Raw genomic sequence first — 144,179 nt, forward strand, 5'->3', positions numbered from 1 at the left:
ATACCCTTTTTTCAACGGATTCGTATTTCTGACCTCTGAAATATAGAGGGTACTAGCTGCAATCTGGGAAATATGGTTTTAATAATTTGGTCAAGAGAGCAATCCGAAGTTTGAACCCTTTAATATTAATTTTACTTTTTGCGTATTTCGCTTTATCACGTGAACTTTTCAAGCGAATTAAAAAAAAATTGCACATGATTATAAAATTCGTTTTTCTAAAGGTAAACCTAGGTTACCTTTAGAACCTTACTAGGTTACCTTACCTAGGTAAAAGTTTTCGAAAGGTTCCAAGCAAAAAAAAAAAAAACTTTTAGTAAAAATTTATAATTTTTTTATTTAAGAATAATCGAAAAAATTTCGAATTGTAAGGTATGCAATTTCTTGCACCATTTTAAAGAAAGTTATTTGAAAATGCAGAATACAAAATGTGAGCAAAATCGGTCGAATAGTTCAGAGAAATTGAATTTCAAAAAGTCAGATACTTAAAATTCGATTTTTCAGGAAATTAAAGTATCGTCTGCATTTATTAATCAGCATATTTGAGGTCAATCCCGCTAGTCATTAAGATTGAGTCCTAGAACGAGAAAAATTCGATCATTTAATCAAAAGTTTTTCAGGGTAATTTTTTTTTTCTTCATACTGTACATTTGAGTTAACCCTATTATATCATTAAGATCGGCAGTAAAAACCTAAACATTGGAGCTTAAGTCATGCAGACAGATATCCTTTTTTTTTTCCATTTATTCTGCACCAAAAAAATTAAAAATAAAGTAAAAGCGAAAATGGTATTAATAAAATATGTGATGAAATGACACGCTAAGTTTTTACTCTGCCCGTTTTGTTAGAAAAGAAAAATCTGTTTTGCCCGAAAGAAAAATAATCGTTATTTCAAACAGAACGTAGCATATTTTCAGGGCTACTTTGACTAGCCTACTTTTAAAATGGCTCGAACGAGCCATTTTAAAACTTTTTATTTCAAATAATGTTTGTTAGGAACAGTAAATAAATTCATTTTCAATCATTGCAAAGCTCACGTCTGTAACAAATAATAATCAGAAGATCCTATCACAAACGTTTACTTTTTTATTGATCATAATTCATTCGTTTTATCATAATTCGTTTGGTGATCACACAGTATTATTTAAAAATATTAAATTTTTTTTAAAAATTCTATTAAAGTTAGGAATTGATTATAGACAAAACAAAAATTTATTTTTAAGTGTCTACTTCTCTCAAAAAAAATGTTTTATACAACTAAATGTTCAGAAAAACAAGCGCCTCATGATAATGGAAAAAAAGGAAGAAAGAAAAAAAAAAGGAATCGAGAGAATTTTAAACGATAAATTAAAACAGTTAAAAAGCAACATTTATATGATAATAGCTCAACATTTTCAAAAGTTTAAAAATTAAACATTTCTAAAATACAAATTAAATTTTAAAAAAATTGATCGTACACGGTACAGTAATTTATTTTTAAAAGCTAACTCATCACAAAATGAATGTTTAATGCCGCTAAATGTTCGAGAAGACCTGATTCGCATGTCAAGGGGGGACAAAATGGCAAATAGCCAAGACAGAAACTATTTTTATTTTGAAAACGTAACTGGTTTTTGCAGACAGCGATAATCTTGAAACTATTTCGTTAACAAACAGTTTACCAAGAGATGTTTCATGATCAACAAGCATTTCAGAACAGAGTGGAAAGGGGGGATGATTTTCAGTAGGATGATACTTTCAAAAACAGAAAATTCTTGGAAGTTGAAATCGTTTCGATTTATTCCAACGCGTGTAAGTCGTTCTGGAGACTTCGTTTAAAAATTAACGCGTGAAAGAACTTAGTTCAAATTTTGCTAAGTTCAATTTGAATAAACGATTTTAATACGACACTAATCTCAATAAGATTTTCTAATATACACATTTAATCAGAATGTTTATTAGTTTCTTTTATATCCTACTTATTATTTTTTTTATAAATTTTTTTTTTTCATTATCTCAATGTTTCAAAACATTCGTAAAAAAGTAAGAAACATTTGTATCTTTGGCACATTTGCTACAGTTTGTCCCCCGACAAATCGCCCTTTTCTTGAAACATGCGGGTCCTGATTTATAATAAGGTCTGAGAGGCCCTGGCCCCATAATTATTAAATTTATTTTCTTCAGAATTCTCTGTTAGAATTATGAGTTAACAAAAATTGAAATAATTATAAATTCAAATTTTTTAATGCATTATAATTTATTTATGCAATTAATAATTTAAAAGCATTTGTAAATAAACGAGTAAATTTTGTTCAATGTTTCTACCAGTGGAGCACTCAAATCCTGAAAATATATAGTTTTTTTACAAATAAATAAATAAATAAAGATTGGTTACTAAGTTAATAAATTCTTATGATTTCTTCTAGAGCATCCTATTTTCATCTGAAATCCTAAAAGAACAAGAAAATATCGCCTTAACCTAATTAGGTTCAGCTAAAGTATCCTGCCACTTTTATTTACTCAGAATACGATCTGTATGGATTTGGAAATTTCAGAGCTTGTATGGATGGTGTTTTGATCTTGTTGTATAGGTAGATTTAAATAAAATATCCAAAAAGAAAAAAAAAAGCAGGAAAAAAAAACGTTTTTAAGCAAGTATTGCTGGTTCAACCGATGAATACTAACGGTATTTTCATTTAATACAATGAATAATGCCAGGTAGTAGAACTATAAATTTTACGTCAAAAATACGTATATTTAACCTCTAAATTTTATTAAGCATTCGTAAAATTTACGTAAAACTGAAATGTCGAATTATAACAAAAAATGGTAATCCAAAAAACGTAAAATTTACCTAAACTATTTCGTTTGTTTTACGAATATTTTACCACTATCACTGGGTAAGAATGAGTGCGTTATTTTTACATATTGTTTACATCAACAGTACGTCAAAAAGTACGTAAGTTTCAACTTACAACTAGAAAAAAGTGGTTATCCAAAAAACAGAAAATTTGCAAAATGAAATTTGAATTGTAAATTTGCTTTGTTAATAATTCGTAAAATACACAGAATCATTTTTACTAAATCTAAATATTCTTTTGCCAATCTTTCGTAAAATATACGAAAAGCAATCTTACAGAAAGGTAGTTAGTAAAAACCATTCCGTTAATATTACGTAAAATATATAAAGCTTTTCTATCAAAGGAAATATCATTCTATCAATATTATGTAAAATTTACTGATAAAGCGTATTGACTTAGCCAATTTCCCAAAATTTTAGGTTTAACTTACGTATCATGCTATATGGGATAGAGCTATAATTTTTTTTTTTTTTTTTTTTTTTTTAAATTAAAAGAATCACATCCTTCCCATTAATCGGAAATAAGATGAAACGAACTTGGGCAATGTTTTTGATATGAAAAATGGTCTCTAGTATCTAAACAAAATTATTTCAATGGCTATTAATTTTCTATTAAATTAGGCCTACAGGATAAGTTTTCCCAATATGAATGTCTGTAAGCGTTTATTAGTTGTAGTTACAGGTATTCGTACAGCAGTAGACAAAACATGAAACATTGTCGCAAAATTTTGGACACTTAGCCTTGTTATTAGTTTTTTTTTCCATATGCCACTAGTGATATGCAGTTGATCAAGGCTGGGTTAAAACCTGGTTTCATTTTCTATGTTTTTACTGACTGAGGAAATAAAAACAACAAAAGGAATAAAAAAATAATAAAAGTAGGAGAGAATATGGAAACAAAGCACATACATTTTACTAAAATGTAGTAATACATAGAGTAAAATTTTTTTAAAAAAAATTAAAGGTTAGTAGGGATAGTTATAGTAGGAATATTTCCATGATAGTTTTCGACTAAAAAAAATATATAATAAGAGAAAACCACAGTAAAAAAAAACTATGTTTTTTCTTTCAAAGTCTTGTTATTAGTTTTTAATTATTAGTTATTATTAGTTTAACAAACTGTTAATGAAAATTTTGTTTAATTAAATAAAATAATAAACTTATCAGCTTAATTTACTTTATCATTTTTAATAATTCACGCATCACGCTACACGAAATAAAGGGGACAAAATGGAGAATAAATTAAAAATCTTAAGCATGTAAATAAAATTCAAATTAAATATTTTAATTCAATTTTCAATACCTCACCATGATTATTACGTTTGTAATTTTAATATAGAAATGCTTTCAAGGTCTGTTTATTTTATGAATTTTTCTTAGTCATTGTTTTGCATATTCTTTCTTATTATTTATTTTTCTAATTAAGCTCATAATCAAACATACCATTTCTAATTTAAATAACGCTTCTGCCCGGCTACCGGTAACATAGGTGCCTGTGGAGGAGTAGGCAAAGTGTCGCACTAAATACAATGTCCGCTTACCACATCCTACCACTTTAAACAACCAAAACTTGATCAACCAAATTTTTCATAGCCTGGAAGAGATCTATCTACAAGAACCTTAAGTTGAAACAGAAGGCAACCAACGTAATTAATTTTCTAGAAGAATACGAAAGACTGAATTAATTTTCAAGAAAAAAATAACAAAATAATGCAATGGTGAGCTCCAACCCTACTAACTAAACTTGACCAATTAGCCCTGTATCAGTCAATAACAGATTTCAGTACATAGGATGTTATCTAGAGGAAATTCTGGAAGTACATACCAGGAAACAATACTAAGGATCGGTTTGAAGCAAAAATGTCCCTAGGTAAAGTGTGGTTTTAATAATGGATTGCCCTAAGCTGTTCATTTACATATCATTAAAGTTTTATTTATTCATTCATTTTTGTAAAATAAATGTTTTTATCTTCTTGAAAATTTTTATGTTTTCTTCATTCCAACCTAGTAGTGTTTCTGTGATTATTGTAAATAAAAATAAATTAAAATAAGAACTAAAGAGTGTATATAACCGCAAAGGAAAAAAAAAGGAATTTAAGCCACTTACATTATACATTTTAATAAAAGCAAATTGTAAAATTATACCAATTAAATTCAAATAAAAAGATCAGAGTTGAGTAGAAATTTCCGTTATTCTTAAAATTAATTTATTGAAAATATAACCAACACACCATTTCTTGATTAGGTGTAAAAAAATTTTACATTCATATTTTTTAAAAGAAATGTATTAAATATAATGTGGAACCAGTGTTCACATTATTTAAATCACAATCCAAATCACCAGGGTCTTTTTTAAAAAAAAAAAAATGGCGCTATTTTTTTGTTCAACATAATTAATAATTACATTTATTCAGCACTAAAGCAAGTATCAGAAGCACAGAATATCTCCTCCCTGTGCGAATGCTGGTAAGTCTTATTGTGTTGAAAGGAGTTTTGGACAGGTTACATGGAAGTATCACATTATTTGCATTGTTGTTTTATTTTCTTTATAAGCTCAGCACAAATATGCTATTTGTTGTTTGGAAAGTAACTTAATTCCATACAATTTGGAAATTATTACAGTACAATAAAGATGATACAAAAAAAAAAAAAAAAAAACATGCTTTTATATGCCTTTATTCCAAAAACTTTCAAGTCCGGAAGAAAATTAAGATAATTTTGTTTTTGCAAGGACATAAATGAACAATTTAGGGGTACTTCCAATTTTTTAACCTTTTTTAAATGAAAATACGAATGACAAGTTTTCGATCTCCAAAGATACAGAACACTACATTTCATTTTTTGTACAGCCCCAATAACTTTTTTTTCCCAACATTGTTGGACAAGACTAAATTAAACTTAGGAAGAAAAAAAAAATCCTTACAGATCTCAAGGAAATATTTAAAAAAAATTTACTGGCCGGGATTATCTAGAAATGGAGAGTGATGCAATTTTTGGACTCTCAGGATCATTTCAAAATGTTCTATATGCTGAGAAAATATATTGTATGAATTTGTATAGGCGTACCCTTACCAAACTTTTTTTATATCTATCTATGGTGGATGAGTAATGAACTTGTCTGCAGAGAAATTTCCCATAAGGATGCAGATAAATGAAAAATTGCAAAAATATTTTTAAATATAGGGTAACACAATTTAACCCTTTAATTTTTTTCAGAATTTAGTGAAGTTAGGACAATAATTTAAGTGTAAAACAGTTTTTCAGTGGAATAAGAATCCAGGAAACAATCAGAGTCCATTAAAACAACTTTATTGTTTCCATTTAAATAAATACTTTAATTTTAAGATTATTAGTCTTTCTTTAATAAAATTTATAATTCCAAAATTTTCACTCTGACTGTGTGCCAGCTTACTAAAATATTTAATTCATCACATTTCATAAACTGTATTAACATGACGGTGCAAGAATAGTTATGGTTTTTAAATTTGATTGAAATTTTTAATTACTTATTATATTTTATAACTCTCAATTACATAATTTTGAAAATAATTAGAAATAATGAATATGGTGCACAAGTCGACTTTCCAAAACCCTAAAATTTTTTGAAAATTAGGATATTGAGTTACACACCAGTAATAAACTCTGACATTCGTTGATCATAAAATATTGAAGAAAAATGTATATATCAATTTGCCCCTTTCTAAAATTATTTTTATCATGTTATTTTAAATTTGCCATTCTAAATTTTTTGTCATATTTTTAATACACACTAAGTTTTTTTTTAAACAGTACTTTAAATTACATTTGAGAAAAAAAAAAGAATAGTGTAATAATTTATTTAAGATTATTTCAAAAATGTAACAGTGGAAATTTTTAAAAAATTCCATAAATCTCTAAATTTAAAGATTCCAAAATATCAGTGTCGGATTCAATAAAGTTAGCACAGTTATCATAAGCTTTCCTCTCAACAATAGAATCTATTCCAGCATCATCGGCTGAGATCTACAAAAATTACTGTTGAAACTCATCTCACGAAATCATAACTCCACACATTCTAAAAACCATTTAAATCAACATTTTGTCAAGAGTCTATTATCATTCAGCACATGGAATAGTGGAAATAGAGTAGTATAATAGGAGTAGTGGAAATATTTCCAATTTTTGTATTAGTTTTTCTCTTTCTATCAACCATTCAGTTCAAGATGATTCAATATTATCAACGAAGGTATTTTTTTTATTCCCCTTTCTCAGAAGTCGACTTATACAATTGATTTATCAGAAATTTGCTATCTCGTGTCTTATACACTTCCTTTCCTTTGTAAAATTATCAAAAAATTAATAACCGTTACAGTGATAAATAGCTTTAGTTGCTAAAAGACTCTTTTAATGATAAAAATGATCTTCCCAAGCTGTTGACAAAAGTAAATGAGATGCTGGTAACACCAATGTATTGGTACCAGCACCAAAATAATCGCCAAGTACAGATATTAAAACATCCCCTTCAATGTAAAAAAGAAAACAAATATAAGCTTTGTTTTGATTCAGAAAAAATATAAAGTTGATCAAAATTATTATTTAACAACACATTACTCAACTTGAAAATCTGTATCTTGAATTTTATGCAATTAAATAATCTACTCGTGTTTCTTAAAATCATTGCCAAATTAGCTGCTTCATAAAAAAAAATCTTAAAATCAAACTTTTAACAGTCAATTAAAATAGATCAAAAAATTAGATTTGTTTAAGATTCTGTTGACTAATGGTAGGGGAGATTTCCGTATCCTGATCTGTGGCAGAATAATAGCAGTTTTGGAAACTTCAATGCAAACATCACATAAAGGGACCAACTCTAAAGGTATAATTTGTAGCCACTGCCGGGTAAATATCTACATGTTTTTTTAAAACAAAAATGTGCAAGTTTAAAATTTATTTGGCACCTTGGCGATTGTAGTTGTCGTGACAGATCACAATACGGAAATACCCCCTAATGGTTAATATGTATTTTCCATTACAGTCTAATAACATTAATAGATCTATATATCTAATTTAAATTGAATGCAACAATTTCGCTCATAGTAAATGATTTTTCGAACAATTCAAACATATATGTTATAGTATTGACACTATACTTTTTAAACCTTGATTATAAATTTACTGATAAATGCATAAAAATTCAATTATTTAATTGATGTCAACATCATTATCAATATACTTATTCATTCAACAATTAATAATGCTAAATTATATAAGGACATTTTTAAAAGTAACAAATTATTCTACGATAATGGAAAATATAAAAACTTTGAATGTTCCCTTTCATTTTTTTCAGAATAAAGAGTGCATTATTTTTTGAATGATTTTGCTAAAAACATTAATCTGACTGTTAAAATGATAAATAGCTCACATATTAAAAAAAAATTTAAACTTTTAAAAAATTCTCCGATTTTGCAAAACTTTTTTCATTATCAGAAAGACATTAAAATGAATGATTTCTCAATTTTAACATTTCTAAGAGCCCAAACAAAGCAGTATTGTATTAACTTTTTATATATTAAACCAGGGGTCCCCAACCTTTTTGTACCTAAGAGTAAATACCAGAATATCGGTTGAATGGCGGGCACCACTTATTTTTTTAAGATAAATTTATAGTTGGTAGACATAGGTAACAATACAAACACTACATATACTTAACACACAAAACTTACACACAAAACTTAATTTTAAAAATTAATTTATCATATGAATATAATTAGTAATAATATTCTTGTGTAAAATAAATGATTACTGAATTGCTTGCAAAACATACGAAGTATTAAAACTATTTATAAAATACAGTCAATGTGATCTTTGTCATTGCATTTCACTGGCTATCGCTTCATAATTGGGAGAACATGATGAAATTCCTACTTGCAAGCAATCGTCAAGGTGTTCATCTGTAAATCGGGATCTATATTTTGAATTCATTGTCGAAAGCAATGATTCCCAAACGTATGTAAAACCACAAAACTAGTTTTCTTTATATGTTGCTCTTTTTAAGAATGGAAAATTATTTCTGTCAACTATAATCCAGAATTTCTCATCTGATATAATCGATTTGAGGATAATGTCATTCCGAAGATCCAAAATTTCTATCTCCACTTCTTCTCGCCTAACTTGAAGACATTCTGAAATGCATGTTGCTATTTTGGTTACGTATATTTGATGGTAAAAGGATTTACAGAAAAGGTGACCATAGGCTCGATGATATTAAATTGTTAAAAGCGATTTTCAAATTGATCTTGAAGCAATTGGAGGTTGATGACAAATGTTAACAAGACAGATTCAATGTCACCTATCATTTTTTTCATGTTTGGAAAATGCAAAAGAGACTTTATTTTCAAATGTGATATCCAGAAAACTAACTTCGTTCTGAACGAGTGTATAGCCTTCTAATTCTTGCTATAATATTTGTCTTTTCCCTGCAGCTCCAAGTTTAAATTATTTAGTTTTTCAATTAGGTCTGTTACGAAAGACAAATCTCCTAGCCAGAGAGAATCTGTTAGTTCTAAAAATATTTGATTTTTGGCTGCAAGATAATTTCTTATTTCTTCGATTAAATGTATAAATCTATCAAGCACTTTGCCTTGACTGAGTCAGCGTACTTCAGTATGTAAAATGAAGTCAGCATCAGCAGGATTTTGTAACAGTGCCTTGAAAAGTCGAAGTTGCAAAGGAGCTGCTAGAATTAAGTTAACTATTTCGATAATTATCATTACGTGTAACAATTGTAGTAATTAACCGCATTAATTTTTGCATATGGGAAAATGGAAAACTGAAATATTGTATTTTATCGTTGGGTACAAGCAGCGGGCGCACCTAGACCGATCGACGGGCGCCATGGTGCCCGCGGGCATAGGGTTGGGGATCCCTGTATTAAACTATATATACACATAAACTGTAGATTTCAATAATTAGAATCATAAGGTAAAGACTTAACCTAAAAGTAAAAAATAAAGATGACCAGCTCACAACTTTAACAAAAAAAAATTACATTAATTTAAGGAAAAAAAAAAGTTTCATAAGTCGCCAGAGCCTTCGAAGAACGCTTAACACAAACCTTTTGTGTTAAAACTCCACTTTAAGTTTAATTTATAGTTAGATATTATGATAGACTATAATTGTAACAACAATAGAAAATATGAGTATATGTCATCAATATTTAGAATAGGTAAACTTTAAAAAAATAGACTAATAAAAAATCAACAACTACGTAAACAACAGCTTAAATTTTATTAGTTAGACCATCAAAGATTTACAGACATCTTTAAATACTAACAACTCCAGAATGCAGAATCATTATCTTTGGTTGATTTATAGTTTGGCATGCAAGTGCCTAAAGCAGAATATTTTAGTTACATTACTAAGTAATTAGTTACAAAATGATGGCGTATAATGAATATATACAAAGTATCTATTGAAAGAAAAGAAATACAAAATTCTTATGAAATAAAACATTAAATAAGGTTGATGAAATTTAATAACTAAAATGAATGCCCATTTAATTTATTAAATAGAACATAAGTACGAAATAAGTCTTAATGGACAATATAAATCAAAAAATGAGTCAATAAAATTTTTTAAACTTAAAACATTTCATAAATAATTAAAGTTATATTAACAAATTTTCACCAGGTTAATTTTTGATATTAAGAGAATAATATAGATCCCAAATAAATTTAAGCTTGTCAAAACAACATAAAAAAAAAGATAAACTTTAAATCTTTTTGTATGGTTAAGAAACAATTTTATATTAATACAGTAACTATTCTAGATTTAAAGAAGAATGAATGCATAATAAACTCATTCATAATATCCTAAAAAACATTAAGTATTACATCTTTGCTATAAAAAGATAAATCTCTTTAAAAAACCAACAATTACTAAAATATTTTTAAATTAATCAGTTTTAATGTTCGAAAATAACATGCTGCGTAAGAATATTTTTTTATAAATCTTGATTAAAGCCATTGAATGAAATACATTAACTTTATAAAATATTCACATAAAAATTTTAAAAGCCTAATAACAAAAGGTTTTTTTACTTTTTATTAAAAAAAAAAGAGGGAAAGTTTTTAGAATAACAATTAGAGAAAAACTTTCATGTTTCTTATGAATTTTAACTTTTAAAAATGGAACTAGTGTTAGAAGTGCATTTAATGCTATATCGACTTTTCCAACATTTAATTAAAAAACTTGTTCCGATAATTGTAAACTTTAAAATTAAAATCTATATATTAAAAACAAGATTATTGTAATAGTACATAATCTGAGATTAATAATTATAAAGTCTAATTATCGTATCGAAATTTTCATTTCATAATATGACTTTTTAATTAAAATATAATTTTCAAATCAATTTTTACAAACGTTGCACTTTGTTGAAATTTAGTACATTTTAATTCCACGAAAGAGTTTTGCAATATTTGCTTGAAAATTTTTGATATTAGCATTCTTTCAGTTAAAAATGTTAAATCCATAAAACTTATGAAAACTATGTTATTAATTTAATTGAAAAAGAGGTTAGAGATTAAAAAGTTAAGTGGCTGTTGCTATGATATGCAGTACATTATGAATTCTTCTCAGTTTATGTTAAATAAAAGTAAATAAACATACAAATATGAATAGCAAGGAATGTGAGAAGAAATTTATGCATAAATAAGACTAGGAACTTGATTTAGAAAAGTGGAAACGGGGTTGCAGCTATATACCACACCGAAATTCCTACATCTTGTACATAAATATACAGAAATTGCAATAAATAATGACTAAAGATTTAAATACAAAATTTGAAATAAGCAAAACTACAGAAAAAGTTTTAAATTCTTCAATGAGAATATATTGTCACCATTAATTTGAAATATGGAAATGCAAGATATTTCAACACCGGGTAAAGATATTTTTCTTTGGGATTGCTAATTCTTATCCTTGGAAAACAAATTTGAAAAAAGAATGAGCTTATGAGAAGTTAATTTTTTCGCTTTATACCAAGGATACATTGACAGGAAACTAAATTAAGTTTTGTTGAACATAACCTAAAGCCAGAGATCACATCATTAAAGCCACTTACGAAGTTCTGAATAAGCTGCAAGAAATAGCATCACAAGTTTCTTGTTGATCTGCATTTCATCTTGCAAAATATTTTAACGTTTCAAAAATTGTCTTTTTTCTTTACTTACATTTGAACTACACTAGAACATAGGTTACGCAGAGGCTGCTTCGATTTCCTCCTGGTACCTGGAAGACAAATAGTCTGCTGAATCTGCTAATTCATTCAAAATTGTGTGCAGTCCTAGAAGGTGATGCCGAAAAGCAGTAGCTAGGTGATTACCAGGAGGAACTGATGATTGATCTTCAATACTGTCCCGATCAGTCACAACACTTTCAATATCACTGTCAGTTTCTTGATCTGAGGGAAAACCTGTGCTACCCAAACTGTCATCTGATGGCTGACGGATATGTTTCATAACTCTACTGCTGTTACTGGGAGATGATCTACCACTGCAAGGAAGGGATACTTCAGGGGTAGCCAACGAAGTAGGTCCCCACAAAAGTTCAGTTTTCACTTCTTTTAACATGGTGTAGAATCTATATACATCTGCGTTATTAAGGCCAGACGGTAAGCATTTAGAAAATTTACTATTTTCGTTGCTTACTTCCATATCCTGTAATCGAGAAGGCACCAAGACTGTTGAATCCATGTTGTTTATGGCTTTCACAAATCGGTCCATAGCGCTAAGAACTGACTGTTGAGAACAAGTAAAAGAATCATCTCCCCGACTTGGCCGGCTAGTACGACGTGTGGGGCGGTTTAAATTCATCTCGTATCTACTGGATTCCTTTAACATTAAAGAAGACTTAGCTTCGGATGATTCGATAGAAGCCGCACCGCTCTTTATAGTCATGCACGTTGATTGAGAATTAATTCCACTGTGTCCTGCGTCTGACACTCGTCGAGATTTTTGTTGAGGTGGCTTCACAAATCCAGCATATGACAATCGCCTAGGGCGTTCCATAACAGTACGAATTACTGGTTTTTAAAACGTGTAGTTAGCCTTAGGCGAAGTTAGCCGTTTTCCTAGGCAGTAAAGAAGGAAGTACGTCACGAATCGTATCATGTAATCTCGAACTCAAACTTTGATATTATTGTCGGCGAAGCAGTTTTTCACAAGGATAACATTTAAAATAACAAATAAATGGCATTTCTTAGATTCATAACTTTCTTAATATTAATTTTTAATAATATAAACTAATTAATGTTTAATTAATAAATAATAAATACGCAAATAAAACTGAGCACCCCACACGACATTGGGATGGTCTATATCCGCTTCATGACATCGCTCCATGATCAGGTGAGAAGCCGACTGTTTGATTGGTTAGATTCTTCGAGTAGAACCACGCCTACATATGCCGGCGGGCACGTGTTTGCTGAGTGGTCCCACTGCTGGATGAGATGAAATATTCCTAACTGATGATGATCATTTTTATCTCTTTTTTTACTCTTGGGAGGTATGAGAATGACGGTTTCGTTTTGGAGAGATCTAAAATATTTTTCCAATTCATAATTAAATTCACAACATAAATTTTTTTTTTTTCTTCTCCCCCTTAGTAAAAACAGCGAATCATTTATACTTCATAAAGATGCCAATATGGAAATTTAAAATTTATGAAATAACAATTATTATACATTGTTAGTAATTCTAGAAATAAACTTTTTCCACAAATAGATAAATAAAATAAAAAACTTGAAGTTTCTGGAAACAGCTTTATCGATCGATATATTTTCAAACAGAAACAGCGCCAAATGGGCGGTAAATTCAGATTTTGAAGAAATAGTATTTTTCTCATTTTGGTAAGTTAGGCGAGATTTAATTTGATTTTTATGATAGATTTATCTAGGCTCTTTATTTTTCACGAGTAAATAGAGTTTTCAAGATGTTTTTTGTTTATTATTACAATTTTTGAATTTTTATGCACTTTTATTTTTTTTTATCCATTTTTTCACTTTAATTTTTTGTTTCATTATTTAAATTTTTTATCCATTTTTTCTTTAATTTTTTATTTTAGCGTTTTAAATTTTTTTTTATGCAGTCTTTCCATTTTTATAAATTTTTTATTTTTCAAAGGAAAGAAAAATAATTTATCTATTTCCTCTTTTATTTATTCTGAGCACTAATAACAATTTAAGTTACAGAGTTTTCGACGATGCTTTATTCGGAAAAAGTAGGCGGTAAAAGATATAAGATTTCTCATACTTCCGAACCACTGAAATTTGATGTATGATTTTTATTCTTCTTTTCAGTAAACTGACAAAATTGACTTAAATTTCTTAGTAATTTAGGTACTGAATGAAAAGGGAATTTAGTTAATTATTTGGTACTTACGTATTATCCTATCGACCATTTTCGCCAACATCGCGCCAAAGTCATTTTGGTGTCTTTCAGATTTATTTTAGTATAGTATTTGATTATAAAGAAATTGACAACTTATTGCTTTCAAAAATGAGATATTATTTAAAGATATATAATTTCAAAATTTATCTTCAGATTTGGAGAAAATGGTTCACGGGATAATAAGTAAATATCATTTATTTTAAATAAAAACAAACTTTTTGGGATATTTCTTTTATTCAATTCTCTTGCATTACAACTATGGTTTTTTATATTATTTTATTGGTGAATAAATGTCGGAAACTTATTTTTAAGCAACTTATTTAGTAAGCATATTTACTCACTTCAAAGTTGTTAATTTTGTTACAATATGTTTTCATTCAACAGTCACCCACCGAATATTAACACTTCATATCGCTAATTGCAATAAAAAAAAAAGTAAAGTTTCATATTTCCGTAACAATTAATTTTGTCAACCACGAGTTGGGTCATAGAAGTTAAGTCTTCACATTTTCGCGAAAATATATAGGAATCGACAATTTGGCCAGCGTTATGCTTCAAAGCTCTATCCTTATTATATAGCCTACATTTTTAGAAGCCTTGTCAAAAATGATGTCAAAATGATAGCGGTGGTACAATAACCAAACTATTACAGATTATAAATAAGTAATATGTAAGCAAAAAAACACATAAACGTTTTATTTTATAAATCGTCGTCCCAGTTTTGAGTTTAGGCTACCAATGCTCAACTCCGTAGTCTTGTAATTTTGAACTCAATCCATAAGACCAGGAAACTTCTGGATCAATATCCCTCTAGGGCCGGGATAGCATGGTTGGTACGGCACTGAGTCCATGTCCAAGAGATCGTAACTTCGATCCCTGCCCGTCGAAGACTCCCCGTGTAGTAAAAGGTGACTGGTGCACGTTGAATGAATCGGGTCTCAAAGTCCTCCATGCCCACCTAACACATAAACGTTGTTTGAATTCGATAAATCACTTTTGAGGAAAAGTACCAGAACTAATTTGATTGTCAGGTGAAATTTAGAGATATTTTTAATATTCGCCTCATCAATCTAATAGATTTTGACATTTTTAATCTTACTTCCATTCAAAGTTAATTGTCTGCTTCTTATAGCTTTTTTTTATAGCTTATGTATTAATTTGTGACCCCCTATGTGTATGCAGGTTGTTTTTGAAATCATAAACTTTAATCACTTATTTTTAGAATCCTTAAATTATTTTTGTTTAAAAATAAAATTGAAAAGAAGTACACACATTATAAGGTACGCTGACAGACATTCAGGCGTGAAAAAAAAATTAATAGAAACCTGCCGAAACATAAATGAGGAGGGCGAGATTAAAAACATCAAAAGACTTGATTTGCTTACACAATTAAGAGTGAAAAAGTGAGTATTAGAAGAACTTTCGATATTCATTTAGCAAACAAACTGGTTTTTATCGTTTTAAATTTCGCCTTACTCAAAATTTAACACCAAGTAACCGCTAACTTAGAGTAAAAAGTAAAGTAACACTTATTAATTAACATTAACTAATGTAAAATTTTAATAATGTTTTCTTTAAACATTAATTTGTATCTCTTAATGTGTATATATGCTTGAATTTATTTTTAACTTGGATTTTAAAACTATACAATAAGGCGAGTTAGTACAGAATACGCTGTAAATAAATATATACACTGCAGAGTTTTCTTACGATTTTAAAGGGGAAAAAAATCTTTTTAATTTTACATTAAAACAAACTCTTACTAGGAAATGTTTTTAATTTTTTTTGTATGCACACTAATTACATTCAGACCTTTAGCGTCTGAAATAAAATCAGACTTTCCTGCCACAATACTCATTAAAAAAGAATTGGTGAATGCTTACTAAATATATCATCATAATTAATTTTCGTCATAAAGATAAAAGTCGAATTTTTTTTTCCAATAAGGAAAGATCATGCATTACTTAAAACAGAGAAGAAAAAAATTAAATAAAAACCTTGACGTAAATTAAAGCAGACGATTATTAATTTTTGTTGTCATTTCTGTAGAATTAAAATCTTTACGTCACTTCAGCTGGGTTAATCTTCTTTAGGTGTTATTCAGTTTTTCGACTTTTCCCCATTTGAAAGGTGAAATAATTTTTCTGAGAATGATTGATGTGTAGTATTTATGAAGATAATATTTAAGATTCCTCTTTAAGAGGGTTTTACGTCAGTGACGTAAAAATGAAGCAGTCAGCTTTAGAAATGTAATGAAGGTTTATTTTTCGTTTGAATGAAGTATATAATTTCAAATGTGTGTTTGTTTTATTTCTTTCCCATTAAAAATCCTTTTTTTCGTTTTATTCTTCTTAAATCCCTACACCTTTAAATCTTTTTTCTCCCTCCCCTCCTCTTTAAATCTTATCCCTCTTGAAATATATTGCTGTTTCACATTAGTGTTTATTTCGGAATAATATATTGAAATTTTCAGGTTCAATTTGATTTGAATCTAAAATTTAGTGTTTTTAGAGTCGGAAGCGGCTATACTGCGTCAAACACAAACAGCATATCATTCTCATGGTAACGAAACTATGCTGAGTCTTAAACTCCGTCTGACGCAGATATAAAATAGGGAAGAACCAAATAAAATGAGGTAATATCAGCACTTTGTAATCTTGGAGTTCAAGTTTATCGAATGAAGATTAACCCCATAGAATACTTATGGTTTATAATGATTATTTCTTTTTAGCTTAGTTTGCTAATCATTGTGTTTTATTATAGTAAATAATAATATAGAATCACTACAAAGTTTATGAATAGGTAAGTTTTTGCCTTATGTAAAAATAAATAAAAACTCTACTAAATTATTGTTTTGAGGAAATACGTTTCTTCTTTCATCCGCCTAAAATTGTTAAATCGTTATTTGCTTGTATCAATAATTTTAATCCCCGTAACCCATAATCGCCCTGTAAATTTCTACCCTTCAGGAGTTCCCTTGTCTTCTGGATTGGGTTCAAAATTACAAGTCTACGGAGTTGAACATTAGTAGTCGTAAACCCAAAATTGGGTCGGCTGTTCAACAACGGTTATAAATTTATAAAATAAACTATCGGCTGGCGCTGACGTCATAGGTCACATGTGTGAGTGTTCGTGATCTTCTTCTTGAAGTGCAAATACCCTCTTAAAGCGTATCTCTAAAAATTTGAAAAATGAATCTCAACAAGAACTAATAAATAATATATTAAGACTTGGGAATAGGTATTTTAGGCAATGCACATATATTTGTAAAATAGGTTTTCATTTCCATAGCTCCTATAACTGCAATACAAAGAGTATTTAATACCACATTTAATTAAGCATCACTGGCATCAATAATATCGGTGATTTTTTTACAGCCTTCGAAAGAAGTACCGACTTTAGTTAGTAAAATTTAATTATTAAAATATTAGTGCCGTTAGTAATTATTTTCGGGAATTATAATTAATAAATTTTGCTGAAAGATATAATTAAAACAAAAGAGCTTTGTATTAAAATGCTACATTAATGGAGAAAAGGTTCTTCGTATATAAGAACTGTAAAATATTGCCATATTGCTATTGACGCCAAATATATTTTATTTTGGTAATAGGTACAGATTGAAATAAAAAAATAAGTTCAGTGATAAAATGCTAAATTAAGGAAGAAGAAGTACTTGGGGAACCATAAAAAATTACTGTATTTATTTTCTGCAACAAATGGTGCTTAATTAATTTTGTTTACATATATTACTGGTATTAAGTTAATTGGTGTTTTTGATCAGGACTAAAAAGTGGTGATAAAGTGGTACAATGGAAAAAAGATTTTCTACGACTCACCGAAATCTTTTGTTTCGGAGAGATTGCATTATGCTAAATAATATTGATACTACTGGTAATATCTTAACTGGTGTTTTCGATTGGTACTAAAAAGCGGTGCCAAAGACAATTACTATAGGTACCGATTTTCTACGACTCACCGAAATCTTTTGTTTCGGAGAGATTGCATTATGCTAAATAATATTGATATTACTGGCAATATCTTAATTGGTGTTTTCGATTGGTACTAAAAAGCGATGGCAAAGATACCGTATATACTATAGGTACCGATTTTTAAGATACTATAGGTAACGATTTTCTACGACTCACCGAAATCTTTTGTTTCGGAGAGATTGCATTATGCTAAATAATATTGATACTACTGTTAATATCTTAATTGCTGTTTTCGATTAGTACTAAAAAGCAGTGCCGAAGATAATTACTATAGGTACCGATTTTCTACGACTCACCAAAATCTTTTGTTTCGGAGAGATTACATTATGCTAAATAATATTGATACTACTGGTAATATCTTAATTGGTGTTTTCGATTGGTACTAAAAAGCGGTGCCAAAGATAATTACTATAGGTACATTGGAAATATATTTTCTACGACCCACCGAAACGCTACTGAACTTTGGCTCTGAGAGATTGCATTATTGCAAATAATATTGAATAAATGTAATCTTTATTTTGATGGTATGAACTTCAAATAATGTAAAGTCCCCGGGAAGAGCAAAAATTAATTATAAATAATAAATAGAAATTGTTTTAGCTTTAATTGTGTAAGCATACGTCTTTTAGTTTTATGTATGATATCATTGCCGTAATCAATACTGATTTATTGATTATTATTTTTTCCACACCGTATTTTTTCCACAAAAAAGCGCTCAATTTAAAAAAGTGCTCGATTTAATGAAATTTTCTAATGAAGCCCATTCTAAACGCTAGAACTTGATTTCAATTTGGTAGAACCACAATAAATTTAAAGAAATATATCTCAAAAAAAAAAAAAAAAAAAAAAAAAAAAAAAACAATTTTTTTTTTCTAGCGTAATAATATTTTATTTAACTTTCATAGATGTTGCCATCATGTAAGAAATGCTGCAACAACAAAGCCTGGCATTTACTTACAAATCATGAAATATTTGAGTTAATAGGCCCTTTATGTAGGCATTGTATACAATGACAAATGCTCTTTAGAGAGAATATGATAAAATGGTTTGGCGGGTGTAAATCTCGAAGAAAGAAACAGCACATTGTTCTTTCCTCGCGTTTTTTTTCTTGAAAAAAAGAAATATTACTGAGTTGACCACCAAAGAAAAATAACCATTTCTCTATTCAATAATCATTTTTTATGAAAGATAAATTTTACTATAATAGTCTATTATAGTCTATATACATATATCTATTATTTATAATCTGTTATAACAACTATTATTTGGATATTTTAATTATATCCGTTTCGGAAAAACATCAGTATTGGTAATATCGAGCAAAGGTTCTTAAATTGTAAAGCAAAAAATATATGTGTAAGAAATACCAGGCAAATGTATACTGTGCTACGTTGCTGTCTTGCTGAAATATCCATGTTTCTTAATATTTTAAAACTAAATTACTATTTTATTTTTAGTCCTTTTCTTTGTAAATAAAAATCATTCATATAATCTGCACTATTTTTTATACCACAACCTTGAATTGAGTGCAGAATAAAATCTATTTTAACAGATTCTCTCTGCATCTGCCTAACACATTAGCATAGAAATCGAAAACCGTTAAGATAATGTTTTGATTTCATTAAAACTCGATAATATTTCACACACTTTCTTTTCGCCAATTTGAATGCGTAAGGCTAATAAAAAGAGCACTGACATTAAATTTAATCAATTAATAGCCGATACATGGCTTCCTTAACTTTCCTTGGCGAAAAATATTATTTTTTTAGTATTTATCAAATTTGATTCGTTGCTATCTTTGTTATTCTAGACAATAGAATAATTGTTGCAAACTATAAATTACTTTCAACTAACAAATCTCAATTAAAAGCATGGAATATTCATGTATTAAAATTTGCGGTTTGTCATTTTGTATTTGCGATTTGTCATTCGCATATTTCGGTACACAATGTTAATGTATGGAATATTTAATCATTTCATACTTAGCCAACCGGTTCTCGTCTTTGGATATACTACTGTACTATATACCAACTATACCGGTAAATACCCAATTAAAAGCTTGGAACATTCCTGTCTTTAAATTTGCAGTTTGTCATTTGGTTTTTTCGGTTTGTCATTCACATATCTCTGTACACAATGTAAATGCAATGTATTTTCTTTTATTTTATAACCGTTGTTGAACAGTGGACTGAATTTTTAGTTTACAGCTACCAATGTTCAACTCCGTAGCCTTGGAATTTTGAACCCAATCCAGAAAATAAGAGCACTCCTGGATTAAGTATTGGGAGAAATTCGCCTTCGTGGAGGACTTTTGGATGGAACTAACCCGCATATATGGCACATGGGGAGTAAAACCTCTCACGGTTAGCCTGACGGCAAGGGCACTCCAACTCATGATTCGTTTACCACTGAGAATATTTTGCGTCAGCACTGTAGTCGGTGCAAGCCGGATACGGAATTTGAATCAACCAGGCATCTCCGGGATTCGAATCCTGCTCACTTCTCTGGGAGGCGAGTGCTATATCTCCTGAGAAACATTGGTTCATATTCAAGTACTTGCTACAAGAAAATCCGCAGTCTAGTAATTTTGAATCCAGTCAAGAAGATAAGGGAACTTCTGGATCAAGTATTGGGAGAAGTTTGTCTTCGTGGAGGACATTTTTTGATGGAACTAACCCGGATTTGCGTTACATAGAAAGGAAAACCACGAAAATCTCCTACCGTTAGCCTGACGACAGAGGGACTCTAACCCATAATCCGTCTACCATTGAGGATATTTTACGTCAGCACTGTGGTCGGTGCGAGCCGGGTGCGGAATTTGAATCAACCAGCCATTGCCGAGATTCGAATCCTGGTCACCAATCTGGGAGGCGAGTGGTCTATCCCCTGAGCTACCACGACTCTAATGCAATGTATGGAATGTTTAATCATTTCATATTTTGCCAATTGATTCTTGCCATTGGATACACTACTGTATTTCCAACTATACCAATAACTTAATTACGCACAATAAGGATACAAAATTTTGCTGTAGCCATGAAGTCCAAAATTAATCTTGATTAATACATAATTAGGGCTAACTGTAACCATGACACAGAGCTACAAGACATCTTCTATGTACATCACACCAGTTACAATGCTTCTTTCAAATGTGGGGTAAGCGTCCATCCAGCATGAAGACTGTTCAGATCTTTTAACTGCCATGCCAAAATGGTCGATTAAGAAACAATAGTTTCAAATTGTCCTTTTTATGTGTTTTTTTTCTTCTATTTTTGAAGTTATACTTCCTATGCGACTTCCAACAAGGTTGCGTTAAACGTTTAACGCTACATTTTTATTGGCCGGGAAATCACGTGGTAGGATCCAGTTTTCCCTCATTCATTTCCATATTGTTTTGGTTCTCACTAGCATAAAAATAATAAAAGTCATAAAAGTATTGTTTTTCTATAAATATTTTTTTAGTTTGTTTTGATACACATATAATATAATAGGGTAGTATTTTTTATTTTCAAATTTAGTGGATAACAATTGTAAAAAATGAGTAAAAACAATCCCACGGACAATACGACGGATTTAAGGTTATGTCAAGGTACGTCTCTTGTGAATATCAATTGATTGTTTCTCTTCTGAAATTACTTTATGACGCATTCACATACATTATTAATACAAATACATTTTCCAGGGCGAGACGATGAGGCAACCACAAGCACTTCCACTGGTTCAAGAGGTCCAAATGCACAATATTATCGTGATATTATTAGGGTATTAAGGGAAAAATGCACAATATTATCGTGATTACAGAGCACGGAAGCGAGCGGAGCAGGAAAAAGAGTCGTTGAATAGAACTAGTGATCCTTCTACGACTGCTGATTCTTCTACAATTAACGTCGCAGGTTGCGAAGTTTAACTTCTTCCGCGCGGAGGGACTCCACCAACTATTTTTTTATATTTAATGCATTCCGTTTTCATCGATTATTTTATGTTTTGTATGTATGTTTCTCGATATTTTCTGCCTCTACAAAAGTAGATGTACAGTGAAACCTCTCAGGAGCGACCACTCTCTGTTCCGCAACGGTCGTTAATTGGGGTTGGTGGTTCTGGGAGGTTATCTCCACTGACTTAAAAATGTTATCGGAAGTACATGATTTTTTAAAAACGTAATTTTAATCAGTGTCACTTTCTTTGTGTAGAAATTAAGCTTCTGTTGGCGTCATGAAAACTGGATCGATGAATAAAATTTATCGCCAATAGAAATGATTCCTACTGATATAATTTTGTGCAAAAATAAATTTAACAATTATGAATGATAGAACTATTTTAAATAAATAAACAATGACTGCAACATATTTATATTTTATCGTGTTTCCTTATTTGACCATTTCTTTTCAAAGTTAGTGGATCTGATTATAAACCGAATCCTAACTTATGTTTTCGAAAATTTTCTATAAATTCTCGGCTTATATTCGGATAATTGGATTGGATTGGAAAGTTTACAATCTGTTTCTTAAATGATTATTATATAAGTAAAAAAATCTTGCTAAAATGAGCGATATTTTCTAATTTTTTTAAAAAATATTTAAGGTATTTTAAATTTCTTGCAATATTTTACAGCAATATAATAGTATGTATATGGGTCATTCTCACGAAAACTGTAATTTTTCAGTTCATAAAATCTCAAAAAAGTAAAGTGAATAAAAAGCTCTGAAACTTTTTATATTAATAGAAATATGTAATGGCATTATAAAGAAAGTATATATCCTATAAATTATACTTAATATTTAAATTAATTAATTTTTTAAATAATTAACTTATAATTATTTATTTATAATAATTAATAATTAATCAGTTAATTTAATAAATAAATTAATTAATTTAATACATTAATTTATTAATTTTTTAATTCATTTTTCAAATTAATTAATAAGTAAATTAATTATTTTCACTATTTAAAAAGTGAGGGAATGACACTAATAGTGAGGGAATGATATTTTATTTTAATACATGTTTTTATCTAAGTTACATCTACCTAAAGTTTGAAAATGATAGCATACTAAGTATATCTAATATTTATTATAATTTAGTCTTATATATTTAATAGTTTTTACAGGTTTGGGAAATAAAATTGGCTGGCACGATTGAACAAAAAAAAATTTGATAATATACTCATCTTGAATCATTCCCTTACTTCAGCGTCATTCCCTCACTTTATACACTTGTGAGGGAATGACGAATTGAATAAAATTTAAAAATAACAGTTAAGCCTAATTAATTTCTGAAGTCAATCACATACAATTATATTATACAAGAAAGCAACATATAATTATCCACTTTCTCGATGAAGTTGTATTTTATTTTACTCTAAAAAATGACATAAGGGAATGACAAATGTAAAAAATTTTACATGGTTTGATTCATTCAAATTTATTCCCCATCAAAGCTTCTTTAAGTTGAAGGTGGAAACATACTGCAATTTTTTTCTATGATGCCAGTTGTTAACTTCTGAAGTTTTTATTAAAATAATTTTATTCTAAGAAGATTGCAGGTGATAAGAACATTGTTGTGAGGGAATGACGCGAAACACTGGGGACAAAGTTTAAAATAGTGCTGTGTTAATATTTTTATCAGAAATTAAATTTAAAATTGATTTTCTGAATTCTATATTTTAGTATTCTGAAATAAAAAACACGAATTTGTAAAAAAATTTTTTTTATTTCAGAAACAATTTTTTTCTTTTTTTAAATTAGCAGTGGGGACAAGTGAGGGAATGACATATTGGTATATTTTAATTACCTAAAATAAATAAAAATTGATAATTTTATTTTTATTCTTTTGTTAGCTTGCATTCTGAAGGACACTTTCCCTGATTTTTTTTTTCGTAAGCTGTAAAACAAACATAAAATATACTGGGGACATGAAAATGACTGTTTTTGTGAGAATGACCCATATAGAGTTTAAAATGAAAGCTGTACTTTAAGTTCAAAGCACTCACACTGTGGCTTTTTATTCAGGAAAAAGTTTCGAAAAACACCTTCAATAATTAAAAATATGGTAACTTTTGAGTACTCCATCATAAACGTAGCTGGGTTAAAACATAGGTTTTCAAACGCCTGCGTACAGAAAAGAAAATGTATTTTATTTAATTGTTTGCTGCTGCTGTAGCTGTTAAAAGATTTTGAGAGTAGCCAAATTCTATAATACATCCTCAGTTTTATTTTTTGCTCGAGACAGTTTTTAATTTCTGAGTTTAAAATTTCACTCAACATACTTTAACTGGTAATTACTGCAGTTGTACAATGTACATAAAAATTCACTCAAAATATAAATAGCCGTGTATAGAGGGCAGCAGGAACTTAAAAAAAAAAAAAAAAGCACACATTTTTGTTGTTGTTGTTAGATTGGGATTTAAAAAAATACTAAATATGTCTTAAGAGCAGTTTTAATAGTAATTTTCAGCTCTTAAAAAAATAAAAAATTATTAGTAAAACTATAAAAAATAACTAAAACTAATATAAAAATAAGTTTTATCGATTGATATTTAATATCATTTTCAATTACATCAAAATAAAATAATATACTTTATTTGACTTGTATATATGCTATTATATCACAATCAAATTCATATTAAAAAGCCACGAAAATAACACAATCATTAACATTTCATTTACAACACATTTTTGATTAAAAAATTTTTAAAATATTTTTTCTATAGAAAATATTGAATTTCCCTTTTAATTTTTATATAGACATTCTAAATATTCCATTTTTTCATTATTTATCATGAGACCAAATATGGGTATGAGTTGATGATGTCTAAAATATGGAGTTTGTGCTTAGTCTGGAGCTGACAATAATAATTAACTGTTTTGAAATGCATATTTTATATCTTAAGCTCTTCAAGCAAATATTTTTTTATTTTAATTGACTGAAAATTTACCAATTATATTCTAAGTATAATTATCATTTTTCAAAGACTTGTTCCGAAGAAAAGAAGAAAGAAAACCTCCTTAAAGATTAATCTTAGATAAATAACGATATTTTAGATTTTCAGGCGATTTACAAAAGATTTAATTTGAAAGATATATGCTTTGCATGTAAAACTTCAAACAAATAAATAAAGAAAATTTCAGTTCTAAAATTCGTTATTGTTTCCAATGTGTGCTGTTCTTGATTCAACATTTCGAATAAAAGGAAAAATTAAGGATATAATCACAGTGGCGCTATTTCTTAGTTTGATATATACAAAAATATTATAATCGATTAAAATTTAATAATAAATGAAAAGTTAAAGCATAATCCAAATTTGTATTTGTTTCAATAAACCTATAAGAGATTCATGTATCATTTTTCTTTCATCGCGAAATGATTTTTTGTCATTATATAAATATTTGAAAAACTTATGATTCGTAATTTGTAAAAACTTATTTGCAATCCTTTTCTGCTGTGGCACTATCGAATGCCATTCTTATAAAACATATTTTTAATACTTATTTTTATCTTTTATGAAAGATCCTTTTCATCGCCTACTTTTATGAGGTGTATTTATTTCTTGTGCTTTTCTTTCAACTGTAAGAGGATTTGAAAGATTTTTCCATTAGTTAGGATAATCTATAGAGTTAAAAATTATTGTAAAAAATTATTTAATTGTCAAATTATTAAACAGCTGAAATGGACCATGAGATTAAAAGATAGCAGCTAACACTCCAATTCATAGTTTTTGACCTTATATAATTAGAGAAATTGAGAAAAATTCAACTTATCATCTTATTTGTAAAACAAACTGCAGTTTGTAACAAACTGTAGTTGCGAAACGTCATGACGTTTCGCTGATTTTATTTTACAAATACAATATTTGTGAATAGAAAAACGACGAAAGAACAGAACGATTTTCTTTTAAGTTACTTGTAACATTTAGCCTAATACTTCTAGTTCTGTTGAATTTTGTTAAAAATTTTTCGGTTCGCTTAACTTTGAAAAAGAAATCGAGAAAAATTGCACCTAAACTAAAATCTATCATGAAGTTGTCTGTCCGATTTCCTTTTTTTTATCTTTCTTTTTTTAAAATATTTGACTATGTTAGGTAATAAATATATTTATTATATATATTTTTACACTCTTCCACAACTACATACACAAAATTTATCCTTAAATATAACTGTAGTCGATGTTAAACAAAACGGCCCACTCATGCTGTTTGTTTACCATTTATTGTCATTTTCTTCAGCAACAGATAGCGCCACTAAGCAACTTTCACATTGACCAAAGCAAAAGCACTGAGTGAAAAAAGAAAAGTCAAAATTACTCTCAGACAGAAAATAATCGAATGGCAGAAATCCCTCTTGAGTAAGTATCAAATTTCCCTTTGGGAAAATTTAGTGGCGCCATCTATTGCACTTTTTTAAAGAGGACTTCCAATTTTTTAAGAAGACTTTCAAATTTCATCAATGTTTCGTTCCAATTTTTGATCTTACTAATTCTTTTTAATCTAATATTTCGTCGTTGAATTTTTTTTATTAAATTCAAGTATAAAATCTAAATAATGAAAAATATTTTCAATCATACAATATTGCATCACTTTACAATTGTGTATTTTTTTTATAAAAACCGAAAAAGTTTTTTTATTTTTTATTTTATTAAAATCATTGGCTGGCATTAGTAACTAAGGATAAATTTTTATTTCATTCTCCAGGATTCATTCAATAAAATTCCATACTACAAAAGTTCTTAAAGCTCAGTTGGGATGATCTGTACTTTACAATCAATTATGTTCTCCAGATCTAGTATTTTTAGATTTCTAGGTACTTCAATTATTACTGCAGTCTATTAATGGAAAAACAAGTTAGTGATAAAAAAAATTGATTTTATTAAAAAGGGGTATTGAGGAAGCTAAGATGTTGTTTTAAAGAAACGAGATCGAAGTTGCATTGAAGATGGAGAAAAGTTTTGAACCACAGAATGACTCACTTAGTTTAATTTAATGGATATACGTATACATTAAATTATAATCATAACTTTAAATTATTTACATAACTTTAAATTATTTACATAACTTTAAATACGTTGCATTTCCATGGCTGTAGATGGTTTAGGTACCGGTGGGTATTTGTCCCTCTCAATAATTAGAAATATCTGAAAGTCCCCCTCAATATTTTTGACAAACAGAGACAGTTTTCAAAATCGATTTAAATTCATTGACGGTAAAAACCAATCTGTTTAACAGGTTTAAGAAATTTATTTAGTAAAATTTAGAGTATCTGAGAAATTTAGAGTATGAAACTGAATTTTTGTTGAACAGTTTCTTAATTTTATCCCCCAAGACCCCCGCGTGCATTTCAGCTCTCTTTCGTAATTAACATACCATTCAGACAACCAAACTGAAACGAGAGAATGCTATTGAAGTCTTCAGTAATATGCTAAATCAATTTTTAACAAATTGCTGGTTGAGCAGGGCCGTCTTAATAGCAAGCAGGGCCCCCGGGCACAGAAATGTTTTAGGCCCCTATTACATTTCATACTGTTTAAAATAGAACTAAAAAACTTCACATGCATAAAATTAAGCATTTTTAAGATATGCAATAATTTTAACAAAGATAAAACACATTTTTATAGCCCCAAAAACTCAATGCACATAAAATAAAGCATTTTTAAACTAGGCATAATTTTTCTTAAATAAATGAGATGCTAACAAATTGCAATCCTCAAATAGTAAGTAATTTTCAAAACGAAGAAGCTCTAATTAAAATAAATAAATTAAAAAGCATAGGGATATAAAAAAATGTTTTGTATTTTATTTTGTAACCGTCGTTGAACAGCCGTCCCAATTTTTGGGTTTACGTCTACCAATGTTCAATTCCGCAGCCTTGTAATTTTGAACCAATCTAGAAGACAAGGAAACTACTGGATCAGTACCCCCAGAGGTATGACTTGTTATGGGAACATGGAGGACTTTGTGACTCGACAGACTTAACGTGCATCAGTCACCATTTACTACACGGGGAGTTTTCGCCGGCAGAGATCGATCCCACGTACATGGGCTCAATGCCCTACAAACCAGGCTATCCCGGCCAAGGGTTAAACAGTTGTTTCATTTTTATTATAACCGTCATTGAACAGCCGACCCAATTTTTGGGTTTACGACTTCAAATGTTCAACTTTGTAGCCTTTTACTTTTGAACTCAATATAGAAAACAAAGAAGCTCTTGTATCAAGTATCGGGAGAAATTTTGCATTCGTGGAGTACTTTTTCAGTGGAACTAACCCGTATTTACATTGCATGGAGATGAAGACCACGAGAGCCTCCCACGGTTAGTCTGACGGCAAAGGGACTCTAACCAATGATCCGTCTGCCACTGAGGATATTTCACGTCAGAACTGTGGTCTGTGCAAGCCGGATGCAGATTCGCATCGACCAGCCATCATTGAATTCGAACCCGGTTCACCTCATTGGAAGGCGAACACTCTATCACCTGAGCCATCGCGGCTAGGGTATAGCAATTAAAAAAATTCAAAACGTATGAATTGTTTCGTCAAACTATTAAAAAGTCAGCTATTATAATATCAATATTTAAACATCTTTCAATGCACATCAGACATAACCAGTTTAAAAGTTGCTGTCGTATGATTCGAAACACTTTCAACTATTACTTTAATTAACTATGAATACTAAACAGAGTTGGTTGTCAACCAGATTGAGTTGTTGTTGTAGTTCATTTACGTCACACTGGAGCTTCACAACGGGCTATTGGCGACGGTCTGGGAAACATCCCTGACGATGATCCGAAGACATGCCATCCCAATTTTGATCCTCTGATGAGGGGATGGCACCCCCGCTTCGGTAACCCAATGACCTACGCGAAGTCGAGCACTTTACGGTAGAAAGTTTAACGAGGACCCATTCCGCACATCTTCGGTCCCTACGCAGACTGATCCAAGTGGTTATCCACCCTCACACTGACCGTAGCCAGTGATGCTTGACTTCGGTGATCTCAAGCATATTAAGAGACATTATCGCTTAGGGAGTTGAGCACCTAAAAACTTCATTTAAACGAAGAAAAATAGATTTCGGCTGACTTTTTATTTTTCCTAGTGATAAACTATTCAAACTATTGGTGTTTGCATGGTAATCAATCACTATTCTTAGAAAAAAAATGCGCACTTTTTACACTAGTATATATCCCAGAAAGCATGCAACCTTACGGCTACCTTCTGTCAGAATTTTCTTCTTATTGTCGAACGAAAGTGTTTGTACTAGAAAGCTTTTTTTAATAGGGCAAAAATATTGCAGTTTTTAAACCTTTCATCCTAAAAGGATTACAAATTATTTTTTAAGACTTTTTTTTTTAAATAAGGTCACTTAGGTCCACTTTCACTTAGGTCCATAATGATGGTTTAGCTAACGTCACACACTAACGATAGGATCAAACTGCATTGCTCATTAAAATTTCATGACAAGGTGGATTTTAGCTGAGCATGCAAGACTTTGTGCAAAGAAACCTTATAATGACCTAGGCTTAAGAGTATTTTCACTTTGAGACTAGCTTCATTAAAGGATTTTTTTTCAAGCTTGAAAACTCTAAGCCAACCTCGATTTAAGGTTTTTATATAGAAGGTTGTTATCCAAGGTTTTGGATGAGGGTAATATGCGTGAGAATGGAGCAGATGGCCACTGATCTCGTTTTAAGGTTAGAAGATTTACACGTAAGCCGCATAACCAACCTTTTTAGGTTTACATTAAAAGGTTTCTGCTGAGTGAAAATTAACCATATTTTGCTATTTGGGATTTATTTTAAAAATTATATAATGCAAAGTTGTTTATTCTTAGTTTTTTTTTTAATACAATTTATAAAAAGTAAGATTCTCAAGGGCCCCCTGAGTGCCTGGGGCCCCTGGGCACTGCTCGGGTGCGCCCATGCGTAAAGACGGTACTGTGGTTGAGAATGTCAAACTGCTGATAAACATATAAATCTTCCATATAAGAATGTTGTCCCCTTGAATTTTAGAAAATTTTTAGATATATTTTTAAAATATTTTATTTTATAATACTCTATTAAATTTCTATTAAAAAAATTCTTCTTCTTTGAATTTCCATTAAAAAAATTCTTCTTCTTTAAATTTCTATTAAAATTCTATTAAGTTTCTTATTTTATTAAGTTTTATTTATTCTTACTTTTGAGCTGAAAAAAATATTTTTGAAACTTTTCTCACATGTTTGGGTAAAAAATAGTTGAGAATTTAAGAAGGGAATTTCTGATGACAAATGTTTTATAAATTTAAATAATAAAACATGTTTTCTAATTTTTGTAACAAAAAAAAAAAAAAAAAAAAAAAAAAAAAAAAAAAAAAACTCTTAACAAAAAATTATAATAAAAGTATAAAAATACAAAAAATAGACTCGTCTCTTGCTTTTAGTCACTAACTACGTCAGCATTTTTTTAAAAAAAAAAGTTTATTAGCAAATGCATGCAGAAACAAAAATTAATAATATAACTAGCAGAAAGGTAGTGTTATTCATTTTATTAAAAAAATATCTATCCAAATAAATATATAAACAAAAAAACCACGAAGAAAAGAAATAAAATTAATTTCTTTTCCATTTTTAGCGCAAAAGCCTAAATTCTGTTTAAACATGGTTTCTTCAAATCGAAAGAACAGTAATGGTTAATGGATTATATGTTTAAGAATATCATACTTCTATACTGTTAAAAATATTAACGATCACAAACAGTTTAAATTTTTTTATTTTATAAATTACTTTTATTTAGTTATTTTAAAACTATTTTAGCAAAGAATATCTGACTACCAAAAAACAGACAAGTGTGAGATCACCTTTTCTTAAATTGTTCTTTTAGTGATATTTTTATATTCTTCATTTTGCTTCATAGATAACAGCACCATATATAGTGTTCGAAATAGTGAAAAAAAATTTGAGAAATGTAGATAACTACATTTGATTCTTGGCGCCATCTACTGTAAAGTTTACAAACTGATATATATAAAAATGATGATTTCGAATTTCATAAATAATTTTCGATTTTTGTCTTAATATTCTCGTAAATTATTTTAACATGATTTCTTCAAGATTAGTTTATATAATTCCACATCATTCTCAGAGTTAGGATAAGAGTTAAGAGATAAGAATCTTTTTTAGATATATTTAAACATTCTCTCGTTCAATCTTCAAAAATGTTTAATAAAGACGTTCTTTTATGCGTGTGAACTAAAAGATAATTAATAAAACTTGATAAATTGATTTAATATTAATACTAATGAATACATTTCCAATTTTTTTATTGAATTATAAAATTGGTAGATTTATTTTATCAACAAAAAATTAAATTTTAATAAGCATAAATAATTTAATTTTAAAATATTACTAATAATTAGTAAAAATTAGTTTTCTGCTAAATGCAGCATTTTTTAATTGTAGAAGTAAGACATTAATATTTTTTAACATATATCTGTTAAAAAGTGTTTTATGAAATTATAAGTTATTGTTGTAATATATTAAGATTAGTTTTTAAATATTTTTTTATTTAATGTTTTTGCAGACTCCATGCAATTTTAACTCCATGTTTAATTCACTTTTGAAGTAGATGAAAAATAAGGTAACCCAATCAGTATACAAAATAATAACAATAATAATAACTATAAAGTTTAATAAAAATCATAGAATAATTATTTAATATAATCACGGAATAATTATTTAAATTGAATTATCGAAAAAAAACCATAAAATTTAACGAAACTGTCATTTGGCTTAAAACAAACTTTTGTAACACTGTTTCTATATGTTTATTTTTATTTTAATAATTAATACAATATCTTTGCGTTTTGCAGCAGTAAAAATATAATAACACTATGAGTATACAAGTAACTAAAGATTACTAAATTTTGATTAGGAAACATTCAATGATGCAAACATCAGATAATGAATTATAAAATCGAAAATAATAAAGCAATTTTTTAAATTTTATTTATTTCTTGTATCGATGATTAGTGTCATATTTTGATTAATTTTTCTTCAAGTATACCATCAAAACGACAAAATCAAATAATACTGAAATTTGAAGAAAAATTCTAAAATCAAAATTTAATAACTTAAATATTAAAAATTTTAATTTGCAAACTATTGTAAAACTAGTAGGTAATGTTTCAGGTCTCTATTATTAAGATTCTCTTACTTACTTTTATTTATTAACTTCTTCCTGTGATGGAAGATTGTGTTTGAAAAATTCATAAGTAATAGGATAAAATTGTTTTAAGGACAATTAACTTCGCAATTGTAAATGTATACTAAGACTTTTAATTCGACTGTAAATTTATAAATGGAAAATATGAAACATATCATTTCTCTTATGAAAAGGGAGCATAATTCATTATGTTGCAAACATTTGACAGTGATTGATAGTTAATTTCATCTTTTCATAAATGGCGTTGAGTAACCAATCCTATCTCAGCTTACGGCAACCAATGTTTAATTCCATATCTTTGAAGCCAACCCAGGAGCCATAGAAGTCAAGCGTTCGGATAAAATCGCCTACTCAGAGGACTTTTTGAATAAACTATCCAAAATTTTAAACCTCTTGTTAAGTACTGCTAACCAATATACCAGAAGATCCATATCGTTCTACCACTAATACACTGCTTTGGGATTTAAGTATCTAGTTTAAAAAATGAATATGAGTCATATGAGAATATGAGCCATGTTTAAACTGGAAAATGTAGAACTTGGGCAAACTTTTATATTATAGTGATAAACAAGTGATTATAGTGATAACAGTGATACAAGCTTTCGATGTCTGGCGTGGGGTTCATCTTTTCTAATGTAATTTGTTATGCTGACTTTAGATCTGAATACTGTGTTGCTCTATCAAGTCAGGTTTTGATGATATTGTTGAATAATTAATTTTCATGGAACACCATTTATCAATTTTTTTTATCACCATCGTTTTATTAATTTTACATGCAATGCAATACAATATTATAGTCGTTTCTGAACTATACAATATTATTTAGAACTGTACAATGTTATAGTCGTTTTTGAAAATGGTCAACTCTGTCTCGAGGATTCAATTAATTATGATTCCTACTAAAGTCGTGAAAGTACACATAAGTTTCCAAGTTGTTTTTACAGTCGCTAAACTAATTTCACGTGATTATATCATATGTCCAATACCAGTAGCACCTACTGAACTTACAATTGATGAAGAAACGGTAGAAGAAATTTTCCAGCAGTGTAAAAGATCCTGAATAAATATCTGAAGAAGTTGTCCAATTAATGAATACGGCTGAATGACATCCTTAAACACAAATTATGCATTCATGGCAACGCCTATGCAGACAAACATGTTGTTCCAGAACTATGTCCCAATAAATTTGACCTGTCACGGTGCTGATATGAACACGAAGATCAGTTCTGGAGTATAATTTGACCCCAAAGGAGCAATCCTGCACCAGCATTTAAATCAAGTGGTCTTTGTAGTAACGAATGATTGGCGTTCTCCATATGAAATATGAAGTGATTCAGACTGCAAGCGAAACCTGGACTAGTCATAAAACATCACACAAGCCCACTTTGACATTGTATGTTCTCTACGCCAGGCTAATCACTGACGACTATGAGTTGCCGAGAGCGGAACACATCTGACAGACCTGGTAGCATATATACCAATGTTTCTCAATGTACTCTGTTTCACCTTGAAACTGTGGTACCCATTACCGCTGCAGATAACTGACGAGACAGGTCGGAAGCAGTGTTCCCCGGTTTTCGTATGGCGCTGTAACTCGGGACGATCTGTACTGTAACCTCTACTGAGATTTCCATCCTCTTGGAGTCGTTACCAAAGCCAAGAGCTGACACTTATAAGTTCCTCGTGTACTTCTATCTGACAACGCCCACATTCTAGGCTGCCGAAAATTCTACCACGTAGGAAAACGTCCACATGCATACAATGTGTCGTAACTATTCGGTTATGGCACTGAGCGGCTTACAGAACGATTACGAACAATTACCACCATTCCTTGTACACATCTGTCTCTTACACTCTCGTCATTGTGATGTTCTATCGGCGTCATCTGATGGCTTCATGTAATTTGCACATGTTACTGTGAATGACCGAAATCGGTGGTTGTTGTCTTCCACCGGTGAATGTTGACAGTCACATAGTCGCTGCAAATGTCCAAAATATATACTAGGTCTAGTTAAGTGCCATTGTCCGGTATATATTTGCCCGGTATATTCCACACTGATAATTTCTTAAGGTTCAGTGCCACTTCCCGTATACATTCGCCCGGTATACCCTACATTGATGTTTTTTAAAGATTGAGTGCCACTGCCCGGTATACATTGTTTTTTTTTTAAGGTTCAGTGCCACTGCCCGGTATACATTTGCCCGATGCTCCGAACACTGATGTTTCTCCTAATCTATCCTCAGCAAATATTAAAATAACGAATAAATATAATAATATCAACGAATATCAAATATCAAATCGGATATAACAAATATTTCGGATATTCATCAAAGCGACTATGTGATTGTTGACATTCACTTGTGAAAGTCGACAATCTCTTAATTTTGGTCCTTTACGGTAACACACATAATTTTTGAAGATGTGTGTGATAATTCGACAAGTGAAATCTCATTTTCGGATTAATTTCCGTATGATTCTGAATTATCCTTAATTTATTAACATGACTGTAGTTTCTGATGTGATAAGCTGGCATTACTTTTAGTTTTAAGCGTTTAATATTGAATAATAATCAAAATCATCTATGTAAAAATAATAGAGAATCTAGGAAGGGATGATAAATAAATATTACTAGCAAATGTTGTTAAATAGGGGATAAATAAGCAATTTACAGATTGGTGCTTTTGAAATTTATATTAAATATTTGCTGATGACAGCTAAATACATTTTGATCATCTTTGTATTTTAATAATCACATTATGTAACTTTTTTGTTCAATGATAATAAACAAAATGTTAGGACGATAATTTTTAATTATGATACATAGGGATATTATAATATTAGAAGAAACACGTTTAATATAAAAAGTTTAAGCCAGTAAAAAAGAAGAACACCATTAAGCGCCTTACGAAACATAAAAACTTGTAAATAATAAAAACTTCGTTAAAATTTCATTAACTTACTTAAGTAATTAAGACGATAAAAGTATTTGAGTTAACGAGGCAGGAATTGGCAGGAATAGCGCAGAATTAGCTTACAAAAAATAATCATGCAACTAAAAACGCTTTAGGCTTTGATTTATCTTGCTGGTTTAATTAGTCAAGTATCACTTTTGTTAAAAATCACGGTTTTTTATAACCTTGCAATTAAAATGTTTATTTTTTTCAATTTTTCGTCCAAAAAATGAAACATAAGAAATTTAATAAACCAAAGACTGTATGGATGCATTTTTAAACTTTTCAAATTTGTGTGGTTACGTTATAAATTATAAAGTAATTTAATACCGTGTAATTATAGAATTTCTAAAGAAATTTAGTTTTAACAGGTCATTGTTTCCTACAATAAAGGGTTTTGTTTTTTTTACGTTCCGCATGTGGACAAAGTGGGCACTTGAGTCATGAATACTGCAACGAAGCTACAGCTAGTGAAACAATCGGAACGAAAATGGTCATTCTTGTCAAGAACAAAAGCAGAAGGCTGCACTTTTCTAATATTAAGTTAATTTTATAATTTTTTCAAGTGTCTGATTTCTTAAGTTGAAGGAATAGAGGGCAAATATTTTTTACATTATTTTAAATGTAGTGAAAAAATATTTTATTTGTAATTTAAAACATAAAATAAGAAAATATTTGTCCCATATTTTACAGAATTTTCATAATCATTTCATTCATAAGGATTTTGGAGCATACCCATTTCTCTATCTGACCTTTAATTTACTGTTAAATTATTTATAAGTAGTGGTGGAAAGAGTTCTTTCAATTCTAATTCGTTGAGATAACAATACATTATCTTAACCACCTCGGAAAAATATTTTTATGAAATTACAGAAAACCTATTGTAGAATTCTTATCAAAACCAATTCGCCAATTACCATAATACCAGTAGTACGTGATACTATGTCCGTCAGTGATACTTATGAATTAAGTGTCATCTGTGAAAGGCGATTTTTTACTGTTTTCTTAAGCGAATTTTACATTTATCTTTCCTCCATGTGCTTGACTTTTAAGTACATAGCTTATTTTATTTTATTTCAATTAATACACATTATCAATATTAATTGAGTATTAGTGTCTATAATAATATACAGATTTTTTACGGTTACCCAAAGCGCGAATAACTATCTTTTCTACTGATTTTGGCTTTTTAGTTCAGAAGTTACTTTTTTAATTTCAATTAATGCATATTACCAGCATTAATTAAACATCATTGTCGTCAATGATAGTATGACGACTTCTTTTACGGTTCTTCTAGATAAATAAATATTTTTACTCCATTACTTTTTCTTTCTAGTACATAGCTTATTTCTTCTACTTCAATATGCATATATTACCTTAATTAATTAAACATCATTGGCGTAATTGAACCTTATTGGTGTCGAGTTTTTATTCTTCTAAACGAATTAGTACCATTTTCCCATTATTTTTCGTTTTTGAATACATAAATATTTTTCTTCTATTTCATTACCACGCTTGCTACCACGTAATGTTCATTGAATTTATCTGACATACCGAATATAAAATAATTAAATATTTAAATACGTGCAATAAACTATTTTTTGTTAAAATAGAGCTATAAGCTAACAATTATCACTGATGTTATCTTTAAAATATGTTAAAAATTGAATCGTTAAATTTAAACCAATGACTAACGCTTAACCAATCAGAAAATTCCATTTCGGTTTTTGCTCTTCCCGCTGGAACGGTTTCTTGTAGAATGCTCTTATCTAGACAGTGACCTTCCTCGTGCTTTGAACTATCTGTATGCCAAGTTTCATATATATATATATATATATATATATATATATATATATATATATATATATATATATATATATATATATATATATATATATATATATATATATACCAAAGAGTCATTACATTATGACCACTCTGCTAATAGCATGTAGGACCACCTTTAGCCCTCAAAACTGCTAGCACCCGCCGAGGCATTGATTCCACAAGGTGCTGATAGGTAGTCTGAGGTATCTGGTACCAAGCGCTCATCAACTGGTCCTGCAATTCCCTCACATTGCGACGAGGTAGCGTGGCAGCACGAATTTGGTTTTCCAAGTAGGACCACAAATGCTCTATTGGATTAAGGTCAGGTGAATTTGGGGGCCAAGACATGACTTGAAAGTCACTGGAATGTTCCTCGACGATTCGACCCTTATGACATGGTGCATTATCCTGTTGGTAAACACCATCCCCTGCAGGAAAAACTGTTGCCATGAATGGGTGAACCTAGTCTGCATATGTTCAAGTAGCTTACAGACGTCAGGGATTGTTCTATGAGGATTATGGGTACTAATGTGGCCCATGAAAGCATTGTTCCTGGGTGAGAAACCATGAAAACCTGGGCGAGCCCATTGTTATAGATGGAGGGTGGTCATAATGCAATGGCTCTTCGGTGTATATATATGTACAATAATTTTTGGTGTTAAGATGCACTAAAATTTTTTACTGTACGGTTGCAGAATCGAACCATAAAAACTAAATTGGTTTAGGGCTAACAGCTCTATTCATTTGTCATTAAAGCTGTTTAGAAGCCCTGAGTTGTTATCGGATAGAAATTGCAAATTGTCCCCAGTTGCAAGTTTTTCCAATTTGTAGAAGTTGTTGAGCGCTCAAAAAAAAAAAAAAAAAAAAAAAAAAAAAAAAAAAAAAAAGAAAAAAAGAAAAAAGAACAGACTATCCTGAATAACATTTAATTTTATGATCGGATCTTCACGTCTTAGGACTCAATCTTAATGTTTCGGGAGGGGGGGGGGGGGTTACCTCAAATATGCTTCTTAATTTGCGCAGACGATATTTTAAGTTATGAAATGAGTCACAAAACGTACTTTCTCTGAATAAACATACCTTTTTTTTCAACGGATTCAGAGTTTGAACCCCCAAAATATAGATGGTAGCTGCAATAAGGGAAATATGGTCTCCATAGTTTGGACTCCTTAATGTTAGTTAATTCCATACAAAAAGTAAATTTTCGTTATTATATATTATTTTTTATTGCTTTATTAAATTACAGTCGAACAATTTTTGAATTATAAGGTATAAAATGTTTTACATCATTTTAAAGTATGTAATTTTGTTTGACAAAACACAAAATTTGAGTGAAATCGGTTGAATAGTTCCTGAGAAATTGAATAAAATTTACTTTTTGCATGGAATTACTTAAAAAACAAACAAATTTTATAATTGTGTCCAAAAATGTTTCAATTCCCTTAAAAAGTTCTCGAGATATGCCCAAATACACAAGAAGTAAAACTAATATTAAGGGTTCCAAGCTCAGGATTGTTCTCTTGATCCAACTATGGTGATCATATTTCCCATATTGCGGCTACCCTCCGTATGTTTATTCAGAGAAAATACGTTTTTGTGTCTGATTTTCTAACTTTAAATATCATCCACACTAATAAATTAGCATTTTTGAGGTCACCCCCTCAAACCATTAAGTCCCGGAACGAGAAGATCCGATTACTTGATCAAAAGTTATTCTGGGTAGTGCGTTGTTTTGGGAGTCCTGTACAGAGGCATAAGTAAAATGATCAGTTCTTAAAAAATATTTTTCATTGCTGTTTTTAAATGCAGAAAGTTAATTTTTTAATCATTATGAACAGATTCTCTCCAGTTTTATTTTCAAATAATTTTCTATTATTGTTTTTTTTTTTACCGTAAAAATGCATTTTTTTAAATCATTAAAAAATGAAGAATCATTCGAATTTATTTTCCAAATTGCACTGTAAAATATGTCCTACTCTTTTTTCCTGTAATTCAATATGTGAAATCAGTTTTTTTAAAATTATTTTTTATACTTGCTTTTTTATGCAGAAAAATATTTTTTTTAGCTATAAAAGAGAATAATTGGAATTTATTTTTCAAATTGAATCATACTGTAAAATATATCCCACTCGACTTTTTCCTGTAATTTATTGCATATGAATTCATTATGTACATTGATCAGTTTTATTAAATCAGATTTATAATAGTTTTTTAATGCAGAAAATACCTTTTTTATCATTAAAAAGTGTAGATATATTCAAATTTATATTTCAATTTGAAATATATTGAATTATATATGCTACTCCATCGTTTCCTTAAAAATTATTCCGTATAGATTCATCACGCCTAATGATAAATTTCTTAAAAAATGTTTCATTATTGTTTTTTAATGCAAAAAATATTTTTTAAGTTATGTAAAAAAATGAATTATTTAAACCATTCAAATTTATTTTGAATGATTCATTTAAATTTATAATCATCAAGAATCATTCAAATATGTATATATTTTTTAACTTCAAATGTATTGTAATGTATTCGTCTTTTTTTCTGCAGCGTTAATTTACAGGTGATATGAAGTTAGATGTTTGAAAGTTGATCAAAAAGTATTAATTAAATTGAGAAGGTGAAGTTCATTTTTTTTTGTCATTAAAAGTTATTGACTGTTGAAACATATTATCAGAAAATGCGAAGAACTGGAAAACAGCTTTTTCTTTATTCTTCGTCTTTAGCAAAAAAATATAACTATGTTACTTTATTTTTTGATCTGGGAAAATATATTAATAAAATTTTGTTACACGAATTAATTCAATTATCAAAGCTCTATAAGAAAATACATAGTTAGATGCATTGATTGTTTACTTATAATTAAAATTAATTTTCAAAAATCTTATTGAGAAGCATATATTTTTTTATATTTGGAAGTTGCATGAATATAAAGTTTATTAGCTATCATTACATATTATCTAATTTCTTTTTCAAATTAGTTGTAACAAAGAGAAAAAAAATAGGAGTGACTTTTTTGGAATACTTGCCTATTTCATAAACGAGTTTTGACTGTTTAAATTTGAGTTTTAAAAGATAAAAAGTAATTTTATTATTAATTAGTCTCTTTAAAAACTATAATTACAGAAATTAAAAATAATCATTATCAAAATGTTTAATTATCAAGATTATGTAAGAATTCGCAATATTTTATTTTGACAATATATTTGGCACATTGATAACTTTCCCCCCCATAGATCTGAAGTCAGTTGTTGAAATGTTTGACGCAAACTCCAACTCGATACTTTTCTCAGAGCTCGGCTCCTGCTCCGATTTCGACTTATAAATGATTAAGTTTTTTTTGTTAAATTTTTTAAAATTTTGACTAAATCTTTAGAAATATATTAATACTATTATTAAGAGCTGCGATTGTTCAGGGAATAGAACGTTCGCCTTCCAATGAGGCGAACCGGGCTCGAATCCCCGTCGATGAGAATTCCTCACCCTGCTCGCACCTACAACAGTGCTGACATAAAATATCCTCAGTGGTAGACGGATTATGGGTTAGAGTCCCCTTGTCGTCCGGCTAACCATGGGAGGTTCTCGCGGTTTCACTCTCCATGTAACGCTAATGCGGGTTAGCTCCATCAAAAAGTCCTCCACGAAGGCAAATTTTTCCCAATAGTCGATCCAGGAGTTCCCTTGTCTTCTGGATTGGGTTCAAAATTACAATTCTACGTAGTTGAACATTAGTAGAGGTGAATCCATAAAATTGGGTCGGCTGTTCAACGGTGGTTATAAAATAAAATAAAATACTATTATTAAGTAAACATAATCTACAGTTTATATGTGCTAGTAATAAAACAGATTACAGGACACTGAAAATCCCTCATGTGGTGAATGAAGGAAATACTGTGGGGTCATGGCTGGGATTCGAGCCCCCGTCCAGCCGGTCATGAGGTTGATAGATTTACCCTCTTGGCTAAAGTATAAACCCAGCAGCAAAGGACTAAGTAGCTTCATAATATGTTCACCATTAAGATTAAGACCAATAAGACTATAAGATTTTTAGGCATTCGCTGTTGTGCTAGATGATGGAAAATTGAAATATGAATTTGTAATCCTTTTCACATAGCTTCCAGCTTTCGAAGAGCGCGAGTTCGATTTTCATTGGCTGTGGGGCTAGTTAGCGCAAATAAAAATTTTGTTTTTTAACAGGTGATAGCAATTAATAAAATTTAGTGCTAGATGATGGAAAATTGAAATATGAATTTGTAATCCTTTTCACATAGCTTCCAGCTTTCGAAGAGCGCGAGTTCGATTTTCATTGGCTGTGGGGCTAGTTAGCGCAAATAAAAATTTTGTTTTTTAACAGGTGGTAGCAATTAATAAAATATTTTTCTCATAGTTAACAGTTTCAATATCATCTTTTTTATGGTCAGTTGTCAGTTTTGATTGAATATGGTAAAATAACAATTAAATAAATTGTTATTTAAAATTTGTTTAAAAATTTCTGATAGTGTATTTTATTTGAAATTATATAGCAGTTGTAGAAATAAACTTTGCAAAATATATTTGTACGAAATATTAGTATTGTGCAAAATTATTAAAAGAAAAATAGTAAGATATCTCAGACGTCCACTTTCAAATTTATAAACATCTTTCAAATTTATAACATAGATGTCTATCGATAATATATTTTATAATTACTGATTTCTCTGTAATAATTATTTTAAACTTTAATTTTGGGTAAAGTTAGTTATTTAGCTTTTTTTAAAAGCTTTCAACCGAATAGTTTTATTAAAAACAAATAGTTTTTTAAACGGATTAAACTAGTAAACGCTTCATATAAATGTTTTACAGTAGCAAAAAAAAAAAAAAAAAAAAAAAGAGAAAAAAAGAAGATAACTCAACTATACTGTTCTAGAAATACAATAGATGTCTATGGAGAAGAATATATTTTATAATTACTTATTTCTCTCATATTTTTTAAAGCTTAGTTCTGGTTATAATTCGAGTAATTTAACCTTTTTTACAACTTTTAACTGAAGAATTTTACCGAATTTTTTTTTATAGTATCAAAAAAAAACAAACAAAAAAACAAAAAACAAAAAAAACAAACAATTGTTCTACTATACTGTTCTAAAAATGCAATAAATGTCTATAGAGAAGGATACATTTCATAATTACTGGTTTCTCAGATAATAAATTTTTAAACTTTAAATCTGGTAATAAATTGAACTATTAGGCCTTTTTTTTAGAAAAAAAAAATTGACGTAAGAATTTTATTAAAAAAAAGTTATTTTTAATGCACATAAAGCTAGTAAACGTTTCTTATAGTTTTATAGTAGCAAAAAAAAAAAAAAAAAAAAAGAAGATTATTCTACTGTATTGTTCTAGAGATGTAATAGATGTCTATAGAGAAGGACATAATTTAATATTACCAATATCTCATTATTATAATTCTTTTAAACTTTAATTCTAGTTATAAATTGAGTTGTTTCATCTTAAAACTTTTAACAGAATAACTTTACCAAAAAAAAACAAGCAAACTAATATTTGAAACGCATAAAACTAGTTATAATTTTTTATAAGTGTTTTACTGTAGCAAAAATTTTTTTTTTTTTTTTACTGCACATGAGGAATCAAAATGTTTAAATAAACTTTATTATATCATTATTCCATCCTTTAAAACGTGCCTTACATGCTTTAATAACATATTAGTTCAATAAAGTGTGCTAAAAAGTATTTTTTTAAGGAAAAAGAGAACAGATAAGCTTAGTCAGTGATTCATGTGAATTTTAAAACTCTGAGAAAGGGTAATATAAGTGACGGAAAAGTGAAAATGTTGCATAAAAGGGGTAATTTAATTTTTATTAAAATATTGCTGAGGTTCTAACACTTTATTGCTCTCAAGGGAAACATAAAACCAATGATGAGGGAAAACAAAGCGAAATATGCACGTTATGCAAAATACTACTCTAAGTTAAATGAGCCACATTTTGCCGCCAAAGCGAAAATAGAGAAGCAAAAGGTTCAGTTAGATGTAGGCGAGATTTGTAATTTGCGTTGACTCTGTCGAATGTAAAATATTGTGCTTTTATATTTAAAATGAGCAAATATATTAAAAGAAGTCCTTATGTGATAATTTCACGCAAACAAAAAAAATTAAAAAAATATTTCCCTCTCGAGCTAAAATTTTTTGAAATGCGCAGAAAGTAAGGCTAAGTAAGAATTCGACAAAATAATAATAAAAATGTAAACGTTATTATTTTTTTTTGCTATACTATTCATTAATAATGTTCACTACATTTGTTTGTTATTAATATTTTTATTGTTATTTTTTAATATTAAGCAACTATTTGTAATCAAGCAAGCTCTTTCGCGCATCAGTTTAATAGATTATAATTAACAACAGTTGCATTTAAACCATTAACTGTAATAATTGCACTTAAATATCATTGCTGGAAGAGTTTTGTAATTAAATAGTATGAGTAATAGTTTAAATCGTTTAAAAAAATTAGTATGACAACATCCCTATATGCAATTTACCTGGGTAATAGACATTTAATTTTTTAACAGTTTAATATTTTTTTGCACTTTTAGTGCAATTGCCCGGTATACCATTGTTGGAAGATTTTTGCAATCAAATATTATGCTAACATCCCTATATGCGATTTACCTGTGTAAATAACATTTATTTTTTTTAATAGTTGAATTTTTTTTTGCACTTTTAGTGCAATTGCCCGGTATATCACACACTGATGTTTTTTAAGGTTAATTGCCACTTACTGGTGCACATTTGCCCAGTACACTCTACATTGATGTTTTTGAAAGATTAAGTGCCACTGCTCGGCTTTTGATGGTTTTTTAAGTTAAATGATACTACTCGATTTACTTTACCATATTACACTATAGTATCGCCACCTATTGATACGTAAAATAACTGCACATATAGATCTCATATTGGGACAATATTAATAGTATAAAATTGGGAGTGCTTGTTTATTCAAGTAGATAATGTAGTATTGCTGTCAGAGGAATGCTTGGAAAAGCAGCGGGGCGTTACCGATCTTCGCTATAAACAATCTTTTCTAGATTTATCTCTAATTACTGTCACTCAGAAAATTAAACACCAAAATAATTAAAAATTATCGCATTTACAAATGGCATTTACAAATTATCGCTTGCTAAAGATTCAGTCATGAAGCAAGAATACTTACTTCTAAAAATAATCTATTTCTGTGGAATTTTATTTCCTTGGGGAGTCAGTTTTGTTAATTAAAGTTGAAAAAAGTTGTTGAAGTTGAAAAAAGTAATAATTTACATAAAGAATTCTGAATTTAGCTTGTTATGGTTCGTATACACCAGGATTCAAGTATTTAGTTGTAAGATTTACTTATTTAGTAATCATAGTTATTTTAACTGCTGCAGAAATGTAAAAATATTGGTATATGATAGTTGCAATGACATTTCAATTTATAAATGCGTAATTACATTCGAATGAAAATGCGTTTTTGAGGAAAGTTACAGCATTCGTCACTTTCAAATTTAACTAATTCACAGTCTTGTATAGAAACTTTCGTAAAAAAAATTTGTTCGATGAATATGTGCAATAAAAAATTTAAAAAACATCTTAATTTTTTTTATAAATTTTAATTTTCGTGAAAATTTGACACGTATAGGTTTTTTCTTAAGGTATTCTATCGCTCATATTTTTTAGCATTTTGTGAGTTTTTAAGGACAATTCACAAAAATTGAAAAGAAAGTAAGTTTTAAAAGTAATTAGAAAGAACGTATTTTTACAACATTGTATTTACTTAAATTATGTAACATCTTTAGTAATATTCACTTTTTAAAAGATAATTATGTTTTTAAATTATTAAAAAAAACCAATAAGGAGATTAAATATTTCTATACTATATGGAAGACTGCTTTGAGGGAAAAAACACACATAGCTACATGATTTAGTCAGGTATTTCCATAACAACTAAAAATTTTTTTAATCAGTATTGCATTTTTTTACGTCTTTAGTTTATGTTTCGTTCAGTATGCACGCCTTTTTCGCCTGGTGGCGAAAATTTGAATAAAATTTTATTCTATATTTAATTTTACCATGCTTCCTAATCTAAAGTTTAAACAAAATTTATCAACATGTGTTTAATAGTAGGAATTTTATGCAGGTCCAAACAGTGAAATCGTAATTATAATAACCCTTCAATAAAGGAATAATTCGCTTTTGTAATTAGAATTTTACAACGTTGTTTTTAATTGATGCAAGTTTTTACACTAAGTTCAGTTTAATATTTTAATTTAAATTAAGATAATTTAATTCACAGAGCTGCTTATGAGAAAATAGAAACATGTCACGGCTTATTTTTGTTCAAACTTCCTTTGCGCTCAAAAGAAATAACTCACTTTTGAATTGAAATTTTACCATGAAGAAAAAATGTATTAGTACGCAAAAAAAGAAGAAAAAAAAAAGAAAAAAAAAACAAGCACTGCAGTGACATGATAAATGTCTCTATTGGACGTAGACATTGAACGTAGAAGTACAAAGAAGTACTTTCAACTAAAGTATATTAACTGCAAGAAAAAGAAAACATTTATATATCAAGTTTCTTTGCATTGTTAGGTATAGTTTATGGCATTCTGAGAATATTGGATGGTGAATTCTTTTTCAAGCTGTGAAGAACCAATCCCAATAGTAGCATGGCTTAGTTTGTGATCTCACCAGTTTGCAGAAGGATATTGAATAAGTTTCGATATATTCTGATGTTTCTTTGCTTGTAATATATGCAATAATACTCTCTGAATACAAGAATATTAGTTTTCGGATAAGGATAATGGATTTGTTGGAGGAGACAGTATCAGAATGACAAAATCTCTGACATTATTATTTGGAGAAACATGCAATATGAGATTAAATTATTTATTGTTTTAGCTTGTAAAAACTCAACAGTTGCCCAGTTTTTCGAAAAACAACTATATTTCTTTATGTAATTTAACTTTAAACTCTAAAAATAACTTTGATAGAATCGTCTTTAGTGCACTCTGAATGCAACTTGATATATATATATATATATATATATATATATATATATATATATATATATATATATATATATATATATATATATATATATATATATATATATATATATATATATATATATATATATATATATATATATATATATATATATATATATATATATATATATATATATATATATATATATATATATATATATATATATATATATATATATATATATATATATATATTTATATATATATATATTAAAAAGAAGAAAGGGTGTGTGATTGTGATAATTAAAATTTTAATAAAATTATATAAGTTTAAACTATGGTTGTTACAGATTATATTGGTTTAATCCTGAATTTCTAAGTTCATTAAAATAAATGTCAAGTAGAAGCTTCATTCTTTCAAATTTTCATATCGAGAATTAAAAATAAAACCACTGCTGATTCAGTCATGACTTGCAATACTAAACAATAAATTTGAATTAATGTATTCCATGGTTTATCAAATTAGGATTAAGCACTTTGAGAAGTTGAGTCTTCTTTGAGCACTTTGAGAAGTTGAACTTCGTCCCAAGATTCAAGATTGTTGAGTCACCCTGTATATTATTTTTCTCATTTTAGCGGATATTTATATTTGTTTAAAGATATATCACAGTTTAATTTTAAAAATATTTAAGTCTAGTTTGAATCATTAGACTGCTCAAGAAATATAAGCTATGTACAATAAAAATGTTGTGTATAAAAGGATTAAAAAATTACAACTATTTTTGCAAAAAAATAAATTTAAATCCTATTATGCTTTTAAATTTTAAAGTCGAAAAGTATTTTCTGGGAAATTGCTTGTTTTCTTTGGAGAAATTGTTGTGTCTTCGAAAATAATAGTTTTGAAGAAAATGATTTGTACTTAAATAAAATTTACATTTGAATTCAGTTTATTTTTTGCTTAAAAATAAACTATATTCCTTTCAGATGTTGATTCTGGTGGAATTCAATTTCACGGAGAAACTATTCGGAAAACAGAAGCGATTTTTTGTTTATGTATGATTTAGGATTAGCATTATGAAATAAGTGAATTTTTATTCAAATTTATTTTGCCATTCCCCTATTAATCTAAAAGTCTATCCGTTGAATAAATATCCATTGGAAATAAAAGGAGAAGTAAAGGAAACAAAACAGGAAGTGCTTTCTATTCAATCACTTTATTTTATATTCCAAATGGATTAGAATTTCAGGAAAAAAACTAATATTACATGGGAGTCTGCGAAAATAATTTTTTTCTAACTGAATGTTAAACTGAAAGTGCTAAAAACAGATGTCTGTAATCCAGCAAAATGGAAAAATTGAAATAATTGGAAAACTAGTCCGAAATGGAAAATCTAAAGGGATATAAATAATTATTGATTAATAGAAAAGTAGCGTAATTGGATTGGAAACAATAGATTTATAGTAAAATTTTTCGATCTGTAATATTAATTTCCTATAAGCTTAGATTGTATTACTATGCAGGTTTTATTGAAAAGAATTTTTTTTTCTTCCTTGCCTATAAGTTATTTTTTGAAAATGATTTTCTTTAATAATTTTGCTTTTGTAAAGCCTCTATTTTAATAGTTTGAAATAATAATTTAGAATTTATTAATAGTTACTATATCAATCAATGTCAATAGTTTCTTATTGGTATAATAGTGGAGTTTATTAGTTTATAATTTATTAATAGGGAATGAAGTTCATGTAACGATGAATTCAAAATTTTTAAACAAATATTTTAGAAGATTGCGAATAAATTAAATTCATATTAATGTTTGCGTATATATTTCGGTTATAAAATGGTGCTATTTAGCATGTTTCATGTCACAAATCATTGAGGTTTGTCACTAAAATGATTTATAGCAACACAAATAATGCCAGGGTTACCCCAACTTACGTAAGAGGAAGAAATTAAAAGCATTTTTTTTCTCTGTTATAATATGTGCTATATTTTTTCTGTGCTATATATTTATTCAGTGTTTTTTTATTACAAAAGAATAGAAATTTCATAGAATTCAAAGAGAAATTCGCAGAAGTTTGTCACTAAAATATAGGAATACAAATACAAATCACGATTACAGCAACTGACAAAAATGCAGCAATATAATGTTCTTTATATGTATAGAGAAGATATTGACCAAAGAGAACTGTTAACAATATATAAGTAAGGGAGTCGGGGAATTAATAATTTAGATTACTACGACGACCAATCATATTTTTTATTTAGTTTATTAAACAATATCTTCTTACAATGATACTTGATATACCATTTAATGCTCCACGCGCGCCAGTAATATTAAATGTTTTCCGCCATTATGTTTTTTATTTAATTTATCATGATAATTCTAAATATATTTAGTAAAGAATAAGTTAACAGTTTGTCATTGAAAGAATGAGTAAGTTATTCAATGAATGAGTGAATCGAATGAATAAAGCTAGAAGAAAGAAGGTGAATCTTTGAACCATGAGTGAAGCAGTTAGTAAGAAAAAAAAAGTTTATAAACTTATAATATAGGATTCGGCAGTCAAAACCCTAACTTTCCTTTTATTTTTTTGGCTCTGAGTTTTTGTTTATTTTTATGCATTTTAATATGGCTCCTAAAAATTTATTTAGTATATGGTTTAAATATTTCAAAATTACAATTTAAATTTAATTTAATTGAAACTATAAAATTTCAGTTGTAAAAAACATTATTTTATTAAGATATACTTATTTTTTATTCAACATTACATTCCGCTACATTGCAGTACATTACTTTGTATTAAATAAAAAAATTTATTAAAATCAATTTCTTTCAGAGATTAGTTGACATTTATGTTGTTGTTTTTTATATTATTCCTTTGGATGTTTCGGTTTCATATTTTCAGTACATAGAACTTCAAAAGTAGGGAGTTAATTTTTTGCTAAAATTATAAAAAAATTTTAAAATTTAAATTTTATACACTTAATTGAAATTTTAAACAGCGTATTTTTTAATGTATTTTGCTTTGTATCAACAAATTTGAGGCTAAAGACAAAACTCTTAAATAAACCTGTCAAGGTATATCAAACACAATTTTTGTGTTATAAATTGATGTTATTTAGTGTTTTTCATAACACGAAAAATCATAGAAGTTTGTCACTAAAATTATCTATAGCAATAGAAATAATGCCATGGTTACCCCTACTGACGTAAGAGGAAGAAATTAAAAATTTTTTTCCTGTGTTATAAAATGGATTTATTTAGTTTCTTACATAACAAAATAATTAAAATTTCATAGAATTCAAAGAGAAATTCACAGAAGTTTGTCTCTAAATCGAAAATCAAGAAAAAGTTTTTGTAATAAAATGGTGCTATTTGGCTTTCTTTTTGACACTAAAATTCATCAAACGTAACCCTGAAATAATCCAAATCTATACAACTCACTTAATGGTTATTACATGGTTATTACTACTGAAGAAAGATGCAGAAATTAATAAGTGTTTACATTTATATTGGACGAAATTCCCAATCTATATCTTCTTAAATAAGTTTGCTAAAGAGACCGGAATTTAAGACTTCTTATTTTTACGAGTAAGTAATTTCTTTTATTCATAAAGAAAAACAAAACAGGTAAAAGAGGTAAAAATAATATCTGGAGCATTGTGTTGTCATCAATTTGCCTTCACATTATCTCACGCTTTTATAGTGTTTTCTGAGTGCATTCTAAAAGCACTAAAGCTTCCCCGAATCTCATGACGACACATTTGCTCGTACATTATTACTCTCCCCATTTAGTTTGCTATTTCTTTTTCTCATTTTTTATTTAATTTCCTTTTATCAAATGTTTACCTATGTTTTGATTTCATCCTATTTCTTTTTATATTTTCATGTATAAAAATACGACCCATTTTAAATAAAAGTGTTTCATAAAACTCTTTTGCCAATAAAAAAAAACAGTACTCAAGAACCTTACATTTTACGCAAATCTATATTTTTAAACCATAGGTACCATCTTGCCGTCTAGAATTATTGGGATTTCGAACTGACATATAACTTAAATATGTTGAAAGTTATTGAATGTTTTTAAAAAATCGCCAATTTGGTGAATATACTTCATGGAAATAAAAGTTATCAAAATCAATGAATTCAGTTTTTTAATTTTTTTATTAGACCAGTTAATGCAGCGTTGGAGCAATTTTTTAAACTTTAAAAAATTTGACCACAAACGTTATTAAATTTTATAAAACTTTGGCTTTTCTTTACACTGACGTTTTGCTCCATTTAGTAAATTAGCCTAGAGGGCGCTGAATAAAGACAGGCTAAACTAGATCCAACAGTCATGAATGAACTCACTGAAGTTATATTTACCTGTTATCCTTAATAATAATAATAAAAAAATAATAGTGCGTGGAGTCCCTCTACGCGGAAGAAATTAAACTTCGCAACCTGCGACGTTAATTGTAGAAGAATCAGCAGTCGTAGAAGGATCACTAGTTCTATTCAATAGTATGTGAATGCTAGTATGTGAATGCGTCATAATGTAATTTCAGAAGAGAAAACCTAACAATCAATTGATATTAACAAGAGACGTACCTTGACATAACCTTAAATCCGTCGCATTGTCCGTAGGATTGTTTTCACTCATTTTTTACAATTGTTATCCACTAAGTTTGAAAATAAAAAATACTACCCTATTAAATTATATGTGCATCAAAACAAACTAAGAAAAAAATAGTGCGTGGAGTCCCTCCGCGCGGAAGAAGTTAAACTTCGTAACCTGCGACGTTAATTGTAGAAGAATCAGCAGTCGTAGAAGGATCACTAGTTCTATTCAACGACTCTTTTTCCTGCTTCGCTCGCTTCCGTGCTCTGTAATCACGGTAATATTGCGCATTTTTCCCTTGTGGACCTCTTGAACCAGTAGAAGTGCTTGTGGTTGCCTCCTCGTCTCGCCATGGAAAATGTATTTGTATTAATAATGTATGTGAATGCGTCATAATGTAATTTCAAAAAAGAAAACCTAACAATCAATTGATATTCACAAGAGACGTACCTTGACACAAACTTAAATCCGTCGCATTGTCCGTGGGATTGTTTTCACTCATTTTTTACAATTGTTATCCACTAAATTTGAAAATAAAAAATACTACCCTAATAAATTATATGTGTATCAAATCAAACTAAAAAAAATATTTATAGAAAAACAATACTTTTATGACTTTTATTATTTTTATGCTAGTGAGAACCAAAACAATATGGAAATGAATGAGGCAAAACTGAATCCTACCACGTGATTTCCCGGCCAATAAAAATGTAGCGTTAAACGCTTAACGCAACCTTGTTGGAAGTCGCATAAGAAGTATAACTTCAAAAAACACTATCAAATTTTACAGTATGAGCCGTGTTGGCTTACGGGTATTCGCCTTCCAATGAGTTGAACCGGAATCAAATCCCAGTGATGCGAATTCCGCACTTGGCTTCCACCGACCATAGTGCTGATGTAAAATATCTCTGGTAGATGGATTATGAGTTAGACTTTTCTTGTGTTAGGCTAACCGTGGGAGGTTCTCGTGATTTTCTTCACCATGTAACCCAAATGCGGGTTAGTTCTATCAAAACGTTCTCCATTTTGCGAATTGGCTCAGTTGCTGTTACTGTAATATCCTTTTTTTATAAACTTAATATTTAATAATGAAAGTAAACTATATCTGATTTATAACTAATATTTTCAAATTTATTTTCATATCATCAATAATAGTGGATAAAGTTTACTGTATCATGAAATTCAAATCCACATTTTATTTTAAAAAGAGGAGCTTTTGCATATTTCACTTTCGCTTCTTTTTATATCCGCATATGGAGCTTTAACTTTACCGGATAAAACTCAGATACTTGAAAATGCCTTATAACTTAATCTTGTTTTTTCCCTAAAATTATGTCCTTAAGGCAAAGGTATAAAATATCTCGGATATTTTCGTAAAAAATGAGTTAGGAATATTCAGCATCTTACGCTTTTTATTTCAAATTTGATTTTCATGAAAATTTATGAATATTCTCGAGTTTGAGTATTTATTTTTATATCAGTAAAACCCCAGGTGTAATATTATGAAAACAGACGTATGGTGTTTGTCTTTTGGAAGTTTTATTATTTTTTGTTCATTTCGGTTTTTATAAGCATCTTATTTATCGTTATATGTTTCAAGCAGTAATAAAAATGCAAGTACTTTGCTAGTAGAATATGTCATTGTATTATTTTAAAGAAAAAATATTAAAAAAAAATGTTGTAAATATCTTTAGCATTTTTGTTTGAAATGAATGAGAATTTTTTTACAATTTAAAAATGAAAAAATAAGAAAGAATTAAGTTTTGAATCTTATATGAAGATTAAATAAGAGTAAATGTTTTAATAAGAGTAACTATATAGAAAAAGAGAAATTTTTTGAAAGTAAGATTATTAATTAAAAGAGACAGAGTGTTATTGAGTTTAAATAGTTCGCATAGTTTAGATTCACCATAGGACAGCATCGTAGTTTTTCTATCATGTAATGTAAAGGAGGATTTTAATATTACTCAAACTGTCTTTAATAGGATCGAGTTCATCCTATTTCTTAATTCAGAGTTCTGTTTTGTTGGGGCTGTTTTTTTTGCTTGAGCAAAATTACGGTATTGAGCAAATCCAAAACTGTAAATTGACTGTTATGCCGGTATATTTTGCAATATCATGCACACACCACTAGTTTCATACACAAGCACGGCACTTTCTTATAGATATATAAAAAACTGATTCCTTAAAATGGTGCTTAAAGTCTTAGTTTTGAACTGATATTTTGTATCAAAATAGTAATCAAAATCTCAAATGATAGGTGAAAATGTGGCTTGGAAGGAATGGGGTATGGTATTTAATACTCAACTTCACTTTTAATTTATCAATTCCTGTTGAATTTACATTATTTAGATTTCGAGAAGCATTTTTAAAAGCGTAAATAAAAAAAAAACGACCAAGTAGTCTCAAATATCTTTTAAATTCTAAGTGGTGACGTCGCTTCCGTACTTAATGAAAGTATACAAGTTGGTTTGATATAAATGAACAATGAAAAACAAGGATATATCATTAAATAAAACGTGCTAGAAATGTTCAATGTAACTCATTTTCGTTTAATACTAGACATATTAGCTAGCTGATTACTGATATCATAAATTATTTACTTTTCTTTACGATATAATCTCTCTATAGCAAGTAAATCGATTGTAGGAGGTATTCGATAAAGATGACGGTCAGGTATTGCACAAAAAATTTGATGTAATCGGTTAAAAATTGTGGATTTGCATACGAAACATATCTGCAAATAATTCTCTTTTCAACATATACTGATAGTAATGATAGTAATACTGATATATACCTATATGTACCTATGGTATATACTGATAGCAATGATAGTAAATTTATTTCCTAATAAAGATTGTGTACTTGATCAATAATTTTTTCATACATACATGCTAATATATTTTTTTATATACATATAGGTATATATTGATAATTATAAGAGTAAACTTATTTCGTAATAAAGATTGAGCACTTGATCAAAATTTTTTTTTATACTTACATGCTAATATTTATATATATAATATATATATATATATATATATATATATATATATATATATATATATATATATATATATATATATATATATATATATATATATATATATATATATAAGTTCATAACGAAGAAAACAAAGAAAAATAATAGACAAATGAAAAAGGGGGGGGGGATAATAAGTAAAAAAATAACAAACAACAATTAATTTAAAAAAAAAAGAAAAAAAAATTAATTAGAAAACCAGAAAAAAAGATATAATCTTTTCTTCAGCCCACACGATTATATCCGCAAAACAGAGTGCTTTCTGATATTGTATCAATAAAGCCAAAGCTAAATATATTAATACAATAGTGTGAGGAGCACTCAAAATTTTTTTTTTTTTTTTAAAATAACAACAAATAAAATAGATCACAAAAAGTACAAATAAGAAAAATAACATGTAAAAACAGATAATAAAATAAAATAAAAAGAAAAAACATTAAAAAGGGGGGACTATAAAGTGAGCAGCAAAATCAGATCAACTTACTTGGACGGATATTTTTCAAGAATGATTTAAAAATGTTTTCGCAGAAGAATTGCCAGATTACAAAATATGAAAACAAAAGCGCAAATTGAATGTAACAAGAGGTTTTTGAAGTGTCGTTCTTACTGCACTGCTGAAGTGATTTGTTATTCTGAGTTTTGATTTGTTAGTTACCAAGGATGGGCCCGAAATGGATGTGCTCAAGGTAATATTATACTGGATAATTTTAAAAATTGATCAGAAATAGTTTTAGAATATAGATGTTTATTTAAGAAAAAATGTAAAATAGAAAAGAGAAACATAAATTGCCTGTTTTGCAGATAATTTTAGCCGCGGATTTGCACGATATGGATTAGCACATAGAAAAATTATTTAAATTATCAAAGAAAAAATTTTTTCAATAGATAATTTTGACACGGATTTGCCCGAAATGGATTTGCACATGGAAAAATTAACAAAGAAAAAAATTTAGTAGATAATTTTAGCCACGGATTTGCCCAAAATGGATTTGCACATGGAAAATTGTATTATGGATATCCGTGGATAAAATTGTTTGCTAAAAATTTCTTTATTAATTTATACAATTTTCCATGTGCAAATCCATTTCGGGTAAATCCGTGGCTAAAATTATTGCTTGTTATTTTTTTACTTATTATCCCCCCCCCCTTTTTCATTTGTCTATTATTTTTCTTTGTTTTCTTCGTTATGAACTTATCTAATGAGTTCTGTTTACTTGCAACTTAAGCGCAATAAATGAAACTTATTGTTTTCCGTTTTCCTTAACTTTCTTCGTGGTTTCTTGTATTTATATATATATATATATATATATATATATATATATATATATATATATATATATATATATATATATGTAACATAAAAAGCTTCTATTAATCTTTTTATGTTAGTTTCTTTGCTATAAAACAACTCCTACTTTATTCCTAATTAATTATTCTATTTGAAATACTTTCTCACACTTTTAAAAGCCACATCCTGTTCTTAAATCTATTTTTGGCTCAACTATGCATTTAATTAAGAGCAGGACATATTTCCCTTGCTTTGTGTGGGAAACGCGCGATCTCTTTCATAAACCAATACTAATCCTTGGGACTTCCCTTTTCCCCTCAAATATAACAAAATAGAGGGAAATTCCTTTGCTACTTTCCCTAAGATAAAAACTTGAGCACACAGTTTTTGAGTGCAATTTGAGCTCCGCCTTTGCTAGAAAATGTCTTAAATATACTATGTGAAGTTAATAAAATATTTTTTGCCTTCCAACTGCTATCTGCGTGGCCTAACATCACTCACCATGACTGCTACCCTTTCAAGCCTTGCAGGATAAATTTTGCAGTTGGTTTGGCACTTTTTTTTTTCACTGGCTCCATTAAAAAAAAAAAATGCTTTTTTCAAATAAGTAAAAAATATATAAATATAAAAGGAAAGAAAATAATCGAATGAAGTTTTAGGAGATGCCGGCGTTGCTCGTGAAACAGATATCCTGACTAAAAGAATGAGAATTTCGGGACTTTCCTTCATAATGGGTCCAGACGTTGCCTCTACACCGTTGTACCGGAATCGCTGTTAAAGAATTGATGTCTTCGCTGTTTTGGTTTCGTTTTCGCCTACCGTGTGTTACCATCAACAATTAGCTTCTTGCGGATTTACAGCAAGTGCTTGCTGTGTTGCCCTACTTGCTTGCTGCTTGTCGGTCTCATTGAGGATTGATAAAGGTTCAGCATATGATCGAATTGATTTCGTTTTCTGGCGATTTTCTCGAGTGTTCTTCTGTGTTTCCTTGAACGAAAGATGACCAAAAATGTGATCTCAAGTGGTAGCTATGATTCCGCTCGCGTGTGCGCGTGATTCATCAAATATTAGAAGTGATTTATTGGTGATTAATTACAGATGTGATGGGTATTTACTCTCAAAAGTTTAAGTTTTTAAACGTGAATACTTTTGAATCATTTACGCTCATATATTGAAATAGGAACATATAATTTTATGTTTATTGTTCCAAATATTTATTGCGGTAATATTATATTTATCTATTTATATTTTGATAATAGTTCCATTTATTGATGCCATTATTCAACGGTTTATCATATTATTTGTTTAAATTAAATAATGATATTAAATTTTAGTGCTATCACATATTTTTTTTTTCACTTTTGATTCAGTATGATTATAGTTTTAATTATTATTTAAGGAATCACTTTTTATATTGCATTATATATCACAGTGTATAATATATTGATTGTAGAAGTAAAATGTAAATTTTTTATTTAATTATGGTGTTTAAAAAAGCAAAATATGTGTTACTCATATATTTAAATTTTTTTCCTTCTAAATGTTATATTTAGTTAATGAAATTTATTTTGGTTATTTGAATGTCCTTACGGAGTGGCAAAAACTACAAATTTAACATGGATGAAAACGCTAAAAGCAATGCAGAAAATTCTGTAAATGAAGTAAATGATAATTTACAAAAATTAAGTATAGATCAAAATGTACAGGATAAGCCAGACATACTAATCTTTGAGCCTGACATTGGTGTTCAATTCACAGCCTGGCTCAAACATTTCGAAAAACTAACTATCGATGCTAAATTAAATGATGATTGGAAATTTAAAAATTTTCAAAAATTCATTAAAGGTTCAGCTTTGAAATTGTATATTAATAACTGCCTTAATTGTAAGACATATCAAGAAATAGTTGAAATTTTTCAAGAACATTATTTTTCACCTCCCTTTGGCTTCAACGATTTTCAAAATTTAAAATTTTCTGGGCAAGCTAAAGACCTAAATTCATATTTTACTGAAAAGGTAGAGTTAGGTCGAAAAATAAATTTAAGTAATGATCATATAATTGAGGGTCTATCTATAGGTTTGCCTCCCCAAATTAAAACACTTTTGGTTTTAAAAGAACCCAAAACCCCAATTGAATTGCTCACAATTGTTTCAAAAATAATACATGATGTACCCACGGTCTTACCCCAAACTGAAACTAAAACATTACCAGAATCTAAATTTAATGGGTATAGGCCACAATATCAAGGCTGGATACCAAGGCGGCCATTCTTTAACAACTTGGGTAATCCAAATTATAATCCTCGACAAAATCAAAATTTTTCCCGGCCAAGTCAAAGTTATAACCAACAATCCCAATTTAGACCTAAAATTCAAAATGAAAAGTTTCATAAAAATAAACAACAAACTAGTCATTTCGCCCAGGCTTCCCAGGAGTTGCCTCCTAAGCCATGTAAATACTGTGATAAGCTTGGTATAACCAATGCTTATCATTGGGGCCAAAATTGTATAAACAAACCTAATTCTTTTATGACTGAGAATCAAACTCAGCATAAACAAGAAAGTGACCAACCACGAAATTGACAATTAATAGTATCCGGATACATACAAAATAAAGATGAAAACTATAAAAGTGACAAATACCCGATTTTGATAAATAAAACTATCCTGTTAAATATTGATACAGGTAGTACTCTAAATATCATCCCAACTAAAGTTTTTGAAAAACTTAATGTCCAAAAAGAAAGGAAAAACTTTGTTAATGTAAAACAAACAAAAGGTATTTTGCAACTTAACCACACTTGTACTTTAAATTTAAAAATTGGAAATATAGCTAGGTCAGTGGAATTTTATATTTTAAATACTGATCTACCTTATGCCATATTGGGTTTAAAGGAATGTAATGGGTTTAAATTTGTGATAGATTGTGTTAAACGAGTTGTAATGCAAAATCAGAGAAAACTGATCACTTTTTCGGATTATAAAAGCAACTTGTCTTTACACATTTCTCCTGAAAACCAGGTTAATGATTGCAATAAAAATACCAATAATGAGAATAAAGGTAAAAAAGAAAGTAGAAATAAAAGAAAAAATGTTAAATCAAATAATAGAATTAATTATATTTTATATTGAATTTAATGATTTTTCGTTGTTGAAATAAAATTAAAAAAACCGAACATGACGACAATACGCATAGTTCAATGGAACATGCGGTCCCCTTTTTTCTGGAAGATCCGACCTTTCAAATTTTCTTCAAGTTCAACGTTTACCCAAATCTAGTAGGATATGGGGCGATGATAGTTTTTCTCTGTGGTGAAAACCAAAAAATAAATACTTGCATCTTGTTGAATCTAGGATCTTCCAGCACATTATTGTTAAGAATAGGGACTGTTTTCCTCCTTTTGGGGAATACAGCCCCTAATCCAACAAAACAATTTCCCCTAATAACACTGAAGTCTTAAACTTCAGATTAAAGACCATCGTGTCAAAAAAATTTATACATTTTATATTGAAATTTTTTTTTGATAAAAAGTGTCAATTTGTATTTTTATATCTCATATCACTTACATTTTCATATTTTTGTATCTTTCTTGTTATTGAATATGAATATTTACATCTTTTAGGAAATTTTTATCGATTTTCTTGTCTTAAGTGAAAAGTTTATTTCAATTGTGTTAGTATGAGGAATAACTTAATTTACTGTGATTATCAAGAAGGACTGAAAAAACTTAATCACAAAATTTTTTTTTGAAAATGGAGATCTAACACTTCATTTCGATAGTAGCGCTACTTCAAATTTTTTTTTTCTTCCTCTAACACTGTATGAAAATTTTGTTTACATAGTGTGCAAATGTGTTTTTTTTCTTTATAATTCATGTTACTTTATATCTTGTTGATATTACAAATATTAGTATTAATTTTTTTAATTGTGTCATCATAAGGAAAGTTTTGCAAAGGGATAATTTTTAAAATTTATTGATGTTAGATAAAATTTTTCGGCGAGGGGGGATGTAACATAAAAAGCTTCTATTAATCTTTTTATGTTAGTTTCTTTGCTATAAAACAACTCCTACTTTATTCCTAATTAATTATTCTATTTGAAATACTTTCTCACACTTTTAAAAGCCATATCCTGTTCTTAAATCTATTTTTGGCTCAACTATGCATTTAATTAAGAGCAGGACATATTTCCTTTGCTTTGTGTGGGAAACGCGCGATCTCTTTCATAAACCAATACTAATCCTTGGGACTTCCCTTTTCCCCTCAAATATAACAAAATAGAGGGAAATTCCTTTGCTACTTTCCCTAAGATAAAAACTTGAGCACACAGTTTTTGAGTGCAATTTGAGCTCCGCCTTTGCTAGAAAATGTCTTAAATATACTATGTGAAGTTAATAAAATATTTTTTGCCTTCCAACTGCTATCTGCGTGGCCTAACATCACTCACCATGACTGCTACCCTTTCATATATATATATATTGATAATAATAAGAGTAAACTTATTTCCTAATAAAGGTTGAGCACTTGATTAATAATTTTTGCTCTACATACATGCTGACAAGCTTTTATTTCTTTAGAGAAAGCGGCTCTCAAGATGGGCCTGAGAATAAACGAGAGCAAAACTAGAGCAAAACTAGATATTTGCCCTGTACTAAAACAAACTTCAATAACACTCATTTAAAAATTGAAGAATATAAATTCGAGGTTGTTGACAATTTCGTTTACTTGGGTTCTGTAATCAAGAACAGGAATTCACTATATAAATCTCTTATAGGATCAATTTTAACATATGCTTGTGAAAACTGAACCCTATCTTGTACGGATGAGGCTATGTTGGGTACCTTAGAGAGAGAAAGGTCTTGAGAAGTATTTTCGGAGGAATTCAAAAAAATGGTATGTGGCTCAGAAGATCAAATTTAGAGCTATATCAATCATATAATGAACCTGACATTATTAACTTTATTAAACGACAAAGAATAAAATGGGCAGGCCACGTTATCAGAATGAACGAAGACCGTACCACAAAAAGAGTTTTCAATGCCAGACCAGTTGGCACACGAAAAAGAGGCAGGCCAAATTTGAGATGGATAGATGGCCTGGAGGTAGACCTTTTGATCTCAAAAACCAAAAATTGGAGAACACTAGCAGAAAAAGGTTAGCCTGGAAGAAATTTCTTGAGAAGGCCAAGGCCCACCCTGGGCTGTAGAGCCATTGAGGATGATGACATACATACTAATATATATTTTATATGCTTATAGGTATATAGCGATAGTAATAAGAGTAAACTTATGTCCTAATAAAAATTGAGTACTTCATCAACGATTTTTGATCTAAAGAATGCGTATTGCTTTGGTAGTTAAGCATATAATGAGATTTAGAATGTGGTAGTCTTATTAGAATACGAAAAATTTGGCTTCTAGAATTTTTTTAAAAAATTTACGACTTGTTGAATAAATTTTAGGGAAAGTAATTTATTAAATGATGAAAGGGTACTTTTTGTCAACAAACATAAGTTTATTTCTTTTTACAAATATCATTGGTATATGCTATCAGAAAATAGAAGAAATTAATCCTCTCAAGCAAGATATCTTATTAAAAAGCTCTTCTTGTGTCACCTAATGTCTTTCTAAAGTACAGACTAAGTCTTTTTACGGACGTGTTACTCATAGGATTAACTATCTGAAATATTCTTCTAATAAGATGCTATCCCATAAGACCCTATTGGTTTTTTCACTGACTTCGAATTTTGCCAAAGATAAGAATTCCTCTATTTCAATATAGTTAGATATAATAAGCAAATAAAAATGTAATAAAAGTAATGTATTTCTTTTCTTCTTTGAAGGTACAAATACCGGTATGACAGAAAAGAATGTTTGACGAAACTTTCCCAAGTTTTGACATCTGAAGAGGATCACTGCAGCAGGAAAAAATCCAGCTTCATAAAAAATACTTTGGTTAGTTGATGGAACGTTTTTTCTTGATGACAATTCTTCTTGAAAATGATATAAACAGGTTGTTCCATTATCGCTGCGTTTAATATATATTTCGAGAGTCGTTATCAGAAATTAAGTAAAACGTCACAATGGGATCATAAATTAGTATTTAAGGAAAAACCGTCGGGAGTATAGACTATGTTTGACATACGAGCTTGGCGCAAATAAAACTTAGTAAAATTTCTTAAATGATCTGAAAACCTTTATCTAAAATGGCCTACTGAGATGTATTGTAATCAGGGGTCTGTCTAGGTTTTTCTGAGAGGTACCTATTTTGTGAAATATATTGTGAAAATTAAAATTATACTAAAAAATCAACACAAAAATATGGTAAAAATATGGATTTATTGTTTCCTACGGGATGCAAAAATAAAATTTTAAGAAAAAGTATTTTGTGAAACTAACGTTTTTCGTAAAATTGAACTTGTGAAGTCCTGAACTTTGCATGAAATCTTAAAATTTCCGATGGTATATTTTTTAAAAAAATTATTGAAACACAATAGTATAATAAAATTGGATAAATAAATAATTAGAAGGTGTAGTTATAAGTTTTATAAATTTCATCCCATGTATGAAATGGTGACCGGTGCAGGTTAAACTCGGTCTGGGTCACAAAGTTCTCCTAGTTCCTATAACAAATCAACATCTCTGGGGGTACTGAATTGGAGATTGATCGTTCTCTGGTACAGGTCGAAATTACGTTCTGCGGGTAAGTGAATGGTTGCATGACTGGGTCTGTCCTGTAAAACGGGTCTTGACGTGTGTGTAACTCACTCTCTGTCTTGAATTTGCTTGACTTTCCAAGCAATCTTGCTGACATCGGCAAATGGTAGTGGAAACAACAACAACAATAAATTTTTGCTGATGATATCCAACGAAGTTTTAGCCTTCTGTATGCATTAGAGATCAAATCGTGTGATTTTTCTGTACAATGAGAATTTGGGAAACGGTAAAATGTCACTTATTTTTTAACGATAAATATAAACTTACAATTCGCTTAGGAATATTATACGTACGTAAATTCCTTTCTTTCCAAACATAATTTTTCAGTCATCTGTTTTTTTTTGCAGCTTATATGCCGTGACAAGAAAAAATAGTAAAAAGTGTAGAAGAATACCACATCGGAGGTTGCCACATGATCGAATCCATTGCCTCCACGCTTCAGAGTGGCCATGTAGGTTCCAACTTAAGTATTCTTTCTCCAAAAGATTATGAAGGAACGTCATTTTATGTACTCAATGAAATTCGAATCGTTTTTTTTAACCAAATTTCAAGTTTTTTAAGAGTTACAAATAAAACAATAAAACTCCATGACGTTTGTATTTCTTTTTGTATCGAATTGCGGAAATTCCAGTTACTCCAGTTAGAAATTCCTGTTACCGCAGTAGCTTCAATTTATGTTTTATTTTGCTGTTGCAAAATTAAGTATTTAAGTCATTTTAATATTTAGAAGTCTAATGCTTTTTTGTTTGAGCAATTGTGAAAATTTTGATATTACTCTTAAATAAATGTAATTAAGTTTAAATTTAAAGTACGAAAAGTAATTATATTTTATTTTAAAATCAAAATATAAACCAAGGGAAAAGTACCTTAAGCACTTTGCTTTATTCATGCGTTTATATTTTATGCTTAGTGGAATCTTTATAGTTAATTTACGCAAAATTATGCGGACTTAAAAAAATAGTTAGAAGTGAAAATGCAGAAAACATGTCAACTTTAATAAAGACCTAAAAGATTGAAATGTAAAGAATTTTTTTTTTCTTCGGTGAAAATAGGGTTTCTACTGTCACTTACTTTTAGAGCTTAAGAATATGTAAGTAAATTTCGTGGAAAGAATTAAATAATACTTTGGTTGAAGTGTAATGAAATGAAATAGGGAAGGCATGAAAAAAAAATTTTTTTTCAACAAAAAATTACAGTTTAAAAAGAAGTAATAAATTTTTAAAGAGGCTTGGTTATACACAACAGCGAATTTCGAAACATATAAGTTATTTAAAGCCATTAAAAAAAAGTTAAATCAACATAAATAATATAAACTGAATAAAGTTTAATACTATTTTCTTACATTTAAATGTATTTAAACTTTTTAAATAATATTCATGAAAATCTAGTGTCAATTTATATAATCAATTTATATAAATGTATTTAAACTCTTTAAATAATATTAATGAAAATCTAGTGTCAATTTATATAACTATTATATTTCATTACATCTTGTTACATTGTATTGTATTTGGTATTTATTTCAATTTATATATTTTGTATTATATTTAAATTTGACGTGCGGTGGTTCTGAGGACAGAGTGGAAATTAGATTCCTAATCTTCAAACGAGAAACACGTTTAATGTGTTATCAAAGACCACTTTACCTGGTCCAGATACAACACATATTACTAAACTACCCAAATGCGAAATCTAAGATTTCCTTTGATATGCTGCTATAATTGTCTTTATCGAGGTGAATAAAACACAGTTACGCTAAGCAGATTGTGTGAAAAAAAGCCACTAGAAAGTGCAGTGAAAGCAAAATTAAACAGCACAAATTTTTTTTCAAAAACTTTCATGCAAAATAACCATATTTCATTTTTTCTGAAGAAAGTAAAATTTTTTTTTTACTGTAAGAGACTTAATTTTATCAATTTAAAATAGTATTTCATATATTATTACTTGTTTCATTCAAAATTGGATTTGTTTTTAATGACAAAAAAAACCTGTACCCATTCGTGCCTAGTGTCCCGAAATTGGGATATTTTGATTTTTACAAAATAAAGAAATATTTTTGAAAGCTTATTTTTTTCATATTTGATTTACGTTGGCCACTTGCAACTGTTAAGCAAAATTTTAAGTTAAAAAAAGTTGGTTAAAGAAGGTTTATTAATAAAAGTTTAAGAAATTGGCAGAGAAAGTGCACGTCTTTGCTTTTCGCCAATTCCCAATGTCAAATCATCTCAGGGTTGCAGTTCTTACTAAAAAAAATGCAAAGTAATTATTTTAATTTAATATATAACTGTTTTAGGCAGTAAAATATTCTTTCTCAATGGAACTGTATTAAGAAAAAAAAAACTTTTAACTTCGTCAAAATAAACTTGCTTTTTAAAGGTAAAGATAAGCAAACTCCCCCTTAATTTTGTAATACTATGCATACTAATACTATTTTCCTCACTATATATTGATTTTTCTCACTCCAGTTTAAACTTCAAGTGATCATTTTCTAATGCTTTTTTGAAAAATTAAATACAAAATGAACATAATCATTTTCAACTGCTATGCAAATGCACTGATTTTTCTAACGTTAATACGAACTCTTCATTCTCATCTTCTTACACTAAATGCAAAGTATGAAATAATATATCTAATGTTATACGTTGTTTTTTATAAATTTTATACAAACTTTTTAAATTTTATTTCTATACAAAGTAACATCTCTCGTACTATACATCATTTTTTTAAACATAAACTTTTTAAATAAATTACAAACTACTTTCATATAAGAATTTTTTTACTAGAATATTATTTTCATATACTAGAATGTTACTATATATTTGATTCGTAAATAAAAATTTGAAAATAAAAATCATAAATTGAGACAGAAATGCATTATTTTTAGAAAAGTTTGATTAAAATGGTGCTTCTCTTTGCTTCTTAATTCTTTTTTTAGTGATGGATGTATTTTTCCAAAATTATTTAATTATTAAATGCTGCATTTTGTTAGTAAAAGGATAAAATTTGGTAGTTTTACCAAGAGATTTTAATAGTATAGTATTTGTTTAATAGTATAATTTGAAATAAAGCAAAAATATTTACTTTGATAACTTTTATTTCATTCAGTAAATGCTTAACTTCTTGTTTAGTCTGTCAGTTGTTTCATGTCTATGCAAGCCATAAGTTAACATCTGCCAGCTTTTAAAACTGCAAACAAATGCTTATTTGTGAATATTGAAACTGAACTAGCTCAGCAACTAGCTAAACGTTACAGTAACTTAAATGTCAGGTTATCCCAACATTTTGAAATGTGGAGATAGCGTGTTTGAATCCCGCCTCAACCCTGGATGTATCTATTTATTTACTGCTACACACACAATTGCAGTCTTGCGTGCTCATTAATATGATGGGCGTATAAGTCCTTGACTTATAAGTCCAAGAACAGAAAATAGAAAAGGACTCCACAAAGATATAACAAGGAATAAGGCGGGAATGGAACTTCACGTTAAATTCAATGCATCTTGGTAATGCTTCTTTCTTGGGAGATCTGTTCTTTAACTCTCGTCAAGTAAATCGTACTTAGTAGTGATCTCACAGATCTGCACATGAATGTGTAACAATAAATAAGTAAAAAAAAGCATAGGCAATAGTTTTAAGAAAATTTTAACTTCTTAAAAAAATATTATTTGCTACACGAATCTCCTTGCCCTTTCAACAAAAGCAATTTTAAACGTAGGTTACGGATTCAAATTACACCGCATCCCCGGATTTGCAAGTGCAATAATAAATTATTTTGGTTTGGACACGTACACAGGCTCGTGTGCTTAATAGAAAGAATGACTTATGTCTTGTCAAATTGAAGAACAGAAAACACAAAAATGAGAAAAACAGCACAAAGATTTTGAACACGCTACCTCTACGCTTCAGATCGTTTGATGGAAAAAAATATACAGTGGCTACGGAGGACTAAATAATCTGTGGTGGTTTCACTTGCAATAAATCTAAGGGAACATTTTCGCTGCGCAGTATCGTTGTTTCGCTAACCGAGTGAAGCGTAGATGTAATTGGTTTCGAATCCAGCTATAACACTGTAAGTATGTTCTTGCTGTCTTCCTAGTCTTGCTGTTTACTATCTGTTTTTAATATTGAAGAGTTTTTATATCATTCTTCGTGTCTACAAGGTTTAATATAAATAAAACCCATTACCTCAATAGATGGATAAAGTAGCCATCATAGATCAGAGTTTACTATCTTGAAAACACATTAAATTAGCATTTGAAGCAATCCTTCTTGTCCCTTTAACTTTGGTTATAATTGTGAAATATTAGAATTAGAAGTAACTCCTATCAACCATTTAAAACAACTTCCATTTTAAATTAACCAATTAAGAGTAAAAAGATTATTACTATTTCATTTGGTAAAAGGTACAGACTTTAAAATGTCAAAATTACCAAATAAATGATTAAATGAATAATAGTTAGGAAGAAAATTTTGGCAATTTTATCGTGATACTTGGCAGCATGGAATAACAACCAATTATTTGCTTAAATTTACTTTTTAGTTTTGTATTTTTACTAAAGGTGTGATATTAATAACCATAATTTTAAAAGCCAGAATTTCTATAAAACCAATACAATAACGAAAGAGAAACTACTAAATGAGTGGTTTAAATAACGTATAATTTGAATTAATTATCATTTGTAAGATTTAATTGGCATTTTGTTTTCAAAAATGCCTTTGCCATACAAGTATGGTAATTTTGCCGGAATTTAACCCCCACCCCCGTTTAAGGTTATTTTTGTTACCAATTACGTAACTGAAACTGCATGTGTCTAGTTAGAACAAATTATGGTTAATCATCAGACTAAAACTGTCTAGGAGAGAAAAGATGGAAGAGTTAGAGATTCTAGGCTTGGTTATCTCCAATTGAGTTAAATTTAGATATGCTACCTATTTCCTGTTTTATTTATGCCATTAACATCTATCGTAAGAATGAATTATATGAATATTACAGACTATGGTAAGAAAAAAACAGATTTTAGAAAATTAAATAAAAACCAAATAAAAGTATGAAGGAAAAAACTATCAAATACGCCGTTTCTAGTTAGCTATAGTAGATATTAAAAACAAACAAACAAACAAACAAAAAGTTACATTTTAGTAGGTACAGCGATTGATAATATCTATATAAGTGAGAAAAAAAAGACACTGAACAATAACAAATTAGACTCAGTTGGAAATTGTGCCTCTCTTTTTATTGTCTCTAATTTTTTGTCTTTAATTTTCTTTGAAGCAGTCTAGCAACACCCCATTTTATCTGTCTTTTAAAGAATTTCATTTGATCGAAAAGTTTGAAAAGGAAAACCCTACTCGCATTCTTTCGGTTTGAAAATGGTTTACCTTGAATTGGAAGGGAAAATGAGTAAGTGAACAAATAGTTATTTTCTATTGAGTGTTTCGTCGCAACACCAACGAAATAAATATCTTTTGAACAAAAATGGTACAAAGATAGTGCTCTAACTTCAGATTAGATAGAGCGTGTAACATTAATTTAAACTTTGCTTGGTAAACAAGAAGTGCTAGACACAGCACTAAATTTTATAAGTTTTGGGTCAAAACATTCATTAAACACAAAAAGTATTGTTATTGCTTTGCATGGAGAAGCGCGAAGTCATTAAATTAATATTAATAATAATTATTAATATTAATAATTATTAATATTAATAACTATTAATAATAATTATTAATATTAATAATTATTAATAATAATTATTAATATCAATAATTATTAATATTAATAATTATTAATAATAATTATTAATATTAATACTAAGCACCAGAGGGAAAAGAAGAGGAAGACCTAGAACAAGATGGTTAGATAGAGTAGAGAAGTGGTTAAAGGACTTAATAAAGGGAGTTAATAGATGGAGAAATATATAGCATCCAATAGATGTAGATGGGGTAAACTGACTGAGACCGACTTGGCCGGTAACCGACTTGGCCGGTAACCGACTTCTTGCTTTGCATGGAGAAGCGCGAAGCCATTAAATTAATATTAATAATAATTATTAATATTAATAATAAACACCAGAGGGAAAAGAAGAGGAAGACCTAGAACAAGATGGTTAGATAGAGTAGAGAAGTGGTTAGAGGACTTAATAAAGGGATTTAATAGATGGAGAAATATAGCATCCAATAGATGTAGATGGGGTAAACTGACTGTGACCGACTTGGGCGGTAACCGACTGTAGTGCCCAAGAAGAAGAAAACAAAATAAGTGATTGATTGTGTAGGCTTAAAAAGTGCATTAAATATTGAAATTAAGAATACCACTCTTTAATTTTTCAAGGATAAATTGTAACAAAATAACTGATTTGTATATTTGTTTTGCTAATTCACATTCCCATCAGAATTTTCAAACAGTAAAACCAAAGTCTTATGCTCAAAGAAACTTTGAATCACGAAACATTTATTAAAATACAGATGAAAATTTATTGAAATGCAAAAAGAAATTTATTAAAATACAGATAGAAATTTATTAAAATTCAGATAGAAATTTATTAAAATACAGATAGAAATTTATTAAAATTCAGATAGAAATTTATTAAAATACAGATAGAAATTTATTAAAATTCAGATAGAAATTTATTAAAATACAGATAGAAATTTATAAAAATTCAGATAGAAATTTATTAAAATACAGATTGAAATTTATTAAAATATAGATAAGTGAAAAGCATTTAACGCATACAATCTTTGATGATGTTAAAGTGTTGCAGTAACATCATGACTTCACACTGTAAAAAGAATTGAGGAATCTTCCGAAAAAATAAACAACAGTTAATGCGAATCATTTACAAAATGTTGCATTTCTGGGAAAAAAGGAAATTCTTTTTAAGAATTCAGAAATATTTAAACTGAAAGTCCGGAAACTTCCCCGATTTTACCTGGAACCTTTCTGAAGAATTTATGAACCTTACCAGCAAAGGTCAATAACGTTTATATATTAAGTCAATAACTTTGAATTATGACTGTGTTAACAATTTCTTCAAGAAATGTGGACTAGTTAGTTGATCTAGTGGTGCCACCTAGTGAGTGAGATTTGTGTAGTCTTTTAAATTTTCTTCTTTCTTTATATGACTCTAAATTGAACCAAACTATCGTACTTCTAAGCCTGAATACACCAAACTGTAATTCAACTCTCTGGAACAGAAAGAGAGTTCAATTTAAAATCCTATCTAGGCCGCAGCAAATTTCCTCTCATTACGGTTCAAGCTTCTTATACTACGGTTCAATGTTCAATTGATTTTTTGCGAATGAGCTTTGCGACCTCATTGGAAAATAATAAATTTAAAAGTAGATACTAATTTTCTAAAACAATGGAATTTAATTATTAATTAAATTATATTACTACACTCTCAGTAAAAATAGTTTAAAGTTGAATCGTATTGTCGGCACTCTGAACCATAATACGATGCAAATTTTCTAAACCATAATAACGTTTTAAATTGATCTCCGATTCCATTAAAGTTGAACCATAGTATCATATAATCTAGTTTCTGAAGTACAATAACATGGTTCTACTGACAACTGTATTAAGGTTACATCGAATTTTAAAAGTATTTGGCTCAAAACACTCCAAAATAATAAATGGCTATTAAAATGCTACAAATGCGATTGTTCAAAAAGCTTCCATCCAATATATAATATTTTAAATTTATTTTATTGAGGAACAGCGCTGTTTTGTTTTTCCAAAAATTGAAAGTGGACTTACAAAGTATCTTTTAAATGGCAACATTTAAAAATCTAGAAGTTTAAGTTTCAACTATTAACTTATTCTTATAAATAGAAATAGTTATATAAAGATAATAAATGAAATTCAGCAAAGTAGGCTTGTAACATTTTCGTTTCTTTTATTGATCAATTCTTTCCTTGAATTGATTATCTCTCTGTTATCTTTTATTTGTTACTGAAGACTGTTTTCGCTTGATGATACCCAGAAGAGGAAGTTTTAAAGAGTTATCTAGAAAGATATGTTTTCTTCGACATTTGGTTCCTGTGGGTGCTATGTTTAGATAATGGAAAGAATCGTAAGCTTTGTTTTAAGAATATATCCACACATTAAAGGAGGTTTTTATTTCTTCTGAAAAGAAAAAAATGGCTATATCATTTTCCTATCAAAGTTAAAAAACTTTTTGGCAAATTACGTCGGAAGATAAAGCATAAGCGAGAACGTAATTGCTCTATTTAACACTAACTGAATACTTGTTCTTTGAACTGATTATAAAAAGTAATTCATTGGTATTGATAATAAATTGGTATTGATCTCCAAACTAAGAAATCATGCACCAAACAGAAAATCATGTACCGACGTAATTAATAAAGATAAAATGATACTCATTTTTCTATTAATATTTATTAGTTGTCCTTTTCAATGACTTTACGTAATTAGATTAAAAAATACGTTTCTAGAATTTCACCCCATCGAAATAAAGATTAACTGTTTTAAGTATCTTTAGACATGGTGCTCTTGCTCAAAGTCATCTCATGATTGTCCCAATTTACCACAATCAAGCAATCTTCTCTTGCATTTATCCATTTCATGGTGGGGAAGGTGTAGAAAACCTATTACCAAAATACCTATTATTTCCTAAATAATAAAGACTAATACCCCCCAAAAAAATTTTTATTAAAAATTTGTAATAGATAAGGAATTCAAAAATGTTACATCATTCTTCGCATTTTTCTACTTTTCGTTTATGATGGGTTATGATACAGGGAACGGCTAATATCTATCTATCTATCTATCTATCTATCTATCTATCTATCTATCTATCTATCTATCTATCTATCTATCTATCTATCTATCTATCTATGCATGCCAGTGTTGTCCAGCGCAACAGAAGAGCAACAGTACGTCAAATAGCGGAAATCTTAGTGAAGGTGCAACTGCTAACGTCTCTGAACGAGCTATGGGAGTTGACAGCCTGCTCGAAAGCCTCTGCTCTCAGCCTTGAACAAGAACAGTAGACTCCAGTTTGCAAAGGAGCATAAGGATTGGACAGTAGATGACTGGAAAAAGGTAATGTGGTCTGATGAATTGCATTTTCAATTACACCATGCAGATGGCAGGGGTGGATCAATATCACCCGATCAACACAAGAAAAACAAAGAGAAGAGAAAGATAAGTTATACCCACATTCGAAGCGGGCTTGAACTCGAGATTTTCCTGGTACGTGGCCGACTTCTTGATCACCGTGAAAAGATAAACATTACAGTTCATTATATGAACCTCCTTGTTACATGGAAAAATTTTTGAACTCTCTTTAACAAAACTTTTATAAAATTTTAGCTATAAGAAAAAATTCACTTTGAGAGATTCGAAATATTTAGTTGTTAATTTGTCAAGCAATTTATGTACTTCATATTGCAATTACCATGTTCAGCAATATTAGTTTTATGTTATAAAAGATTTTTCAAAGATTTTAAGTAAAGTGAATTGTAGTATAGTTTCATAGTTATAAAATATTTTATTATTCACTTAAGTATTTGTTTATATCCCATTTTCAGTTTTTATGGCAATATTAGAACCGCTGTATATTTGATTTGAATCTAAAATTTGACAAAAGTGTTTAAGAAAAATTAAATTAAATTATTATTTTTTTCAAAAAAGAAGAGAAATATGCTCATGATATTGAAAAAAAATTAAGTTTAACTTATGTTTCTACTGAAATCACGTTTCCTCGCGTTGCTTCTCTTTCCAAATCCTCTGTTAGTTCCACGCATAAATACTGAACAAGATTTTTCGTTAATCGAAAAAAAATCATGAAATACATCACCATGAAGACTAAAAGCATATTTTCTGTTTCTATATATCGGTCTCCCATACCCTCCAACTTATGAGGATTTTGAAAAAAATTCTTTCTAGTGGTAGCGAACCAAAGTAGAAATTTTTAAAGCAAATGGATCTCTCATAAAACTTTTATCAGAACTTGAGAATCTAGCCATATGGCCTGCACTTTTATAAGTAATAGTGGACAAGTTACGCTAAAATTAATTTTTTTAAAATATTAAGACATTAATTTTGCTACCGTCTGAAAAGAAGATTTCTGAAACTACAGAAATTCCGTAGCAGTTGGAGGGTATGGTCTCCTCCGAGGACTTAGCCGTCTAAAATAATTACTAATCATGCGATCGCCATTACTCTACTGAAAATACCAGTGGTTTTCGCGTCGACCGAAAAGAGCGCTCAAGATCGACTAAAACTTGCTTGGAATACCAAAAATCGAGCAATTGGCGGGGAAAGTAGAATATCAGGTAAAGTGGCGCGGCTTCCAAAAACTCAAATCGACGGTCGACTAGAGCTCAGAATACCGGCCCCTGTCAGCTTTATCGTCACATTCTATCGTCTGGTATTCCTTCTAGTTAACCATCTCCCACAATGCACTGCGATGAGGTTCTGTAATTGAGGAAACATTTTCGTCATATATTTGAGAGGTCCTGTTTCGTCACAAATCACATGATTTCAGGAAGAAATGATTCTTTAAATTGACGAAACACTGCTCAAGGATTGATGAATCGTCAAATGAGAGAGTTCTCTTTCTGAAAGTGTACTCGTTCACTAAGTGTGCATTATTATTTTTACAAAATAAATGCTAATTGAAATATTTAAATATAAATACTTTTAGCTTATTGAAGAGTATGAGATTACACAAAAAAAAAATAAAAAGATGCATTTATTTCCTTTTTTAGTTATTAGAAATAAATATTTTTATCAGGAAAGAGAAAAAAATATATAAACTAATGCTTTATCCCTAGAGTATATGTAAAATAAGGAATGAAAATAAAGCGATTATTTTAAAATTACTTTTATTTTTAGAAAACAACAACTATTTTCTACTTTTATATATACATTTTTATATTAGCAAAATTAATCGGAATTCTTTTTTTATTTTAAAATGCGAAAAATCAATGTTTTTATTTTTATTACACCAAAAAATTTTAATCCTTTAAGTTTATATATTTTTTCAATGAAAAAAAAATGCATTCTATAAAATTTAGTTACATTAACATTTAAAATACTTACAAAAATGTTTTTAAATCTAAAACTTTGAATTTCGCTTAGTTTGCTTCTTTTTAATCTTCATTTAATCGTATTGAATTATTTCGGTAAAATAACTTAAGATCATCAAAAAATAATTTTTGTTCTGAAACAAATATTTAAAATTTCGAAAGTTAGTTTTGTTTAATAGAAAAGAACATCCTGGTCATATAAACAACTCCCTTTAATCCATATAATTTAAATTTAAAAAAATATAATTTCATTATAGTCTTGAAACGATACTCTCACTCACGCATAGAGGGCAGCACCATCAACCTGGCTTAACACAAAAAAGTCTAATATTTAACATCTCTTGAGATAGGTGAAACAACCAGATTACCTAATTAAACCACATTCCACGGTTAATTTGATAAAACATAACTCATCCACAACCTAACTCAATGCCCATTTCTTAACGAAAATCCTAGCTCTAAAGACAAGTTAAACTTCTTCTTCATGGTTTTGGAACCACGCTAGTTTTAAATGGTTAAGAAACTGTGTAGTTTTGTATTCATGGTTCTTCAATCATGGTAGTAAACGGTTTTAAAACCGAAAAGGTAAAAACTGTTCCGCACCATAAATTTTACGAGTATTTGGATGAGCAGACTACTGAAAGTTATTTTAGAATGAAAATTCGAACAGTGTTGTTTATAACTTTTAATTTATAATTTTTAGTTAACAAGTGATAGCACTACATTACAATGAAAAAAATATGATTTAAACTTATATTAAGAACTATTCCACGTAAAAAAAGAACTTTGCTATATCGTTTTGTTATAACTAAAAATTGTTATTAGAACTTTTAAATATACTTTAAGCATAATGCAATTGATGCGTAATAACCATAAAATATATTTCTTGAAGTTTGACAAATCACTCATTTTGTTCTATTCCAAAAATATTGAAAAAAATATCAATATTATTAATTTATGTAAGATGCAATCAGTGTAAACACATTTGCAAATTTTATTTTCTACATAATTAAATATTAAGTAATGAAAAAATTGCTTATATTTTATTAACTACTTTAATGCGTATTAATATGGACGGTGGAAATATCATGTTTTAGTAAAAAATCTCCTTTAAAGACATTCTTTGAGAACTTTTGAACATATGTGGGCATTTTCAGAAAATTTGACGCCTATTATTTAACATGAAACTGGATTTAAAAGATTCCCCCCATAAATTATCAGCTCCATTGTTTCTTTAATACGAAGTGTTGAACTATAAAGTTTTGGTAAAAACAAATATCATTGAAAAACATTCTTTGAGCATTATTTTACAAATGAGGCCATTTTCTGAGAATTTTAGACTCACAGATTTTAATATGAATCCAGTTTAAAAAGATTCACAATTTTCAAAAAATTTAAAAAGCTCTATCAGCTAAAGCTCTATCAGCTCTATTGCTTCTTTAGTACGAACTGTGGAAATATGTTTGGTAAAAAATAAATCTCATTTAAAGATATTCTTTGAGCACTATTTTGCAAATGAGGGCGTTTTCTGAAAATTTGACTCACTGATTTTAACCTGAAACCAGATCTAAAAAAATTCGCTTTTTTCAGAAAAATTTAAAAAAAAATCACAAACTGCCAGCTCTATTGCTTCTTTAATATGGTCTGGATATATTTTGTTATGTAAAAAAAAAATCTCATTTCAAGGCATTCTTTCAGCATTTTTGGACAAATATGGGGATATTCAAAAAATTTGGCTTACAAATTTTAACATGAAGCCAGTTTTAAAAAACTCGCTCTTTTCAAAAAATGTAAAAAAAAAATCACAAAATGTCAGCTCTATTGCGTCTTTAATACAGACTGTAGAAATATCAAGATTTGTTAAAAAAAATGTCATTTAAAGACATTCTTTCAGCACTTTTGGACAAATATGGGCATTTTCAGAAAATTTGACTCACATATTTTAACACGAAACCAGATTTAAGAGATTCACTGGTTTCAAAAATTTCACAAATTGTCCCCTCAGTGGCTTCTTTAATATGGACTGTGGAAATATCACGTTTTGGTAAAAAAAATCTCCTCTAAAGTCTGAATAAAGTAAATATACACTAGTTCCATTTAAGTGTTAACGCCCGGTATGCCCTCAATCATTATTTTTTTAAGGTTCAGTACACGCTATACCCTATACTAATGTTTTTTTTTTAAAAAGTTGAGTGCCACTGCCCGGTATGCATTTAACCGGTATTCCGAACACTGATGTTTCTCCTAATCTATTCCCAGCAGATGTTATCATATCGAATAAATATAATAATATCAATGAATTAATAAATATAAAATTGGATATAACAAATGTCTCAGACATTCACCAAAGCGACTATGCGATTGTTGGCATTTACCGGTGAAAGTCGAAAAGTCGACATTCCCTTGATTTCGGTAATTCCCGGTAACATATACACATCTAAACAGTGTTGATATAGAATTTATCATTTGACATTCAAAGGTTTAGAGTTAATATTCAGGAACCAGTGAAATTCAAACTATCACTGTCTGGAAGCATTCATTATAAATAATGAAATATAATTCGCACGCTTTAAGCTGCTAATATAATGTCCCTGCTCTCAGTCGAGATTTGTGAGATGATTTGTTTGAAAGACTTGCCAATTATTCAACGGTTGAACTGCAGAATAGACTTGGCTCTAAAACTCAAGATTAAGTCCTATCATGCAATAAACTTTGGCTGTTCTTGATAAATACAAATGAATTAGAGAAAAAATTAAAATTGTAAATGTTATATATTTTTTAAAAGATTAGGGGCTCTATATTCTGCTCGCTCTGCTCCCAAGCATCAGTTTCCTGACCCGATTGTTTCGCATTTATCATGATTTTTTTTATTTTTAAATTTAACATTTTTAAAAAGAAGCAAAAAAAGAAAAGATAATTTTTTAATGAAATATATAATTATGTATAGGAAAATATTATTACTATGCTGACCGAAACAAAATGAGCAGTCACATGGATGAATGGTAAAAAAGGAATTTATATCTCAATTATAATCAGGAAGCTGAAAATATTAACCAGTTAAAGAACAATATGCATATAAGGTGTTCCATAATGATGACCTTTAATGTATATTTTTCGAATAGTTACGAAAATTGAAGACAAAAGAGTATGCACATTGGAGATCTGCAAATTACTTTTTAAGCAAGAAAAAAGCAAAAACGTCCCAGATAGTTGAAAATAATAGTACAAGTGGATGTGATAAACGAAAAAAATGGTTTAACTTATATTCAACTCCTTTATGTTTCTTGAACGTTTTTTGATTCCATTCATTTTTGATAATGATTCGAATAATATGATGATAAAGATTCGAAAAGTAAATATTAAAAAAATGCCTTTTTTTAGTTCCAATAGAGAAAGTGACCACAACTGGACGTCACACTAGTGAAATTAATGATTCTAGTTGAACTATTAAAATTTTTTTGTCATTAAATGTTTATATTTGTTAACTTTTTTCGTTAATTATTTGTGGTTCCTCCAAAGCTCACCACCATATTCTCCAACGAGTTAGTTTCAGAAATCTACGTTCCACACCCATAAGACATAGTAAGTAAAGCATCCTTATTTTCAATCATTTATTAGGAATTACTTATCCCGAGTAGGAAATGTGGATTTGATTGTACTTTCGATTATTATCTGTGTCAATTTATGTGCTTCATGTCCCCCACGCCTTGCACGAGAAGTCGAGCACTTTACGGTAGAACAGTTTAACGAGGGCCAATACCTCGGTCCCTACGCTGGCTGATCAAAGTGGTCACTCACCCGCTTACTGACAGCAGCCAGTGATGCTTGAATTCGGTGATCTACTGGGAACCGTGTCTTAACGATCAGTCGACTGCGGGACAAAAATAGTTAATACTTAAAATCATTTAAAACGTGCCTTTTAGTATTACAAAACAATTAACCAATCAAGAGTGAAGATTGCAGATGCACTTCTATTCTAATACAACCGTCCTTTGTGCTTGCGTTTGCCACCCGTAGAAGTTGCATCCTCGTACTACGTAGAGGTGCAGAGCAGGAGTTAGATTTTCATTAATAGGTGTTAAGCTGTAGACCTTTTAAGAGTTTGGTACTGGGAATAGACTCTGAACCTTGTTCCAACACGAGTATTTGGTCCTCGAAATATCTAAAATGCTATTTCTAAAATATATTTATCTTCAATTTTTATTATGAGTTACTTATCACGAGCAAGAAATGAGCATTTGACTGTACTTTCCAATTACTATCCGAGTGAATTAATACGCACCATGTTCCCCTAAATGTTGGTGTCAGAAATCTACATGTCTCTCTGTGAATTTCTTTTTGTTACATCCAGTAAAACAGACTAGTGCAAAAGTTGCTTTAGAAAAATTAAACAAGAGCCTTAAAAACATCTCTGATCGTAATGGTGCTTTTTATCAAAGAAGTTTCAAGACTTTTTCCAGTTTGAAATCATTGAACAACTTTCTAATAACACTACTAAAAGAAAACAAAAATATTTTTAATTCTAAATAAATAAAATTTCTTGGAAAAAAAAACGCGCTAAAAAGCAGCAGAAATTTCAGAAAAAAGTATCACTAAAGGAAGCGAAGGAAATAAAAATAAAGAAATGGTTTTGTTTTTATGGCTACCGAGGCTGGTACCCCCTGAAGACGTCGGCTTCGGTGCTAAAATGATTTATTTTTATTTTTTTCCCTTCGTTTCCTTTATTTCTAATAACACCTGGTATTCCTGCTGAATAGAAAACATTCACGATATTCTAATCCCATTCTTATGAAACCATCTATAGCTGAAACAGAGAAGCAGAAAAAGTCCGTAAGCAAACTCTTGAGAATCATCAATCGTATCGTTTTTTCCAGTAGAAGTGCTATTCCATTAGAGCTAATGATTGGAATCCCTATAAAAAAATTGAAGATGATATATGAATTAGAAAGAACTTAGTCGAAGAGTATGATAAGACGTTCATGAAAAATCCCGCATCTACTCGACGAAAAGTGTAGCAACCTATTTTACAGATTCAGGATCAGGATCGTATTTCATAGATTTAAAGCGTAAAGAACTAAAAGCGTAAAGAATCTTTTAAGTACAGAACAGTTGATCTAGTTGCGATTCAACGTCCACAATTTGGAATTGGTTTGAAATTCAGACCTAAATTTCATGGACGGTGAATAATTGCTACTGTAAAAGATAATGATAGATATGAAGTGCAAAAAGTTGGACAACATGAAAGTCCCAATTTGACATCTTTAGTTGGCTTTATGGAACCATGGACTACCTAGTATCATTCATATTTTGTAATTGTTTTATTACTATTTTGCATACTCTCTTGTTTCTTTTTGTATATTTCTAGATTTCTCTTTTCTGTAATCCCCATTAGAATGGCAGATGCGTCAGGTGAAGTTACCGGGACCTAGATGAGATTTGTCATTCCCTGCTAGAAAGCGCTAAAAGAGATTATTTAAAGGTAAAGGAAGTAAAGTTGCAGTTTCAATATAGAGCTCTGATAAGTATGTAGCGGGGCTTTCAGTGACGACAAACTATGTGTCACTCTTAGTAGAATCTTAATGATTATCTGAGATCTATTTCCTCTTGTTTGGTTTGTTATTAAATATTTAGACTTGTTAACTCTTTTTTCATTAATTATCTGTTTGAATTAATGTGCATCCAATCTCAGTTTTCTCGACCTTGGGCTCTGGGGTGCAGGGGCAGATATTCCGGTCAGATGGTCAGCCGAACGTGGAACCCCCAGTGTTTAGCTCCTAAGCATGCTTGGTACTCATTTATCGACCCACTGAAGGGATGAATGGCTGAGTCAACCTTGCCCGGCCCGAGGATCGAACCAAGGACCTGTGGCACGACAGCGCGAAGCGCTACCGCTCAGCCACCGGGTGTCAGAGCAATTTCTAGATTTAAAATTAATAAGAGAATCCATTTTGAGCAGCCATGAATTTATGTACAGGGTGGTCCCAAATTCATGGTACAAACTTTAAGGGTAGGTACAAGACATTGTAGCAATCATTTTTTCTTCAGAAATGTGTGGGTGCAAGTGACCAGGTGAGGCCCAAACACAAAAAAATGAAGGACAAAGTGTTTATTTAAAGTGTCGTTGATAAGTGTAAGGTTTACAAAAACTGTTCAAAAATTCGTCCACCAGTAGCGATACATGCTTGACAGCGTCGGTGGAGCGATTGGTGTATATGTTCAAAGATGCCAGGTATTTTGCGCACACGTGCAGCACCTTCGGATATTCGAGCAACGAGATCCCCATCTTTGTCAAGTGGAGTCGCATAAACTAGATTCTCCAGATGTCCCCATAAAAAGAAATCGAGTACGATAAATCGGGAGATCACGGTTACCAAGGGACTGGTCCACCAAGCTCAATACATCGCTCCCCAAACGTGGCATTTAGGTAAGTGCGCATCATCAGTGCTGAAGTTGGATGGCGCCCTATTATGCTGAAACTACATGCTGTTACAAATGGTGTTATGGAACATCCTGTAGTAGTTCTGGTGATATGGTTCCAGAATAATAAGATTACATTCTCCATTAAGTCGCGTCGGTAGTAAGTATGGGCCAATCAAAAAGTCGTTGACAATAGCAGCCCACATATTCACGCAGAATCGCTGTTGATGCGCAATGTGGTCACGTTGCATGTTGATTCTCGGTTGCCCATACATGGAAATTGTGCGCATTTAAGACACCATCACGTGAAAACGTCCCCTCATCGGTAAGTAGTACAAGGGCTATGAAATCCGGCTGCAGCTCACATTGCCGTACCACCCACAAAGCAGAAGTTCAGGTGGAGAGGAGAGTGTATCGGATTCAGCGCTTGTACTCGCTGAAAATGGAAGGAGTGTAAGCAATTTTCTTTTACCCTCTACAAACAGTCTGATGACTTACACCTACGTGATGAGCAACAGCTCTTTTATACAACGTTCAAAATGCTTTCTTCCAGGCTTAGACTGCGTACAGCTCTTCGTCGATCAGCTTCATGTGTGTTGACATGGAACGAACTTGTTTCACGAAGTTGACTATGTAACTGCTGAAAAATTCTGTGATCCGCCATTCGTCGATCAAGAAACTGTGCGTGATGCATTCATAGAGCATCTCTGCCGTTACCATTTGCTCGGCCGTTCATTGCAATGCTTGTTTGCTTCTTCGGTATGCGTAAAGTCTCCCATCGTAAACGTCAGAACAATTGCGAATGGGACTTTCCCCTATTGAGATGCATGAATGCGGCTAGATATCTACTGTCTTCTACAGACAACGCAACCAACTGATAACTCGATTTCTTTTTTCATTTATTTCCCCTGTTTGAGTCTCACTGCGTCATTTACTTCCATATATTCCTGTACAATAAATGATTGTTACAATGTCCCGTACCTACCCTTAAGATTTGTACCATGAATTCGGGACCATCCAGTATAAAGACGCGTATGAGACATTCTATTCTGACTCCTACGAAACATGAGACATTTCATATATACTAAGCCATTTTCTACTACAAGCTGTTCCATGAAATGCTTCCTCTATTGCAGTCTTTAGATACAACAAAAAAAGTTTTTCTTTATTTTTCAAAATAGTCTGCTAAATTAAAATTATTCATCTTCAAATAATTTTTTGAAGACAGTTGTAAAAAAAAGCAAAAATAAATTTTTTTGGAGCTCAGAAAACTAAACTGAAACTAAGAAAACTAAACTAAAAATCAAAGTTTATAAATGCAGTGAGGCTCGAGCTATTATTATTTCAAAGGACCACTTATTACGATTTTGTTCTCAAGATTAAGGCTCAAGATCAAGAATCGATTGAGTAATAAAAATTTTGATTTTTGAAAATTAATCATAGTAATTTGTTTAAAATCCGAATTTTTCCTTAACTATTATTACAATGCAGTATCAAAAATTCACAATTCTAAGATGAAAACTATTTTTTGCTTACAAAAAAGCTAAAGAAAAGAATTTTTAAAACAGAAATGCTGCGAGTAAAATTTTTCAGTTGATCTAAAGAAAGATATTAAAAGGTCATTAAGGGCTATTTAAAATGTCAAAAAATAGAATATTGATACCAAATAATTAACTTGATTTTATTGTTTCATAATGAAATATAAAATGTCAGTGATGTATATTTCTTAATTTTATATATTTACATAACTGTTCCTTCATTTAATAGTATAATTTTGGTTCCAACACAGAATTAAACAGAACGCCTTAAAATTGTTCTAATTTGAATTGCTTAAAAGTTAACCACATATTTCTGTGTTATTGCCATCTGATAACTGATAGCTAATTTGGAATGTTGACACCTCTGATGATTTTTTTAATGCATAATATAATATGTAACTATTTTATTGCATAAAATATGCCATTACAGATATAATATGAAATGAAACGGATACTAGTCTCAGCAATACTTAGATAATAGAGAAAATAAAGATCTTCAGTGTTCATGCTGTAATATTATAAGATAAAAAAAAATGCTTAAAATTCAAATTTTTAAAATTATTCGCTACAAGTTTCAGATGCAATTTCCCAATCGGTAATTATATATTGAAAGATAAGAATATTTTAGTTTAAACTTTTTCAAGAACACGTGCATAAAAGAAGACAAACATCTGTTTGCAAGCGTTAAAGTGCCCTATCCTCTAAGGAGACCCAATATTTATCCCTCACGCAAAGCTTAAAGATCCAATATTTTTCTTTCAAATAGCGCAATCAAAGTTTTCAAAAAAAGTTATATCTCGAAAAGTGTTTGCTCACCAAGATTAAACATGAGCTGTTATTGAGAATACTAAATTCTTTTTCAAGTTTATAAATATAAAATATCTTTTTTTAAATCTTTTTTTGAACGTTTTTTTTTAAAATTTTCAGAAGGCTTGTGTAAGTTACAGTGATAAGAAATACAGGCAGAAAGAAATCAGCTAAATTTTCAGGAAAAAAAAACTGCGTTTTAATTCTATAAAGAATAGTTTTCAGAATTGATTGATATGTAGTTAATTCGGTTTTACAATTCAATTTATGTTCTAAACATACTTAGATATTACAAGTTTCATTCCGAATAATATATTTTTTCCTCTTTTGCTGATTTCTTAAAATGCAAATTTTCTGTCATTCGGTACGTTTTTAAAAAAACTATTTAATGTATTAAAATATAATTTGTAGAGACAGGATTCGAAAATATCGGTTGTTAATTGCAATTTGAACCTAAAAATTAAAATTACACCCAGTTGTCATTGTTGCCGCTTTTCTTTTAAGATACCTTTGCTCCTGCAATTCAACATCTGGCTGAGCTATACGACCGTCACAATGTTATAAGTATTAACGTTACTCACTGGAAGTTGTGGGTATGACGTAACCTACTTCTACAATGCTTTTAACCGTAAAATCTGTATTTCTCACTTATTTCGATCCATCTTTCACCATTAAAAAAATTACATATCCTGTTTCGTATTCGCGGGATTTAAAATTCTTTACAACGTGATTAGAATTCACGCTATTTAATAATCACGCATAGCGATTTGTTTTCACGCAATTTAAAAAGTCACACATCGTGATTAATATTCACGCTATCTAAAAATTACACATCATGATTCGTATTCACTGATTTAAGAACACACATCTAGATTCGTATTCACGATAATTAAAAATCATTCATTGCGATTCGTATTCAAACAATTTAAAATTCATACATTGCGGTTTGTCTTCACGAAAATTTAAAACCACACATCAATTTAAGAACTACCCATTTCACTATCTAAAATTTCCACATCGTGATTCGTATTGACGCTATCTAAAAATCAGACATAGGGATTCGTATTCATTCTGTTTAAAACGATGAAATGAAGGAAAAGTTAGCTGAGCTAATTAAGACTCAAAATAATGTAGAAAAAAATGGTGCACATTGTTTGTTAGGAAGGAAGGATGAAATATTAAACTAGCCATTTGATAAATTGGAAGGACAAGAATGCTGCTCAAATGATGATTTATGCTGCGAATGAAAGTATAATTACTGCCTCAATAGAAATCGCAGCTATTCGGCAGAAAAATAAATACTAATAGCCATAAAGTAGAAAAAAATATTATTTAAATTTTCGGTTTTCTAAGTTGATTTTTGGAGCAATGAATTTATTTAGAAAGAGAAAGTTTACCACATTTTAATTATGCATTTCTTTTTCCCGCATTTATCAAGCTATTCCTTTTAATAAAGTATATGTAAGAAGTTAATTTAAGTTATTTTATTTTTCAAGTTGGAGATTGTTTATATGTTTTGTATCATGTATATTATTTATACATTCCAAGTTTTTATTTTTTCTTTTTGAGTAAATTTGCTTGTAAGCAATTTTTTTATATATACGGAGTTAATCACTCAAAACTCTTAATTTATTTAAATTTTGGCATCCTTAATTTGTCTTAAATCTTTGTTTTGCCTTAAATTCTAAATTTGCATTATTTTAATTCTTTATTCTTCGTAAATTTAGAGAAAATTTTGTCTTTAATTTGTTTTGGGCATCCAGCTTTGATCTAGGTATATGTATTTTTTAAAAAAATCTAAGTTTAGATGTTTGTGCATGCATTTTCAGATTATTATTATTTCGCAAAAGTTTTTGTTTTATATAATTTTAAAACTATACCTAGAGGAACCGTTTTGGTAACTAAGAAACAAATATTCAGTTACCATTGACTCCTAACTGTAACATTCTAATTTCTAACCCTGGGTTGAGGGTTGACTTTCTTAAGGTATAATTCTACAGAGTAGACCTAAATTGTAACAGAGCTAACTATGGAAGAAGAATTTTAATTATTAAAACTTTACAAGAAAAATTATGAAATCATCTCAGAAATTGAAATTAATTTTCTAAAGCTAAATTTAAAAAATAGTTTTTAGTCGTTTTCAAACTTATTCACCTTTCGCCTACGGCAGGTGAAACTCTTGGTTCAGAATAGCAGGTGCTATCAGGAGCCGTAGGCAAAAGGTTAACAGTCAAATAAAATTTGTTTTATCTACTTCGAGGTAATTATCAAGTTATTAATTAATGAATTAGAACATTAAATATGTGGCAAATTCTATTCGTCCTACTATCTTAGTGCTTTGTTGATTGTAAAAGTTTACCTTAATTTAAGACTTTTTCACCCAACTTAATGAGAATTTTGATCCCTTGCGCTTAAAAAAGCTAATTAAATAAACTAATATATTCCGAAATGTCTGAGAAAACATTACAAGTATTTTAGGATAAAATTTAATTGCTGGATTAAAATTGTAATCAGAAATCGCTTGAAGTTTAGATTTGAATACACATTTCATTATTGGGCTTTTAGTATCTTAAAAGTGATACTTCCAATTATTATTCCTTATCGATCATTTGGCGATTTTCTGCAATTCTTTACAATTTGTTTTTGCCTGTACTAAAAATTATAATACATTATTTTTCAATCTAAAAAACTAAATACACAAAAAAATTGAGCCTAATTGGCCAGTGACTCTTCGAGTAGCTTCTTTGTAATTAAAGGCAATTAAAATATTTATAATCATTAACCTCAAGTCAATAAGAATATGATTTTAAAAATTTTGGTTTTAGAATTCACATTTGAGTAAAAGAGCTTATAGCTGATGTAAACGGTGATCCTACTGTAAGGTTATTAGGGTTTATAAATGTTTACATAGTTTATAGATTTTCCGCTTAAAACATCTGAAATACTATGATGCTGTTTTAATTATTTATGGCATTTTATTATTATTATTAGCAGTATATTCATATTTTATTTTTTTAAATTATTTAAAGTATTTATTCATTGCATTTTTTGTTGTTTTATGCCACTTGTCAGTACTTACAAGCCTATTTTAGGGAAGAGAGGTGTGTTTCTTCTTGTCGTTTGTGGCGCCCACCATGGCCCAGAAGTGGACTTCTGTAACATGCATACGTCGCAGCCTGCATACGCCACAGCCGGAGGACACATTCCCACATCCTCTATCAACCCGAGGATTATAATTTTGACCTGGACCAGAGCACGGTCAATATTCAATCCAGCACCTCCCGAGGTATTGATTGGTTATGGAAACTTGAAGGACTTTGCAACCCCGACAGATTTAGCTGGCACCAGTCACCATTTTGTACACGGAGAGTCTTCGATTGGCAGGCATCGAATTCATGGCCTCTTGGACATGGGCCAAATACCCTATACCAATTAGGCTAACCCGGTCCCCTATTTATTTATTATTTTGTTATTTAGAACCGATAGTATTTAATAGAAATTTAAATTAAGAAAAATCATAACATAAAAAAATACAATTTTATTTTTAAACAAATTGCGTATTTATTTTTGTTGAGAATTTTAATTACCTAGATTTTAAAAGCAATTTTATGAGAAATATTCAAATCAAAACATTTTTTAATAAAAAGGTATTGATTATACAAATTGCTTGATTTGTCTGTTAAACTACTAATTTTTACATGACTTGAATATGAGTCCATGTAAGTTTTTGTAGTTACAAAATTTTAAATTATAACTATTGGATAAATTTTTAATAAAGCTATAAAACTCAAACAAAGACGAGCACAATTCATGGTCTGGATTTTTTTAATTAACTTTTTCGTAGGCAAACATGAATTTTTTATTTGAATTAAGTTTCGAAAGAGGTTGTTTCAGTTTTTTCTGATTAAAAGTGTCTACTATGTACAAGTTTAAATTATATAAAGTAAGGTTTCTTAGAATTCATTACCAGATTATGTATGTTACAAAAATAAACCTGGATTTATTAAAAAATAATAAAAGTATCTTATTTCTTGTCTTTGTTATTTTTCTAAAATTTCTTTTTCATACAGGTATAAAATATAAAAAAAAATATTGTGTTACTTAATTCAAAAGTTAAAAGAATTAAAAATATATAAGCAAATAAACCTAGTTCGTGGATTTAAAGAAAAATAGCGAAGTTTCCTTTCAAGTCCATTAACATAGCATAACTTTTTAATATTTAGAGTCTTTAACATTTTAGAACTGCTATCCTTTAATACAGTATTTTTTAATATTTTTTAGTATTTCATATATTCATTCATTCATCCATTTATTCATCCACAGATCGTAGTGCTGACCAGAACCAGAGAATGATCAATCTCCTATTCAGTACCCCTAGAGGTATTGATTTGTTATGGGAACATGGAGGACTTCATGACTAGACAGATTTAACTTGCAGCAGTAACCATTTGCAACACTACTTGGGGGCGGGCCTCGAACTCATGATCTCTGGACATGGGCTGAACGCCTTATCAACTAGGCCATCCTGGGGCACTTTGCTTCTCATAGAAATAAGATAATAGATGATATTAGCTAATACATAAGATAATAGCAATATATTATTATTAATTGAAAATATAAATAACTTTTGCTTCTTTTCAAATGTAAAAAATAAAATTTTACAAATATCCGAGTCACCAAACACAATGAAAGACTTAAATTTCTAAAAAGAATTTAATCACGTCAGAATAAATGAAGAGAATTCTCTTAATCCTATTTAATTAGAATTTTTCAATTGATTACCCGTCGTTTATTTTTTTAAACACTATTATTCTTTCATAATATATTTCATTATCAAATAGTTAAAGTAACAGGCAAAAAAATAATAAAAAATCTAATCACCAAATAAAGTCTTAAATAAAAGAATTTCATAAAAAAACTAATGGTTTAGGCCATGCAGTTTTCTTTTAAACTAAATTCTTAAGACTTTAATTATTTATTTTTAAAAAATCTGCTGCTTGATTAGTTAGTTGAAGTGGTCTTTAAAAACTTTAAATCTTTTGAATTTTATAATTAAGCAAAATATATAGTTGATTTGGCAGATAAAACTTAATATTAAGCTAGCGTGGCTTGAATTAATTCAAAAAATGATTGTTAAACAGCCAAGTAATAAGACATTCCCTTCTTTGTGAATTTTCAAATTCCTTTAGAAAAACATTTAAAAGAAATTTCAAAATATGCTTGGGAAGTTTATTCTGTTTCCTTAGTTTAATTAGTTTTATATAAGAAATTAATTCCTTTGAGATTCTCCTTCTATATTTCTTGATCTTATTTTGACGCTCTTAATTTGTTTTACTTGGCAAAATGAAAATTGAATTCCTTTCATAAATTTTTCAAAGAATGATGTGAAAAGTGAAAAAAAATTAATTCATTAGAAATATATTTCAAAATAATAATTATAAGCAATTTGTGTATATTTTTTTTCAAAATTTCGCTAATTAATTGAATTATCTCAATAATGGAAATTTAGGAATAATGCTTTGTTGGTTTTAAATGCACTTTAAAATTAGAGTTCTTATACCTTCAAAAAAAGTAACTTTTTCAAAAAAAGAATTTCTTACAGTGTTTTTGTTAAGCTTTCAAGCATTAAATAGTCTTAAAGAGCAAAAAATTCAGATAACTGGTTAAAATTTAAAAACGTGTTTAGGAATTGAGAAATTTTATGCTCTAGGTTGGAAAATGTAATTCAAAGTAAGCATTTTTGAATTTAAAAATTCTATGTAAATATCTTTAATACGAGCTTTGAATTTAGAAAATAAAATGTAAGTTCTAAATCAATGCAGACAGTTTTTACCCACTGGCGGCTTAGAAAATGGGCAAAATTGGGAGAATGTTTGCTATGCGGAGAAGACTGCAGGCCAAAATACAACTTAGTGGGTTAAAACTAGGTGTGATGTTTAACTGAATATGCTCTATAACTAGGTTAAACAACTCAGTATAAATACCTTCATAAAGAGTTTGATATATTTTCAAAAACAAATTAGTAACTTCCTTTAAAAAATATAAAATTTTTTGCTTTTAGTGTAAAAAAAAAGTAGTTCATTTTTTCCATTTCTCGGTAAAAACTGACAAAAATTTTTTTAAATTGGTTTTCAAAAAAATTAATCCAGATTTCAGGCATCTAGGGGGAAATGCATAACAACCAACAAAAATCCAACAAAATATTTTTACAGCAAAGAATTGTCAAGATAGTCAGTTTTTGTTGAGAAATGAAAAGAAATGACAAGAGGAGGACTGATTATATGTAAGTTAAATTCGGTAGCTGATTTCAACTTTCGCCGATTACAGCCGATTTCGCCGACACAGGCTCACGTGTTTCCAATAGTAGAAGGATTACGAGAGAGGCCGATTTAACTATAAAAGGCTTACGCTCTGTAAAAATTGAATACTCAAGTATCACGAAACTTTCTTCGTTTTTGACAGTTTCCTGGTATATGCTCCGAGCGAATATTTCTTTAAAGTGACGAAATAAATATAATCATTTCTGCAAGGAAACAAATTTCACATAAATTGAAAAAAAAAAGTATTTAGTTATTCTATTTTTTGCAAAAAAACAGGAAAAAAAATTGCAGTGCCTAAATTATCTAACTTTATTAATTATAATTTTATCGTGGGAAACGTATAGGTGATACAATGTCGCTCTAACAACACAAGAAGGGCAGATAAAAAAGAGAGATAAATTATATAAATTATATCGGTGCTTGAAGCGGGATTTGATTCCGGAATCTTCCAGCTCCTTGCTCATCTCACAAGTCAGTTGGCTTATTTCGTCACTTTGTTTTTAATCGTCTAGTTTTCATCCGAGATTCGTCATTCTAGTTAACTGTTTCCCACATTGTGTTACGATGAGGTTTAGAGTTGTGGAAACATTTTAATCATTTATTTGAAAACTCGCTTTTCTTTCGTGACGAAATTATCCTCAAAATTAACTCTAGGAACTCAAGGATTGCAGAATTGTCAAAAGTGAGAGTTTTATTTTTGAGAGTGAGTTCCATTCTAAGTATTTCTCGGAATCTAATTTTCTCGGAGAAAAAAATAACTTGGTTTAATTATTGTATTGGGTAATGGTAGTTCTTATTTAAAAAGAAACTACAATTCTGGTTAACTAAACCAAAATATACGGTATTTAACTATTTATTTGGTATTTTTTTTTGTTTATATGATAACGGCTAATTGAAAATTCTAATTTTCAAAATTCTAGTTCCTGTTACCACACAATAGTAAAAAACACAAAACTGAAAAAAAAAATTTAACCAACCAAATGGATTTTAGGATTTTATGCAATACTCTAGGGTGATATAACAAAATTACTAAATTTCACTACATTTACCAACTCTTATCACATTTTATAAAACCATATTTCATTGTTAATTTTATTAATATCATTACCAAAGAGTTGCAAGAAACACGGCAAATTTTACTATTTATTGATAGATTTGACCATACTTTTTTGAATGAAGTTGCACAAGGAGAAAGTTAAAACCACGTATATTCGATTTTACTTAACTAGAGAGTTGAAGTTTTCCTGCCTTTAACGATAATATTTTAGCAACATTTTTTTGAATTAGCTCAAAACTAGGGCATGGTTAAAATTTTAAAGTTTAAATTTGTTACTAATATGAAAAAATCCAGACATAAAATTATATAAAATTATATCGATAATAAATTATAATATTATATAAAATTACATTTTAAAACAATAAATGAGTACTAGAACAAAAAAATATTTGTTTAGACTGAAGTCAAGTTACGCATTTTGTTACTTCATACAATTCCATACACTTCCTGCTTGCATTTTTGTTGGTCGAACATTCGATTTCTTTTTTAATAATTTAAGGCAACGTGATGGTGACAGAATGGAATGCAATGATGAATAATTCGCAAAACGTGACCCTATTTGACTATTTTATTCCGTAATCTGATAAACATATTTTAATATTTATAAATACTGATTTTATAGGTGTATGAAAAATAAGATTGTAAATTTGAACTTGTTTACTTATTTGCAGTGTACGTCAATTAAGTTATGAAAAAATTATTATCTATTGTATTAGCAGTAACAAATGCAAATATTTATTATTCTGTTTTGTATGTGCATCTATTTGAGTCAAATATTAGGAATCAAATATAATGCAACTGACAAAACCACAGAAAAAATTATACTAACGTGCCATTTTCAAAACAAATAACTAGTTTTCGGTGCAAACAAATATTGCTTTTACCTTCGCACATTAAAGAGTCAAAAACTGCTTTTGTTTAACAAAGAGGTAAATATATTTCTTTGTTGACATTAAACGTATTTGAATTCCTCAGGGAGTCAATTATTTGTTCATAGAGATATTTCGTTGTAAAAACTTTTTTTTTTTTATAAATGCATTTCTAAATGGCAAAAACATTGCTGAATAAATCTATTTTTGCAGCAATATATCAGTGTAAATAGTTTATTAAAACAAAAATATAATTCCATTATGAATTAGAATTAGCTTCTATTGGTTTGAATTTTCTCCCTTTTTAATAAACCTTTAGAAAGAATAAAAATACAAAACAAATTTCATACATAATAAGCTAATAATTTATTTGATTATTCAATAGGGAAAACTGGATTAAAAGTTGCTGCACATTTTATCGGAATTTCATGTTATAATTAGTTTGATTAAAGAAAAAATGTCTGTATCTCTTACGAAGCAATTATTTAGCAATTTGAAAATTTTTCAACATAAAAAAAAATTATCCACTTAAACATGTAAAGAGAAATATATAGATTTTTTATTATAATAATACTTTATTTAACAACTTTAGCTTCCTTAACTAATTTATAAATTCCGAAGCTTTGCCATGATGAGCTAACAATCATATTATTGATTAGTTAAGTGAAATTAAAAATGTCGTGGCTTTAACTTTATTGGTTTGGTTTAAAATTGCTTTCTGAATAATATTCTATGATATGTTAAAGCAAAATTTGCTTCGCGTGCAGGTCGTTGGCTACCGAAGCGGGGGTGCCATCTCCTCTGCAGAGGATCAAAATTGTGATGGCATGTCTTCGGATCATCCTCAGGGATGTTTCCCAGACCGTCGCCAATAGCCCATTGTGCAGCTCTAGTGTGACGTAAATGAACTACAACAACAACAAAACTTGCATTTTCTTTTAGTTTAATGTGTAAAGCTTGCAAATAAGTGTGATTTGGGCACATGCCAAATTAGTAATTTACATACCACAGAGGACAAAATAATGCGAGCACTATTATAACAATTTTATAGATGCATAAACAGTGGAGAAAATTTATGCGCCAAGCATGTTGGCATAATTTGGTTGGTTGCAGTTAATTTACGTATCACTAGAGCTGCACAATGGGCTATTGGCGACGGTCTGGGAAACATCCCTGAGGATGATCCGAAGACATGCCATCACAATTTTGATCCTCTGCAGAGGGGATGGCACCCCCGCTTCGGTAGCCCGACGACCTGCGCGCGAATTCGAAAACTTTACGGTAGAACAGTTTAGCGAGGACCAATACCGCACACCCTCGGTTCCTACGCAGACTAATCCAAGTGGTCACCCACCCGCACACTGACGGTAGATAGTGATGTTTGACTTCGGTGATCTGCTGGGAACCGTGTCTTAACGATCAGTCCACTGCGTGACGGCATAATTTGGAAAAACATGTATAGCCTCTTCATTACCTCTGTCCACATGTGTGTACCTTCACTTTTTATCATCTAAAAACACTCTATAAGAAAAGTTTTACCTTCTCTCAAGCATTCGTGGACGTTTAAGCTTCCTGGTGTTTCCAATAAATGCAGAACATGTAATTTATTTGGGTAGAAGTCCACTTAAACAGAAATGATTTTCGAAAAATGACACTAAGTTCACGTTCTCGAACACGTAAGTAGTTTTAAATTTGTTGTTGTAGTTACTTTACGTCGCACTAGAGCTGCACAATGGGCTATTGGCGACTGTCTGGGAAACATCCCTGAGGATGATCCGAAGACAAGCCATCACAATTTTGATCCTCTGCAGAAGGGATGGCACCCCTGCTTCGGTAGCCCGACGAAGTGCACGCGAAGTCGAGCACTTTACGGTAGAACAGTTTAACGAGGACCAATACCGCACACCCTCGGTCCCTACGCAGACTGATCCAAGTGGTCACCCACCCGCACACTGACCGTAGTCAGTGATGCTTGACTTCGGTGATCTGCTGGGAACCGTGTCTCTACGATCAGTCCACTGCGGGACGTAATTTTAAATAATACATAATTTAGTTATTCTGAAAATAATTATTGAAAACTGAGAAAAAATGTATGGTTAAAGCTACCAGAATATGGTCAAATTAACAGTGCTTCTGACTCTATGGGAACATATAAAAAGCAGGTAATTTTTACCAAAGCGTTTTGGTAATTACTTTTTGGTAAAATTAACAATAAAATGTGATTTTTATTATCTTGCTGTTTCTTAGTAAATGTGTCAAAATTAAGAAAAGTCAGTAATTTTAACAGTTCAGTAAACATTTGTTAACTTTGTTTTTCATCGTTGGGATTTTTCTTATATAAGCAGTAAGTAAACATGTAGCGATATCTAAAATTATAAAAAAATATATTTGTGAAGGTACAAATGCCTGCACGCTGAACTAACTCAGTAGCTTACTGTTACTAAATAAATACTACATTAGGATAAATAAAATTACTACATTAGGGCTGTCCCAACATCCTAAAATGGATGTGTTGAGGTAGCAGGTTAAAATCTCACCGTAACTCTGGGTGCATTGATTTAATTATATATATTTTTTTTATTGTTAAGCACACATACGCATGCTTGTGTGTTCACTTCAAAGCTGGGCTAATGTGCCCTTCTTAAATCAATATACAGATAGCATAAAATCGAGAAAGCAGCACATGCATACAGCTTGGGACATGGTTTAATTCGAACTAGCTATTTGCACGTTGCAATAGACGCACCTTTGTCTTTTCTCTAATTTGAGCAATCTTTTCTTAAACTTGACTAGGGCTTATAAGGGGTGTTTTATAATGAACTCACAAGTCTTCATGTGCAAATATAATAATAAAAAAAGCTATTTTGCTTTACATGAATACTGAGAATCGAGTATTCAATATAAAAATTGTCTTTTAAACTCTTGTAAAATAGAATAACAGATATTTTCAATCGAAAGAAAACTAGAGATGATTTTATATCGTGTGGTCAAAAGCAGATGTTTCTGATCTGATTTGTAGAAATGTTTTATTTTATTCGTGTCTGGAAGGTGAGAGAAACATGTGACAGAAAAAACAACAACACTGTGAACGAGTATTGTAAGTAACTTAACTTATCGACATTCAAATAGCATGTCTAAAAACGTCAAGCAAAAATCCAAACTTGGTCGATGGATCTGAATTCTTTCACCACATGTCACTCTACAGAGAACACAAATAATGTGAATGTTACAGAGAAAAATTCTCCGTATTTATATAAACTTGTCAATTTAGTCTTCTGAAAGAAATCAAAACTGTCCTTATGACGGCATTCCTTGAAGAAATAAAAGTTTTCTTTCAAAAGTTTTTGTAAGAAAATCTGTAATGCATAAAACACTTATAAATAGATACAGAAAATGTCTGAAAAATATTTTTATAAAAATGAGTTGTATTACATTAAATTTCATACAAAATTTTGCCAGCCTCAGCCTCATTTTTATAGATTAAAACATTTTTATCTTATGTTTATTAACATTTTTAATATTAACTACTTCGCTTACAGCTTTTTGCATTTTTGAAACTAATCCAAAAAAAAACAAGTTCGACGTCAGAAAAAAGACAAGTTCGACGTCAAACTCTGGGCAAACATGGAAAGACTTGATTTTGATGAGAAGATGTCGTAATGCTTTGCATGTAAGCAGCCCGTGTTTGCGTTACGGTAATTGAAACTTAATGTTGAACTATTGAACAATACAGTTTGTTTTCATTTCGAAAGTATGAAAAGATTACCTTTTTTAATATCTAACAATTGTTTCTTTATATTCAGAAAATGTTTTTCTTCCTTTTAAATAATTTGTTTAAAAAAATGAAACTGGTAAAATTCTGGTAAAATTACTCTACTGTATGCTATTAACATTTCTAATAAAAACAAGTAAACATGATTTAGTAATAAAACTAAAATTTGCGGTATTTAAACCTTTTCCTTGTTATTAAATAAAAAATCACAATAAACTGAAGCTGTAAGATATAAGCTAATTAAAAAATTCCTTTGTTTCAAAAATATACAAATATGAAATAGCAGTTGATATGTTTCAAGGGCTGCAAAAATAGGCGTCCAGACTTGCCAGACGCGAAAAAAGACTTTTCAGACGTATTTGTGAATAAACAAAAATGAGTTGAAATAAAAAACGTCATGTTGAACACGAAAAATTGAAGAATAAAGGTGAGAAAAAAATTAGAAAAACAACAAATGCCGAGAGAAAATTTAGGGTAAAATGCATTTCCCCGCTTTATGTAGAGGTGGAGAGGAACTAACGACGTTAACGAGGAAATTGGCCTTCAAATGAATTAATGCCTGAAGAAATGATGGCCGGGAATCTTGTTTTATTCATATAAATGCTGATTTTCTTGTTAACGACATTACCTTCCTCTACATTAACGACATTAGTTCCTTTCCATAATGCATGGAAAAGCATTTTATTCAGATTTGCTTCCAGGCCACCACCTTTTTTTCTGTCTCGCAGTGAACTGATCGTAAAGACATGGCTCCCTGTAGAACACCGAAGTCAAGCATCGTTAGCTGCGGTCAGTAAGCGGGTGGGTAACCACTTTGATCAGCCTACATAGGGATTGAGGGTGCGCGGTATCTGTCCTCGTTAAACTGTTCTGCCGTAAAGTGTTCAACTTTGTGCGTAGGTCGTTGGACTATCAAAGGAGGGGTGGAATCCTCTTTGCAAAGAATGAAAATTTCGCTGGCATGTCTTCTGATCATCCTCAGGGATGTTTACCAGGCCGTCGCCAATAGCCCATTGTGCTGCTCTAGTGCGAAGTAAGTAATGTACCATCGTACCTAATATTTTTCTCTCTTAGCTTCTGCGGTTTTTCTAGTTTTGTTTCTCACCATTATTTTTCCATTTTTTGCAGGCAACTTTAGGTTTTATAATTTAAATCTTTTTGGTTTCATCTCATTCAAGCCTGGAAAGTATTGAAAATGGGCTCCTGTTTTTGAAGTGCTTGAAGCGTATCGAATGTTATTTCATTTTTGTATATTTTCGAAGCAAATGAAGTTTTCAATAAGGTAACATTCATTTGGTAATTTTTCCGCTCTTATGATAACGACCAACCGGAAATTCTGGTTTTTAAAAGTATAATTCTTTACCACATATTGAGTAAATATACAAAACTCAGAATAAATTTAACTGAATAAATGATTTTTTTACAATGGTCTAAGGTATCCTGATAAAAGTGTTAAATATCACCACATTTACCTAAAGCCATATTTCACTGTAAATTTTACTAAAATCATTACCAAATCACTTCGATAAAAATTGCTAAACTTTTTAGAGTTCCCATCGAGCCAGAAATACGTCAAAGTTTATCATTTTCTGTTAATTTTGACCGTACTTTTTTTCTCTGCGTAACAATTATATCTTTATGCTCAGAAATTTTTTTATTCCTCCTTAATTTCATTTTACTATAATATTAATGAATTTTTTTTAACTAATTTGATAAAAAAAATTTAAAAAAAGTTACTGAGTTTTTAGTTTCTTTGCTAATAAAACCTTAAAGATACAAGTTTAGTAAAGAAGTGGTATCATCAAAGAGTATAATTTATTGTGTCAAGAAATATTTTTTAAAATATGCGCGTTTAGAACTTGAATGGATATAACTCATTACGGAAGTTAACTTTTTCCCTTGTCTAATTAATTCAACATATAATTTGCAATTACTGCTTAATATGAAACTTACATTTTTCTAAAGCTTCTTTTGCGGTTTTTTTTCTGAAATAAATAAAAAAAACTCAAGTAAAAAAAAGTCTTAGATATATTCGCTTCAAGGTTCTCTTTAGTGCAATTCGAGATTATGGAAAGAACTTACAAACAACAAAAAGGACTCATGCAAAAAAAAAATCTTTAATACAGTCTTGTTAATAATTTCCCTAGGGAATAACCAAGTTTTTTTTATGAAAAAGTGCTCTTCAAGTTAATGAAAAATACCTGAATAACTTCCAGTTTCTTGAGACAACGGTTAGTTAATTCATTAAAAAAGTCATTAGTGTTGCTTAAGTAATAAAAACATGACAGAAAAGAAGTTAATCATAAAGTAGACTAATATATGCTTAGTAAACTTTTTTTTAATATTTTTTGTAAGTGTGGTTAAATGAGTTATATTTATTGCGCAAACAGGTGGGTAGAAAGATAAATATTTGCTTTTTTTTGAGATTTAGAAAAAAAGGCTTGTTAAGTTTAATATTTATCTTCAAAAATATGCCCGTGTCTGCGAACTTAATAAAATTATATTTAAATATAAACTGTAAAAATTTTTGATGTATAGTTGCCATCATTTTTCGTACTGAGATAGACTTAATAAATTTTGAAGCACAGAACTGTAGTTACCAAACAAAAAATTATGCAAAATTAAAAAAGTAACAATTGTTGAAAAGAATATATTGCAATATATTACAATATATAACAATGTATTACAAAATATATGAAGATATATTGCAAAATATATTACAATATATTGCAAAATATATTACAATAAATTACAAAAATATATTACAATATTACAAAATATATTACAATAAATTACAAAAATATATTACAATATTACAAAATATATTACAAAATATATTACAATATATTACAAAATATATTACAATATATTACAAAATATATTACAATATATTACAAAATATATTACAATATATCAAAAAATGTATTATAATATATTGAGAATATATTACAAAAAATTTGTTTGTTCCTTAAGCGAAATGCTTATGAAATGGAATCTTTACATAGAGTACATGAAAATATGTGCTGTCAATAAGCAAGCAAATAAAAAATAAATAAAACTACAGCAGTGAAAAAGTAAATAAAAAGTAAATAAAAAATTTATGTAAAGTGATTGCAGCCAATAGTTTTAATATCGAAATTAATATGTTTACATTGAAATTAATTAATAGTATATTTAATAGTAAACCTATTAAAAATAAATAACTAACTAAAACTACAGCAGTGATAAAATAAATAAGAAGTGTTACTACATGCACTATAAAAATTTAGTTTACTTCAACACCAAAAATGCGGCAACTATACATAGTTGTTAAACATTAATTAATAATTATAAGTTAAACAAAACACTTTGCCTTTGAACATTGTGTGAAATTACTTCTTAATCATACTTGAAAATTAAAAAACTACATTGTTGTTTGAAAGTTTGATTCATGCTCTTATTAATGCAATTTGAAGGAAAAGAATATTTTAAAGTAATTAATGCCAAAAAAATAATACCTATCAGCTCATATGCATTTTTATCTGTGGAGACTTGATGATTAAATAACCACATAAAATTACCTAAAGAAGACGAAAATACTTTTATTTTCGCAGAGATTAAATCAACCGAAATACATTTATTCAAGCTTTAAAAAAACTATCTTAGTTTGCTTCGTATTTACATTAAACCAATTATATATGTAAATTAGACCTTGTAAGATACGGAAGAGTGGAAATCTAACGGAATAAATGTTCAAATTATTGCCACGATTCGGGTATTAAATGTAACAGCATTAGCTGAATAAGTTAATGATTTGGTTAGGAATGTATGCAAATAGGAACATCTGTTTAAGTTTATACGTTATCGTGGTTGTTCTAATGCAGTAAGCCAAGCCCTTGTCTTTTCTCAAAACATGTTCACGTTCATAGGTTATAATAAGCAATTTTGTTACAGGGATGTGCAAGTAATTGTAAGTTCAGAGAAAGTGTATTCGTTTTATATCTATAAGATATATAGGTAATATGCATTAGATAAGAAAGAAAAGATATAGATAAGAGTAAGCCAGATTAGTTCTGTAAGTTAGTAGTTCTCTTACTGGTAGAAACTTTACTTTCGGTTAGCCTTGTAGACGACAACTATTTATATTTAAACATTGCATCTCACTTAACTTCACTACTTGGAAATTGCATTGTTTCCCATCAAAAACTACTTTCCAAAAATTTAATCATTAAAATCCCTACGTTATTCATGTATATAAATGACTATGGTATCAAACTGATAACTATAGATAAATAGCTGCCTTCTTTTATGAATAATTATGTTTTTTTTTTAAATTTAACGTTTAATTAAGGGATATTTCTGTGAACAATATGTTTATGTTTATCTATGTGCAACCGCTGTACTGTTTTTAGTAGTTTTACAGCATTAATGAGCACAAAGTTTATTCAGACAGAAAAATTTTATATTTTGCCAATTTTGCTTTAAAAATGGGACTCCCTAAATTTTAAATGTTTATTTGCCTAGGTTTCAACTAGTTTTATGTTTGAAGTATTCTTTAAAATAACAGCTTTTGTGCTTTACTTAGGGCTCTTTTTTCATTCACTCCAGTGCTTTGGTAGCATCTAGTATCCTGTTCGTTTTTGTTATATTTACTTTCTGTTTTATTTCGGTTTTCTGAAAACCCATTTTTTCATGGAATATAGCTTTATTGAACTAACATACATAATAAAATCTCATAAATTTACCGCACTGTATTGTAGTGACATTTCTGGTAAAAAAAACGTAATTCTGGCTAATTAAACCAAAATATACGGTATTTAAGTCATTCATTTGGTATTTATGTTCATACGGTTACGGTTTATTGGAAGTTCTGGTTTTCAAAATTATAGTTCTTACTCAAACACATTGGTAAAAAATATAAAACTTAAAAGTAAATTTCACCAAATAAATGATTTCTATGCCATATTCTAGTATATAAAGATAACATTACCAAACGTTACCCCATTTAATAAATTTTATTCCACATTTTAAAAACATATATAACATTTATTACATAACATTATAAAGCATTTTATTGTAAGTTTAACCCAAATCATTAACAAAGTGCTCCAGATAAATTTTCCGAGCTTTTCGGTGTTTCCATAGAGTCAGAAACATGGTAAATTTTATCATTTTTTGACCATGATTTTTTCTGTGCGCATAAAATTTCTTATAATTTTTAACATTTTTTTACTCTGAGAGTTAATTCTTTGTTATTAGACAGAATAAATATGACAGCTTCTTATGCTTTAATTATTGCATTTCAGTGAGACAAGGACGTATCTAGAATGTCAAAGGCTTAAAAAAACTATTGTTAAAGCACTGAGATTTGCAAACAATAGCCTTAACTTTCAGAACAATGTAGTTAATTTAAATTAGAATTCCTTATTTGCTTCTGAAAGACATTTATTTCTGAAAAAAAATTATAAGTTTTAATTACTGTTTGGATCTAAAGTATTATTATTACGTTAAGGTAGAAGTTTAATTAAAATGTCACACTTGAAATAATCCATATTTACATTATGTTCTTAAAAAAAATCTATGTTCCAATTCAAAAATTCCTTTATTGAAACATAATAAATTTAGCCATTTCATTTGTTTTCTTCAATTTAAAATTGCTCTCATTCAATTATTATTTTCAAAATGTGAAAAATGCATAGTATCAGATGCATATTAAATTATAGAGGGATAATAATAAAGGGATTTGAATAGTTTTTATTTGCTGAGAAAAAAATATGTAATTATAAGTTGGAATATGTTTTATGAAAAAAAAACTATTGCTTTTGTCTTGACGAGGTTCTTAGATTTCATTTCTGTTGCGTATGCAATATTTTTTTATTTTTTGCATTTTTTAATGAAGTATTTGCAACTACAGATTTAATTAGAAGGACTTGACTATGAAACTTTAGCATTATACTACAAAAGTCACATTAAATGTAAAATTTTATTTCTAATAACTTTTTAATTTTGCTTGTATGTAACACATGAACCGTGTAAGCACATATTTATGAATACAGCACACTTATGAATTATTTAAAAATTCTTATTTCCCCTAACAAAAATGACCTTAAGTACACTGTGAAAAATTTCAGATTAAATTAAGGCAAAATGCACTGGGGCCTTGAGTGCAACTAGTATTAAATCAGTTTTGCCTTATAATCCATTTCTATTGTAAAATTTTACGTCATAATTTTTATTGTAATATTTATTTACATACATTTAATTCAGTGTTTTACAGTAAATATTACTTTAAGAATTACAGACGAACAGATATTTTGTTCTGTAAAACTTAAATGTAATTCGATCTTGAATTTTTTGCAGCGTGAACTTGATTAATTTCATGTTTTTCAGAAAGTTTAATAATATTTTTTGAAGAATATGTAAATGTTAGTTCCGGATAGAAAATTAGTTGCAAAGCTAGGTCGAAGGTTGGCGTCTGAAGCAGTCATACTGAATTTTTTTTAAAAAAAAAATGACATAAGTACAACAATGAGTTATAGTTTGTACCTTGGCGAACAAAAAACAAGGCAAAGGTTCTTTGGCCAAGGTTTGTACAAACTACAAAACTCAGTAAATAAGTAATCCCAAGAAGCTGAAGCGGTAAGATATTATTAGATAAAAACCATTCGCTTCAAAAATATACAATTCGCAATAATATTTGACACGTTTCAAGCGCTCCAAAACAGGCTCCCGTTTTTAAGATTTGCAAACGTGAATGAGAAGAAACAATAGTGATCTGAAATGTAAAATGTTATCAAGAATACGAGAAATCCTCAATTGCTGTACATTATTGGAATCTTGGTCATAAATTCAATTTTGACTGTGTCAAAATTTTTTCCATCCCAGACGCACCAGCTTATCTTGATTCCCTGGAATCTTGCTTTATTCATTTGAATGTTGATTCTCTTGCTAACGACATTAGTTCCTCACAACCTCTCCAATCTTCGTCGAAATGCATTTTACCCTGATTTGTCCCTTTCGGCATTGATAATTTTTCTTCTTTTGTTTTTCAGCTTTTTTTCTCTCTCAGTACTGTGGTTTTTCTAGTTTTTGCTTCTCAACTTTACTTTTCTATTTTCCGTTGGCTACTTTCCATTTCTTTCAAATCTCTTTGGTTATTTCTCATTCTCTTTTGGCAAGTCTGAAAAAAAGGTGCCTGTTTTTTAGCGCGTCGAACATGTCGATTGTTATTTCCAATTTGTACATTTTGGTATCTGTAGTATTTGAAGTTTTTAATCTAGTAATACAAATTCGTTGTTGTAATTGTAGTGATTATTTGGAACAACATTAAAATTGAAGATTCTCCCTTAACACGAGTTTGTTTTGTTAATAATAGCTGTTTCCTGAGAAAAACTGAGAACATCAATGTCACAAAATTACAAAAAAATTGAAAAAGAGAGTGCTAAGTGTCATGGGAAACAATTGAATTAAAAATATAAAAAGTGAATTTAATTTGTTTTTCAGTAAAATTTATAACGAGAAATAAAAAAGATTCTGAAGAAAGTGGAATCTCAAGGTAATGCAATTTTTTTATAGTTAAAAAAATACATACCTTTAAGAAATATAAAGCTAATTCGGTTAAAATAGATGTGGATGTTATAATATGAATTGTTATTTTATAGTGTGAATGTTGTATGAATATTATATTTATTATAGATAACAAATGGTTACCTTTCAGGTATAAAAATGCAATCTTGCTTAATATTTCTAAGTATTATAAGTAATTTTATTTGGTAAATAACAAATTGATAATTCTGAAGATTTTAAAAAATTATAATTGTCTATAAAAGCATAATTTGTTTAACAATTTATTTGAATAAAAATCGATTTGTTTTAAGCACTCAAACATGGCACCCCTTTTTAAGACAACAGCTGGTGAATGATGAAAACAGAAGAGGTTAAAAATAGGACAAGTCATAATTTCTCATGAATTGTTCAAAATCAGCTACAAAGTTCATAAATAGATGATGATTTTGACCGATTGCGATACTTTATCTTATTATTTTGAGTTAAAATCTTATCTCTGCATCATGCTCTAGATTTTGGAGTGTCTACACTGGCTGAGTTGAATTACAAACTTGTATCTCATCTAACATTGTGTGTATATATATTCAAGATGGTTCCCGAAATGGCGATAATAAATAAAAAAATGACTTTAAATGATTAATTGATTGATGGTTAATATTTGACATCCATCCCACTAGATTGAAGACGAGACTGGATTAGTAGCTGTTGATCAATTACCAGCAACTGCGTCAAATCTCAACTGAGGGGTTTATTTGAGCTTTGCATTGATTTTTGAAACTTTTCTCAAAATTGGATTTTTGGCCAAGTCTTAATGATTTTTGTCTGTTTTTAACTTCTGATCAAAATTTTGCTCCTTTTGATTTTTTTCAAAATTCAATGTCTTCTTTGAAACCACAAGTGACTACTGTATCTTCAAGGAATTGGGTTTTATTCTCCTTGATTTAGGACATCAGAATGTATGTCACTTTAATAAGGAAACTTTTACCAGTAAGACAGGCACTTTATATTTTACTGCAACTTCACCACGTCCATCTTCCACCAAGCAATACTCCTGAATGGTTCGCGTCATGAATAGCAATCTACAGACACGCTATTGCCGATAAGCATGCATAACTAATTTTTATTTTCACCTAATTTATGCTTCGTATATTAATTGAAACATCAATTTCCACTGATTCCTATACCTTACTTAACGTCTCCTATACCTTACTTAATGTCATCAGAATTTAAAGAAGTGAAAGAAGTTTGCTCTTTTTCAAACCTTTGAGTTGTCTGCTCTGGTTTGTGGCTTTTTCTAAAAAGTCTTTTATATTGGTACCAGCAGGTGCAAATTACCCTAATTTTTTACCATTATGTTGCTTCTAATTAGCCAAATAGAAATCGGGTGGGGGCATGCTCATTTCAAAATATACCTATCTAGAGCAGTGATGGCTCAGGGCATAAAGTATTTGCTTTCCAATGAAGTGAACCGGGTTCGAGTCCTAGCGACGGCAGGTCGATACGAATTCCGTTCCCGGCTCGCACCAACCACAGTGTTGGCGTAACGTATCCTCAATGATAGACGGATCATGGTTTAGAGTCTCCTTGCCGTCAGACTAATCATAGGGCATTTCCTTGGTTTCCTTCTCAATATAACATATATGTGAGTTAGTTCCATCAAAAAGTCCTCCATGAAGGAAAATTTCTCCCAATACTTGATCCAGGAGTTCCCATTATTTTCTAGATTAGGTTCAAAATTACGAGGCTACGGAGTTGAACATTAGTAGTCGAAAACCCGGAATTGGGTCTGCAGTTCAACTACGGTTATAAAATATACCTATCTAGAGCCGCAGTGATCAGAGAATAGAGCTTTTGCCTCCAAATGAGGTGACTCAGGTTCGAATCTCAGCTGTAGATGGTTAATGCAAATCACGCATACGACTTGCACGGAACACAGTGCTGATGTAAAATATCTTTATTGGTAGACATACCTTGGGTTAGAATCTCTTTGTCGTCGAGCTAATCAATGGAGGTTTTTATGGTTTTCCTCTCCTTGGAACAGCTTCATCAGAAAATCCTTAACGAAGGCAAATGTCTCTCGATACTTGGTCCAGGTGTTCAGTTTTCTTCTGATTGGGTTCAAAATTACAAGGATAGGGAGTTGAACATTAGTAGTCGTAAATCGACATGTGGGACGGCTTTTCAAAGACGGTTATAAAATATAACTATCTGGAGCCGCGTTGGCTTAGCGAATAGAGCATTCACCTCCCAATGAGATGATCCAGGTTCGTTTCCTAGTGGTGGCTGGTTTATACAATTTTAGCTCCAGACTCGCACCGACGATAGGAATGACGTAAAATATCCTTATTGGTAGATATATCATAAGTTAGAATCTCCTTGTCGTCGAACTAACTATGGGAGTTTTCCGTGGTTTCTCTCTCCATGTAACGCAAATGTGAGTTAGTTCCTTCAAATCGTTCATCCAGAAGGAAAGTTTGTTCCAATGTTTGATCAAGGAGATCTCTTCTCTTCTGGATGGGCTACGGAGTTGAACATTGATAGCCATAAACTCAGCCGTTCATCACCAGTCATTTAATAAAATAAAATATACCTATCTTATCTACGATAGTTTAGTTTAAACATCTAAACTTGTTTCCCTTTCAGAACACAACAAACTCTATTTTCTTTAATTCATTTCGATTATTTTTTGGAATTACAGATTGTAAATATTACAATAAAACGTTTTTGATATGTTGCAAATAAATATTTAAAGAATATAAAATACATGTAGATGAAAATGAGCGTAAATGTTTTAAACAAATGTTCTTGACGGGATAGACAGGTTCTCTAAATATTTTTCATTTAAATGTTTGAGATTGATTTTAAATAGCTTTTGTGTTTGAACAAGTAATATCTTATAACACAATAAAACAGAAAAAAATGCAATAAATGTAGATTTCGGTATATATATATGTATATATATTTCTTATATGTCGTTCACACAAGAAAAGTCTTTGCATATATCAAATAATTTCTCACGTTTTTTCTTTTTATTTTTAAATAATAAGACTTTTAAAAGCGAAACTTTATCATGTTATGGTAGTTATTATTTGATTTGCTGTCACCACTTTATCAACTATCTAAAAAGCAATTAAACAAGCGAAGTAACTAGAACACATTGAATGAAACGAATTCAAATGCAAAAATTAAATTAGTTTAGTTAATAAGTTTTTAAATTGTTGCAAGCTATTTTCAATAAAAACGTCTGATAAAGAAAATCTGCTCCATTCATTTAGAAAATGGAACTGAATTTCTCAGTAACTGCTTATATTAATTTTTTAGAAATGCTATTTACTTTTTTCTCAGAAATGTTTTAAAATTGTATTGAATAAAGAAAAAAAAACTAAAGTTTTTTTAAATTTTTTGTAAGTTTCAGATAACATAACTTCCGGTTTTCTATTAATAACTAGTTTTCTGAGAAATAAAATGTATTTAAATAAATAAAATTAAAAAAGAATTATTTGCAGTAGTATATCTGAATGAATTTTATTCTTGAACATTTTTGTTTAAAAAGTGCTCTTTTTTAAAAGTTACAAAAAACATTCTCATTAACTATAATTGTAAAAATCAATTGGACTTTCATAATTGTTTTTGAAGTTGTTTTTTTATCTGCTGCATAGTACTTAAAAAACCATTTGAGTGTAAGAGAGAAATCTAAAAAAAATCTCTGAAATAATTAATCTGTTTTTGGATATGCAGCTTCAGTACCAGAAAAGTAGAATTTTTTTTCTTTTTGTTCTTTTCAAACATTATTCGTTTCAGAGTTCTAGTACTTTTTAAATTTGTCATTTTTTGCACTAAAGAAGAAAAGCCTTTTCTGTTGAACGATAATTTTTTTTTCTTTGAAAAAGTTATTTTTTATGAAAAATTTTAGAATGTAAATGCAAATAAAAGTTTTTTTTTGATAATTAAAAAAATAAAATATACATTTTTTGTTCCAAACTTTGATAAGAAGTAAATATTCATGAAACTCATCTGAATTGAAAAAATGCAAGAGCCTTTGAAACTTGTTCAAAAGAAATTATAACTAAGGAATTCTAAAAAAAAGTTTATATTTACCTATAACACTAATAGCAATATATACTAAAGCAATATATGTTATTGAATGTTATAATATATATTGCTGTGCAATATTATTATTTCCAACAAAGGACCACGAAAAAATTTGTATTAAAAAATGTTTGTATGTAAAATTACAGATGTAAAATTATCAAGCCAAATTATTTTTTGAGGCCAAAACTCTTTTAATTAATGACGATACAGTGCACATTGCATTAAATCTCAAATCAATAGAATAAAATTATGCAATTTGTAAGCAGCATTTTCTGATGAGTCTGCAATATAATTTTCACAATTCAAACTAAGATTGTTATTTTTCCCAGTTCACAATACGAGCAATTCAGATTTTTCAAAAAAAAAAAGTCAGTTGAAAACACTTTTAGCTATAAAATTATTTGATAACAGATTATCAGCTAAATAAACACGCTTTTTTTTAAAAACCAACATTTTTACAGTTTATATAATTTCTCCTAGTTGACAAGAGGAAATCAGCATCATGTTTGGGGTAAAGAATCAGTTGCAATTTACTCACTGATAAGCAGTTTAGGTCAAAATTACAAGAATGCAGTAAAATTTACAGTGTTTCTGAATTAGTAGGAACTCTATACAGCTCAATAGTTTTTACCGAAGAGCTTTGGTAATGATCTTGGTAAAATTATCAATTAAATATGTCTTATAATATGTGATAAAATTATGTAATTTTATTATAACTCCTTGAAGTATGGCATAGTATTTTAACTTTTCAGTTTTGTATGATTTATATCCACCATATATTTTTATTTTATCATATACCGTAAACTTTGTACCGTATATTTTTACTTTATTAACTATTTTTTTTTAATAGAAATGTTATTGCCATATGTTACAGTACTTTTAATAGAATTCCTTTCTCCATACAGCAAAATCTAACTTATTGATCATCAAAATAATATTTAAATATTATTTAGCCAAAATAATTTTCACTTATTATTTTATTCCTAAATTCATTTTTAAATTGAAACTTCAGTCAGTTTCGTAGAGATAGTTCAATTTCCTTACAAAATAATATTATTTTTCTTTTTTAAAGTTACGAAATAATATTATGATGTATGGAAAATCATTATTGTATCGAAGTTAAAAGCTATTTATGCATTAACAGAAAAAATAACTCTAAAAACAAGTCTTTATAATTTGTAATATTTTAACCAAGATTAATATTTATTCTATTTTGCGATGAATTCGGATTTAAATGTATGCCAAGTGGGCTTTATACACTGTAAAAAATTCCGGATCAAATAATAGTGAAAAGTGCTGGTATTTTTTACCGCTAAATCCATTTTTACATGAAATCTTTACGAAGCAAAAAATTTGACATTCTGTAATTTTTTGCAGTAATACTTACTGCTAAATTATTGAATCACTGTAATTAAATACATATTACTGTAAAAGTTAAGGAATAAAATTATACAGTTAGAAAGGATTTTACGTTAAAACAGATTTTGCGGATGAACTCAGAATATTAGAAATCGCAATTTATTAATTAATTAGTTTTATCATAATTTATTTGATTCGCAATTTTTTTCAATGTATCAAATGTATTCATTTTTGGTAGGAAAATCTTGATTTTTAAATAGTTTAGTATTAAAAAATATAAATTATTAAAATAATTGCATTTTATATTTAACGTTTTCTGATATACACAGAATTTAAAAATAAACATTTAATTTTAAGAAAGTTCCTTACGTTTCAAATATTTTGACGATAAAATTTTCAATCGTTATTTTTCCCTATGTGTAAGGAAAATCGCGAACGTGATTTCTAAACCAAATCACAAACCTTTAAATCTGCAAATCCATCTCGCTCTTTAAACATTGCAAAATGATATTTGGTTTTAGTAAATATAAGAAGAATCAGTAATTATAATGTCATTAGAGAAAAACTGGTAAGCTCTTAAAAATATAGTATATATGGTTATTGTATCATTTTAAATAAATTATGAATTATACTTTTGTTGTAGATTGCATGTACGGTGCATATTTCGAAAAAGATTTTTAAAGTTTTAGTTTACGTATTTAGATGCAAGTAATATAATTCCAAATAAAATTTTAAATTCCAATTCTGAACTCTACAAATTTCTTCTAGTTGATGAAATTGGTGCTCAATATGATGTATTTGAAAAAAATTGAGAATTGGGGGAAAAGTCTGATTTTACCATTCAGCATCAATTCCTTCTCTCAAAGCCTTCAAGATTAGTATATTTCAGTGAATTATATTATTAGTTGAAATTAAAAAACCCAAATAATAATTATAATATTTTAATAATTATAATCATTATTTTTTAAAATTAAAAAGTGTAGAAAATTGACCTTGCATATGATATTTTTGAAGTAAAAATTCTATGTGAAATATCTTGTTCATCTATTGCATAATTGATTCCTTCTCCAAATGTTCTAAAGCTTTCTTTTAGCATCAAACTAAAACGCCAAGAGTGTGAAAGTCATGACGCGAAGAGTTTAAGTAAATGTTAAAATTTTTTAAATTTCGCTAATTGGACAAAAAAAGTAAAGCATAAACCTTATTTCCTGTTTTCACAGTATAAGATTTAAAGCTAATTTTTTTTAAATACATTAATTAACTCTAGCACTGTGAAAAGAATCTATTTAATTTATGGAGAAGAAAAAACTGTCATCTTGTGCCATATAAAACCGTTTATTTATCAGAAAAATACTGCTATTTAAGCAGTTATTACAGTTATTTTAAGAAACACACTATGTTATTTTGTTAAAAAACTCTGAAAAAAGCCCTATAAAAATATTTCAGCATTGTAGCAGGCGCAGCCGAGAGCAGAATTTTCTCGTCCAGTTGACGCTGACTTTCGAACTAGGATCTCTTCATATGGAGGCAAGTGCTCTGTCCCCTAAACTACCGCATGTCTAGTGTCTCAGTATAAAGAAACATCTTAAACCGAAAAGATCTAGTGTTTTTATTTAAAAAGTCTTACTTATTGAAATAATACTTCATTGTAAAAATGTTTAATTCAATAGTGGCCATCTCGTATTAAAATGTTTGGCAACTTAACTTATCAAAAAATTATATATAAGGAAATGTAATAATTAGGTAAAAAATGTTATAGTCTTCATTTGTCAAAGAGTCGTCGAAGTATGTCATTGGGAAAGTAAAGTTAAACTATTTACATTAAAGTAGGATTATATTTCTGGAAAATAAATAGGGAAAAATTTGAAGTTGAAAATAAAATGAACAATTTGAGAGGAAGAAGCGGTAAAAAACAAAAATATAAGTGAAGCACCAGTGGTCTCCCTTTTTTTTTATCAAAATGCCCCCCCTCCCTTTATTTTTTAAATATTTTTAAATTTTTATAATTTTCATTTTGCGTAACGCTCATAAAAATTGGAACTACGATCGTTGCTAATAATTAAAATGATTTTTTACTTATTTTTCTTTCAGTCGAGGGTTATCTTATTTGCAGTGGTAAAAAAATTAGTGTTACACACTCGCACATTTTTTTTTTTTAAGAAAATGTAGCGAAATGTATATTTATGTATGTCATATAATTGTATTTTGTGAGGATATATAATTTTTTTAATAATTCTTTTAAGTACATTCTTCATTTTAACCTTAAAATATGTAAATAATTTCCAAAATTGAAAGCCAGTATTTTTGCTTACAGACTTATTTACTAATGATTAAAAATAGATTAATTAGAAAATAGAGAAAATAATAAGGGTTCTACAACTAAAGGAATTATTGATGTTTTGGTTGAAAATGCATAATTGTTTTTAAATGTTTTTCAAAGATTTTACGGGAGATGTAAAGAATTTGTGAATATTTTACTTACAACATACAATTAACTGAATTGGCATTTCTTGTAGGTTTTAAAATTTTTTGCTCAACTTAATATTTAAAGGATAATAATGACTAAAAAATCAAACATACAATTACCCGGATATGTTTTTCTTGTAGGTTCTGAAATCTTTAGAGTTCAACGTAATGATTAGAGCATAAGCATGACTTAAAAATTGTTTCAAATTTATTATAAAACTCTCTGAGTTTAATGAGTTTAATTTTAACCCCAGTGTATACCATTATTTTTTATCATTATTATTTAATTCCGCTTCCTGGTGTATTAATATTTTTATTTAAATTCTTTAGAGTAGAGGCTAAAATATTCAATTCCCTCAACTCCTATTAACTAAATCATTTGACCCCGTTTAGAGCATGCCACTGAACAAGAAGGAAGATTATTATGAAACTTTTAACACATTAATTATGAAACTTTCCATTAGAGTGAAAATAATGGATGGTTGACTGAATGTAAACAATAACAAACTTTCTAAAACCGGAAGAAATTTAGGTGTATCCCACTGCTTATGTTATGGTTAGGAGCGATATGTGAACATACTTGATATTCTAGGAAATTTTATTATAGTTACTTTTTATCAAATTTACGCGACATTTTATCATTCATAAGAGCTTTCTGTAATTTATAAATTCTAAGAGGCCTTAAGCCGAAAACAAATTTAAGAATTTTTTTCATTTTTTTTTTCAATGGCAGGCACTGAATTTGAATCTTTGCCTATACTATGCCAGAATTGTTGCTCATTTCGCGTTACCCAGTGTGCACCTGTGAACCAAAGTCACGGAGGCGAGCAACATTACTCACGCCACACTGCCACAAACCCGTTTATAGGGTGGGCCACATTCACACATCATACACACAACAGAGGACAGCACAAAGAGAGAGAGAGAAACATCCATGCCCAGAGCGGGATTTGAACCCGCAGCCGATGGCTTCGCAGTCAGGCACGCTAACCGCTCGGCCACCTGGCCGGCATTTAAGAAAATTAATAACACAACATTAATAAAGTGTAAGGTTTGCCACGCTTTGAGTGTTATCCCTTATTTGGCTATAATAGTGTAAAATATCGCCTGTTATTATTTTTTGGGTAGCGTCATAGCGTGCTTGCGAGATCTTCCAAATACATTTGTTATTTGTTTCATTGAAAGTTAACTTGAATGAAAGCGTAATACTATAAACACTATAAGTAAAGTAATATTGAATGGCACGTTTCTACAAGCTTATGCGTAAAAAATAATCTGAAGCAGTAACCCGGAAGTTTTACGGGGAATTTTTACCCCCCAGCGCTATCTGTGCTTAGCCTAATACAGTCAATTATCCATGCTTTCGCAGTTCTCCGTGCTAAGCGGCGGTTAAAAAATTAAAAAAATTAAGGTGATTAAAATATTAAAAATTTAATTAATATTAATTCACGTAAAAAATTAAGTTTAATTAAAAAATCAAGGTGGTTAAAAAATTAATTATATGTTAAAAAATTAAACTACGATTTTAGTTCTCCAGAAATACTGATTATTTATGCTTATAACGACTTGAGATAAGTCGTAGTGCTTTTTCTTCTGCAGAATTTTAAGTGATACTGATAATTTGAAAGTTTTTCGCTCCATTACCATTTTTTCACGTATTTTCTATTTAAAAATAATGTATCTCAACAACTGAAAATGGTAATTCCGAGAAATTTGAAAAAATGAATTGGATACATGAATTGGAAATGAATTGAATTTGGAAAATGAAATGAATTTGGGATATGAACTTACCTATCGAAAAATAAAAAAAATAATTTTAGTTTTGAATGAAGAATTTTTTAAAAGAAAGAACTAGTTTTAAACGAATAATTTTTTTTGATTTTGAATGAATTTTAATTTTGATCATTTTAAAATTTTAAATAAAAAGTAATAAAATTATTTATATTGAAGCATATTTTCAGCTACATCTAAATTAAAAATCATGATAGTTTTTTTTAATAAAAATGTCAATATATCTTTAAAATATTTCAGAATATATGTTAACAAAATTTATATTCTTATTATTTTGTTAAAAAGCAGAAAAAAATCTGAAACAATGCGTGCATCACTATGCAAAATTCAAAAATTGTGCTGCTCCCCTGGTAGTTTAAAATTACGGTAGTTTATCCATCAGAGATCAGAAATAATTAGATAATGAAATAAATTCATCAAGCGAATGAAATTTTTACATTTAAGAAAGCAGAAAATCTTATGAATTATGCATAAATGATTCGGATGCAATGTCTTATACGAATGAAAATAGGAAACAAATAAAAAGATTCAGGCAATTCAGAAAAGATTTCCAAAATCTTATTTAAATAGCCTTAAGGAAATATAATGTTTGTTGACAAATGAAAACAAAGGAATCTAGATATTCTTTTTGAATTTTATTGAATTTTAAAATGAGTTTGCTTCTTTAATCCAAAACAAAAGTACACAGGTAATACTTTTCGACAGCTTATTTGTAGAAGAGATTTTAACACATATTTGCAACAGCATTACCATTTTCCAATTAATCTGGTTCATAAATACGTTTCCTTATGCTACGTTCTTTTGAAGCTTAAAATGAATAATAAATGCTGTCATGGAATGTTTTAAATGAGCTGTATCAGTAGCTGTGCTTAATTTTTGAAACTTCAAAGAGTTAACATTTTGTTCTGTAATTATTAATTGCTTTTAAATGGTATGAAAGTTTATTCATCCTCGTCGAGTCCATATCTTCGCGCTCTCCCGTCATATCTTTGTTGTTGTACTCGCTGTGTCTATGTACTAGTGTCCTCCCGTCGTGTCCTCGTTGTTGTACTCGTCGTGTTCATGACTTCGTGTTCTTCCATCGTGCCCTTGTTGTTGTACTGGTCATGTTCTTTGCTCTATTGTCCTCCCGTCGTGTCTTCGCTGTTGCAGTCGTCGTGTACATGTTCTAACGTTCTCTCGTCGTGTCCTCATTGTTGTGCTCTTCACGTGCATAGATGTCGCGATCCATCAAAAAATAAACTGTGAAACTACACTCTGACCTTTGAACTTTGATGAATCAAAAATGTGTTCTGAAATGATTAAGTGCATTTGAACGTCATGAAAGGATTCATTGTTGTCGTCAAGTCCATGATTGTTGCGTCCAGTAAAGAAATAAATTGTGTCAGGAACTGTACAATAACTTTAAAGAACCGAAGAAGGGTTTCCCATTGTCTATCCAAAAGTGGTTATATACATATTTTAAAGTATTTTCTGCAGGAGTTAGGCTCTCTAAGATGCTTTAGCTGTGAAATGAATTTTGGAGGAATTTTTTGGAGTTGTAATATGTTCCCATTTTATCAGAAGGAGTTAACGATATCTTTTGTTAGGAATTGTTCTTACTCTATCTAGTGTAGATGTTACTCATTACCTCACTATGGGCAAGCACTTAACTCATTTTCTAGAGCTTCAACTCGGCATTATTATAGAAGGTCGCGTAAATTGACCTCGATCAGAAAATGTGGGGAACGCCTAAGCTTGTAACTTTCTTTACGAAGTTCCACACTAAAACAAACGAGACGATTTTCAGCTATGATAGATTTAACGTACATCTTGTTGCAGATACACACTGCTTCTCTTCTTCCTTTCTTTCTGTCTGCTAGGATTAAACTCATCATCCCCCTTTTCTTCAAAAGCTTAGTGATCAATGCCTTAACCAACAACAGAGCCGCTACGAGCATGTGTTATATTTCTGGGGGCATCAAAATCTGTGAGTTTATATACCATTAAGGGCTGGTTTAAAAGTCTCCATCTGGCTATAAGCAAGTGCAAACCACAAAACTATGTAATTATTTTAAAACGTAATGAAAGTTATTTTAAATATTTATTTATATGCAATGTGATTTTCTAAGCTTGTATGAAGGGCTGAGATAGCCTGGTTTCGAGGGTCTTGAGTTCAATTCCTGCCGGGCGCAGATGTACAAAATGGTGACTGGTGCACGCTAAATCTATGGAGGTCATAATACCCTCTAACTTTCCCAAACAAATCAATACCTTTTCGGGAGCCGTGGTGACTCAGGGAATGGAGAGTTCGCCTTTCAATGAGGTGAACCGGATTCGAAACCCAGTGATGGTGATCGATACGAATTTCGTACCCGGCTTGCACTTTCCCCTCTGCTGACGTAAAATATTCTCAGTGGTAAAGTCAAAACCTCTATTACTTATTCTTGTTGAATTTAATGTTGGACCATTTTATTTTTATGAAAAAAAAATGCTAGCAAACAAAATATATTTTGTTTAGAGCATTTCTTCAGTAAAAAAAAAGTTCGAAATTATTCAATCCTACTAATTTAGTCCCCTTGCCGTTAGGCTTATCTTGGGAAGTTTTCGGGGTTTTCTTCTCCGTGTAACGTTAATTCCATCAAAAAGTATTCCACGAAGGCAAATGACTCCTAATACTTAATCCAGGAGTTCTCTTGTCTTCTGGACTTTGTTCAAAGGTACAAGGCTATGGGGTTAAACATTCGTAATCTTAAACCCAAAATTGGGTCGACTGTTTAACGACCGTTATAAAATAAATAAAAGACCTCTAGGGGTACTGGATCGGAGATTGATCGTGCTTTGGTTCAGGTCAAGAATTATAATCTGCCGATAGACTGTGTTTGAATGTACGAACACAATCTATCCGCAGTACGTTGTCTGACGTAAGTATGTTGTCTCCAGATCATCTTCAGTGATGTTTCCCAGCCCGTCAATAATTGCCCATTGTGGCGCTCTAGTTTGACGTAAATAAAAGTTTCATACCAAACCATATGTTTGTATTATGGAGGAATTATAACCATGAAAATAATCGAAAATTTTGACTAGTTTAATGATTGAAATTATTCTAATTTTTTGTGAAGCGTTTCATAACATTTATCAGCCACTACACTAGAATTTTCCAGCAGGAAGGAAGTTGCTTCATATCTTTTTCCAACCAGCCCTATCTCTGTACTCTCTGTTTCTATTTAAATTATTAAAAAAATATTTTCTCACTTTAAGTTTCCATTTTCCTCAAAAACGATTGTATTTTTCGTAAAGGAGAAATTTCAAAATTGCTGATTTTTCACAATAAGAAAGAACCGTGTCCACTGTTAAATAAAACTGGTGATACCAACAAGTAATTAATTGGATTCAGTGGTTTTACAGAGTTTTTCATCAGTATCGTAAATTTATGGGGTCTTGTGACCTTTCCATCACCCAAAAAATTATATAAAAATTTTTAATTTCTAAAATGACTAACTTTTTTTTAAAAAAATTAGTGAAATTCTAGTTTTTATACTAGCCAAAAACTTTCAATAATTTAACACTTTTAAAAATATCATAAATAAAACACATTTTTCACAACTTAAACTAATAAATGAGGTAAACTTTTGAAACTTAAAAAAAAAAAAACGAACAAAAATACAAATTGCTGTGCGCATAATAATGACAGCTAAGTCTATGTACAAATTTAGTTAACAGGTCTCAAATTATGAATAAAATTTGTATATACAACTTAAACATCATTTCATAATTTTTTTAAATTTGATTTCAACAATTAAGAAATCTACTTAACTCAAGTAATATTTAAATATTGAAGTACAAGTTGTTAAAAAGGTTAACATAAAGATGTGTAAAAAATTTCAAGATATCATAAGCTCAAGTTGAACATTTTACTTATGAAGAAGAAATCCCGTTACAGAAAAAAATTGCTAGCAAAATATGAAAATAAATGTAGGACAACTACGCAAAGGACAACTGTTTCTGGAATATTTATTGCTTGCACCAAGGGATCGGTTTATTGACAGTAAAAAAGTAAGTAAAATGAAGTGAACAAAGGAATAACTAGGAAAAGTATAACTGTTTCTGGAGCATGATTTGAAAAAGGATAACAGTTTCTGGCTGATAGTTACGAATAGGATAAGTGTTTCTGGAGGATAACTCCGAAAAGGATAACTTTTCTGAAAAATAACTCCGAAAAAGATAACTATTTTTGAAGGATAACTACAAAAAGAAGAACTGTTTCTGGAGGATAACTAGGAAAAGGATAACTGTTTCTGGAAGATATCTCCGAAAAGGACAATTGTTTCTAAAGGATAACTCCGATAATGATAAATGTTTCTGAAGGATAACTCCGAAAAAGATAACTGTTTCTGGAGGATAACACTGAAAATGATAACGGTTTCTTGAGGATAACTACTACATTTTCATAACAAATGAGGTCATAACTCGAGGGAGCGAGAGTATATAAACTTCAACATTTTCACCGACTTTACTTTAACATTTTACTTACTTAAAGTACGAATAAGCTTATAAAATATAAATTACTTTCGTAGAGCTCTTTTATAATATTATATATTTAAAATTATTTTCCATTCCTTTTCTGTAATCTCATTCATTTTTATTTGATCTTTTATAATTAATTCCACTTCTTTCTACGATATAGAGGCATTCATTTATCTCCTACTTTTTTTCTACTAAAGTAGAGGAATGGAAGAACATTGTTGATGATGAAGGGTAGAAGCAAGAAAACATTTTATTGCTTGCGTCAAGGGATCGGGTTGTTGACGAGAAGAAAGGAAGTAAAATGAAGTGAACAAAGGAATTAAAATAAAATGACATTAAGAATATATGATGGAGTAAAAAAGAAAACGAAAGTAAGTACAAAACATTAAAAAAAAAAGAATTCAAAGATAAATTTGTTTTTGAAAATTGTCTAGCATAAACTTGCATAAATTATGTAATCAATTATTTTGAAAATAGGACATTGATTAATTCTTTTTAAATGTTTCGTGATTTAATTTTTTTTCACTTTCTTCTTACTGTTTGAATGATTTCTAAATAAGATCTTTAGAATGGATACATTTGATTACTTACTATTTGCAAAAATAAGAAGTTTTTGGGTTTCACAAAACTAAATGTCAAATAGAAAATTGAAAGATAGTTGAAAGATAGATAACAAAGATATTTGAGTTAAATATACACTGGTACAGTATCTCCTGTTTAGTACATTTAACTATAAGCGAGAAAAATGTCTGTATTAGCACTCTGAAAAATTGCACTGTATATAGTACTTTATTAACTATGTCAACTCCCATATAACTTGTATCAACCATCTAATCAATCATTTTTAAAATATTTTATATAATATATTATAATTATAATATATTATAATTTTAAGTCTGAATGATATAGGTTGGGATTTAATTTCTTTTCTTCCCTTTGCATTATATGAATAGTTCGCATAAAATAAGTCTTTTGAATTGAAAACTGTGACTATTTATTTGAAAAAATAGAAAAAAAGTTAGTGGGTATGATAAAGTCGATGGGCATTATTTAAGCTAAGAATAAATTGGTATAGATTCTTTTTTCTTCAGTGCATTAAACTATGCATGAGGAAAAGAAAATGTATGTTAGATATTTGTAAATGCTAGTTGAAATACGTTAGAACACATGAAATTAGAAGTAAGTAAAATTACGTGAAAAAAAATTGCATACCTTACAATTCATTGTTTACTACTACTAAATAAGCAATAAAAAATAAAACATATTTACTAAAATTTACTTTACATTTGGATTTATCTTCGGATAGACAAATTTTTAGAATGTGCGTGAAATATTTTTAATTCGCTAAAAAATTTCTCGATAAATGGTGAGCTACGTAGAAAATAAAATTAACATTATAGGGTCCAAACTTTGGATTGCTCTCCTGACTAAACCATAAGAACCAAATCTCCTAAATTGTGACTACTAGGGGTCAGAAATCCGAATCCGTCGAAAAAAAATATGCTTATTCAGAGAAAGTACGTTTTTGTGATTGAATTCATAACTTAAAATGTCGACTGTGATTTATTATATGTTATATAACGTATTACATGTTACACGAGAAGATCCGATCATCAGATCAAAAGTTATTCTAGTTGGTCTGTTTTTTCGGAGGACAGTACATTAATATTATTATACAAATAGGTTTTCCTATGTACTATGAATAATTACTTAGAATAAATAAACCTCCCTTTTTGTGAAAAAATATGAGCAAAATAAGTAAAGGACATTAAATATTATTAGTTCTTAGATGTATTTTTATTTATTCCATACCTTTGATATGTTGCCTTAACATCTCTTTCACAATTAGATGCATCTGAAAAATTTATAAAATTTCTTTCATTTGTCAATTTAATTAAATTTGTGTCTTTTTAGGAATGCGTTTCCTAATAAGAATCCTTAAAATCTAATGCAAATAAAACAATTTTTACAAATCTGTGATCAAAAGATTAAGTTTTTGAAAGATTTTACCTTTCTTCCTCCTCAGAAGTTACGACATAAAGAAAAGGAATGTATTTAAATTTAAATTAGAGAATTTTAAGCGCAAAAGAATAATTTACTTTGAGAAAAATAAATACTTGCCATTTTAATGTATTGATTTATGCTAATGTAATAAGTAGTATGTTAACTTGTTGATATTTTAATATATTGTTTTTGAAGAGAAATATATAATTTTGTACTCTACTATAAAGAGCAAATAAAATACTACAAAAGCAAAAACATTAATATTAGAATATTCACAGTATTAAGAATTTAATCACAATAGCTCTAAAAAATTCATAGTAACACTAATGGATATGTATTACAATTATTAATCTTTCGATGAAATTGTTAAGGAGGTGATTTTTTAGATTAAAACAGCTTTATATCTTAAAAAATAGAGATATTGAAAAGTATGTTAAGTGCATTTTGTTTAAGCAGTCTTTTGTTTATCTTCAATATTTTCAATTCTACTTTAATATTTATCAATTATTCTTCAATTATCAAGAAAAACCTACCAAAGTTTTAATAAAATGTACATTCTGTTGTATCTTACTGTTTATTAGTGATGCTAACCTTTTTTCCTTTTAAGTAGAGAACTAAAGAGGGATAATTTGTGCATTAGTGTTTTTTGAAAATTCAGCATACTATGGAAATGCTGCAAGAGCAAATAAAAATATATATCTCAAATATTTTATGACTTATTTAAACAGTATTTCTGATATAAAATTTATCACGGTTTAGAGAGTGAGAATAACGGTTTCTTCTTTTTGATGAAATTTATTTTTTTGGAACAGTAATGACTGTAATATTATAAGAAATGGAAATGGTTTCATTTTTCTTATATTGAACATCAGGCATCGGAACTCTTCGAAGATAGTTTTTATAACGTGATTTATGACTTTATAAATACTGAAAAACTAAGTAAAAGTGCATCAACTGGACCTTAATATTTGAAATTTATTTGCCTGTTGTATTTTTGTTCTTTCCTTCTTATGCAAAATAATAAGATTTTTTTGTGCAGATAAATATGCTAAGTAGTGAGATGAAAGATCAATCATTTTAAACATACATAGAGAGATTTCATGTTAAATATATGACGGAACTAATTCATTTTCATGCTTTCATACAAAGAATGCATACATTGCTTTATATCAAGAATTTTACTTAAAAGGAAATTTTAATATGAATAGTGTACAGAACAGAAAAAAAAACCTACATTTCCTTTTGTATCAGAATGATGAATGTGTTTTCGGTTCTATTTTAATCGCTTTTTTCAATAAAATTAAATGTATTTATCTAGACCAAGGAATATATTGTTTGATACATATCGACAAAAATTATAACTAAACATCTTTCTCATGCATTCAAAGTTTTCGTTTTTTTATTGAGTCTTTGTCATTTTTAAACATGAATAAGATTAATTGTTTCTAAACATAACAGTTTTGCAAGGCATTTTAATAAAATTGTCTTAAGTAAAGGAAGAAGAAGATATATTTTAGGAAACGTAACTGTGTGGTGATATACGTAACTGGGGATATATTTTATTTTACAAATAAAAAAAGGTTTCGCATTATATTGATATGATTATTGATGTGTTTTTATTCAAATTTAATCTCATTTTAAGAAATGTCTTTGTGCTCAAATCATTTTTATAGTTTATTAGTTAATATCAGCAACGGATTTAAAAATAATAGGAAATTGTCTTTTATTTTAATAATAATTTTTTTTTTAATGGCGGGCACTTGGAGCTATTGTCCATTGGCCACAGAAAGTGCCACAACTGCTAATTCTCTTTTCGTTACCCAGTGGGCACCTGTGGCGAAGCCACGGCGGTGGAACAGCGTCGCCCACGTCACACTACCACAACCGGTTTATAGGGCGGGTCACATTCACACATAAAGGAGAAAGGACATAGAACACAGATAGAGGGAAAGAAACATCCATGCCTTGCCCGGGATTCGAACCCAGAACCTTTCTGATGCAAGGACAGTTCCCTGCCCCCTACACAGACTGGTCGGCATTTTAATAATAATTTGAACAATGATTATTTCAAAATGCGTCTTTAGATGTAGATAACAACTTTTAGGTGTAGATAACAACTAAGGTCTTATTGTTTTAAAATTTTGTTTTCAGTACAAAACTCCACTTTTAAAATGTTAAAATTATTTTATAATTTAAAAGAAAATGTTTTATAAAATTGCATTTTTTCAAATATTGATTTTTTTATAAGCGTAATATTTAAAATGTCATTTGTTTGAAAATTTGAAATATTTGCCATGGTCATTCCCTATTTTTATTTGCACTTGCGAAAAATAATTTTATTCTGTCCATAGACCTAGCAATTGTAGTTAATTACTGGATCTAAAGACGCCAGCCCTAGTAATCGTAAGTGAGTGTGATTTCCGGACTTAAAGACACCTGACGTCTTTGACACTAGGCGTAGGTGACAAACGACTGTCACCCTAATTTCTGTAACAATTTTTTGTTTCATTGCATTTTATTTTAAAATTAATAAAGAAGTTAAGATTTATCGAAATAAATTAATTTTGAAACTGTTTTTTGGCCGAGGTAGCTTGGTTGGCAAGGTTGGACTCACGTTTGCGAGAACGGGAGTCTGAATCCAGCCGGCCAAAGACGTGTGGTGACTGGCGCATGCTAAATCTGTCAGGTAACAAAGTCTTCCATGTCCCCATAGCAAATCAATACCTCTGGGGCACTTAATAGGATATTGATCGTTCGCTGGTTCAGGTCAAAACTACGATCTGTGGATGAATGAATGGATGTCTGAATGGATCCGCCCTGTAAACGAGTGTGATGTATGTGGCAAAAGCCTGGTTCTTCCCCTTAGATGGCGCCACTGGAAAAAAAGAACAATCGCACCTCCTCTGCCTTAATATCTACGCAAAAAACGGTTTTTAATGTTTATTCTTAGAATGAACCATGAAAATTTAGACATTGAAGCAAGCAGAAAGTCTGACTTTTTCTTAAAATTTAATATCTTAGAAACTGTCAGACAGATTTCAGTCAAATTTTGTATTTTATCACTCAAAATTATATTCTTTAAAATAGTGCAAACATTTTTATACTTGATAACATAAAATTTTTTGGGCCGTGGTAGTCCAGTGTTTAGAGCATCGGACCCGGTCCGGAAGGGCAATGGTTCGATTCTCGACTCTGCTAAGACCCACTGAGTACATCCGATATACTTGCTCGCGGAATCGAAATCTGCGGAATCGAAAGTAGTGTGGTCTGCCGCGGAGCATTACCATAGTTACAGTTTTTATGTTACAGTTTTACCATAGTTTTTACGACTTATCAAATTATTACTTTATTTTATTTAGATCAGATTTTTAACTTGTGTGGAATATTTATTTCCATTTTTTAGAGTTAATGCTCTTAAAATTCCTTCACTTACAAACGAGTTTTAATACTCTTAACTTTGAAAATAAAATAAAATTAAATTAAATGGCAGCAAAAAGAAATAGATCTCTAAAGCAAATTAAAAGGAATTTACGGAACAGAGAAAAAAATTGATAAGATTATATTTGATACTGTTATATAAAATCTTTTTAAATTATTTTCGTTAGAAATATCCTTCAATTACATTAATAATAACGAATGCATTAAATAAAGTACCGGTTTGTCTATAAAAGGAGCTTCGAATTTCTTTTAAAAATTTTAAAAGTATTTTTAAGTATTAAGTTATTAGCTTTTTAAGTTATGTTGAATTAATAATTTTTATTTGATGCGTAAGATAATAGTAAAATTAAATATTAAAACAAACACACACACACCAACATTTAACCCCGCGCCTATGCCCGTAAAAGGGCATTTATCGGTTAATGGTTAAGGTTGGAAGACGAGACAGATAGAAAAAAGAGAGGAAAAAATAGCAAATAGAAACAAAAAAGAGAAGAAAATAAAAAGAAATATGAAAAAAAAGAAGCGATTATTCTATTTGTTAGGGCATTTGATTAAAAAGTATCCAGAGCTAATTGGCCAAGTTTAGTTGTGGTTGTTGCTCAATATTGCATAATTTTGTCATTTTTTCATGAAAATTATTTCAGGATTTCCTCGTATTCTTCTAGAAAATATTAAAACAAACATATGAAACAAAGCAAAAAATTAAATATGAACTTTAGCATTATAAAATATATATGATCCCATAAAAATTTTACAATGCTAGATTTTATGCTGCATTTAATAGAGAAATATTTTAAAATGAATGAATAATGAAATGTAATGAAATAAAAGATTTTTTAAAATTTTTTACGAAATAAATTTTGCATATTCATGCATTTTTAATACTTCGGAGAAATATAACGGAAAGAAAAATATAGCAATATAATTTTTAAGCAATTTAAAGTGCAAAATTTTTCATATTAAATTGTGTTACTATGAATCGTGTCTTTAAATAATATTCCGTTATTTTTATTTAAAGAAAAAGACGATATATCAAATATTTACTGAATTAAACTTACTGAATATTTAAATTTAATTTAGAAAGTTTAGCAAAGACAAAATGGTTTAATTAAATTATTAGTCTTCAATATGATTTTTTTAAGACTTATCAAACTATTACTTTATTTCATTTAGATCAGATTTTTAACTTGTGCGGAATATTTATTTTTTCCTTTTAGATTTAATACTCATAAAATTCCTTTACTTGCAAAGAAGTTTAAATACTTCGAATTTCGAGAATCAAATAATATTAAATTAAATGCTTTAAAAGATTAAAAAAGATCTTCAAAGCAACTTAAAAGGAATTTAAGGAATAAAGAAAAAATTAAAAGTCTTGATATGATTATACTTGATACTGTTATATAAAATTTTTTAAAATTATTTTCACTAGAAATATACCTTAATTACATTAATAATACCCAACACAATAAGTAAAGTACTTGTTTGTCTTTAAAAGAAGCTTCGAATTTCTTTTAAAATATTTTAAAAGTGTTTTTAAGTATTAAATTATAATCTTTTTAAGTTATTTTAAATTAAAAAATTTTATTTGCGGTGTATGATAATAGTAAAATTAAATATTAAAACAAACATATGAAACTAAGTAAAAATTTAAATGCGAACTTTAGCATTATAAAATATATATGACCTCATAAAAATTTTGTAATGCTAGATTTTATGCTACATTAAATAGAGAAATATTTGATAAGAATAAATAATGAAATAAAATTATTTTTTAAAAAATTTTTACCAGATAAATGTTTTGCATATTTAAGCATTTTTTAATGCTTCAGAGAAATATAACAGAACGAAAGATACAGCATTATAATTTTTGCACCATTTGAAGAGCGAAAATTTTCATATTAAATTGTTTTACTATGAATCATGTCTTTAAATAATTTTCCGTTATTCTTATTTAAGGAAAAAGACGATGCATTAAATATTTAAAAATTTTTAATTAGTGTAGAGAAAATGAAGCACTTTAAGATTAGGAACTTTTCCTAAAACTTAAGTTGTTTAAGGTAACATTAAACATTTTTTTTAATGACATGAATATAAAACTTTTATTAATATAAAGAAGAAGATATATTTAATAATAACACTAATTTGTTACCAGGGACTAAAAGAATGTTAAAGTAAATGCTAAAATATACTATCAATTTTAGATTAAAAACTCTCGAAGGCTATCAAGTTAAAACACACAATATTCGAAATGTTATGGAATTAAATGTTTATTTAACTTTCGTTCTCGTTAAATTTATATATTCTTTTAATTTTTTGTCTTAAATGATTTCCCTGAAGCGTAATAATAGGTCTTGCAAATCAGTATTGAAGTCATAAAATAGAAACAGAAGTAGTTATTGATTAATGCATAATAATAAATAGTCAGTTGATTAGATACCAGAGTTAGCAACTTATTGAAATAACTCATCATTTCACTGATATCAAGTATGCTAGAGAATTAAAACTAATGAAGTAAGTAGCATTTGATTTTGTAAGATAAATAATGAGAGATGATTTTTGATCTGACTAATTTGGCAAACATTCAGAGAGTTTGGCAATAGATTTCAATATTTGGGACCTACAAAAATCGAAGTGATAATGGTTCTATAAAATAAATATTAGGACGTTAAATCTATTGAAATTAACGCATTAACGTTCGGAATAATTTTCGGAAACGAAATAGTGAGCCTCACAAATCAGTATTAAAATGAGAAAATAGAAACAAAACTAGTTTTTGATGAATGCATAATAATAAGCCAGTTAATCAGACACCGGAGTTAGCAACTCATTCAAATAACTCATCATTTTACTGATATCAAGTATGCTAGAGAATTAAAACTAATGAAGTGAGCAGCATTTGATATTGTAAGATAAATAATGAGACATGATTTTTGATCTGACTAGTTTGGCAAACATTCAGAGAGTTTGGCAATAGATTTCAGTATTTAAGGCCAACAAAAATTGAAGTGATAATGGTTCTATAAAATAAGTTTTAGGATCCCAACTTTTCTTCCCATTATATATATATATAATTTTGGTGCATTTGTCATTAACGAATTCACTAAAACGTAATAGTTTGGCTTGATCAGAGTTGAAGAGAAATGTAAAGCTATAGCTCTTGATAAATATTTAATATTAAGTCAGCAAAAGTAGTTTGACGTTAGTTTTTAACCTGTTGAAATCAACCATCATTTGTTTTCTCCTAATTATGCTAGAGAATTCAAAGTTATGAAGGCAAATAATGTGTCGATCTCTTCAAAGTAAATATTGCGGGTGGCAAATGATTTTAGATTTAAATTTTGAACAACACTTATTAAATTTTAATGATGGATTTTATAAATCTATAATGTAAGTTCAGCAATTTTTAGAATCTTTGTCAAACATGAATTCACTAAACTGGAATATTTGTATCCCAAATCAGTATTGTTAGGAGAAATGTTAAATTTCAGTAATGAATTTCACTATTTAGGGCCTATGAAATTCAAAGTTATAACGATTCGATAAGTCTACAATGTGACTTCAGCAATTGCTCGTATTATAAATTTTTTTTTTTTGGAATCTTCGTCAAAAATGATTTCACTAAAATGGTATATTTGTGTCAAAAATCAGTATTGTTACGAGAAATACAGAATTATAATTAGTAATTGTTTAATACTTAATATTGAGCTAGTAAAACTTGACGACGGGAGTTTTCAAGCTTTCAAAATCAATAATCAATTGGTAGTTCTCAATTAAGTTAGACGCTTAAAGGAGATGAAGTTGCAATTGATCTATACAAATACTATGTCGTGGATGGTTTTTAAATTCGACTTCGATAGATAAACATTCATTAAATTTCATTCATGGACTTCACGATTTAATGCATTTTAGAATAGAGTGTGATAACGTTTCCAAAAAAATATTTTTTAAGGATGAATAGAAAATTCCAACGGAAAAAGAGGTTCAAATGTTTTATATCGTAAAGATAATTAGGTTATTATTTTTCAATAAGCTATTTTTTTATAAAATAATTTTATAATAAATCTCTGATAACGTTTCTATAATAGAAAGTTTTCTTCCTAAGATAGATAAGATATTACGGAATTAATTATTAAAAAAATATGAATCCCACATCATACTTTTTAAAGTTTTTATTTTTTTATTACTGTGCTTTGTTTGTTTTTGTCTTTATATCTATCAGTCAACTCCAATCAAAAAGAAAAAAAAATCAAAGCTTTTTTTAACCATTTGATAAAAAATTATTATTTAAATTCTCTAAAAAACTACGCATATGATTTTCCTTCAATTTTCAAAGCACTTGGATGTTAAGTACCTTTTTATTACCGTTTTAACCAGAAAAATAAATTTTTTTAATGTACGAACGTTAATAAGAAAATAATATAAAATTGTTTTCAAAAACTGACAATGTATTTAAATGAAAAAATTACAATAAAAACACAGTTCCCGGTATTTCGCCTGTGTTTTTATTACTTATTAAATATTAAAACAGAGCTATTATTAATTCCAATATAGCGATTTATGAAATATAAATTAGTTTTTAATTTTTTATGATTTCCTTACAGTTTCAGAAAAACTCTGAGAATCTTTTTATATTCATTAAAGAACCTTTTTATTTTCATTATCAACAAAAATTGCAAAAATTCCTTCTTGTTATAAGAAATAAATTTTTGAAATAGTCTTAATTAAATATTTTTCTTTATTTTCTTTTTATTTTTTCAGATTAAAACAATTTCTTTACCTGATGCTGTCTATGAATTATTTAAAAACAAATGTAACAAAAACATAACTTTGGCATTCTTTGATCGGATTTATTAGTTCGATAAAGCAAAAACGAAATTCTTTCGTAAGTACAAAACTCTTTATTGACTCCAGGTATATCAAGAAAAAATGTACTATGTACTTTCTCCTCAATTTTTATAGCATTTTTTATTCGTAACAAATCGATACCAAGAAGCAGCTGAACCATGTAAGACAAGAATTTTTGAACTTGCGGAAGAATTCCAATCTTCTTTATTTGGATCACAAAAAAGGAACCCACTAATATTGCCTTGCTTAAATGCATAACATTCCGTTTATATAAATGAAATACATTTTTTATTATTTAATATTTGAGCAGTTTCACAAATAATCTATTATAATAAAATTAAGAGTATGTGTGCATCTGTGTCTCCCTCTCACAATTCCATACAGGGAAAAATTCTGAGAATATTTTCGTGCTTGCACAACAATAAAGCTTTTAGTAAATAAGAAAACAAAAACATAATTCTATTAATAAAACCAAAATAACGGTATTTGAACCATATTTTTTTTTTTTTTGAAATTCTTCCATTCGCATAGAAATTCTGGGTTTCAAAATTAGTTCTTATTACCCCACATTTAGTGAAAATGCAAAACTGAAAAATGAACTTAATTGAATGAAGGCATCTCTAAGGCATCATGGGGAGATAATCATATTTTACCATAATGATTAATAAATGGCATTGTTAAAAAACCTAATTTTAATGCTAATTTTACCAAAAGTCACTTCCTACGCCTTTTGATAAAAATTTTTGTGCTTTTTGGTATTCCCATCGAGCCAGAAACAAGGCAAAATTTACCATATTATGGTAATTTTGACCGTACTTTTTCTTCTCTCTGTGCAAAATCGTTTCAGCTAGTGTTTTGAAATTTGGAAAGTGGGCGAGAGAAGCAATTTTATTCTTCAATCCTGAAATTGCTCAAAAACGTAAAAAAATACTAAACTTTTACTGTCTCTAATGATGCTTAGTTAATTTTGGTTATAGGTATCACTGTTATTAAGACAAATGTCCCAGTTTTAATAGGTAACAAATATACTTATGGTACAAAGTGTTATATTAGTATATTAGGTACCTAAAACTGCACCAATATGTTCAGTTTTGATTTAGATCCTGTGAAAAGAAGCTATAATGATCCCTCGTAATGGGTAAGAACATGAGAAAATAGCGTCATTGTGGTAAATTTTGAATATCATAAGTTTGCATCTAGTAAGAGACTCATAGGAAGTGATTCTGAATTCAATTTATTTTCATTTTGGGCGAAAAACAAAAGAATGGTTTGCTTAATCTAATAAATTAAAGCCACAAGGAAGGGCAAAAAAAGTAATAATAAATAAAATAAAATAAATATTTTAGCTTTATTTTTTTGCGTTGATATATGTCTTTCAGCTTTGGTCATAATTTGAACTGTTTTTCAATTCTGATTTATTGATTATTCACTTTTTCTTTACTAATTGTAAAGAACGAGTATACAGCAAGAAATTACACGATAAAAATTAGTATGTTAACACTTTTAGACTATATAAAATATTTCGATATAAAATAAGTATATTTCAAGAAAGACTGCTTAGACTATTTTGTGCAAACATTTAAACTAGTTTAGAGTCCTTAATGCTTTATATATGTTTTTAAATAAATTACAAAAGATAATTCAGAAAAAAAATGTGGAGAAAGATTTTTAGCTTGCATTTAATTTGCAAATGGTGAAAATTAAATATAATTTGATATTTAGTTAAATAGAATGTTATAATGAATATTGCAGTTTCAGCTTTCTTATAATTCTGCTCTTAAGATAAAAAAAATCTGTTTCTGAAAATACATTCAATATAGCAACATTTTTTAACACACATGTGCGTAATTTCCACAAGTACCCAAACTTTAGAATGATAGCAAAAAAAAAGAAAAAAAAGAAAAGAATTTTATATTGACGTTCCATATTCATCTTTTCAAAATATGCATTTAGGTCTCTAAAAATAGACTTGTTTGTGACACACTGAGTTCATACTTTTTCATAGAATGTAAAAATATTCACACTTTGCTTTGCATTTTGACGAAACCATTTTCAGGGACGTGCTTCCAACAAATAGTCTATCAACAATCTAATTAATATGATCAACTAACTATCATCAAATTACAAGCAGGATAAAACTGAAACAAATTTCTAAACAAATTCAAATTTCCATCAAATTCTTCAGGATACAACAAATTATATCAAATTTCTAAAATTCATAAAAAATCAAATAAATATGGAAATAGAACCAAACTAAATGCGAACAATGCTTAATAATGAGAATTTTAAATATACAAACAATAATATTATGCGGACTTAAATTACTTATTTAATTCAAGCTCGAAGTCCATGTACCATTTCGGAACAATGACATGTAAATAATCTAACTTTTCGAAAGTTTTAAACTTATTCAACAGCAGTAAATAAAATTTAAGCTAATATATTCCAACACATTAGGAAAGAAGAGGAAAATCATAAAAATTATATTAATTTAATAAATAATACTAATTGGCAAAATAAATGACATGTTTAAAAATCCTCTTTTCTGTTGAAGATATTTATTTGTATTTGTGAGCTTATGACTCAGAAAAGCGGAAACACTTTTTAAAGCTTCTTTTATTTTATTTTCTAAACACTAAATAGAAAGTAGGTCAGTTTTTTTCTTTTTTGACAGGATGGATTTCAATAAATTGGAGAAATGAGTTTTCTGTGCTTATCTTTTTTATTTTTGAGTTATTTTTTGATGCTTAAAGCTCTACAAAAGTAAAAAGCTTTTATTTTTTTGACCAAATGTCTTTAAAATTAAAAAGTACAGAAAATTGAAAAGAGAGGTATTTATAAAAAATAATAGAAACCAATACTAAGCATTGCTAAAAATGTTGTCAGTTTTAACTTTTACAAAAGACGATAGTTAAAATTATAAAACATATTTTAAATTGACTTCTTTAAGTGTATTTGATTTACTAAAAATGTCGCATTATATATACAGCTAATATATTCTTGATAAAGTAGGATTCCTTTTTTAATTCCGATGTTAGTTAATCAAATGTTAAATGCGGATTATTGAATATTTTTTGCTCCATTGTAATTGCGGTATTAAAAATAAACTAAAAGAATTCGGTATGTAATAAGAGCTATATGAATGACATACAGTCACAAGCAGATATTAAAACATCTTCTCAAATTCGACTTTCCGCTTGTAAACAAAGACAAGCCATCAACCATATATGTGTTTAGCTTTTATACAATTTATTGTATTAATTACTTAAAATTTATTTCGAAATGAGTATAAAAATGCTTAGCAAAACTTATGCGACTAAGATTTTTTGCTATGTAGTTTACATATTTATAAGAGAACAAAAAGAAGAACAAAATATATATATATATATATATATATATATATATATATATATATATATATATATATATATATATATATATATATATATATATATATATATATATATATATATATATATATATATATATATATATATATATATATATATATATATATATATATATATATATATATATATATATATATATATATATATATATATATATATATATATGTGTGTGTGTGTGTGTGTGTGTGTTATTTTTCTTTTATAAATTAAATGTTTCCTAAGTCTCCTAAAAGACATTAAAGCCGTGGTAGCCCAGTGGGGTAAGAGAATCGGACTCCGGACCGAAGGGGCAAGAGTTCGATCCTCGGCACTGCCTAAACTCATTTAATGCATGTGATACTTGAGATAGAAATCTGTGGAATCGAAAGTCCTGTGGTCGGTCACTGATCCATTTGCGCAGGGATCTGAATTTTTTTCCTTTTTAGATATATGTCTAAATTGAGGAAGTGGCCTTATGAATGAGATCCCCTCTTCAGAGGATCAAAATTGTGATAGTTTGGTTCGTGATCTCCAGGGATGTTTTTCAGACCGTTGCTAATAGCACATTGCGTAACTTAAGTACGAAATAAATAACATACCTTCCTTAAAGGACATCAAGGCACGCATTTTTGAAGGAAAAACAATGGTTTAGATAGTTTTGTTCGCTGAAAACAAGATTTGTCATAACTACTAGAATATGGTAAAATTTACTTAATTAATCCTGCAGTTTCATATTTTCATAATGAGAGCAATCATTTTGAAAACCAGAATTTTTGGTAAAACGTGAGAATGGAAAGTTTACCAAATGAATAGTTTAAATGGTAAGTGTGTTAGTTTTATTACCAAAAGAAGTTTTTTTAAACCAGAAAATGTTAAAATTATTGCTATAACAAAAGGGTTACTTTATCAGAATTTATTGCTTCTCATTGTTATTCGTTGGATTCTAGATTGAAAAGAAAAGAAAACAAAATGCTTGTAAGCATTTAAAATTTTTTGGAGGGTATTAAACGCTTATAGAAACTTACAGTATTTTTTGTAAGCTTATTGAGTAATTCGGCATTTATAAAGATATAGATGGTTAGGATGACATTAGTAAAGAAAACTAATGCAATGACTTTAAACTTGTCTGTTTAGAATTTCGATTTTATCGTCAATTCAGGCATGCTACTTTCCTGCTGATGGGTTAATCTTACGCATTCAAATGAGATTTTGTTCACGGCGTTGAATTTTTTTTAGAAGAATAAATTCTTATGAAGTTTTTCTTTTACCGTCTTACATATTATTGTACGGCAAAAAATTGAATAAAGTGAAATTTCATTCTTTAAACTCCAATTTAATAGCTTTATTTTTGTTTAAAAAATTTAATTTTTGTTTCAGAAAATACAGTCATCATAAACCATCTGCTATCAATTTGTATTCAGATGTTATAAATAAAAATACAAACATATTCCCTGCAAAGATAGAATTTGTTGGGTATCTATCTTAAACAATGTATTTGAAGCTCAAATAATTTTAACTAAAATATCTTCAAGTAAATGATTTAAAAAAAAAATTTATTAATATGCAAATTTCTTATTTGGAAAAAGGTATTCCAAAAAATTATCTTTTAAGGTTAAAAAATTTTTTTTGTTATATATATATATATATATATATATATATATATATATATATATATATATATATATATATATATATATATATATATATATATATATATATATATATATATATATATATATATATATATATATATATATATATATATATATATATATATACATATATATATATAGATATATATATATATATATATATATATATATATATATATATATATATATATATATATATATATATATACATATATATATATATATATATATATATATATATATATATATATATATATATATATATATATATATATATATATATATATATATATATATATATATATATATATATAACAAAAAATTGGAAGCTGAATAATTATATTTAGTGAAGAAGTTACGGATAGTTAAAAGTAATTACGCAAAATATTTCAGGCACAAGCTGCTGAGACTGAAAGTAAAAAAAAGTAAAGGTACTTACTTTGGCTTAATTAGAGTGCTTTAGGTGACTTTTTTTTTAACGATTTTTTGAGAATCAGTCAAGTAATGTTTTTTATTTAAAATTTTTTTTTGCGTCGATCTTAAAGCGCCAAGAATAGAGTATCATTGAAACTGAAAAAAAAAACATAAACTAATAAAAAAGTTTCTAAATTGATCGATGCACAGTTTGTTAAATTTGGAAATTAGTTGGCATACGAACAGAAAAATTAAGTAACATTACCGTGCTGTTCAGTAACAGCATTTCTGGTAAAAAAAATTATTTCTGGTAATTAAAACAAAATATAAGGTATGTAAGCCATTTATTCTGCAATTTATCTATTGGCATGGTAGTGATTTATCGGAAATTCTGGTTTCAAAATTAAAGTCCTTATTACCACACATTTAGTAAAAAATACAAAACCTAAAAGTACATTTAATCGATAAATTAATTTTATACCGTGTTCTAAGGCATCATGATAAAATTACCAGACTTCACCTCATTTACCAAATTTTATCACAGATTATAAAACCATTGCGAAGTCATTATTGAGATTAGATATTTCCCAGCTTTTCAAATTCCTCCAATTTCACACATTTATTATTTTAGTTATTCTTAATCCTTTTACGATTAAATGAAAACAATTAATTATTTTTTATCACATTTCATTTAAAAAAACAAATATAAATACTTTTATTTCATATATTTTTAATGGAAGTTATTTTTTATTTTTTATTCATTAATCTCTTATCTTTAATCTTTTATTTTTAATCTTTTATTTTAATCATTTATCTCTTATCTTTTATTTTTTAATTATTAATTCAGTACCATGACTGATCGGAAATCAAAATTTATTTCAATTTTATTTTTTCTAAGCTTTTTTTTTCTATAACCACAAAAATGTTTCGGTTGCAGGTTTCCTCTAAATTCTAATGATCTCTTTGGTGATTGAGTTGTAGCCAGATTATTTAAAATTTAATATTAATAACGAGAGGTTGGCTCCATTTTTAGCTACATTATCTACTGCCAAATTTTGGAACTCTTCCCATTCTCCTAAGTGTCTGTTTGCAAATATGCTTTCACAGGAAATTTGAACTTCTTGGTGTTTAGACTGGGGGTTCTCTGAATTCTTGATAGCCCCTCAGTTCAATTGTTGAAAACGTTACAAAAACTGTCATATAAAATGGATACATAAAAGGAAACTATCTTCGTTTCAGAGTGGTTTAACATTTTAGAGATGGTTTAACATTTTATTTTGTTTAGATAATATGTTTTTAAAATTTTAAAAGTGGCAATTTTGTTAATTTAAAAAATGCTGCCATATAAATATTGAAGATTTTCTTTGTTTGATCATGTTTCAGCAGTTTCCATATTTAGTACAACAACAATCTAAAAGAATTTTCGCAATTTCCTATTGATATAATAACCATATTTATTGTAGATTTACCGAAATAATTACCTAAGCGTTTTTCGGTAAAAAATGTTCGGTTTGGTGTTCCCATAGAGTCAGAAACATGATAATATTAACGTTTTAGTAAAAAAAGAACATAGTTCCGTTAGTGCATTAAAGTCAATATACACCGTTTGTTAGGCTGGTGGTTTTCCCACCGTGGTTTTCCCCACGGTGTAACGTAAATACAGGGTTAGTTCCATCAAAGAGACCATCACGAGGGCTACAGTTTTCTACAATATAGGTGTTCTCTTGTCTTCTGGATTAGGTTCAAAATTACAAGGCTACGGAGTTGTAAATTGGAAGTCGTAAACTCAATATGAGGTCGGCTGTTCAACGACGGTTATAAAGTAAGAAAATATATATCGATTGTATTATTATGTGTAATGCCTAAAAAACTTTCGGCATAAATACAAGCTTATCAAATTCTTATCTAAATCTTTATCCTATCAATTGACAAGCGGTCTATAACCTGTTACTTTGATACTTCGATAACTTTTTTCCGTTCAGTTATTTTTTATATAATCGTTCATTAACGTTGAAAGAATTCATGCATTACGAATACTAAAACTGATATTCTTAGAACATGTTGTGTCTCATCGGCGATATCGAATGCTTGGACTTCGAAAAGTGAACTTTGAAAATCGAAAAGTTAGTTTTGAGTACAAATAATATGAAATGTAGTATTTGAGAATAGAGCTAAAATGCTTTCAAAATTAACTTAAACTTCGCATAATTAATTAAAAACATTTGTGAAATTTAAACTTTGTAAATTTTGGAAGCAAAATATATATAAAGAAGAACAGTGTGCAAGAGAAAGGGATTACCCTGAATAACTTTTAATCTAATGATGGGATCTTTACGTCCTCGGTCTCAATTTTTAAGGTTCGAGGGTTTTGAACCTTTAAATATACTAATTAATTAGAAAGACTATAGTTTACATTGCGAAATCTGTCATAGAAACGAACTTTTTCCTAATAAATATGTCTTTTTTTTCTCGACGGATTCTTCCGAGCTCCATAACATAAGGGGTAACCACAATCTGGGAAATATGGTTTAAATAGTTTGGTCAGAACAGCGCTTTAAAAGTCCCCCCCCCCCATTAATCTTAAATTTACTTTTTGCGTATCTCACCTATCTCGGGATTTGTATTTTTCAAATTTTGTATTTTGCCTTGTAAAAACACGTTCTTTTAAAATGATACATTCCACTTCAAAAATTATTCTACTGTTCTTAAGTAAAAAAGTAGAAGGTAATAAATATTTACGATTGCGTGTAAAATTTTTTCAATACGCGTAAAAAATTCTTGAGATTGGCGGAATACGCAAAAAGTAAGATTAATATTAAGGGATCCAAAACCTTGGAGTGCTCTCTTGACCAAATTATTGGAACAGTATTTCCCAGTTTGTGGCACAAATCTGGCTCCTTCGAAGAAAAATTTGTTCAGAAAAGTTTAATTTTTGGGCTTGATTTTGTAGCTTAAGGTATCATCTTCACTAATTAATGACACTTTAAGCTACGAGAGGTCGATTTAAATTCGAGAGATCGACCTCTCGAACCATTAAGATAACTCAATGAAATGTGAAGATCCAATCGTTAGATCAAAAGCTATCCAAAATGTTCCGTTCCTTTTTTCACTGTGCACTTAAAAAGTTTATTTTTGGCTTTTTATTTTAAAATAATAAAACCATCTGAGAGCTAAAAATAATTTTACATAAGTATATATATTTCTAAATAACTTAATGCATAATTTCAAGTTCATCCAATCCTTAACTAAATTATACACTCCAGAACAGCTCTAATCCGTCATGATTTTGAAACTTTCATATCAATGCTCAACAATTTCATATAATTATTCGTTAACGTTGAAGCAACTAAAGCATCCTGGGTACTTAAAGTGACGTTATTAGAGACCGTGATGTCTAATCAGAGTGACCAAATGTTTGAGCATCAAAGGACGAACTGACAAGTTGGTTTAAAGTGTCAGTATTACGAAATGTAATTGCAAGTTGTATCCATCTTGCAGCATGAAAATTAATTTGAGGTGGCTCTATTTAATTGCAATTTAATATAAATTTCTATCATGTTATAAATAAATTAGATGGTTTTTCATTATTGAACTGAAAAGTTAGTTTTGGATGTAAAAATTATAGAATGAAATTGCAAATTGTATCCGAAGTTAGAAAACTAACTTGAAATGGTTCGATTTAATTGCATTTAGTAATAAAATTTCAATCTCGCTATAAATAAATTTTGAGTTAGTACTTATTTTAATATTGAACTAAAATGTTAATTTTACACACAGTATAATTAAATTTTATTGCGAGTTGTATCCATCAGATATTTATCAAAGATTAATTTGAGATAAGTTTTGCAAATAGGAATTAGTATTTATTTCAATATCTATTTATTTTCCAGATGGTATTTTATTATTGAACTGAAAAGTTAGTTCTAAATGTAAAAATTATAGAATCAGAATGAAAATTGTATCCACAGCTAGAAAACTAACTTGAAATGGTTCTATTTAATTGCATTTAGTAATAAAATTTCAATCTCGCTATAAATAAATTTTGAGTTAGTACTTATTTTAATATTGAACTGAAATGTTAATTTTGCACACAGTATAATTAAATTTTATTGCGAGTTGTATCCATCTGATATTCATCAAAGATTAATTTGAGATGAGTTTTTTAAATAGGATTTAGTATTTATTTCAATATCTATTTATTTTCATTTCAGAAAAGATTTTCAATCTCACTATGGATAGATTAATTTAATATTAATACAGGATGATCAATTAATGTTAAATCTATTGGAAATTCATCAGTAATTACATAATTTTCCACCAATTAACTTCATTTAATTTGCTTTTAGTTTTTTTTCTTTAATTTTTAAGCTGGAATGCGTTCAGTAAATAAATTAAAAAAATGTATTTTTATTTTACTGACCAAATTAATAAACATATGTTATTCAAAGGTTAAAGTATTCGACGCTGGGCAATTCCATATGTGACGGAATGACATTTTGACTTGCAAAATAACAATTAATTGAAGTTTCTATGCATCTAATTTCAAATAAACATTATTTTTTCTCATGCATATCATTATTATCGGTATAATGTGATTCATAAACTAAAAAAAAGGATTTTTTATTTTTTTATTTTTAATTTTATGAACTTTTTACTTGTGTGACGGAATGACATTTTGGCAACCAAGCTTATGGCATGCCGCTTGGAGCTGGTAGTTTCTGTGATTTTTGCAAGTATTATTTTTCTGAACTATTTTTTACTTTTAGTATAATGTGTAAGCAATGTAAAATGTGAATTTGGAAAATTAACTTCAGGTTGGCTGGCAGTTATTAACATCTATTTGCTGTGATGGAATGACAAAAAGTTTAGTGGAAGAAAGTCTTCATTTAAAAAATGTTTTATTAACATGTAAATGATAAACAGAATGTAACAGATAAACAGAATTAATATTTATGTAAGAATCATTTAAAATTTCAACAATTTGAAAATTAGGTTGTCTCTGAAGAGGTTTTATATCTAACTTGCCAATGTCTTAACTTTACTTAAAAGTTGACACTTTCGTGGAATTGCCCCACTTCTAATAATTAAAGGATTAAAGTATTCAGTTGGCAAGAGCTTTTATAATCCATTGAAAATTATATATTTTAAACTTTCTTACTTTGTATAAGATATAATTGTTGATTGTTGAAATTGCATGTTTTAAAAGCGTAAAATATACTTATATACAGCTTATTTATTTCTGACATTAACTGGTGTATAGTTTATTTAAGTTCATAGTAATAAAAAGTATTCAAATTTAAGTTATTAGTAACTTATATATAAATTGGTTATTATAGTCATAATTATAAACCATTAAATTCGTTATTATTTAATACAATCCTAATAATTAAATTATAATTAATAATATTTTAAATTTGAAAATTTTATAAGTGAAGCAGTAAAATAATGTTAAAAGTATGCAAAAAATAAAAACACACAAACAAAAAATTCCTTGATAGTAATCTTTAATTTTAAATCAATAAATAAGTTATTTTATCCAGAAGTGAACAGAATGGGCTTTGAAGTTATTTTTTGAAGAAGTGAACACATACTCGTAGAAATCAAAAGTAAAAAAGCAACAACAATATATTACAGGTTTTATTATATTTTTACTACAATGAGACAAAAAGTATATTCATAAGTTCAATAGAATTTTTCCTTGCGTAGTCGTTGTAGAATCAGCTTGGTTTGTTTAAATTTTGAAAAAGCTAATTTCTTGAAAAACCGCCAGCAATATATCTCTTCATACGTTGTGAAGAAATGTTATACAACTTTTATTTCACTTTTTAAGTTGGATTAAAAATTAACTTACTGCATGTTAATTACATTTCTGGTAATAAAAATCTTAATTCTAGTTAACTAAAATATATGGTATTTAAGCCATTCTCTTGGTAATTTACAGTTACCAAGAGTTACGGTTACAGTTTAATTATATTTCTTATACAGCATATTTCTTATTCGCATTTCTACACATTTAGAAATACAAAACTTAAAAAGCAAATTTAACCTACGCAGGGATGGGCAAACTACGGCCCGCGGGTCAACTGTGCCCTACCGGATCGTTTTATCCGGTCAACGGATAGAATTTTAACTTCCGATCCGGGGTGAATGTAAACAAGATATATTATATATCCATTATTTTGTCTACTTTGTTTAAAGCTTTGTTTATTTTGTTATTTTTTTCCAGCAAAGTACGGATGACCTTTTTTCTATCTCTATTGGTTGATTTGATGGAAATGGTTTGCACAGACAGCTTCAATTGGTAAAATATTGAAAGCAGAAGTTATTTATAGGATAGCAGCAGATTAGCTCCTACAAGCGTTTGTCTTTCTCTAACATAGTTAAATTGTGCTTCACATGTGGCAGCCAGCGCATTTTAAGCTCCAAGGAGCGGATTTTTCTGCCGGTGCGAGTTCTAACATTATTTATTGCGTATGGAAAGATTGTACATTATTATTGCTTCTAAACATGCCAAAGTTTGAGTTTTGCAAATCATTACCAAAAGCTAGTTTCCCAAATTTAATATCTCATGCCCAGAAAATCAGGGCTATGTTTGGTTCATCTTACATATGTGAACAAATGTTTTCAACTATGAACCTTAGAAAAAATCATTTTAGAAGTAGACTTACAGACAAGCATTTAGCCTCATTCCTTAAAATAAGCACATCTCACTTTGAACCTCAATATAAGGAACTTTTGATAATGAAATTACGGTTTTGAAAATGAAATCACGATTTCATTCATCTCATTAAATATTTAAATTAAAGCTTGTATATCGTTTTTTTATATTTCAGAAGTTTTTAATCGGCCCACCAAACTTTCTTTCTCTTGATTTTTGGCACGCGGGCCAACTGTGTCCCACCGGAACGTTTTATCCGGTCAGCGGATAGAATTTTAACTTGCCGATCCATGGCGAACATAAACAAGATACATTATATACATTTTGATACAAGATACATTTTGCCCTCGACCAAAAAAGTTTACCCATCCCTGTTCTAAGATATCATGATAAAATTTCCAAATTTTACCTTGCTTACCAAGTTTTATTACACGTTATAAAATTATATTTTATTTTTAAGTATACCAAAATTGTAAACAAAGCACTTAAGTAAGCATTACTGAGCTTTTTGATGTTCACATACAGAGAGAGAGAAAAACTCAGTAAATTTTACCTCATTCTGGTAGGACTAAACGTACTTTTTTTGTCTGTGTATGGCTTAAGGGATGAATGGTTTTTTTTTCCAATTTGCTTGATCCTTATATTAATACAAAATTTAAAATTTGTCAGAAATTATTATTATTTTCTTGAAAGGTTGTCACTATATTGATTAATATTATTATTTTTCTTGAAAGACTTGTCACTATAATGTTTAATATTATTATTTTTTTAATGGTTGTCATTTACCATCATGATTGCTTATCTTGCTATCACTATCAGAAACGGTGTGAAATATCTTCCGGACTACTTATTTTTTCTCTCTAAGTTTCAATAAAATCTGCAGTTGAGTTATGTTGATTTATCTTTCAGAATTATCATTCCTCTGATTTTCTTCAATTTATCAATATTAGCAACATGAGAGGAAGTTTGCATAATATATATAGTCGAAAACCACACTGTCAAAACTACCAGAATGTAATTGAATTTGTAATGTTTCTGGCTCTAGGGACACGAAAAATCTCGATAGTTTTTAATAACGAGATTATGTAATGATTTTTGTAAAATTAACTATAAAAGATGATCTTATGGTATAGTATGGTATGGTATGGTCTTTTCTGCTTAGTATATTTTACTATATGTGTGGTATTAAGAACAATAATTTTAGAACCCGGAGCTTCCCGTAAACTGTTATCATTAAAGACTACCAAATGGATAAGTTAAATACCATATATTTTTGTTTTAGTTTTCAGATTTATAGTTTCTTTTACCAGAAATTTCATTACCATACAGTACGGAAATTTTAACAGAATTTTCCAAGTACATAAATAATTAAAACTCTAGCGACGATTTGAAACGATACAATAGATTATTCTTTAAATGACGAAAATAATATTAGCAATTATTTCCCCTTTTTTGTTTGTGTGTTTAAATCTAAAACTCTTTATCTTTAAAGCTAGTTTTAACCGACTGAAAATTGTGCTCCATAAAGCAGATTGTTATTTATAATTTTAGTAAATTATTTATTTTCAGTTTGTCAAGTGTAGAATCTTTTTTTATTTATTAATCTATTCTTAGTTTTCTGCAAAAATTTAATCTTATACGCAAATTTCTTTAGCTTGCATTTTTATTAATTTTTATTCCATTGAAATCTAACAAGCATGGCGATGCTTTGAAACATTTTTATTTAAACACAAAAATTCGAATCGAAAGGCAGTTAATGTAATAACTTATTTAAGAAAACGATATAGTTTGAAGAAACATACATAATTAAACATACATAATTAAGTTTTTTATTGTTCACGAGGAGAAACATTTTAATTAAACTTTAGAGAACAAATAGAATAAATTTAAAGCTAATAAAGACAATAGACTTATAGACTTATTATTATTATAGAAATAGTCCTTTTTGCTAAAAAAAATCAATTCTTTTACAAAAGTTTTAGATTTAGGAATCTATAACAAATTCGATTAAAACATTGTTAAAAAATACGAATCAAATTATTTATAGTATTTTTACTATTGTTGAATTCATTGTCATGACTCAATTTGTTATAAATATTAAGCATTTTCAAATGCACGAAGCATTCATGCATAGTTTAGTTACACTATCAGCTTATAAATAATGGAAGGAATTTAATTATACAAATATAAAAAAATGTATAATTACAAACATTAAAAAGAATTGAGTTAAGTATTTTTTAATAAATGATATAAATATTTATAAAAGATGGATGTAAAATATTGAAACAAAGGAAATGCTAATAAGAACTGCAGATATATATTGTAGATGAAATCTTAATTTTTAAATCTATTTAATTAGTAAGATTTCAACATAATAATACTGTGTTTCTTATTAATCACATTACCGTGTTAAAAAAGGCAAATTGTTAGAAAGTAAAAAAGTTTTATTGTCTCTTGAAGGCAAAGCATTCTCGTGAAACTTTATTACATTTCACCGTTTTTTATGTGCGTGCTATTAATATGAGCTTAAATTACCACAGACATCAATGCAAATTATAAAAAGAATTTTTTCACAATGAATTTTAATAATGAAAACAAATATGCATGCAAATGACAAGGCTTTATAAGAACATATTATTTGAAACAAGGAAGGAATAAAAAACTTTATTTCAAGCGAGATCATTGAGAAATAGACATTCCAATTTATTAAGGATCGAGTTGCATATTATTCGAACATTTTTCATTACTGAAGTGGAATTAATTATTACATACTAAAAACTTTCTTGCTGCAGACATTTTTATTTTTAGAAAATCCTAGTGCATTTAACTAGATAATTTATAAAATAATAGAACAAAATAAATCTCCTCATTTAGAAGAATATTTTTTGGTTATAGACATGTTAAGTTAAATATTATTTATACGATTCTTTCATCCTTAAAATGTATAATAAAATCAAAATAAACCTGCTTGCAGGGCCGTTATAGCCTGGTTGGCAAAGGACTGGATTCGTGTTTGTGAGAACGGGAGTACGAATCCAGGTCTATCGGGTCACGTCCTATCTATCAATCTATCGGGTCACGTCCAACATGTTTTCATAACAAATTATACCTCTGGGGGTATTGGATTAGAGATTGATCGTTCTCTGGTTCAGGTAAAAATTATGATCTGTGGATGAATGAATGGGTTCGCCCTATAAACGGGTGTGACGTATGGATGTGACAGAAGACGAATTCGTAACCAGTAGATGGCGCCAATGAAAAACAAGAACAATTGTACCTCTTGCCTTAATGTCCTGCGACAACAGCAACAATAAATTGAACTTGCTTTTTCCTCTTGTTTCCATTTTTCTTGTTTGTTGCGTTTTTTTCTCTTCAAATATCACATTTTATACTTCGCAACCTGTCCTCTTGTATTGTAATATATTTGTTTATAATATAGTTTAGAAGTTTTTACTTGCCGTATTGTATTAATGATGCTTAAATTGTTGTAAAAAATAACCATAAAATAGAACATCTTATAAAGAATTCTGATAGTTTTCTAGATTATAGTTTTGTAACAAAAATTTCTTATCAATGATTTGTAAGCTTTTAAGCATAAAGCATTTGTTGTTCAAAACGTTAAAATTTCTTGAAGCACCATGCACACATAAATGTTATGCGTTTTAGGAAGGACGAATTTTTCCTCACTAGACATTTAGTAATACAATTGCTATTAAATTTTATTTCTTGCTACTTAACTTTTTGAAGCAGAATTTTCATTAAACAATATTTTGTATTTAGCATTTTAATAATTTATAATTATGAACTACAACATGAAACATAGCAGCCCTTTTCTGCGTTCAAATACTTCTCACTTCCACATTCAATAAGTTTTAAAATTTACACTCATTTTTAGTTATTTAAATATAGGAGAAACAGTTATTCATCACTGAAAATTTTTAAATTTTCAAAATCAATTATTGATAAATTTTTGAATATGAAGGAAATTTTTTTTCTATACTACTTACACTAGATTTTATATTTTTGTCAAGCATAATTCTGATAATTTGACAGATTTTTTAGTAACATTTAGACTTTTTATAACCAAAAAATATCGAAATATATTTTTGCTTGTACTTAGCGCCAGAAAAAAAATATATAAAAGGGGCGCCGTTCTCCTATCTGCGTCAAAGGGTTAATGAGAAGATTTTCTGAAATGCGTAGTTTCTTTCATCTGTATATGTTGGTTAATCAATTGTTTTTGAAAATTGCTCTTAATGATACAAATCAGCTTTTACGATATATTTTTGCAAAATTAAAATAATTTTGAGGGCGAGTTTTTAAATGTTCAGAGTTATATTTTTATATTTAAAAAAAGCAAATGATGCGATTCCAATGATAAAAACAGCTAGCAAAAATCTTGTTGCTAAATTATAATATGATGATGGTTTGGATTGATCACAACACAAAAAAAATCACACTTTAGAATAAAATGAGTTAATTGTTTTGTGTAAAATATCTCGCTTGAGGATTTTTAAAAATCCTATTGTTTTGACCGTGGAAGTGGAGCTTTGTTCAATTTAAAAAACACTTCTATGACGTTTATTTTGTCCTGAATCAAAAAGCTGTCTCATAAGTTTAAGCGCCTTTTCAATTTTAATCAAACTTTGATAGAACTACACTCTAAGAAGCAAAACTCTCACTTTTGCCGATTTTGTCTACCTTAAGTTGTATTTCGTTAATTTTGATGATCATTCTGTAACGTAATCTCATTATTAATGACAAAACGCGAACTCTCAAATATATGACGAAAATGTTTTCGCAACTTGGAACCTCATCACTGTACGTAGCGGGCATGAGACAACTGGAATAAAAACTAGACCATCGAATCTATGACAAAACATGCCAACCTGACTGTATGGTGGTCAAGGTGTTGGCCTTGTACCTGGAATATCCAGTGTTCAAATCCCGCTTCGGGTTGGTGTGTAATTTAACTCTCCGTTCCATCTGTTCTTCTTGCGTTGTTTGGGCGACATTTATCCACCTACATGGGGCCAATGATAAAGTGAGTATTAGAAAAGCCATAAACATTAGGCTCTACAAATTTTGTTTCTTTTTTTTCTGGGGGGGGGGAGGGAACAAGAATGACGAAATATTACTTTAATTTTGAGGAAATTCGCTTCCTCAAGAAAGTAATGATAGTTATTTCATCACTTTGAAGCAATTTTTTCCGAAGCATCCATTAGAAACATTTTTGTCAAAAAACGAAGAAAGTTTCGAAAAATTTGAGCATCCATTTTTTACAGTGTAAAACGTTCGAAAGTTTAATCATCAGTCTACAAATACTTTTAAAACAATATAAGCTTACTTAAATGATATTTCTTCTAAGAAATTAGAAAGATAAATGAATACAGTTTGTAAGTGTTCTTATTTTTCTTTAAAAGTATTAATTTAAATGTTATTCTCAGTGCCTTTAGTAATAGCTGAGATTTTTCGATGAGAATTATTAGTTTTAATTAAAAAAATGTAATTGAAATCTCATTAAAATAAAGTAATTTTGACGTTTCTTCTATAGCAATTTAAATTTAAATTTTAAAAATAGGCTTATCATGTTTAAAATTAAACTTCATATGGTAAATAATATTTCCTTCAAATATTAATACTAATTTCTTTGTAAAAGAAAATATTGGGAACATCAGTTAAGTTGACAAACCTCTGATGTTTTTAGTCAAAAATTACCACGACATTAATTAACGTTTATTGTTTAAAGTGATGAGAAATTGTCAGAATATTTAAAACTCGCCTCTTGGTTGAGAGACCTCCTTTATTGTTGTGCACAATGAAATTTTTCCTAAAGAATGATTTTGTTAGTCAGCTTCTCTGCGTCTTTGTCACTTGTGAAGGAAGGTAAGTTTTTACTTTTCAGATGACTTATCAAATATTATGGAAATTTGACAATATGATAAGATTTCTTCATGCATTTATAATTTGTCTAAGAGTTTTAAAAATAGTTTTCTCAAATTAAAACCTTTAAACTTCCACCTATTAACCGCCATTATAGTTTTAACCTCATTTAATCTTGCAAAATAGCTATAACAACCATATTTAATAAATACTCACAAAAATTATCGGAAAAATTAAGCATATTTAAAAAATAAATAATTCATAATATTTATGAATTATTTTGTATTACAATTAAACAATTTGGGGGTCAACATATTTTTGATCCATACTGAGGAAAAAAAGAATCGTTAAAATCACTAGAATATGGTAAAATTTACTATGTATCTGGCTCTATGAGAACAGCAAAAATCACGA

At 28.8% G+C, this 144,179-nt stretch overlaps 1 protein-coding gene and 1 long non-coding RNA gene across 2 annotated transcripts; one reads left to right on the forward strand and one right to left on the reverse strand.

Moving 5' to 3' along the window:
- Positions 1 to 10,086: 10,086 nt before the first annotated feature.
- Positions 10,087 to 13,206, reverse strand: LOC107436539 (mid1-interacting protein 1-B). The gene has a single exon (XM_043046220.3). It carries the CDS (start codon positions 12,886 to 12,888, stop codon positions 12,076 to 12,078), a length of 813 nt encoding a protein of 270 aa, XP_042902154.2. The 5' UTR covers positions 12,889 to 13,206; the 3' UTR covers positions 10,087 to 12,075.
- Positions 13,207 to 16,221: 3,015 nt separating this feature from the next.
- Positions 16,222 to 62,466, forward strand: LOC139425380 (uncharacterized). Its single transcript, XR_011636619.2, has 3 exons — positions 16,222 to 16,903; positions 61,015 to 61,126; positions 62,236 to 62,466. It is a non-coding gene; the product is annotated as an uncharacterized LOC139425380 (long non-coding RNA).
- The last annotated feature ends 81,713 nt before the right edge of the window (positions 62,467 to 144,179 follow it).

The sequence above is a fragment of the Parasteatoda tepidariorum genome, chromosome 1 (genome assembly GCF_982258835.1).
Source record: "Parasteatoda tepidariorum strain Cologne lab strain chromosome 1, Ptep-v5.0, whole genome shotgun sequence".
Taxonomy (NCBI): Eukaryota; Metazoa; Arthropoda; class Arachnida; order Araneae; family Theridiidae; genus Parasteatoda; species Parasteatoda tepidariorum.

What these genes read in the sequence shown, in the direction of transcription:
- LOC107436539 (XM_043046220.3), bottom strand. Translation starts at nt 12,888, where the DNA reads ATGGAACGCCCTAGGCGATTGTCATATGCTGGATTTGTGAAGCCACCT.